This window comes from Muntiacus reevesi, chromosome 9 (assembly GCF_963930625.1).
Source record: "Muntiacus reevesi chromosome 9, mMunRee1.1, whole genome shotgun sequence".
Lineage (NCBI taxonomy): Eukaryota > Metazoa > Chordata > Mammalia > Artiodactyla > Cervidae > Muntiacus > Muntiacus reevesi.
Window position 1 is genome coordinate 569,958 of NC_089257.1, and position 118,444 is coordinate 688,401.

The following is a 118,444-nucleotide window of genomic DNA, read 5'->3' on the forward strand; positions in this document are numbered from 1 at the left end:
GTGTACCTATGGCTGATTCATGTTGAGGTTTGACAGAAAACAGCAAAACTGTAAAGCAATCATCCTTCAGTAAAGAACTGATGCTTTTTCCATTGGTAAAAACCACAGGTATGACATTAAAAAAAAGAAAAGACTGTCCACAGTGCAGGAGCCTTCCCCAGATACATGGGGCCTCTTCACATTAGGGTTTTCATGTCATATTAAAGTATGAAGAAAATAGAAAGTTATGATATGATAGAGGATACCATGCAGGTGAATTTTAAGAGGTTTTTCACAAAGGTCTCTCAGAGAAGGTGACGTTTAAGCTGAGATCTGCATGATAAACATTAAGACTTAGTGAGTGAGCCCTCTGGGAGAGGAAATTGCTACTGCAAAGGACCGGATTAGACCAGCTGAAAGCAGCACTGGATGAAAAGTGTCCAGAATTAGTCAACAGAAAATGCTTAATATCTCATCAGGACACTGCAACAGCACGTTTCTCTGATGACCAGGCAGAAACTGTTACAACTTGGCTGCGGAGCTGTTTCATCTGCTGTATTTTCCAGGCACTGCACCTTTGAATGCCCATATATTTCCGTCTTTACAAAATTCTCTTCATGGGAAAAAATTCAGTTCTCTGGAAGACTACAAGAGGCACCTGGAACAATTCTTTTCTCAAAAAGATAAAAAGGTTTTGGGAAGATGGAATCATGAAGTTGCTTAAAAAATGGCAGAAGGTAGTGGAAGAAGATGATGAAGACATTGCTCAACCAAGTTCGTGGTGAAAGTGAAAAATGTGTCTCTTATTATTACTTAAAAACATGAAGGAACTTTCTGGCCAGCCCAGTACTTACTCTCATATAGAGCCAACCTTTCTACCAGTCCTCTCTCAGTTCATCCTCTCCCGTAGACCTGGCTTCCTCTCCAGCGGTCCTCTCAGCTCATCCTCTCCCATAGACCTGGCCTCCTCTCCAGCGGTCCTCTCTCAGCTCATCCTCTACCGTAGACATGGCCTCCTCTCCAGCGGTCCTCTCTCAGTTCATCCTCTCCTGTAGACCTGGCTTCCTCTCCAGCGGTCCTCTCAGCTCATCCTCTCCTGTAGACCTGGTCTCCTCTCCAGCGGTCCTCTCAGCTCATCCTCTCAGACAGAGCTGGCCTCCTCTCTGCCAGTCCTCTCTTAGCTAGGTCGGCCCTGACCACACGGCCTCCCTGGTGTCCAGTGAGCCCTACAGGACGGCTCCCAGTCCAGGCCCTGCTCCCCTTGCATGCTTTGCCCCTGGATATCACTGAGGCTCACCGGGTCCACTCCTCCAGGTCTTTGCTCAAATGTCTCTTCTCAATGAAGCTTGAATACGCTGTAAAAAACTGCAACCCACACTCACCTCATACCTCCTTACCTTCCCCTACATTTTATCTGCTCCCCCCAATCCCTTTGATCTAAGGTAATAATAACTGAGGCACTTAGAACAGAGCCTGGCCCACATTAGGTATTTGGTAGATATTTGCCAAGCCAATGAACAGACAATATTTTTGTGAGATAGGGAGATATTATTGAGAAATCCGGGGGAAGGTCAAGAAGATGGAATATTTTACTCTGCTGTAAGACAATCTGCTAGTAATGCAGGAGGTGTGGGTTCGATCCCTGGGTTGGGAAGATCCCCTGGAGAAGGAAATGGCAAACCACGCCAGGATTTTGACCTGGGAAGACAGAGGAGTCCAGCGGGCTACAGTCCAAGGGGTCGCAAAGAGCTGGACATCACTTAGTGAGCAAGCAACAACAAGAAGACAACACAAACGCCTCGGTAACCCCTGCTGAGTCCTTCCAGATTTCTCTCATGCCAGTAACACCCTGCTTTCTCATCTTTGCTCTTCTGACAAACTACTTTTAAAAGTCCCTTCTGTTGCCTGAGCAGTTAAGCTCTGGCTGTTAGCTTCCCTATTTCATCTGCAAACACGAGCCTTGCAGGGAAGCCCAGCAGTCACCAGCCATTTCCTTCTTGACTAACATGCTCTTTAAGAAACTTACCATTCCTTGGGCCCAACATTCACTTAATTAAATACAATATTTGAATGCAAGAATTTTATAAATAAGTGTATCATTTAAAAATGACTTCAACAGATACAAGAATGAATTGACAGCAGGGACTGTATGTTTCCACTGATGGTATCTCTCTCGTATTGCCTGCCCACAGAAGTAGTCACTAAATATCTTCAAGAAATGAATGAATGCTCACCAGTGAGATTATTGACTTACAAACAAGAATGTCCAAAATGGATATCCTGATAGCAAGGCCATAGGCTTATAGTGTCTTGAAAGTGATGCAAATTGTCTGGTATAAAAAAATATCCAGATACGTCCCAGAGCACCGTGGATCAGGCCAATCATTACTTGGAAAGCCTACAAGAAAAGAATATCACAATAATTATTCAGATATAAAATTCCAAGAAAGTTACAATTTGGGTGCTAGGAAGGGCTTAGGGGAGTATAGTTGCCATGTTTCTGAATCATAGGGGTCTCTACTACTATTCTTACTTGGCCTTAGAAATTATCAAAAGCTGGGGAGAATCCAAGAGGATGGAGGAAGGTGGCAGCCATCAAAGCACTTGGAGTCTCTGTCTGCAGCGCAGACAGGGGTCAATCACGAGAGTTGTTAGTGATATGTGCAAGTGTGGTTGTTTTCAGGCAAATGAAGGTGTCAAGGGACTTGTTCACAGTCCAGGTCAGAAGGATGCTGGCCCTGGGCCCTCGGGCTCTGAGAGAAGAGTTGAGGCTCTGTAGGCCCTTCTGCCTCTTCTTCCTCTTGCCTGTTTGATGTTGCAGGCACCATTCTCGGTCCCAGTTCTTTTCTCCGATACATTTCTACCATCTCCATGCCCTTTAGCCAGTTAATGGGACAAATGCTTTCCTTCTGGTAGCAGTTCCAACTTTCAGCAACATGAGGTGGGGGGACCCACTCAAAACCAGACCTACTGAATCTTAAGATTCCAGCCCCAGTGGTCTTAGACACCTTCCTGAGGTGCGATGTATCATCTTACAGCCCTGGTTTCTGATCTGACTGAAGGCCCCAGTAATTAGGGGGTGTGATGAAGAAAGACACAGCATGCTAGGTTCTGTAGGGACACAGGAATGGAAAGAGTGGCCTAGAAGTTCATTTTCCCCGAAATAAATGTACAAGCAGTATGTCAAGAACACAGAGCTGTGAGGCGATCAGTGTCCACAAAGCCCTGCGATCCAGCTTATCTCTTGACTACAACCCCTGACCTCATCATCTCCTCTAGGACCCACCGTCTCAGATTTACTTCAAACTCTTTATAAACATACATAGATAGATAGACAAGAGAAAATCATAGAGGTATGATTACTGCAACTCATTCCATCAATTCTCTTGCATTGGGGAGCTGAGACAGGGGAGTCACTGTCTCTTTTTTAAAATGACTGGAACTTGCAACAGCGCCATCATTTATCGCATTGAGTCCTCACCCCCGACATTCTGGTTTCTTTCTTCAACACAAGGTGGCGTGGTGGCATCTTATCCAAAACGTAACATAGGCACTAGAGAGAACGAATGAGATCTATTTCTAAAAGAAAATGTAAAAAAAACCAACATAATGATTTTCTTGTAAAAGCCACTTTAAAGTCACTGAGAAATTCATTCTTGCTTTCTCTAATTTTTCACAATTGAATAACTCCCTGAAATAATAACTAAAAATCAACTTGTTAATATGCTCTCTTGGAAAAAGCTAAAAAGTTTTAATTGTCCTGTTAGATTTTATCCACTTTTCACCAAACTTAAAGATTCTTTAAGAGTCCTTAGGATTCTTAGATGCAGACAACATAATTTAATCTGACTGGCTTAAGCAAGATAGGGTATTAGGTACTAGTGAGCTCAGAGGGCCCAGAGTCAAAGCACCAACCTAGACTAAGAAGACTAATACCCTTGTTAAATCCCTCTGCAGGACTCTGCTGCAGAGGTCAAATCTTCCCTGCTCCCTGGGGCACATCTGTGCAAGCAGAACTGATGCCCAGTGTAGAGCGGGTTTTGTTTTTCTCTTCCAAATTCATTTCCAGGGCATGAGAATTTGATTGGAAGAACCTCAATCAAATTCCCTCACTCTGACTACAGGGGAGGGAGCAGAATTTATTTATTTACTTTTTTGATTTAGCTTTCGGAAAGACAGTTTTCACAACTTCAGTTCAGTTCAGTTCAGCCGATCAGTCAGTGTCCAGCTCTTTGCGACCCCAGGAATCGCAGCACGCCAGGCCTCCCTGTCCATCACCAACTCCCGGAGTTTACCCAAACTCATGCCCATTGAGTCGGTGATGCCATCCAGCCATCTCATCCTCTGTTGTCCCCTTCTCCTCCTGCCCCCAATCCCTCCCTCCCAGCATCAGGGTCTTTTCCAATGAGTCAGCTCTTCGCATCAGGTGGCCAAAGTATTGGAGTTTCAGCTTCAGCATCAGTCCTTCCAATGAACACTCCGGACTGATCTCCTTTAGGATGGACTAGTGGGATCTCCTTGCAGTCCAAGGAACTCTCAAGAGTCTTCTCCAACACCACAGTTCAAAAGCATCAATTCTTCTGCGCTCAGCTTTCTTCACAGTCCAACTCTCACATCCATACATGACCACTGGAAAAACTATAACCTTGACCAGACGGACCTTTGTTGGCAAAGTAATGTCTCTGCTTTTTAATATGCTATCTAGGTTGGTCATAACTTTCCTTCCAAGGAGTAAGCATCTTTTAATTTCATGGCTGCAATCACCAACTGCAGTGATTTTGGAGCCCAAAAAAATAAAGTCTGACACTGTTTCCAATGTTTCCCCATCTATTTCCCATGAAGTGATGGGACTGGATGCCATGATCTTAGTTTTCTGAATGTTGAGCTTTAAGCCAATTTTTTCACTCTCCTCTTCCACTTTCATCAAGAGGCTTTTTAGTTCTTCTTCACTTTCTGCCATAAGGGTGGTGTTATCTGCATATCTGAGGTTATTGATATTTCTCCCGGCAGTCTTGATTCCAGCTTATGCTTCCTCCAGCCCAGCGTTTCTCATGATGTACTCTGCATGTAAGTTAAATAAGCAGGGTGACAATATACAGCCTTGACGTACTCCTTTTCCTATTTGGAACCAGTCTGTTGTTCCATGTCCAGTTCTAACTGTTAGCAACCTATAAAAAAGAAAAGATGTTCAAAAGAGGTGGCAGCCATGAATGACTGATCTCTGATGGACACTTTTGGGGGTATATGGTCCACTCACCGCAGGTTCATGCTCCACATCTGGAGGAACTATTCCCTGATCACATCTGATTGGAGGGGGCGGCGGAATCTGCCTCCAATTGGATCCATAAGTGCCTCTTTCCCAAGAATTGTATACTTAGAACAAAGATAGTTTGTTTTAAACATACAATTTAATCTGGGATTGTCTCTTGATAAGAATATATAAACTCTTAATGAGAACTGGCATGTTCTACTATATGAGCTGAAAGGATATCCAGAAGAATCAGAAATGAGGAAAAAGAGCAAGAAAACTGACAACTTTCAACTTCCTAATTCCAATCCTTTCCTGAAACTTAGAGGCCTTTTTGCTCTTGGGTGCTGGATGACATATACATATCCTTAAAACACAGTTTCCTTTGTTTTGCTTAATCTAATATGAGTATTTTCTGTCACTTGCAATCAAAGTAATTTTTTTTTTAATCTGTGCTTTGTCTTTCCTATAACTGTCATCCTATGACTTTGAGAATTCACTTTTTGGTTATCCAAAATCTGATGGATCTTCATTCTCTCCCCAGTTTAGATTTTTTCCTCAATCTTTTGTCAATAGCCAACTCTGATACCTAAGTTCTTGATTTCAAAATTGTAAAGATTTATATTTATTTCTCTTCCAGTTTACATCACCCATCAATTTTCAAGGATAATTTATCAAATAGATGTACCAAAGACAAAATAGAGAAAATGGAATATGTTCTTGTCAGACAAGTGACACATGTTTGAGTTCACATCTTGCTTGTATCAGTCACTATGGCGTGCTCAGGGGCTCAGTCGTGTCCAGCTCTTTGCGGTCCAATGGACTGTAGCCTGCCAGCCTCCTCTGTCCATAACATTTTCCAGGTAAGAGTATTGGAGTGGGTTGCATTTGAGTAGTAGTGGGATCCCTTACTCAAAGGGATCGTCTCAATGCAGGGATTGAACCCGCATCCCCGTACTGTCAGGAGAATTCTTTACCACTGAGCCACCCAGGAAGCCCTTATGTCAATTACTAATTGACCCAAATCCTACTCAAATATTTCCGAGAATTAGTTTTCTGATCCCAGAGAGTTGGTATGAGAGGCCAATAACAGGAACTGGCACATACTTGAAAATCAAAATGGATTCACAGTTGACTGTTCTTTCCTATTTCCCTTCAGCCTTTCTCCGGTTACTTGAGTGTGAGCGCCCACTCGCCTGTTACAGTTTTGGATACTTTTTTCGATATCTATTCTCTATCTTGTTAGAAGCAAGTTCATTGATTATTTCATGTAATTATTTAAAATTATTCCCTTGCATTTAGTATCTCCCATCATGAATTTACTCCCAGGTCACCACAGCAGCAATCCTAGTGCGCCTCCATGTTAATTCAGCTCATACAAAGTTGTCTGTAGACCATACACCCAACACGACAGTGGCCGCTGCCCCGTTTATGACTCCATGAGGCCGGGAGACTGAGGTCCCTGCCTGCGTCTGCCCTACGGCTCCAACGAGGTGCTTCATTGCAACAGTGCAGCTTCACGACCCCCAACTGTCTGATGGTCCAAACTGGGTACACCCCCCAATTATAACCCACTGAAGAACAGGAAAATACAAAACAATAACCCAGTGACCACAGGGGAGAAGCCTAAAGCCTTAAATCCAGTCTCTGGCCTATGACCACAGTGACATTTCTAAACTGGGGATCAAATGTGGAAATCACTCACTTAAATTCAGTGGCTCCTGGTTCCCTCAGGTCCGGGGGCTCTTTCTGCTGTGTGGCTCGGTAGAGCAGGGTACGATTTGACCTCCACTCTCTTCTCCCTACATGGCACCCTGTCCGTGCCTGACCGTGGACATTTTCACTACCAAGTATTATTACACTCACATTTTTAAGCATCTTCTTATATACATCTTTGCTGCTGTGAAGCTTCACACAGTATTGTAGTGTCTGGCTCTAGCAACGTATTTGTAAATTGTTGGAATTTGATAATTGCTTGGTAAATCAACCTGACAAATAAAATAAAATTCTGTCTGTTAATCCATTACCACAAGTAGATAGATTTGTTGACACTGGTCATGTAACCTATGTTGGGGAAGGTCACCCTTACAGTGTAGTTTCTCTGGCATTTATTGAATTAAGTTTGGGCGTCCCAGGAGATTACCACAAAGACAAATACAGCCATTCTCTGGAGCAAGTGGATTCAAGAAAAAAAGAAGAGGCTGACTGGGACTGCGGCATGTACTAAGAGCCTGGGGCAGAGAAAACAAACTTTGGTTTTTATATGTAGTGTCAAACTGAACGCCTATGGGCAGGTCAGCTGATTTGCAATAAGTAATTCCCAGAAAAACCACTTTTCAATTCTCTGTGGCACATTTACGTAGCTAGTGGGAAACTGCTATATAACATAGGAAGCCCAGCCTGGTGCTCTGCGACCACCCACAGGGGTGGGTGCGGGTGGAGGGGCGCTCACGAGGGAGGGCATATATATGTACATGTATATATATATGTGTACACATATATACACACACAGCTGATTCCCGTTTTCAGCAGAAACAAACACAGCATTGTAAAGCAACTATCCTCCAAAAAAAAAAAAAACAAAACAAAACAAAAAAGATCCTCCCAAACAATGGTTATGAACTCAGCTAAGAAAGAGAGCACACAGTCAGAGAAAACTCTTAACTTGCTGTGTTTGGAAATCAACCATTCCTATCATCAAGAATATGAGTTTCTGTTCATGTATTTTTGATTGCAAAATCGAACACCTATCTCCTGAAACCACAAAAAACATGGGAGTGTGGTGGAAAGGTGGAAAGCGAGTCACTATTGCCACTCCTTGCCCCATGACCCTGGGATCCCCAAGTCACTAGACTCTCTATTCTGTAAATTAGCCAACTTGTTTGTGTCTTTGAGGATGCTGTGTGTGTAAAATGGTTGAGTTACTGAAAACGCGCTTTGAAGAGGGGATATTGAGAGGAATAAACGAAAAGCAGCAAAACGAATACTTGGGTTCTTCCCAGCTGTAGGTGGTTTGGCAAGCACTCTGGCCGTGGGGTTACTGGGAACATCCTGGCACTCCCCCCTCACCCGTGTAAGTTTATTCCCAGACCCAGCCACTCACCGACCAAGGTGCCCGAAACTCAGGCGCAGGCCCACAGCGGCGCGACGCGGCAGGCTGTGCCCGGCGGGCCTCGCAGCCGGATACCTGCGGGGCGCAACTTCCCCAACCCCCTCCGGCCCGGCTCTGCGGTTGCGGCCCGGCAGCGCCTGGCTGCGCGGGGCGCTGCGCGAGGGGACCCCCGCGGACTCCAGCGGGCCCCGGGCTCCAGGCCGAGGCTGGGGTGGCGGCGGGCACGCGCGGAGGTCACGGGCCGCGCGCCCACGCCGTCGCTAACTGCCGGGTCCCCGCGCCCCCGCAGCTGGGCGTCGGCTGCGCGGCGCTGCGGCGCCCGGAAATGCCTGTTCGTCCGTAGAAGGCGCGTTTGACGTGATTCAAATCAGGTCCGCTGTCGTCATTCGGTCCTCCGTTTATTCTTTTGTGGAGCGGAGATGCTGCTGAGTCCGCACAGGCCCATGCGGTAGAGCTTTGAAAAGCGACCCTTTTACAGATTCCACCCTATTATACAGTCAGGTGCACGCGCGCGCGCACACACACACACACACACACACAGGTACACGCGCGCGCGCGCACACACACGTAAATGAGGACACACACACACACATGTAAATGAGGGCAGTCAGGAAGTCGTTCCTCCAGACACACACACACATGTAAATGAGGGCAGTCAGGAAGTCGTTCCTCCAGACACACACACACACACACACACACATGTAAATGAGGGCAGTCAGGAAGTCGTTCCTCCAGAGGACATTTCATCCTGTTAGACAGTCAGGTACACGCGCGCGCGCACACACACGTAAATGAGGACACACACACACACATGTAAATGAGGGCAGTCAGGAAGTCGTTCCTCCAGACACACACACACGTAAATAAGGGCAGTCAGGAAGTCATTCCTCCAGAGGACATTTCATCCTGTTAGACAGTCAGGTACACACGCGCGCGCACACACACACACGTAAATGAGGGCAGTCAGAAGTCGTTCCTCCAGACACACACACACACACACACACACACACACACGTAAATGAGGGCAGTCAGGAAGTCGTTCCTCCAGTTGACATTTCATCAAAGAAAGGCCCAGAGGAGGTGAGGCGAGAATCCCGCCGGCTGCGGGAGGAGAAGACGCCAGCGCCGGGCCCTCAGCAGCGCGGCGTCTGCGGGCGCGCGAGGAGCAGGGCGCGGCTGAGGGGAGTGAGGGGCGGAAGCCAGGTCGCACCAGGCCTTGCTAGGACTTTGGCTTTACCTGTGAATGGGATGAGGTGCATTTGAAAGTTTTATGCTTAACATTTTATCATGGACCATTTCACACGTGCAGGAAAAATACTGTGGGCCCCATGGGGTCATCCCTCAGCCTCAACGATGGCACTTGGCGACCTTGTTTTATCAATCGTCCCCCTTCTCGTTCGTATTTTCCTGGACTGGGCAACTCATCATTTCACTTTTAAATAGTTCAGTATGTGTTCTGAAAAGTTTTTGTTTCTTTTAAACAATATCATTATTAAACTTAATAAAACAGTAGTTTCTTAAAGACCACCTCCGTCCTGGTAGCCTTTAAAACCACCGCCTCAGAATGATAGCTGTGAAAACCAGCAGCCTAGCCTCTTACTGGAGGGGGAAAACTCCCCCAAAAACCTTTCTGCCAGAGAACTGTCACTCCTGGGCCAGTAATGGCAGCTCCTTGGAAAAGCCCTAATCACAGGGATTATCTTGATATGATTTGACTCAGAGCTCATTTAATGACAAAGCCCTAATCCAAGGTATCTGTGGAATCCAGTAGTAGGCTTTTAACAGTACCAGCTGCCAGGTTACTGAGGAAGCAATATCAGTAGCAATATTAACAAAATTGATGCTGGACAAAAAGTCTACAGTGAAAATTTAGGGGATAATGTGTTAACAAGGGTTTTGTAGAGTTCTGACGTATCCCTTGAAATCAGTCAGTCTCACACACGGTCAGGGTTGTGCGTGTGTGGAAAGGAAAGGGTTGTGCCAAGGAAAGACCTGGGAAAACCCTAATTTCTGCTGACCTTGAGGCTCTGTGTGAGCAGAAAGTACAGGCTAAGGCAGAGTTTTAAACTCTCAAAATCTTGAAGGAATGAACCAGCATGCTTACACATCCTTTCAGCAATGGGTGGAAAACTTGTAGGTTCAAGTCACTTAAGTACGTCTCATTCCAGCCATTAGCTGACCGCTAAGTTAATCAGGCAGGAACTTCAGTGTTGTCACATGAGGAAGGATACAGACTTTACAACTTGCCCAGGCAAGCGGCTAAACAAGCAGCGACAAGAAATATTAGAAATCTAGTGAAAATTCTCAGGATCTGACTTCCAAAGTTGCCTAATTATATTATTCAGAATGTTCAGTTTTAAGCAACAACAACAACAAAATTATATGAGACATACAAAAAATTAGGAAAATATAGCCCATACATAGGAAAAAAGGCATTAACAAAAAGTATCCCTGAAGAAGTTCAGATAAAAAACCTAACAAAGACTTTAAATTAACTATTAGGAATATATTCAAAGAGCAAAAAAACCCCCCAAAAAACAACAAAAAAAACAACAAAACTATGTCTGAAGAATAAAAGGAAATGTACAAGAAGTATAGAATGTCAGTAAGGAGACTAAAATGATAAAAATAGAACCAAATAGAAACTCTGGAGTTGAAAAGTACAATAACTGCAATGAAAAATTCACAAGAGGGGGCTCGATAGCAGTTTTGACCTGCTGGAAGAAAGAATTAGAAATCTTGAAGCTAGGCTAATTGAGATGATATAGGTTGATGAAGAGAAATAAAAAGAATGAAGAAAAATGAACAGCATCTCAGTGTTCTTAGGGGTTCCACCCAGAATACCAATACAAGCACAGTGGGAAACTGAGAAGGGAAAGAGAGATAAGGGCATACAGAAGAGCTGAAAAGATGATAGCCAAAATTTCACAATTTTGATGAAAACATTAAGCCAAGAATCTCAACAAATTCCAAGTAGAGTAACTCAAGGAGATTAATATCTAGACACATCAGATTAAAAATAATGAAAGTCATCTACATCAAAGAAAGAATCATGAAAATAGCAAGAGAAAAGCAAGTTATGTGCAAGAGATCCAAAATGAGATTAAATAGCTGCTCTCATCATAAACCGTGGAGATCAGAAGATCCTGGAATGATATCTTCATGGTGCTGAAAGAAAGGGAATATAAAAATGAGATTAAATAACTGCTCTCATCACAAACCGTGGGGATCAGAAGATAATGGAATAATATCTTCAAAGTGCTGAAAGAAAGGGAACATAAAAATGAATTTTATATCCAGCAAAAGTAAAAATAGCCCTTAGAAACTGGAGAAATTAGACATACCTATGCATATAAAAACAGAATTTATTGCTAGCAGATCTGCCTTAGAATAAATATTAGAGAGTACTTCGTGTAGAAAAAAAATCCTAGACATGAAATTAACTCCATTTGAGGAAATAAAAATCATTTATAAAGGTTATTAGATAACTATAAAAGTATAAATATATTTTTGTTCATAACTTCTCTTATATGATTTTAAAGATAATTTTATAAAGGAATAATTAAGAGGAAGGAGAATATTCCTAGAATAATGAAAATAAAGATAAAAATAAACAAAACTTGACTATATTTAGAAGCTTTTGCACAGCAAAGGAAACCATAAACAAAATGAAAACCCACAGAATGGGAAAGAATATTTGCAAATAAAGAAACCAACAAGGGATTAACCTCCAAAATATACAAACAGCTCATGCAATTCATTTATTTATATATACATTTAAAAAATGTATATATATCATTTATATAGGCAGTCAATTATATAGGCAATCAAAAATAGGCAGAAGATCTAAAGAGGGATTTCTCCAAAGAAGACATACAGGTGGTCAAAAATCACACAACATATGTATATGTATAACTGAATCACTTTGCTGTACATCTGAAACTAACACAACACTGAAAATCAACTAAATTCCAATGTAAAATTTTTAAAAATGTTTAAATGGAGGAGGCCTATCATAACTCATTCTATTGATTTTTAACTAGGTTACTTAGGCAATTCAATGGGGAAAAGAATAGGCTTTTCAAAAAATGGTGCTGGGGTAGCTGAATATTTATATGCAAAAGAATGAATTTAGATTCCTACCTCACAACATATGAAAAGTTAACACAGAATTGGTTAAGGACATAAATGGAAGAGCTGAAATTCCAAAATGCCAAAAAAAATGTTAATATTGATGACCTTGAACTGATCAACAGCTTATTAGATATGATACCAAACTCAGAAGTGACAAAAGAGAAAAATAAATTGGACTTCATCAAATTAAAAACTTTTATGTAGCAAAGGAAACCATCAGGAAAGTGAAAAGACAACTCATATGACAGAAGAAAATATTTGCAAATCATACATAGAATAACAGAAGCTCCCCTGGTGGCTCAGACAGTAAAGAATCTGCCTGCAATGTAGAAGACTGAGGTTTAATCCCTGGGTTGGGAAGATCCCCTGGAGAAGGGAATGGCTGCCCACTCTAGTATTCTTGCCTAGAGGATTCTATGGACAGAGAAGCCTGGAGGACTATTGTCCATGGGGTCACAAAAGGCCTGACACGACTGAGAGACCAACACACTCATATCCAATAAGGGACTTGTACTGAGAGTATGTAAATAATTCTTAAATGGAACAATAAAAAGCCCCCCAAGTCTACTTGCAAACTTGGTAAAGGCACATTAAAAGGTGCTCAACATCACTGACCATCAGGGAAGTAAAACCTGATGATAATCAAAACCATAATGAGCTATCACGTCACACCTGGTTAGAATGGCTGTTCCAAAAATGACAGAAAATGTTTTGTGCCCTGTTGGTGGGAACATAGGCTGGTGCAGCAGCTATGAAAAGCAGTGTGGAGGGTCCCTGTGATCCAGCAATTCTGCTTCTGAGTACATAGCCAAAGAGTACCAAATAATTATGTGAAAAACAGCCAAGACTTAGGTTGTCTAAGTGTCCAATGACAGAAGAATGGATTAAAAAATGTGCTACCCCAGCACCTCTCCACACAGAAAAAACAGCCATACTTATCAATTTAAGCTTTTATTAATGGGGGAAAGGAAATACTGAGATGAATTTAATTAAAATGTATTTCCCCACAAGCCACTTGAATAAAATGAAGTTCTTCATTCTCCACTAAACTTGCCTCCTTGACTGAGGTCATGATGGTTCTTTAATGTGTAGATAAAGGATCTTCTTCTGCCGTGTACCTGAGGTAAGTTAGGTGTTAGTAAGTTGATAGTTAATACACTCTAAAATAAAGAACTACAGAGTTGGGGGTAGAAATTTGGAAACAGTGCTAACTGGAATATTCTCAACATTGAGACTTTAAGAATGCCATATTTTTTGGTTTCCTTCCTTTCCTGTCTCCCTTTCTTCCTTCCTTCCCTTTTGCATCTCTAGGTTGAAAGCCAAAGACCACTCAGTGCAGAGAGACAGATTCCGAAACACAGATTGATCATATAAGAACATATATTTCCCTTTTTGAAATTATGAATGTTCTTAAATTTAAAAAAAAGTTTCCATTATTTTTCAAATTCTTTTCCCATTTAGGTTATTAAAGAATATTGAGCAGGTTTTCCTGGGCTATGCAGTAGTCCCTCTTGGTTATCTCTTAAATACAGCAGTGTGTGCATGTCAATCCCAAACTCGTGCTCTATTCCTTCTACTCATACTTCCCTCCTGCGAACCGTAAATTCATTCTCCAAGTCTGTGAGTCTGCTTCTGTTTGTAGATAAGTTCATTTGTATCCATTTTTTAGATCCCATGTGTAAGTGATATATTTTTCTTTGTCTGTCTGACTTCATTTACTATGATAATCTCTAGGTCCATTCATGTTACTACAAATGGCAGTTTCATTTTTTATGGCTGAATAATATTTCACTCTGTATGTGTACCACATTTTCTTTATCCATTTCTCTGTTGATGGACATTTAGGTTGCTTCCATGTCTTGGCTATTGTCAACAGTGCTGCAATGAATCTTGGGTTGCATGTACACTTCCAAACCAAGATTTTCTGTGGCTGTATGCCCGAGTGGCAGTGCTGCATCATATGGGGGCTCTATTTTTAGTTTTTTAAGGAACCTCCACATTATTCTCCACAGTGGCTATACCAGTTACATTCCCACCAATAACATAGTAGGGTTCTCGTTTCTCCACACCCTCTCCAGCACTTACTGTTTGTAGATTTTTTGATGGTGGCCATTCTGACTGGTGTGAGGTGGTATCTCATTGTAGTTTTGATTTGCATTTCTCTAAAAATTAGTGATTTTGAACATCTTTTCATGTGCTTCTTGACTATCTGTATGTCTTCTTTGGAGAAGTGTCTATTTAGGTCTTCTTCCCATTTTTTGATTATGTTGTTTGTTTTTATGGTATTGAGCCATGTGAGCTGTTTGTAAATTTTGGAGACTAATCCTTTGTCACTCACATTATTTGCAAATATTAAGAACATATATTTTTCTACTCAGGCTAAATTACATTATTACTTAGTACAGTGTGGTTATATATCAGTTTATCTATTTGAGTAGAAAACTATACTTCTCATATGTTCATGTTTTTTTTTTTTTTTCTCTTTCAACGAGAGCCTGATCATATAGCACAACATTTATTTCTGAAATAATTCAGCCCAATCTAATTTCTTGACCCCCATTTCCCACTACTCACCCCCACAGAGATTGTATTTTAGCCTCACTAATGTACTTACCATCCCATAACGATGCTCTGTTTATCTTAATCTGCAGATTGCCTTGCTTAAATCTTTATTTTGAATCAGTCTGATAAAATTAATTAGAAGTAGAGAAGGAATCATCAGAATTCCCTTGGATTTTACAGTTTCTCTTGATACAAGAGCTGCATCTCCATTGGTACTGCAAAAGGCATTTCCTTTTAAGCATATATGAGTTGAGTGTTACTCCAGAGAAATTCGGGTTTTTAAAGCCTAATACCTCTTGAGCACTGGTTGCCTTTCAGTAAATTTTCTGTAAAGTTTTCCTTCCTGTTGCTAGTTTTTGAGATCCTCAAAGGGATGTCATGTGTGGAAGTTTCCCCATATTCTGATTTCTATAATTTCTACCATTATACTTATCATATAGTGACACTTCTGCTTGGAAAAAAAAATCAATAGTGTTGGGTATAACTTTTAGCTTGGAGATTTACCTCTGTTATTCCCACTGCTTCATAGCTTAGACCTAAGGTTTCCTTGGCTTTCTTTCTTTTCTTCACATTATTTGGGCATTTTGTTCTCATTTCCATTATCCTATCAGAACAGTGACTGACTTGATCTCAGATATTTGTGCTTCAGTATTTAGTTAGCATTGTCTCTTCTCAACAGATGCTTGAAGTAGAGGAAAGTATTAACTAGGTATCAGTATTTTCATCCAAGTATCCATGACATCCTAGAACCAGAAATATTTGAGACTAGGATCTGCTTTCCTCTTTTTTTCTCAACTCTCCTTTTCCTTCTTTCACTTCAAGATTCCAGGTCCTAGTCATTCCATTCTTTCTTGTTATTTCCTAAATCTCTCTATGTGTCTGTTCTAGGACACATAGACGAATCACTGTCTCTTTAATGTTAACTTTGTACTTCTGAGTTGTTTTCATGGTTCCATTGATCCTTAAGCCTGGACCTGTGTTCTGGCCACTGGGGAGGAAAGAACAGATGTATCTTCCATGAAAGTTCTCTGATTCTGTGATGCTGCAGTCAACTGGAGATAACATTTGCCTTTAGACATAAAGTAGTAGGTATGGAAGAAGTAAGAACATAGCTTTATTTAAAAGTTTTACTTCTTCATTGTCACAATTTTCAGCCACACCCCTTACTTCCTCCTCATTCAGTGGTTCTGGCTTACCTATTTCACACATTTGGTCGATCACAAAATTTTCCTTATCTAGTTCTAAACTGTTAAGGTCAGTGACTTTAACAGAAGCAGTATAGTGCCCACTACTAATTGTAATGCCACTATGCATCACAACTGCAAATAGTCCATAGCTGTCGTTGGTTGGCTTTGTGCTCCATTCTTCTAGTGATAGTTTAAGAGGTGTCAGTAAAGGAGTGTTGATCTTGGAAAGTCCACCACCATAACAGTCAAACTCCAAGCCACTAGCAGCAAAGCACTTCAAATGAATAGTTATAACTTCAGGCATTTTGTCAAACAAAAGACTTCGTTCCGCTTCAGTATAATGATGGCAGTTTTCACAGAAATATTTATCTTCTCCTACAATCCTTTCCACTGAAGCAAATTGTGAAATTGCCCATCTCAGGGTCTTCATTTCCGTTTTTGGCTCTGGAGAAATTTCAGAACTTTCCTCTACTTTGGAAAGCTCATCTTCTTGCACTGGTACACTGATGTCTTGAAAATCTTCTCTTCTTTCTGTTAAACTTTTACATTCTAAGCAACGAGTCCGTAATACCAGCTGACCTTGAAATAATTTTTCAACTAGCTCAAAACCAATTTGCTCTGCACCTTTGTTTATGGGCTTAACTTCATTAACATTAATGGGCATATCATTATTCCCTGGAGACTCAAGTTCACAATCATTAGTTGTATTATCATTTTCATACTTCCTCAAGTCCTCTTCAAGATCATATTCATTTTCTTTACACTGTCCTTTGGATCCTTGGTTTGTTGCTATTTTACCCATACTACAGAACTTGGAAAGAATGCTGGGTTGCTTAGCTGTAGACTTTAACCAATTTATTTTAACTTTTGATTTCCTTTGGGAGGATCTTGCATTCTCGTTTTCAGAAATGTGCTTGGGGATTATTTTAGGAGGAATCTCTAATGTATCACCTGCAGCTTTTCTTTTTGAAAATTGTGACAATGAAGAAGTGTCTATTAGAGTCAGTGGAAATAACCAGCCAAGTAAAGTTTTGAACAAAAAAAATGTAGAAGCTATTGGACTTCTTGGAGGACAAAAGAGCAAGGCAGATTACGAGTTATACAACAAAGTGTCTAATCCTGATAAAGTTGCCAGTACAGCACTTCCTGAAAATAGAAATTCTGAGACTAACAATACTAATGGGACCCATGAATCTGATAGTAATAAGGAATCCAGTGACCAAACAGGCATTAACATTAGTGGTTTTGAGAACAAAATTTCATATGTAGTGCAAAGCTTAAAGGAGTATGAAGGGAAGTGGTTGCTTTTTGATGATTCTGAAGTGAAAGTTACTGAAGAGAAGGACTTTTTGAATTCTCTTTCCCCTTCTACATCTCCTACATCTACTCCTTACTTGCTATTTTATAAGAAATTATAGAGTGATTGTATTTTCCTTGTGTATATATTAAAGAGACATGGATAAACATTGGTAAACTGATTATATCAAAGTAGCTTATCTTTTGAAGCTATTGGATATTATTGGTCTCTAGGTTTTTATATAAATAGTGAAATTTGAATTATTGAAAACCATGTTAATTTTTAGACTTCATTTTCCTTAGTAGAGACTAGTGATAACATTAGCTTCTGGGAACAAACTTGTATAGGCTCTTAACTGAATTATTCAAAATTGAAGCATTTAAACACTTTTGAATTTACATCTATCTTTTGTGTTTGCTTTTTAAAATAAAGTGCTTGTATTTGTATCTCCATGTTTTGGAGTAATTATATACACAATGTTTATAGGTCTTGTGGGTTTTCAGCTAAGAAGCAGAATCTCATTTCAGTACATATAGTTTTGTAAATCATAAACCAAACCTTAGATGGGCTATATTACAGGCACAAACCCTGGAATATGTATGTATTCACAACAGTGTACATTTTGTGCCTTGAATCACTTTGAAAAATATCTCAGAAAACCTGTAGAGTCAGTCCTCTTCTATCTTCACCAGAATTTTATGTGTATTTATGAAAAGGATTCTGTATACTAGTAAATCTTTGGGGGGCATGGGCTAATTTGTATCCCTTCATAGTCATACTCTGCACGGTCTGTATATAGTACATCAAACTTAGAGGTGTGACCTTAAATTTAACTTTTTTAAAAACCAGGAGGTCAATAAAATGTAAACTGCTTAAAAAAAAAAAAAAAGTTTTATTATCTTTTCCAACTTCCCAGTTATCACCCCCAAATCTTGGTTTCTGAACCACTGAAAATACTAAACGTGCTGAGCTTTAAGATTCAACTTCTCTAAAATTTTGAAAAGGAAAGTTATGAGCTTCAGCATTTGAATATCCCTATGCCTGATAACAATCTTTATAAAGTTTTTGTTTTTGTTGTTGTTGTTTTTCAGGGGACTATCTACTGAATTAAACAGACCTGAGCCAGAAAATCATATATCTTTTATCTTATTCTCTTATGAGATGTGAATATAAAAATATCCTGTAAGATAAAACACCTTTGCTACAAAAGGTTATTTACATTTGCATAGAAACCCATGTAGTAAACAACAGTTAGAGCAGAGTGTATTCAGTTACCTATAGTTGCATCTTAGAGATGATACCATTTACACTTAATTCTGATCAAAACCTTAGTTCTTCAAACAATATTCATAACAGAAGACAACATTTTCTGATTCACCAGGGGAGAAATGAGATACCTACCACATCTTTATCATCTGCTATGTTTTGCTTTGTACAACCAATGGATCAATGTCGATGCCACACACAACTCCAAAGTGGTGAATAAGAACAAATAGTTTGAAAGGATTTTACCAGCTCTCTGTTTTCAAAAAGAAAATGTCATTCTTATATATCTTTATATGTTAACATTTAAAAAATAAAAGTATAATAAAATTTCAGGAAGATGAAAAAGAGAATAGAAAAACTACTCATTATATTCTCTCACCCTCAACCATTATGGTTTTTTATATATATATATATAAAATTACATATAATTATATATGGTTACACATACATATGGTTACATATATATATCATACTATGGTTATTAGTTAATTAACTAGTTCCACAGCATATATTAGCTTCCATTTTTCTGAATTTTTCTTATTTCTACATAACGAAAATTATTTTACAGTAATTGGGATATACGGTATCCCACATATACCATATCCATATCAATACATGGTTACATATATACATGTCTAGTCAAGGCTATGGTTTTTCCAGTAGTCATGTATGGATGTGAGAGTTGGACTATAAAGAAAGCTGAGTGCCGAAGAATTGATATTTTTGAACTGTGGTGTTGGAGAAGACTCTTCCGGGTCCCTTGGACTGCAAGGAGATGCAACCAGTCCATCCTAAAGGAAATCAGTCCCGGGTGTTCATTGGAAGGACTGATGTTGAAGCTGAAACTCCAGTACTTTGGCCACCTGATGCAAAGAGCTAACTCACTAGAAAAGACCCTGATGCTGGGAGTGATTGAAGGGGGCAGGAGAAGGGGATGACAGAGGATGAGATGGTTGGATGGCATCACTGACTTAATGGATGTGAGTTTGGGTAGGCTCCAGGAGTTGGTGATGGACAAGGAGACCTGGGCGTGCTGCAGTTCATGGGGTTGCAGAGTCGGACATGACTAAGCGACTGAACTGAACATATATACATATATATTAAGTATAACTGATGATTATTGAGGATGATTTTTTTTCCATTTATTTTTATTAGTTGGAGGGTAACTACTTTACAATATTGTAGTGGGTTTTGTCATACATTGACATGAATCAGCCATGGAGTTACATGTATTCCCCATCCCGAGCCCCCCTCCCACCTCCCTCTCTACCTGATCCCTCTGGGTCTTCCCAGCGCACCAGGCCCGAGCACTTGTCTCATGCATCCAACCTGGGCTGGTGATCTGTTTCATCATAGATAATATATGTGTTTCGATGCTGTTCTCTCAAAACATCCCACCCTCGCCTTCTCCCACAGAGTCCAAAATTCTGTTCTGTACATCTGTGTCTCTTTTTCTGTTTTGCATATAGGGTTATCACTACCATCTTTCTAAATTCCATATATATGTGTTAGTATACTGTAATGGTCTTTATCTTTCTGGCTTACTTCACTCTGTATAATGGGCTCCAGTTTCATCCATCTCATTAGAACTGATTCAAATGAATTCTTTTTAATGGCTGAGTAATACTCCATTTTGTATATGTACCACAGCTTCCTTATTCATTCATTTGCTGACGGGCATCTAGGTTGCTTCCATGTCCTGGCTATTATAAACAGTGCTGCGATGAACATTGGGGTGCATGTGTCTTTTTCAGATCTGGTTTCCTCGGTGTGTATGCCCAGAAGTGGTATTGCTGGGTCATATGGCAGTTCTATTTCCAGTTTTTTAACAAATCTCCACATTGTTCTCCATAGTGGTTGTACTAGCTTGCATTCCCACCAACAGTGTAAGAGGGTTCCCTTTTCTCCACACCCTCTCCAGCATTTATTGCTTGTAGACTTTTGGATAGCAGCCATCCTGACTGGCGTGTAATGGTACCTCACTGTGGTTTTGGTTTGCATTTCTCTGCTAATGAGTGATGTTGAGCATCTTTTCATGTGTTTGTTAGCCATCTGTATGTCTTCTTTGGAGAAATGTCTGTTTAGTTCTTTGGCCCATTTTTTGATTGGGTCATTTATTTTTCTGGAATTGAGCTTCAGGGGTTGCTTGTATATTTTTGAGATTAATCCTTTGTCTGTTGCTTTGTTTGCTATTATTTTCTCCCATTCTGAGGTCTGTCTTTTCACCTTGCTTATCGTTTCCTTTGTTGTGCAAAAGCTTTTAAGTTTCATTAGGTCCCATTTGTTTATTTTTGCTTTTATTTCCAATATTCTAGGAGGTGGGTCATAGAGGATCCTGCTGTGATTTATGTCGGAGAGTGTTTTGCCTATGTTCTCCTCTAGGAGTTTTATAGTTTCTGGTCTTACATTTAGATCTTTAATCCATTTGAGTTTATTTTTGTGTATGGTGTTAGAAAGTGTTCTAGTTTCATTCTTTTACAAGTGGTTGACCAGTTTTCCCAGCACCACTTGTTAAAGAGGTTGTCTTTTTTCCATTGTATATCCTTGCCTCCTTTGTTGAAGATAAGGTGTCCATAGGTTCATGGATTTATCTCTGGGCTTTCTATTCTGTTCCATTGATCTATATTTCTGTCTTTGTGCCAGTACCATACTGTCTTGATGACTGTGGCTTTGTAGTAGAGTCTGAAGTCAGGCAGGTTGATTGCTCCAGTTCCATTCTTCTTCCTCAAGATTACTTTGGCTATTTGAGTTTTTTTGTATTTCCATACAAATTGTGAGATTATTTGTTCTAGTTCTGTGAAAAATACCGTTGGTAGCTTGATAGGGATTGCATTGAATCTATAGATTACTTTGGGTAGTATAACCATTTTGACAATATTGATTCTTCCAATCCATGAACACGGTATGTTTCTCCATCTGTTTGTGTCCTCTTTGATTTCTTTCATCAGTGTTTTATAGTTTTCTATGTATAGGTCTTTTGTTTCTTTAGGTAGATATACTCCTAAGTATTTTATTCTTTTTGTTGCAATGGTGAATGGTATTGTTTCCTTAATTTCTCTTTCTGTTTTCTCATTGTTAGTGTATAGGAATGCAAGGGATTTCTGTGTGTTAATTTTATATCCTGCAACTTTACTATATTCATTGATTAGCTCTAGTAATTTTCTGGTGGAGTCTTTAGGGTTTTCTATGTAGAAGATCATGTCATCTGCAAACAGCGGGAGTTTCACTTCTTCTTTTCCTATCTGGATTCCTTTTACTTCTTTTTCTGCTCCAATTGCTGTGGCCAAAACTTCTAAAACTATGTTGAATAGTAGTGGTGAGAGTGGGCACCCTTGTCTTGTTCCTGATTTTAGGGGAAATGCTTTCAATTTTTCACCATTGAGGGTAATGCTTGCTGTGGGTTTGTCATATATAGCTTTTTATTATGTTGAGGTATGTTCCTTATTCCTGCTTTCTGGAGAGTTTTAATCATAAATGGGTATTGAATTTTGTCAAAGGCTTTCTCTGCATCTATTGAGATAATCATATGGTTTTTATCTTTCAATTTGTTAATGTGGTGTATTAGATCGATTGATTTGTGGATATTAAAGAATCCTTGCATTCCTGGGATAAAGCCCACTTGGTAATGATATATGATTTTTTTAATATGTTGTTGGATTCTGTTTGCTAGAATTTTGTTAAGGATTTTTGCATCTATGTTCATCAGTGATATTGGCCTATAGTTTTCTTTTTTTGTGGCATCTGTCTGGTTTTGGAATTAGGGTGATGGTGGCCTCATAGAATGAGTTTGGAAGTTTACCTTCTTCTGCAATTTTCTGGAAGAGTTTGAGTAAGATAGGTGTTAGCTCTTCTCTAAATTTTTGGTAGAATTCAGCTGTGAAGCCATCTGGTCCTGGGCTTTTGTTTGCTGGAAGATTTCTGATTACAGTTTCAATTTCCTTGCTTGTGATGAGTCTGTTAGGATCTTCTATTTCTTTCTGGTTCAGTTTTGGAAAGTTATACTTTTCTAAGAATTTGTCCATTTCTTCCAAGTTGTCCATTTTATTGGCATAGAGCTGCTGGTAGTAGTCTCTTATGATCCTTTGTATTTCAGTGTTGTCTGTTGTGATCTCTCCATTTTCATTTCTAATTTTGTTAATTTTGTTCTTCTCCCTTTGTTTCTTAATGAGTCTTGCTAATGGTTTGTCAATTTTGCTTATTTTTTTCAAAAAACCAGCTTTTAGCTTTGTTGATTTTTGCTATGGTCTCTTTAGTTTCTTTTGCATTTATTTCTGCCCTAATTTTTAAGATTTCTTTCCTTCAACTAATCCTGGGGTTCTTCATTTCTTCCTTCTCTAATTGCTTTAGGTATAGAGTTAGGTTATTTATTGACTTTTTTCTTGTTTCTTGAGGTAAGCCTGTAATGCTATGAACCTTCCCCTTAGCACCGCTTTTACAGTGTCCCATAGGTTTTGGGTTGTTGTGTTTTCATTTTCATTCATTTCTATGCATTTTTTATTTCTTTTTTGATTTCTTCTATGATTTGTTGGTTATTCAGAAGCGTGTTATTTAGCCTCCATATATTTGAATTTTTAATAGCTTTTTCCCCTGTAATTGAGATCTAATCTTACTGCACTGTGGTCAGAAAAGATGACTGGAATGATTTCAATTTTTTGAATTTTCCCAGACCAGATTTATGGCCCAGGATGTGATCTATTCTGGAGAAGGTTCCGTGTGCACTTGAGGAAAAGGTGAAGTTGATTGTTTTGGGGTGAAATGTCCTATAGATATCAATTAGGTCTCCCTGGTCCATTGTGTCAATTCAAGTTTGTGTTTCCTTGTTAATTTTCTGTTTAGTTGATCTATCCATAGTTGTGAGTGGGTATTAAAGTCTCCCACTATTATTGTGTTACTATTAATTTCCTCTTTCATACTCGTTAGCATTTGCCTTACATATTGTGGTGCTCCTATGTTGGGTGCATATATATTTATAATTGTTATATCTTCTTCTTGGATTGATTCTTTGATCATTATGTAGTGTCCTTCTTTGTCTCTTTGCACAGCCTTTATTTTAAAGTCTATTTTATCTGATATGAGTATTGCAACTCCTGCTTTCTTTTGGTCTCCATTTGCGTGAAATATTTTTTTCCAGCCCTTCACTTTTAGTCTGTATGTCTCTCTTCTTTTGAGGTGGGTCTCTTGTAGACAGCATATATAGGGGTCTTGTCTTTGTATCCATTCAGCCAGTCTTTGTCTTTTGGTTGGGGCATTCGACCCATTTACTTTTAAGGTAATTATTGATAGGTATGGTCCCATTGCCATTTACTTTGTTGTTTTGGGTTCACGTTTATACAACCTTTCTGTGTTTCCTGTCTAGAGAAGATCCTTTAGCATTTGTTGAAGAGCTGGTTTGTTGGTGCTGCATTCCCTCAGCTTTTGCTTGTCTGTAAAGCTTTTGAATTCTCCTTCATATCTGAATGAAATCCTTGCTGGGTACAGTAATCTAGGTTGTAGGTTATTCTCTTTCATTATTTTAAGTATGTCCTGCCATTCCCTTCTGGCCTAAAGGGTTTCTATTGATAGATCAGCTCTTATCCTTATGGGAATCCCTTTGTGTGTTATTTGTTGTTTCTCCCTTGCTGCTTTTAATATTTGTTCTTTGTGTTTGATCTTTGTTAATTTGATTAATATGTGTCTTGGGGTTTTTTGCCTTGGGTTTATCCTGTTTGGAACTCTCTGGGTTTCTTGAACTTGGGTGGCTATTTCCTTCCCCATTTTAGGGAAGTTTTCAGCTATTATCTCCTTGAGTATTTTCTCATGGCCTTTCTTTTTGTCTTCATCTTCTGGGACTCCTATGATTCGAATGTTGGGGCGTTTCACATTGTCCCAGAGGTCCCTGAGGTTGTCCTCATTTCTTTTGATTCTTTTTTCTTTTTTCCTCTCTGCTTCATTTATTTCCACCATTTTATCTTCTACCTCACTTATTCTATCTTCTGTCTCCGTTATTCTACTCTTGGTTCCCTCCAGAGTGTTTTTTATCTCATTTATTGCATTATTTATTTTTAATTGACTCTTTTTTATTTCTTCTAGGTCTTTATTAAACATTTCTTGCATCTTTTCAATCTTTGTCTCCAGGCTATTTATCTGTAACTCCAGTTTGTGTTCAAGATTTTGGATCATTTTTATTATCATTATTCTAAATTCTTTTTCTGGTAGATTCCCTATCTCCTCCTCTTTTGTTTGACTTGGTGGGCATTTTTCATGTTCCTTTACCTGTTGGGTATTTCTCTGCCTTTTCATCTTGTTTAGATTGCTGTGTCTGGAGTGGGCTTTCTGTATTCTAGAGGTCTGTGCTTCCTTTTTATTGTGGAGGTTTCACCCAGTGGCTGGGGTTGGATGTTGACTTGTCAAGGTTTCCTGATTAGCGAAGCTTGCGTCAGTGTTCTGGTGTGTGGAACTGGATTTCTTCTCTCTGGAGTGCAATGGAGTGCCCAGTAATGAGTTTTGAGATGGGTGTATGTGTTAGGTGTGACTTTGCGCAGCCTGTATGTTGACGCTCAGGGCTATATTCCTGCGTTGCTGGAGAATTTGTGTGGTATGTCATGCTCTAAAACTTATTGGCTCTTGGGTGGTGGTTGGTTTCAGTGTAGGTATGGAGGCTTTTGGATAGTCTCTTATTACTTAATGTTCCATGTAGTCAGGAGTTTCCTGGTGTTCTCAGGTTTTGGGCTTAAGTCTCCTGCCTCTGGATTTCAGTTTTATTCTTCCAGTAGTCTCAAGACTTCTCCAACCATACAGCACTGATAATAAAACTTCTAGGTTAATGGTGAAAAGATTCTCCCCCGTTAGGGACTCCCAGAGAGGTTCACAGAGTTACATGAAGAAGAGGAGAGGGAGGAGGGAGATAGAGATGAGCAGGAGGAGAAAAAGGGGGACTCCAGAGGATAGAGACAGATCTACACAGTACTCTGATCCCAAAGTGTTCTCTGTAGCCCAGTCACCCACAGAAATTCACAGAATTGGATTGGGAAGAGAAGGGAAAGGAGGAAATAGAGGTGTTCTGAGGTAGAAAACGGAGAGTCAAAAGTGGGAGAGAGCTCTTTCAGCCATCTTGGACCCTGTGGAGGCCTGCTGGGAACGGGACTTCTAAAACGACAAATATGTCTGGAAGGCTGTGGCCCAAGGCCACTTTTGCTGGCTATAAACGGGGTCTACGGAACCAAAGGGAACACACCGCTCTCCTGAAAACTGAAGGTGTATATGCTCGCGATGAAACTGAATTCTGTCTAGGCAAGAGATGTGCTTATGTATACAAAGCAAAGAACAACACAGTAACCCCTGGTGGAAAACCTAACAAAACCAGAGTAATCTGGGGAAAGACAACTCGAGCTCATGGAAACAGTGGCATGGTTCGTGCCAAATTCCAAAGTCACCTTCCTGCTAAGGTCATTGGACACAGAATCCGTGTGGTGCTGTACCCTTCGAGGATTTAAACTTCTTGAAAATAAATAAAAGTGTGGATTTGTAAAAAAAAAAAAAAAAAAAAAGTGGGAAAGAGTAATCAACACACTCCTGAATAAAAATGGGAACTGAATATTGGATTCTTAAATGTCCAAAATTTATATCACATACTGAAAAACAAAGATTAAAAATCTAGAGTAGAGGTTAGGCTCTTAAAAATACAATATTAAAAACAAAAACAAAAAGACAAAAAATTTTAGAAATATATATGAAGTTTAAAAATAGGGCTTCTCTTTTTTTTGCAAGGTTATAGTGAAATGATAATGAAAATTAAGGAGTAGTAGAGGAGTAATAGAGGTCTTTAAAAGAAAATAAGAGAAAAAGAAAAAAAAACAGAAAAAAAATTTTTTTCCTAATTAAAAAAATCGTAAGAATATATGAAAATGAAAGTTAAGGAGTAATGGGGGAGTAATAGGGAATTTTAAAAGAAAATGAAAGAGAAAAAATAGAAAAGAAATAAATTTTTTTTAATTAAAAAAAAAGTAAAAATATATCTAGGAATTTCTCTGGAGCTGTTGCGGTCAGTGTGGGTTTGGTTCAGTTTCAAATAGCTCCTCATTCCAGTTTACACTTCTCGATATCTATAGGCCCCTTCCGGTGTAACGTAATTAGCCTCCAATTGAAATAAATAAATTTATATTAAAAAAAGGGGTAGGATGGGGAGGGAGGTGGGAGGGCGGTGGGAGAGGATATAGGTAAACCTATGGCTGATTTCATATTGATGTTTGGTAGAAACCAACACAATACTGTCAAGCAATTATCCTTCAATTAAAAATAAATTTTTAAAAATAAAAAAAATGTAGTTGTAAATTTGTGATGAAATTCTCATAGAAACATGGTACTTACGTGTGGCCAAGCAGCACTTTTAGCTAAAGCAAAGATTAAAAATTCAAGACATAGTAAAAGCAGACCGATCACTGCACTGCAGGCACTCAAGATGTTCAGTCCTATAGAATAGGTCATCTGAAATAGATAAAGGAATCACTAGGCCATTGGAAGTTAAGGATGTTCAAGTAGAAGACTTATATAAATTCTGATCTTTCAATGGTAAGGTCATTAAAAGGACAGTCAAAACTGCTGATTTTTCAGAATATCAGTAAGACTGAACTTTTTCTTCCCCATTTATTTTTATTAGTTGGAGGCTAATTACTTTACAATATTGTAGTGGTTTTTGCCATACATTGACATGAATAAGTCATGGATTTACACGTATTCTCCATCCCAATCCCCCCTCCCACCTCCCTCTTCACCTGATCCTTCTGGGTCTTCCCAGTGCATCAGGCCCGAGCACTTGTCTCATGCATCCAACCTGGGCTGGTGATCTGTTTCACTATAGATAATATACATGCTGTTCTCTCGAAACATCCCACCCTCGCCTTCTCCCACAGAGTCCAAAATTCTGTTCTGTACATCTGTGTCTCTTTTTCTGTTTTGCATATAGGGTTATTGCTACTATCTTTCTAAATTCCATATAATGCGTTAGTGTACTGTATTGGTCTTTATCAGCAGATGAATAGATAAGGAAGCTGTGGTACATATACACAATGGAATATTCCTCAGCCATTAAAAAGACTGAACTTTTGATGTGAAAGTGAAAGTCACTCAGTCCTGTCTGACTTTTTGCAGCCCCATGGACTAGAGCCTGCCAGGATCCTCTGTCCATGGAATTCTCTAGGCAAGAAAACTGGAGAGGGTAGCCTTTCCCTTCTCCAGGTCATCTCCCCCACCCAAGGATCAAACCCAGGCCTCCGGCATGGCAGGCGGATTCCTTACTGCCTGGGCCACCAGGGAAGCCCGAGAATGCTGGAGTGGGAGCCTCTCCCTTCTCCACAGGGTCTGCCCAAGCCAGGAGCCAAACCAGGGGCTCCTGCATTGCAGGCAGCTTTTGTAGTATTTATATATTTATTCCTTCAAAGACCAGTAACTACTGAATATCTTATCTGTACCATGCAAACTGTGCTCTTTGTGAATAAAGAGGTAGAAAAGATATGGTCTCTGAACTCAAGGAGCTTTCAGACTAATGAGGAAGACAAACAAGTGCATGTTAAATGTGAATAGAATATTAGAAAGAGGTTAACTCTATAAGCAAATCCAGAGTGCCTCCCAGGGTCAGATTACCAGAGAGTTAATATTCCAGGAGTTTGCCATGGTTCATTTTACAGTGCAAAAAAAGGGGAGCTGAGGGAAATTGTTAGACAGACATATGCTATCTAGATAAGAGATTTAGGGTTTTATCTTGAAAAATAGTGGGAAATTACATTGCCGGGCCGGCCTACTCTGATTTCAGGCCATATTCTTCTCAGACTATGTACTCAAGACAGTATCTATGTGAATGTTGCTGCATAATTACATTTTGTTCATATATGACGTCAGAGAGGTGCTAAGATGTGATATGGCTATAGGAGACATTATCTTATTCTTATTTTATTGTTCTAATTTGCATCAGTAGGATTTTTATGTTACATAAATTAGATAATGAGCAGGATAACTAATGGATTCTGAAACTTATTTCACCAGATAGATCATATGTTTATCTACATTGCTGTCCATGGTTATACAGTGATCTCAGTTTATTCTTTTGGAAAAAAAAATCTGCTTTTTAAAAAGACAACCACATTGAAATAATATATTCATTATTTCACTTTTATAATTTAGACATTCAAAATCATTGCTTAGTAAATTATAGTATAGAAATATAATTCAATCTTGATTTAAAAAAATTGGACTATATTTGCTTTAAGATGTTGTGTTAGTTTCTGCTGTACAACGTGACTCAGTTACATGTATACACGCATCCCCTCCCTCTGGGGCCTCTGTCCACCGCCCATCCCACCCCTCTGAGTCATCGCAGAGCGCTGAGCTGAGTTCCCTGGCCTATATGGCAGGTTCCCACTAGCGATTTTACGTGTGGTCGTGTATATACGTCAGTGCTACTCTCTTAATCCATCCCACCCTCCTTCCTCCACTGTTTGGACGTCTGTCCTCTAATGTGGGTACTATTCCTGTCCTGCAAATAGGTTCATCAGTACCATTTTTTTAAATTCCATGTATATGCACTAATATACAATATCTGTGTTTCTCTGACTTCACTCTGGGTGACAGACTCTAGGTTCATCCATATCACTACAAATGACCCAATTTTGCTCTTTTTATGACTGAATAATATCCCACTGTGTATATGTTCCACGTCTTCTTTATCCAGTCATCTGTCAGTGGACATTTAGGTTGCTTCCACGTCTTGACCATTGTAAATAATGCTGCAATGAACATTGAGGTACATATGGCCTTTTTGAATTATGGTTTTCTCAAGGTATATGCCCAGTGGTGGGATTGCTGGGACATATGACAGTTTTATTTTTAGTCTTATTTAAAAGAACCTCCATACTGTTTTCCACAGTGGTTGTATCAATTTACCTTCCCAAGAGGAATTCTTGGGAACAAGAGGGTTCCCTTTTCTTCATATCTTCTCCAGCATTTATTGTCTGTAGACTTTTTGATGATGGCCATCCTGACTGGTGTGAGACGATATCTCATTGTAGTTTTGATTTCCATTTCTCTCATAATGAGCAATGTTGGTCATCTTTTCATGTGTTCATTGGCTACCTGTATGTCTTCTTTGAAGAAATGTCTGTTTAGGTCTTTCAACCTTTTTTTTTTTTTTTTTGACTAGGATGTTTGTTATTTTTTGCTATTGAACTGCATGAACTGCTTGTATATTTTGAAGATTAATCCTTTGTTTGCAAATATTTTCTCCCATTCTGAGCATTGTCTTTTAAGTAATGTTTATGGTTTTCTTGGCTGTGTAAAGGCTGTTAAGTTTAACTAGGCCCCCTTTGTTTATTTTTGTTTTTATTTTCATTACTCCAGGAGGTGGGTCAAAAAGGATCTTGCTGGGATTTATGTCAAAGAGTGCTCTGCCTATGCTTTTCTCTAAGTTTTAGAGTGTCTGGTCTTACATTCAGGTCTTCAATCCATTTTGAGTTATTTTTGCATATGGTGTTAGGTAGTGTTCTAATTTCATTTTTTACACGTAGCTGTGCAGTTTTCCCAGCACTTTGTATTGAAGAGGCTGTCTTTTCTCCATCGTATATGCTTGACTTCTTTGTCACAGATTAGGTGGCTGTGTGGGGGTATATTGCTGGGCTTTCTGTCCTGTTACATTGATCTGTATTTCTGTTTTTGTGCCAGTGCCATACTGTCTTGATTACCGTAGCTTTGTAGTATAGCCTGAAGTCAGGGAGCCTAAATCCTCCAGCTCTTTTCATCTTTATCAAGATTGCTTTGGCTGCTCGGAGTCTTTTTTGTTTCCACACAAACTAAACTTTTTTGTCTTAATTCTATGAAAAGTGCCATTGGTTATTTTTTTTAGAATTTATTTTGTAATTGAAGGATAATTGCTTTACAGAATTTTGTTGTTTTCTGTCAAACCTCAACATGAATCAGCCATAGGGATACATACATTCCCTCGTTTTTGAACCTCCCTCCCATCTCCCTCCCCATCCCACCCCTCTAGGTTGACACAGAGCCCCTGTTTGAGTTTCTTGAACCACAGAAAATAGACTTATGAACATGGGGAGAGGGGAGGAGAGGGTGAGATGTATGGAGAGAGTGACATGGAAACTTACATTATCATATGTAAAATAGACAGCCAATGGTAATTTGCTGTATGGCCATTGGTTATTTGATAGGGACTGCACTTAATTTGTAGATTGCTTTGGGTAGTATAGTCATTTTCATAATATTGATTTTTCCAATCCAAATCATATTTGATTTCTTTCATCATTATCTTATAGTTTTCTGAGTATGAGGTTTTTGCCTTCTTAGGTAGGTCTATTCAGTCATTTTATTCTTCTTGTTGCAGTGGTAAACGGGATTGTCTTCCTAATTTCTCTTTCTGATATTTTGTTTACAGTGTATAGGAATGCAAGAGGTTTCTGTGTATTAATTTTATATCCCACAGAATTACTAAATTTTAACTTTACTAAATTCATTGATTAGCTCTAGTAGTTTTCTGGTGGTCTCCTTAGGATTTTCTATGTATCATGTCATCTGCAGAGGGTGACAGTTTTACTTCTTTTCCAATTGGATTACTTTTATTTCTTTTTCTCCTCTGACTGCCATAGCTAGGACTTCCAAAACTATGTTGAATAAAACAGTGGCAAGAGTGGACAGGTAACCTTGTCTTATTTCTGATCTTACAGGAAATGCTTTCAGCTTTTCACCATAGAGAATGATGCTTGCCATGGGTTTGTCATATTTGGTCTTTATTATGTTGAGGTAGTTCCCTCTTTGCCCACTTGTTTGGAGAGTTTTTTGTGTTTTTTTTTTTTATCATAAATGAGTATTGAATTGTGTCAAAAGCTTTTTCTGCATCTATTAAGATGATCATATGGTTTTTATTTTTCAACTTAATATGGTATATCACATTGATATATGTATCTTGAAAATCCTTGCACTCCTTAGGATGAATCCCACTTGATGGTGTATTATCCTTTCAATGTGCTGTTGGATTCAGTTTGCTAGTGTTTTGTTGAAATTTTTGCATTTGTGTTCATCAATGATATTACCCTGTAATTTTCTTTTTTGTGTGCTATCTTTGGTTTTGGTAGCAGGCTGATGGTGGCTTCGTAGAATGAATCTGGGAGTGTTCTTCCCTCTGTAATCTTTTTGAAGAGTTTGAGGAGGATAGGTGTAAGCTCTTCTGTAAGTGTTTGATAGAACTTGCCTGTGAACCCATGTGGTCCTAGACTTTTGTTTGTTGGAAGATTTTTAATCAGTTTCAATTCCATTACTTCTGATTGGTCTGCTTATATTTTCTTTTTCTTCCTGATTCAGTCTTTAGAAGGTTGTACTTTTCTAAGAATTTGTCCATTTCTCCCAGGTTGTCCATTTTGTGGGCATACAGTTGCTTGTAGCAGTCTCTTATGATCCTTTGTATTTCTGTGGTGTCAGTTGTTAAGCTTCTCCTTTTTCCTTTCTAATTTTATTGATTTGGGCCGTCTCCATTTTTTTCTTGCATCTGACTAAATGTTTATCAGTGTTGTTTATCTTTTCAAAGAACCAGCTTTTCATTTCATTGATCTTTTCCATTGTTATCTTAGTCTCTATTTCATTTATTTTTGCTCTGATGTTTATGATTTCCATTTGCATTGAAATGCAATGCAATATCTTTTTCCATTCCCTCATTTTCACTCTGCATGTGTCCCTAGGTCTGAAGTGGGTCTCTTGTAGACATCACATAAATGGGTCTTAGTCTTGTATCCACTGAGCCAATCTTTCTTTTGGTTGGAACATTTAATCCATTTCAGGAGATTATCAGTATGTATGTTCCTATTAGAATTTTCTTAATTGTTTTGGTTTGTTCTTGTAGGTCTTTTCCTTCTCTCGTGTTTCCCACCTAGAGTAGTTCCTTTAGCATTTGTTGGAAAGCTGGATTGGTGGTGCTGAATTCTCTTAGCTTTTGCTTATCTGTAAAGTTTTGATTTCTCCATTGATTTTAATGAGATCCTTGCTGGGTAGAGTAATCTTGGTTGTAGACTTTCCCCTTTCATCACTTTAAACATATCATGCCATCCCCTCTGGTCTGCAGAGTTTCTGCTGAAAAATCAGCTGATAACCTATGGGGAATCCCTTGTATGGTATTTGTTGCTTTTCCTTGGCTGCTTTTAATATTTTTCTTTGTATTCAATTTTTGTTTGTTTGATTAATATTTGCCCTGACGTGTTTCTCCTTGGGTTTATTCTGTATGGGACTCTCTGCACTTCCAGGACTCTTCTGCACTTCCTGGGTTGACTATTTCCTTTCCCATGTTAGGGAAGTTTTTGACTATAACCACTTCGAGTGTTTTCTCAGACCACTTCTCTTTCTCTTCTTCTGGGACCCCTATAATTCTAATGTTGGTGCAGTTAATGTTGTCCCAGAGGTCTCTGAGACTGTCCTCATTTCTTTTCATTTTATTCTGCTCCACCATTATGTCTTGCATCTCACTTATCCATTATTTTTACCTATGTTATTCTGCTATTGATCCCCTCTAGTGTATTTTTCATTTCAGTTATTGTGCTGTACATAACTGTTTGTTTGCTCTTTAGTTCTTCCAGGTCCTTGTTAAACATTTCTTGTATCATCTCAACCTGTGCCTCCACTATATTTCTGAAATCTTGGATCATCTTTACTAATATTACTCTGAATTCTTTTTCAGGTAGATTGCCTATTTCCTCTTCATTTATTTGCTCTTGTGGGTTTTTACCTTGCAACTCCATCTGCAACATATTTCTCTGTCCTCTCATTTTATCTGAATTACTGTCTGTGGTCACAGTTCCCCTTGCTTCTGTTGTCTGTTCCCTCTTGGGTAAGATTGGTCCAGGAGCTTGTGTAGTCTTCCGAGTAGGAGGGACTGGTGTCTGCAGTCTGGTGGGTGGTGCTGAGTCTTTTCCCTCTGATAGGCAGGGCCACAACAGGTGTGTGTTTTGAGGTGTCTGTGAGCTTTGTACGGCTTTAGGCAGCCTGTCCGCTGACAGGCAGGGCTCTGTTCCTGTCTTACTGTTTGGTGTGAGGCATCCAGCACTGGAGCCTGAAGACAGTTGGGTGGAGCCAGGTCTTGGCATCATGATGGGTACTCACTCCAGACGGCTTTGGGTACAGTGGCCACAAGTGAGGTGTGTGTGTGAAGCGCCCAGGGTGCCAGAGGCCAGCAAAAGCTGCAACAAACTCTTACCTTGTCTGATATTATTGATCCACAATGTTCTTTCATGTGTAAACTGTCTCCAGGAAGATGACCTCTCTCAATTCCACATTCATACATTGGAGACTTCAGAAAACAAAGAGGAGGGAGGCAGGGTCAGAGGTTCCAAAAGTCAGTCCTCCGAAGTGGTCCCAGATTCATCCTTCAGTGACAGCATCCAGATTGAAGGCAGTGGAAAGGCCTGGGATCTTTATGAAAGGTCAGAAGCCCTCACCTAAAGGCAAGCAACTCAGAAGTGCCATCATCCTGCAAGTGCTCAGGAATCTTCACGGTCTCCTTTCTTTGATGCAGACTCATGTTAACCGCCCCCGCCCCCCCCCAAATTATGGTGAGCATCCCCCTGAATGTCAGTGAAAAGATTGAAAAAGGAAGAGATGAAGGGAGAAGTAGTGGTGGTAGGAAGCTACTGTCTCCTTTATTTTGGAAGGATAGTTTGCCTGGATAAAGATTTTTTGACATTTCCCCCACTCCCCCAAACATTTAAATGTCATCCTACTACCTCAACTTTCTATGATTTCTGATAAAGCCAGCTATAATATTATTGAGAATCTCTGGTACACTATAAATCATGTTTTCATTTGCTGCTTTTGAGATTTTTCTCTTTATTCTTGAGTTTCATCAGTTCAATTTTGGTAAGTCTATACGTGGATTTTTTCAAGCTTATTCCACTTGGAGTCTATTGATCATCTTTAACATTTAGATTATTATTTTTTCATCAAGTTGGAAAATTTTTTGCCAGTATTTCTTCAAATATGCTTTCTGTCCCTTTTACTTTCTCTTCTCTTTGGGGGAATCTCTATTATACACATACATTCGTAGGCTTGATAGTGAGCTTCCCAGGTGTCTCAGTGGTGAAGAATTCACTTGCCAACGCAAGAGATGCGGGCTTGATTCCTGGGTCGGGAAGACCCCCTGGAGTAGGAAATGGCAACCCACCTCAATAGTCTTGCTAGGAGAATTCTATGGACAGAGGGGCTGGTGGACACAGTCCATGAAGTCACAAAGAGCTGGACATGACAGAGCAACTGAACACACACGTGGTTAATGGTGTCTGATGGTTTTCTGAGTTCATGTTCATTTTTCTTCATTTTCCATCTTTATGCCCCTCTTATTAAATAATCTCTATTGACCTATCTTCAAGTTTTATGATTCTTTTTTCTGCCAGCTCTAGTCTGTTCTTTATTTCCTGTAGTGAATTCTTCATTTATTTAGTGCTTGCCTTTTTTAATTACAGAGTATCTGTTTTTTTTTTAAAACAGTTTCTCATTATTGATATCTATTTGGTGAGACATCACTTTTATCCTTTCTTTTACTTCTTTAAACATCATTTTCTTTAGTTCTTTGAACATGTTTTTAACAGATGATTTAATATCACTGACTATAAGGTCCAAAGTCTGTGCCTCATTAGGGACATTGTTGGTTGGTTTTTTCCCCTTGAATATGTGAAATATATTTCAGAGTCTTTGCATGCTTTCTATTTTAAATGGACATTTAACATCATATATTGTAACAAATTTGGCATTAGATTCTTCCTTTCTCATCCAGAATTCATTATTTTTGCTGTATTTTTGGTTGTTGCTTTCTTGTTCTTGCTTATTTGTTTAGTGACTTTCCTAAATTCATTTCCTAAAGTTTTGATTTGGGGTCTCTGAATTCTCTATTTTTGGAAGAAGTTCCTTTAAAAAATCCTTACATGTATATGTACAATTGATTCACTTTACTGCATACCTGAAATTAACACAGCATTGTAAATCAGCTATACTGCAAAACAAAACAAAACAGATTGACTTCCTAGGGGTTACTCCTGGGTCAGTATAATTTAGTGCCTTTACCAAGGGGAACCTATGTGAAAATACACACTTTAAAATTTCAATAAGTTTAGAACACAGTCTTAGCTTCCACTTTTTGCTTGCCCAGGGTTTCAGAGCCAGCCAGAATGGGTATTTCTCCTTTCCCAAGTCTTTCCTCCTAGACATGCATCGTCTTCCACATGTATACAGCATTTTTGATCGCTAAGAATATGCCGAGGCTTCTCAAAGCTCCCTGTGGTTTTCCAGTTATCAAAGATTTTCTTTTAAATTTCTGACCAAGCTTTGGTTCATTGCAACTGAACTCACAGCTTTATGCAACTGCACTGTAGTCAGTACACTGATATTATTTCAGTACTTTCCTAGTGGTAGGACTTTGTTTTCACTTTGTATCTACACGAATAGCCACAACAGCCTGGGGACAGAGATTTTTCAGAATGTTGTAAATTAAGAAAATATCGACTGTGCCCAGAGAACGATGATTTTAAGAGAGCATCAAAGGATGTCCTCTCAGCTGGCTGCAGGACTAGGCTTTTCCTGGCTACTGTGCAATGAGCTGGGGATTGAGGTGGAAGTGGGAGTATCTCCAGGTTAAAACATCACAGATCTCTGTTTCTTGACACTCAATAGTGTCACCTGGATAGACAATTTTCAGTTTTTACTTTGAGTTTGGTTAATGTCCACCCCACGTGGCGGTGGCGCTGGTGGTAAAGAACCCGCCTGCCAGTTTAGGAGATATAAGAGACTCAGGTTTGATCTCTGGATTGGGAAGAGTCCCTGGAGTAGGGCATGGCAACCCACTCCAGGATTCTTGCCTGGAGAATCCCATGGACAGAGGAGCTAGATAGGCTCAGTCCATAGGGTCACAAAGAGCTGAATGCAACTGAAGTGACTTTGCAGGCACATGCATGCACTGTGAAACTATTAATTTTAGGGTCTTTTTCTTCTTTTTTTGTTGACATTTTCCTTGTTTTGGGGAGACTCAGGGACCTTAACTTGGAGGCACGTGGTTCCAGGTGGGAGGGTGAAAGCTGAGCCATGGTTCAGACCACAGCCTATGACTGGGTGGTGGAGGTGGAGGGTGGGCAGAATGGAAGAATGACATCATAGAGTTGCTTGTGCTGCCGTCCCAGAAGTCAACCTGCCAGCACTAATATTTATAGTTACTCCGATTTCTTATCTTTCCATCTTACTACCCGTCAACATAAAACTAAACACTAAATAAAACCAACATAGTCCAGACTATTTACAATATCTCAAACATATTTTCCATCATACAATCAAACATTCCTAGAAATATGAAAAAGAAGAAAGGAACAGGTAATAACAGACACAGGATCATTTCGAGAAATCCAAATTCAAGTGTGATAAGCAACATTTTAATTTACACTAAATGACTTATCATAATAGAAATTTAATTCCATGATTAACTTCACACATCTTGAATTATTTTTATGGCTAATGAAATGTAACAAAGATTTCAGTAATAGGAGTATATCCTTTTCATTTTGATAAAGATTCAGTAGAAAACTAAAGTTCTTATATCTTAATCTATCCTCTAAAAATTTGGGCAGGTTTCCAGTGATTCAGAGACAACGCTACTTCCTTATGGACTCTCATCTTGTCAAGTAAAATCATCTTTAGAGTTGCTACAAACATTATGACCTACCAGAGACCTTGAACGCTTCCTCTCAAACAATACTGTAAAGATTCCTGACAGCAAAAACTGGAAACAAAAATCACATTTATTAATACTTTGTCATTACATCTCCATGCAATCAACTTAAAAAGCAACAGAACCTCTGGAATGCCATAACATGAACAGCATCATATTCACTCTTTTGTGGGACCATTGAGAAAATCATGGACCCCTTGAGGTGACTTTATGTGTAAAAAGACTGTCAAATTTTACTTGGATTTTTTTTCAATCACAGTTTATTGAGCCCATGAGGTGAATTACAAGAAAATGCATCTAGTTGATGAACTTACTACTAAAAATGCTATACCTTAGTGATATCACATGCAAGTACTTTAAATATAATGCTGAAATACTTTATTAATAGAAAACATCACACTTAGAAAGTATTTGATTCATTATATATATTTAAATGTAAGAATTACATAATGTCTTCAATGAGTAGCTTGTTCTGTGACCTTCCATCAATCCTAAAACTTGTTAGAAAGATGGCAGCTATGGTGCATCAGAAATTTATTTTTTCCACTGGTGCAACTTTAATGTATGCATGGAAACTTTCAACAGCATTGAAAGAATAACTGTTCAGTTAGTAGTGAAGGAAAAGGAATATTCTGTCTCCCCAAAATGGCACCACTAACAAGCCAGTGCATGCATGTCACTCAGTCACTCAGTCGGGTCTGACCACGGACTCTAGTCTGCCTGGCTCCTCTGTCCACGGAATTCTCCAGCAAGAATACTGGAGGGGGTTGCCAGCTCCTACTCCATGGGATCTTCCTGCCCCAGGCATCAAATCCACATCTCCCGTGTCTCCTGCATTGGCAGCTGGATTCTTTACCTGGGAAGTCCAACATGTCAGTACTAACAAGCATTTTGGGGTCAGAAGGATATGAGTTTGAATTCTCTGAACTGTGCTTTCTATGACACTCAAGAGAAATTATGTGTTGTCATTAAGTTTTCCCTTTTTCATTGGTTAAGTGAGAGTAATATTTTCTAACTTGTGTTACTAAGTGGTTATTGTAACAGTTATATATGGAGTAATTTGCTGAATTATTTGTAGTCAACTTGGTCCTACAGTTTTCACCTATGACTCAGAACTACATTTTCTAGAATTAATTTGTTATTTTCAGTTACAATAGTGTAAGAGAAAATCTCAAGCAACATTTGGAAGGTAGAAGGGAAGCAGAAACTGTAACTCTCAGAAGATCATAGTGATCAGACATGGCAGCCATGGCCTCTTTTTTCTCCCTCTCCTCTGTATATTTTCATGTTATCTTCCACAGAAAGCAATTTCTAGATCGATTCATGATCTTCCCTTTGCAACCCCATTCTGGTGGCCTAGAATCCAGAGCTTCAAGATTTAATTACATACACTCTGCCTGCAATGCAAGAGACCCTGGCTCGAGTTCTGGGTGGGGAAGATCCGCTGGAGAAGGGATAGGCTACCCACTCCAGTGTTCTTAGACTTCCCTGGTGGTTCAGCTGGTAGAGAATCCACCTGCAATGCGGGAGACCTGGGTTCAATCCCTGGGCTGGGAAGATCCTGTGGAGAAGGGAATGGCTACCCACTCCAGTATTCTGGCCTGGAGAATTCCATGGACTGTACAGTCCGTGGGGTTGCAAAGAGTCGAACACGACTGAGCGCCTTTCACTTTCAACTTGTCCATTCGTGCTGGTGCCTTGTGAAAGTCAGTGTTAGTTGCTCAGCTGTGTCTGACTCCGTGATCCCGTGGACTGTAGCCCACCAGGCTCCTCTGTACATGGAATTCTCCAGGCAAGAATACTGGAATGGGTTGCCATTTCCTTCTCCAGGGGATCTTCTTGACCAGGGATCAAACCCAGGTCTTCTGCATTGCAGGCAGAGTCTTTACTGTCTGAACCACCAGAGGAGCCTTAGGCAGGAGCAATTAGTGATCTTTTTTTATGATCCTCTACCCTTGGTTTCCACATCTTGTCTGCAGGAGCTCCCACATTTACAAAGGCTCCAATTCTTAATCCAGTTTCTATATTCCCATAAATATTATGGTAGCCTGTTTTTCTTTACAAAACCCTGCACTGAAATAAGTACCTTATAATAAGCCCCCACATTTGGACAAATGGTAGATAGTCTTAATTTTTATTTCTTTCTGTTACATGTCTATGTCCACATACCTTCCTCAGGATTCTTTCTAGTATTTTGAAATGGGTGCTACCTTTGTCTTCCAGCTACTCATCTTAGCCATCCTACACACAGCAAGAGAACACTCTCTTCTCAGCATCCTGGGCTTCCTCCATTTGAGGTGCTCATTCCAAAATGTCTCCCAGAAAATCAAAACATACAACAAAGTCATCAAAAAAGAAAACAACCGGGATTTCCCTGGTGGTCCAGTGTCTAAGACTCCTCGCTTCCAATGCAGAGGGCATGGGTTCGATTCCTGGTCAGGGAACTAGATCCCACATGCCTCGACTAAAGACTCCATGTGCCACACATAAGAACCAGTGAAGCCAAATAAATAAATAATTAAAGAAAAAAAAAAAAAAAGAAAACCACTAGAGCAGTGTTTTCTTTTTTAATCTCCGGCAAAATCAAACTCATAAAGGAAATTATTGTAGCTATTTATCACATGTTGCCGAGGCTTCTTCTGAAGGACTGAAGCATGTATGCTCATTCTCTCTTGTAGCTCTAATTCTGATCAATGAGAAATTAAGGCATCAAAAGGGTATATAAGCAATAGTGAATGCCAACTGATTTACAGGTAGATAATCAACTGCTTCAGAGGTGTTGATTCCCAGTTTAGTGGGGCTCTGAAGGAGGGCTTATGGCATGCAGACCAGTTAATGGGATGCGGTATGGCAACAGGGAAACCTTGATTATATGGGACTCAAATTGGTTTATGGCATTTCTGTTTCCTCTGTTAGTACATTTGTCAGGTAAGGACTAGTGATATGTGGGAGAATAGTTGGGGGACACCCAAAATGGATGGGCCTAAGAAGGTCTCTTGAAAGAGAGACATCAAAGCTGAGATAAGAGTAACCTGAAGCCTTGAAGACTAGAGGAGTTTTCCAGGGAGAGGAAATAAAAACACTTACAGAGGAGAAATCTTTACTGGTTTAAGGAATAGAACAAAGACCAGTATGACTGGAACATAAAGAGGATTATCACTTCTATAAGATTGCTCTAAGATCAACTGTTATCTTGCAGAAAGTATGCTGTTTATTTTCTTTCTAACACTAACATTTAGAGATTTTAAAATAATTGCTTTCTTGTTAACTTTTGTTTCCTTAACAGAGAGTGAGATCTATGAAAGTGTTGTTGTTGTTGGTTTTTTGCTAAGTCATGACCAACTCTTTGCGACCCCATGAAATACAGCACACCAGGCTCCTCTGTCCCTCACTGTCTCCCAGAGTTTGCTCAAACTCATGTCCATTGAGTCGGTGATGCCATCCAACCATCTCATCCTCTGGCATCCCCTTCTCCTCCCGCCTTCAATCTTTCCCAGCATCAGGGTCTTTTCCAATGAGTCATCTCTTCGCATGAGGTAGCCAAAGTATTGGAGTTTCAGCTTCAGCATCAGTCCTTCCAGTGAATATTCAGGGTTGATTTCCTCTAGGATTGAGTGGTTTAATCTCCTTGTAGTCCAAGGAACTCTCAAAAGAGTCTTCTCCAGCACCACAGTTCGAAAGCATCAATTCTTTGGTGCTCTGCCTTCTTTACGGTCCAACTCTCACATCCATACATGACTACTGGAAAAACCATAGCTTTGAGTTATGGACCTTTGTCAGCAAAGTGATATCTCTGCTTTTTAGTATGTTGTCTAGGTTTGTCAGAGCTGTCTTTTCAAGGAGCAAGCATCTTTTAATTTCATGGCTTCAGTCATTATCCACAGTGATTTTGGAGCCCAGGAAAATAAAATCTGCCACTGTTTCCACTTTTTCCCCATCTATTTGCCATGAAGTGATGGGACTAGATGCCATGATCTTAGTATTTTGAATGCTGAGTTTCAAGCCAGCTTTTTCACTCTCCTCTTTTGTCATTCTCAAGAGGCTTTTTAGTTCCTTTTCACTTTCTGCCATTAGGGTGGTATCCTTGATAGCTCAGATGGTAAAGAGTCTGCCTGCGATGCAGGAGACCCCTGTTTAATTCCTGGGTCGGGAAGATTTCCTGGAGAAGAGATAGGCTACCCTCTCCAGTATTCTTGGGCTTCCCTTGTGGCTCATCTGGTAAAGAATCCTCCTGCAATGCGAGAGATCTGGGCTCAATCCCTGAGATGGGAAGATCTCCTGGAGAAGGGAAAGGCTATCCACTCCAGTATTTTGGCCTGGAGAATTCCGTGGGCTGTATACAGTCCATGGGGTCTCAAAGAGTCGGACACTACTGAGCAACTTTCATTTTCACTTTTCATCTATGAAAGTAGAGGTACTTTGTATCTTACTTCAACTTAGGTGTGTATCTTATTCATTGTTTTATTCAAGTCCCTAGAACAGTTCTTACAGATAGTGGCTGTCCAGTATGTTTCTTTACTGAATGAGTGAAAATATAACTTAAACAGTGTAATTCATTTTAAAAATGAAGTCAAACAAACAAGTGAAAAGCACTTTCAATAGATTCCATGTCTTCTGATTCACTCTTCAGAGTTCATCTTCAACTAGTTCCCAGATGGTAGAGACCATGAAACATAGCCTCCTGTGAAATACCAATCATGATCCCTTCAGGTTTATTTGGTGTGTGTGCAAATTACAAACTGACTCCAAAATTTATATGGTAAGGTGATACAAGGATAGCCAAGTTAATCTTGAAGAACATGACCACCTGTACTGATATTAAAACTTATTTAAAGACACTGTAGTGAAGACACTGTGATATCATCACAATTATAGAAAAATAGGTTCAGAATGGATTCAACCCTATGTGGACATTTGATTTATAGAAGCAAAAGAATCTTCTTCCCAATAAATGACACTTTTGAAAATTCATATTCTATAAAAATAAAATAATTTGATCCCTAATGTATATCATAAAAATAAATTCAAGGTACACTGGAAATCCAAATGTAAAAAGGTAAAACAGTTTAGATTCTAGTACATAATATAAAAATAACTTCCAAATCTAAAAGCAGAAAAAATTTATTAAATTAAGTATAAAAAGTACTACCTATAGAGGGAAAATTATCATAGTGGGTAGCACTGAAATTAATAAATTATTTAATTGAAAGACATCCTTAAGCCACAGAGTGGAAATGACAATTAGAATGCATAAACTGATAAAGAGTTTGTGTCCAGAATATATAAAGAATTACAGCAAATAAGTACAAGACAGAGAGAAAACCCAATTAAAAACTGTGAAGAAACTTGTATAGGTGCTTTTAAAAGAGGATGTCAAAATAGACAATAAGCAAAAAACTTCTCTACCTCATTAGTTAGCACGGCAAGCTAAAACTCCAAGTTTAGGAGCACTGACCAGAATGGGTGACGTGAGGCAACCTGGCAATTCAAAGCGCCACGGAGGGCACGCGCGCGTGTGTGCTCCGCTCCGTCGCGTCCACTCAGTGTGACCCCGGGGACTGCAGCCTGCCAGGTGCCTTTGTCCACGGAGATTTCCAGGCAAGGACACTGGAATGGGTTGCCATTTCCTCCTCCAGGGGATCTTCCTGACCCAGGGACCAAACCCACATCTCCTGCGTCTGCTGCCTTGCAGGTGGATTCCTTAGCATGGAGTCATAGAGGGAAGCCCTGAGACGAGGAAGCCCAGAGAGGATACAGAACGACAGTAATTTACTGCCTCCTAAAAAGGACGCAAATCGGTAAAACTACCTGGGAGAAGTTTAGCAGTAAATACTAAAGCTGAGTATGTGTGTGAACCCAAGATGTTGCAACTTTGCTTCTGTATATATGCCTAACAGTGATACCTGCACACATGCGGCTAAAGGCATGGGCAAGAAAGCTACTAACAGCCCACACTGGGAGCTCTGTAATACTTCAAACTGGAAGCGACCTGAATGTCCATTCATTAGACTATACAAACTACAGTAGGTGAATACAATGAAATATTAATCAGCAATAATCATGAATGGACTACAGCTATATCACAGCTATACCAATAACAAGGATGGGTGTCACAATCCTAAGCTGAGCAAAGCAGCCAAATACAAAATAATACACACTGTCTGATTCTACTTACATCAAGTTTAAAAGCACGTAAGAGTAATGTACGATATGAGAAGTCAGGCTAATGGTTAAGATAGGACGGAGAGGTTATTGATCGGAAGGGACATGAAAGGAATTTCTAAAGTGCTGGAATTTTTTTAATCTGACCTGGGTGTGAAAGTGAAAAGTGAAGTGAGTAAAACTATAGAAGTAAAAAGAAAGAAAGAAACTGGGTAGGGTGAGACAAAATGGAATTGCCAGTACCAAAGGGAAATGGGTTATTGTTTCAAACTGCATGGTTCAGGTAGGCCTCACTGAAAAAGTTATTGTTGATAATCAATTATTATAGTGGGTCGGCCAGAAAGTTCATTTGGGTTTTTCCATAAGACCTGATGAACATTTTGTCTCACCCTACCCAACATTTTCTTTCTTTCCTTCTATAGCTCCATTATCTTCTAACATTCGACTCCTGGGTAGAAAAAAGCTGTGAACGGGCTGGGATCTTTGCTTTGTTTACTGACGTATTTCATACACCTAGAACAGATACCTGATACACAGTATTAGTATGTATTGGTTGCGTGACCAAATTTCAAATGTATTACTATTATCATTCAGCATTTTGTGGGGATAATAGCATATCACTCACCATACTATCAGACATAATAAAATTTACTTTAGAAACTTCAGTTCAATTCTACCAAATGCTTCCTGGACAGTAAAACAAAAGATTTCATTTTTATTTCCCTGTACAAATTCTATATATTCCACTATTTCCATGGCAATAATGTTCTCACATCTTGTTTGCCCCACTGGAAAAAATAAATGCCCTCTGAGCGGTGGAACAATTGCTACCATTTCCTGTTTTCCCAAAATGTCCCTCGCGCATCTTACCACTATTTCCCCCTATTGAAGAGTATGTAAAAAGCAGATCTTTAACAAAACAGACTCTTATTATAGAAGAATTTTACTGGTATGATCTAAGTTTTTTTCCATATTGGTATACGCCTTTCAACTAGATATAAGAATAAATCCCTTGAAAACAGTGATTGTGCATGTTTAGGGTAGCATACTGTCTCTGGTATGCGACACAGCTCAGAAACAATCATCAAATGAATAAATTAATAAAGAACAATAAAGGAGTAGATTGTTTACTCACAAAACCAGCTGCCCAAAACGGGAATCCTGACAGTACTGCAACAGGAATATATACTCTTTGAAATGCTATAATTTGTGAGACTAACAGATATGTCCAGAGCAGTCCCAGGGAGTGAACAAACAGACCAGTCATTATTTGCACGGCCTGAGAGAAAAGAACACCATTAATTACTTACTTCTATTCCAGTGCAAGCTTTGAAAGGGACACACATCAAGAGAACGTGGAGGTGGAGAGGGAACGTGACAACCTAACGTAATTTTAGGGTTTTCAACGTTTCATTCAGATGAGGAGGGTCTGTTAATATTTCAGAGCAGAGTGCAGATACCGTGGCTATATACACGTCCAATAAAACTGTACTAAAAGCCTGTTTATCTGCTGCATTCGAGGACTCTAGGGCACGAGCCTTGGAGCCCTGAACACGCTGATCTCAATGCGCCTCCGGCCCCGCACGGGTCAGCGACCGCCGCCTGCAGAGGCGGCTCGTAGGTTTTGCAGGCCACTAGCCCTGCCTTTCGCTCGTGGTCTCAAACTGGGACTTGGACTTGGACTCCTGTTTTGCCCACCCGTCATGCCACGTGCGACAGTGGTTTATATCAGAGTCCTGGGTCCTGTATAAATAAGGGCTAAAGAAGGAGAGTGAACCCTTGAGTTACCTGGTTTTCTATAGCTCTTCCGGGGGACTGTTACCTGGTGTGGGGATTGTGGAGGATTTCTGCCCACTGAAGTCAGGCTAAGTACAGCAGCTTCAGAGCCACAGGAGAAGGACAGTTCTAAGCTTGCTGTGCAGAGCCCCCTAACACCTCACTGTAGGGCCTTTCAGCTGGTTTTCAAACAGATGTTTCTCAGCCGTGCCTGCTTCTGCCACGGCTGAATAAGGCACCCCTCCCTGCTCCTGGGCATCCACCAAACATAGGAATTCAGCTTAAAAAAAAAACTAAAAAACTAAAGGAGTTATACTGGCATTCAGAACAGAAAATCTCTTGCCTTACTATATCTCATACTTTTAAAATAATTTCTTTCTTTTTTTTGGCCACACAGGCACAAAGGATCTTAGTTCTCCGACCAGGGATCGAACCTGCATGGATACACAGAGGTTTAAACGCTAGATAGCCAGCAAAGTCTGTGCAACTCATATTTCCAGAATGTCTGGGTAAACTGATATCCTTTTCCTAAAAAACACATATCCTCTTAAGCAGGATAACTTCAGCTTGACGTCTGCAGTAGGCTTCTGTTCTGGTTATGTGATGATGAGCAGAGCTAAGAAGCGGCTAGTTGGTGCGATACTCCCCTCTCCTGCAGAGTACTCAGGCGCAGCTCGAAACTATGCATTTAGCAGCACTTCTGGCAGGCTGCAGTGGAAGGAAGAGGCAAGGGGGCACTGCATTCGACAGGACTTTGCCCGCTACTGCAGTGGCACGGAGTTTTAGCTCCTTGCTGAAGCTGGAATACACTGACGTTTTCTAAAGTCTGAGTTTAGAAGATCGAAGGATAAAAAACAAACAAAAAACCTTTCATATCCAAATAATTATAGATTGCAAAAATATTACAGAGAGGCCCTGTGCCCTGAACCTGGACGCTCCCAGCGGCCGCATAACCGCATTACAGCGCCAGGATGCGGAGATGGAGCTTATAATTCTGTGCCATTCCTTCTGTCTCCCACCACCATGCTCAAGAAACAGAACTTCCAAATTACTACAAAGGCACCCTTCATCCCACACCTCTATAATCACTCTCCTTCCAACTTCCTTAATGTCTGGAGGTCACCAGTGTGTTTTCCATCTCTACACTTGTGTCATTCTGAGAATGTTATATAAATTGAATAATTCAGCATGTAACTTTTGAGACTGACTTTTTTCATTTAGCTCAATGGCCTTGAAATCCATCTTAGTCGGTGTGGGTCTCAATGCATTTTCTTTCATCCATGATATGGATGACTATAGTTTATTCAGTTATTCACCTATTGAGGTGATTTCCACTTCGATAATTTCAACATTGAGGGCTATTACAAATAGAACTATTGTCTTCTTCTTGTGTACTGTCTTTGGTTATACCATCAGAGTAATATTGGCCTATTCAAGTAATTCCCTCCTCTTCTGTGTTCTGAAAAAGATTATGAAGAACTGGTGTTAAGCATTCTTAAAGTATTTGGCAGAATTCTTTGGTGAAATATACACGCCTGGCAATTTCTTTTTTAGGAGTTTTTAAATTACAAATTCAAGAGCATTTTATATCTTTACATTTCTCTCTATCATTTTCAATTTCTTTTATCAACATTTTATAGTTTTCAGAGTATAGGTCTTTTACCTTCTTGGTTAAGTTTATTCCTAGATATTCTTTTTGATGTAATTTTCTTCCTTTCTTTTTTTGATAGTTCATTATTAATACACAAAAAAGAATTAGATTTCTGTATATTAATCTTGTATCCTGCAACTTTACTGAAACCACTTAGTATTTTTAATAGTTTTTGGGAGCAGATTTAGTGTTTTCTCTATATAGCATCATGTCATCTGCAAATAGTGACAGTTTTACTTCTTCCTTTCCAACTTAGGTGCATTTTCTTTCTTTTTCTTGACTGATTTCTGTGGCTAATACCATGTTAAATAGAAGTGGTAAAAATGGACATCCTTGTCTTATTCCTGATTTTAGAGGATAAGCTTTTAGCTTTTCACCATCATGTATGATGTTAGCTGTGGGTTTGTCAAAAATGGCTCTTACTATGTTCAGTTATGTTCTCTTTATACCCATTTTGATAAATTTTTTAAAAACATGAATGGGTGTTAAATGTTGTTAAATGCTTCTTCTGTATATTGAATTGATCATGTGATTTTTATCCTTTTTAAAATTGTGGTGTATCGTATTGGTGGATTTGCAGATATTGAACCATCCTTGGGTATGACGGTTCATCATCCTGGGTATGATCCTCCCACGACTGTGCTCTCTCCTTGGCAGCAGCGGCCTTTGCCCTAGTGCGGAGCAGTGCAACAGGGGTCAGAGTGCGGTGCTTGGCTTAGATCAGTATGTACACTGGGGTAGTTCTGGGATGCCAGTCAGGGTTCCAGGCAGCTTCTGTCTGCTTGGTCTGCCTTGTTTTGTGATTAAGTAAGCGTGTGAACACCCTTTATGAGTAGAGGTTTTTCACAGCTCTGCTGTCAGTCTGGAGCTAGTTTTCAAACATGTTAAGGAAACTTGCCCTCCCTGTGTTGGGCTCCCGATTTGGAGTGCCTGATATGTGGTTTCAGTTGTTCATTTCCCAGAGAGGATCTCTGAGCCTGTGTGATCCCCTCTGTCTGTGTCGGCCTCCTAGAGACATGGATCCTGACCTGACCTCTTCTCCTCCCTTCAAACCTGACTTTGTGTGGTTCTTCCTATAGCCTTGGCTATATAAGAGTTTTTCCCCAGTTTCGGTTAGCTTTCAGTGAGAAGTGCTCCACACGTAGATGTATTTTTGATGTGGTTGTTGGGGGCCAAGAGCTGCATGCACTTCTGCTCTGCCATCTGGATCTCCTCCCAGATGGAATAATTTTTATTGTTACACTTAAAGTTTACTAATTCTTTTCTCTGTCCTGTCCATACCCTCATTGAACTCGTCCAGTGAGTTTTTTTCTAGTTATTGCATTTTTCAGTTAAAAAATTTCCATTTGGTTTTCTCTATTTCTTCTATTTCTTTTCTTTGAATTTTTATCTATAAACTTGTTTTAAGTATGTTCATAATTGCTTGTTGTTACATTTTTCTAACAGCCACTTAAAAATTCTTATCAGATAATTCTAACAACAGTGTAATTCTGGTATGAGCATCTATTCATTGTCTTTTCTCATGCAGGTTGAGATTTTCCTGGTTATTTTTTGGATGAGTGATTTTCAGTTGTATCGTGGACACCACTTTGCAAATAAAGGTCCGTACAATCAAAGTTATGGTTTTTCTAGTAGTCATGTACAGATGGGAGCTGGACTATAAAGAAGGCTGAGCACTGAAGAACTGATGCTTTTGAACTGTGGTGCTGGAGAAGACTCTTGAGAGTCCCTTGGACTGTAAGGAGATCAAACCATTCAATCTTAAAGGAAATCACCCCTGAATATTCATTGGAAGGACTGATGCTGAAGTTGAAGGTCCAATATTTTGGCCATCTGATGTGAATAGATGACTCACTAGAAAAGACCCTGATGCTGGGAAAGACTGAAGGCAAAAGGAGAAGGGAGTAGCAGAGGATGAGATGATTAGATGGCATCACTGACTCAATGGACATGAATCTGAGCAAACCTGGGAGAGTGGAGGACAGTCGAGCCTGGCATGCTGCAGTCCATGGGGTTGCAAACAGTCAGACCCAGCTTAGCAACTGAACGACAACATGACTGAGAAAATAGGCTTTCCTTGTTTTTTTTTGTCTGTGCTTAATGGTGTTTTTGGGTTACAGGCTTCTTGAGCACTCAGTTCTGGAGATGTGAAGAAAAACAAAGAAATAAAATGCCCCAGGAAACTCACCACCATGTCATTCTTTGGATTTCAAGGTCCCTAGCTCTTCTGCCTTCTGAAAATCTTTCAGTCTTCTTTGTCCTAAGTTTTAGCTGTAACTAGTGGCAGGAATAGAGAAAAGTCTATCTACTTCACCTTGTCCAAAACTGGAAAGTAGAATTAAATGAGATCTAAACTCTTAGATAATGGTAGATCTCATCAGAAGGATAGTAACGTGACCAGTAACATATATATTCTCAGAAACACTTTATTCCTTCTCAGTAACCATATCGGATTAGCAGAAAAGGGGGTTAGGAATCTAGATCTTAACATCAGAAAATTGGGAATGAGGAGTGGAAACTTGGGTTCATTGTCTGCTTTATGCAAGGCTCTTAGTACAATTCTTGTTGAGGTCAGGTAGATCTTAAATAAGGGAAGACAATAATAGAATTGAGGAGTCAGAAACATTCCTGGACCAAGCTTTAATCCTGTTGGTTTAATTCCTAATCTGGTTCCATCATCCAAAAATGTGGGCGGCTCATGAAAAAGGAAGTAACCTGCCAGATTTGATGAGTTGATTGGGATGACAGTGCCACGTCTGTAGGATGATTTCAAGAACATAGTGCCATTATGATCACTGTCCACAATGCCGTACAGTCTGCAGATTTTCCTGAATATTATTCCCACAATCTGACCATTTCATTTGGGACCACTGTCATCATCAGCTCAGCTCAAAATAATTTACAGATGCCCAAAAGGGATTTTTACACCTAGTTCCAACTCAGAGTATATTTCTTGGGAGTATGACTAGGTTGCAGTGGTTTGGGGTTATTTAAATATAGCTGATAGATTCATAATCTTTGCTCTATTTAACTTTAATATAGTTGATACTTCCAGGTGGCAAGTGGAGAATGCAGAAATTATTACATAATCATTTCAGGACACTTTCATTACCTCTCTGTCATTTGGGGAGTTCATAATGGAGGTGGTTAAAGTCCTCTCCTTTTTATATTTAGATACCTATTTTATATTTAGATTCATACTGATGTTTAACAGAAAACAACAAAGTTCTATAAAGCAATTATCCTTCAATTAAAAAATAAATAAACTTATAAAAAGAAATTGCAACATTTTAGTCATTTATTTGCTTAAGCAGCCTTTAGTTCTTACCCCCAACATTCTTGCTTCCTGTCTTATCCACACAAGATCTCGTGGCATTTTTCACTAAGGATACAAGAGAGAAATGAGAAGATAAATGCTTCTTTTTTATAGGAAAGTATGGAAACAAAATAAATACTACTTATGTCCTTGAGTAAGATGCTTAAAATTGAGGGAAATTTAATCCTACAGCTGCTCATTTTTCACTGTTTCATAATTCCCTGAGAGATGTTTTTCATCAAACCACCAATATCACTATCTTGAAAAATCCAGTAATTAATTCTCAAATACTTTTGTTCATTTAACAACCTTAAATAGGACTCTGTGTGTGTGTGTTAGTTGCTTAGTTGTGTCCAACTCTTTGCAACCCCAAGGACTGTAGCCCACCAGGCTCCTCTGTCCATGGAATTCTCCAGGCAAGAATACTGGAGTGAGCAGCCATTCCCTTCTCCAGGGGATCTTGCCTACCCAGGGACTGAACCCTCATCTCCTGCATTGCTGGCAGACTCTTTACAGTGTGAGCAGCCAGGGAAGCCCAAGAAGGACTGTGAAAACCAGCTGCTCCAGTCCATCAGCCCCTCTAAGTATTACCCACATCCCCACATTTACAGGGTCAAAAAAGTTGGATTTTTTGTCTTGCTGAATTTCTCATGGCACCTGGCTAACTTCTTGCCTTTAGATTATGTAATTACATCTGTTCATACAATACAATAAATGTACACATGTACCTTCCTTTTGCTATTGCTAGCAAGAGATGGTTTTTTTCTTGCAACCAAATTGTCTTTTTTTTTTTTTTTTTAATTACCTTGTCCTCTAATTTTTCTCAAATGGCAATCTACTCTCACAATTTAATCTCCCGAATCTCCAATGTCTGGCACCTTTTCTCCCCCGTCAACCTCTTTATTTTATAGCCGTATCAGAAATATAAGACTGTCTTTAATTTCACTAATAAACTTTTCCTTCCATTTACACGAACTCTTAAGGTCTGAGTTCTCTTAGCTGGCCTCCTGAAGCCTGAGACCGAAAGAGGCAGAAAAGTGCAGCAGAAAGAGTCAAATCTGAGTTCAAATCTTGTCCTTACCCATATCCTTTATTCTCTCAGAGGGTGGTTCCTCAGCAGCAAAACCCCTCTAGAATTGCGCAGGGGGGCAAATAAGACTGACCGGTGCAAAAGGGAAACTCCAGAAGACCTTGCGTGGGAACGCCCGCCCTCGGCAAGGTCTACACCGACCGTGGGCCGCTGCCCCCTGAATCGCAGGGCGGCAGCACTGGCCGGCCCGCATCCCCCTCGCGCGGGTCCAAGCAGCAGTTGAGGCGAGAGGGCGGCTTCCGCCGGCGGCGCGAGGGCCCGGGACGCGTGCGCCGGGAGGTGGCGCCTGCAGGTTCCCGGGACGCGGATGAGGGTGGGATGGAGCGGCAGAGGAGAAGGGAATGGCAGCCCGCCCCGACCTCCTGCCTGGAGAACCCCACGGACGAGGGGCCTGGCGGGCCATGGTCCAGGGGGTCGCAGAGCCGGACACGACGGGAGTGACCAAGCACGCACGTAGGCGGCGAACAGAGGCAAACCCTTTGCTGCCTGTGCTGGCGCCACACTCTGCCTTTGCGAGCATCACGGTCTGGGCCACGCCTGGTTGTTCCCTGACTGCTTCAGCAGAGACACCTCCATCAAACACAGGCCTCCTCTCCTCCTCCTGCTAGGTTTGTACTACCAACGGTCTTTCTGCTTTTAATTTTCACAAGTTGTACCGAGAAGAGAACTGCTCACCAAAGCTGAGTTCTAGGTTTTATTAGAAGCATGGGTGCTTCGGCAAAATATTTATCTTTCTTTTCCCTTTGTTTGTTTTTCTGTACAATGAGATAATATATTTTCTGTGTACCTCCCGTGTTCACACTAAGTGACTCTGAGAACTGAAATCGGGTTATACAAGTTTAAAATATGCTGTAAACAGGTCCCAACAACTAATATATTAGAATTCTAGCTTGGAAGCCATCTCCATGATGATATGATACTGGGTACCATCAGTTCAGTTCAGTCGCTCAGTCGTGTCCAACTCTTTGTGACCCCATGGACTGCGGGCCTCCCTGTCCATCACCAATTCCTGGAGCATGCTCAAACCCATGTCCATTGAGTCGGTGATGCCATCCAACCATCTCATCCTCTGTCATCTCCTTCTCTTCCTGCCCACAATCCCTCCTAGCATCAGGGTCTTTTCCACTGAGTCAGCTCTTTGCATCAGGTGGCCAAAGTATTGGAGTTTCAGCCTCAGCATCAGTCTTTCCAGTGAACACCCAGGACTGATCTCCTTTAGGATGGACTGGTTGGATCTCCTTGCAGTCCAAGGAACTCTCAAGAGTCTTCTCCAACACCACAGTTCAAAAGCATCAATTCTTCGGCGCTCAGCTTTCTTTATAGTCAAACTCTCAATTCATACATGCTTTTTAATATGCTGTCTAGGTTGGTCATAACTTTCCTTCCAAGGAGTAAGCGTCTTTTAATTTCATGGCTGCAATCACCATCTGCACTGATTTTGGAGCCTGGAAAAATAGTCAGCCACTGTTTCCAGTGTTTCCCCATCTATTTGCCATGAAGTGATGGGACCAGATGCCATGACCTTAGTTTTCTGAATGTTGAGCTTCGAGCCAACTTTTTTACTCTCTTCTTTCACTTTCATCAAGAGGCTGTTTATTTAGTTCTTCTTCACTTTCTGCCATAAGGGTGTTGTCACCTCCATATCTGCAAAGTAGAGGCCAAACCCTAACTGGAATGGATTCAAGAGAGAATGGGTGAGAAGAGATAGTTTGGGAATAGTCAAAATGGAAAGTTTTTTTGAGTTTCGTTTTTAAACAAAGGAAAGAAATGTTTTCAAAGAAAGGAAAGTGGTCAGGAGGTTTTTGTTTTAAACAGGAGAAACAACATCCTTTATATATTTGTGAGAGTGATCCAGAAGAGAGGGAAGACCTGAAGTCATCAAATGAAGTGAGGATGGAGTGGGAAGTCTTTTTGACTGTCTCCTGGAATCTGCATTTTATTGGGCACAGAAATCTGTATATCTCTAACCTCTTCACAGGAAACATTCTGTACCTCCTTTTCCTGAAAACCTTCCTTTCTTTTGAGGGCAAGACTTTTCTAAGCATTTGCTCACTTTCTGGAACCAAGAGTCCTTAGGTAGGGTGAATGATGAATACATTTTCTGTGAATTCTACTGAAACTGCAAGACCCACACTGCCCTTCAGTAGCCACATGTAGCAATTAAGCCTTTGAAATGTAATTTGTCTGAGCTGACATGTTAAAATGAGCACAAAATTTTTGAAGACTGGATATGATAAAAAAGAGCGTAAAATATCTAAATATTTTTGAAATGTATGGTTAATGAAATATATTATTAAACTTAATTTCACCTATTTCTGTTCACTTTCTTAGTGTGGCTACTAGAAAATTTTAAATTACACATGTAGCTCATGTTATTTTTTGTTGGATAGAGGCACTCTAGATCTTTTCACTCTCCTATAAGCCTCTTCCTTCTTTCAGTTCATCTCTTCTTGATGTCTTCTGTCTGCATTTACATGAAATCTTAACAAGGCCCAAAAGGCACCATGTGAGCTGGCTCTGCCTGTCTTTCCAACTTTGTCCTTAATCACCTTCCTTTTTAATCAATGAGTTCTAGACATGCTATCCTCTCAGACCAGCCAATCTCTCTCCTTTCTCAGGATTTTATTCTATTGCCTCTGCTTGGAGTACTTGTCTTCTGACTTGGAAAATGGCTTGAAAAACCACCTTCTTAGATAAGCACTTATTTTATATCTAAAATAGTGCCAGCTATCCACACCATCTCTCTTTCCATTATCCTAGTCATTTCCTAAAAAGCATTTTCTAATGCCATGCTTCCTAAAATTCTCCTGCAAAGTCATTAAAACAAACAAACAAACAAACATATGTATCATTTATCTTCTCCTTGACTCCATTAGAGCAGGGATCTTTTCTGTCTTGTTTACAACCAGGATCTAAAACAAGGGTGCATATCTAAATAGATGATACATGAGCACAAGCAATAAAAATTGATTATATCTATGATAACATAGGAATACTTAAGTATTTTAGTCAAATTTGGTACATGTCTGTTTAGGTAGTATGTTATTGGAAATTATAGAAACTAAAAATAAGTGGTTAAAGCTGCTTTAAGTAATTATGGCTGAAACAGCTTGCTTTCTCACCACTGTCTGTCTGTTCCTTTAGTTTCAGCACTTGACTCTCCTAGTTCTCTGCGCACGCTTTGTGGACTCCTTTCCAAGGCCTTAAATGAAATTCTTCCCTAGGATCTTCCATTTTCACTCTTGTCAAAAATCATAATTAGAAAAGACCCTTTGTCTCTGATTTTAAGGCCATTCGATGAGGTCTGGATTCTCTGAGACCATCTGGCCCTTACTTTGTAACCTTTCATACCTGGTTTCTCATGGACATTTGATTGCTGAATCTGGGCTTTCTTGATTAGAAATGCCATTTGCATATATGGAGTGCACCATAATCCTATAAATAACTTCCAAAGCTAAATTACCATTTTAGAATTCTCTACTGAATTCCTAGTCTCATATTTCCAACTTCCTAATAAATGCTTCTACATAGATTTTCCAAAAGCACCTCAGATTAAAAAAAATCCCATCTAAATGCATCATCTGCCTATGATAAACCTTTTCTTTCCCCTCTATTCCAGCTAACTCCCAAGCCCCAGCACTGGTATCACTTGCAAATATAACCAATCTCCAAATTCTTCTGATTTTTTTTTTCATATACATCACGAACTTTTCACTCCTTGTCTTCATCTCCCATATTCTAGCTGTAATATGAATCATCTCTCCTCTAGAAAATTGCAGCAATTGTCTAACCTAGATATCCTATTTTTAGTACAACGGCCACCTCAGTTACATTCTTCACATTCCCACTTCAAGAACTAACCAAAAGTCTGTGTTTCCACAGTACTCTATCATGGACTGGAATTCCAGTGCCTTAGCATGTCATTCAAATCATATTTTATTTTCCCCTTGTCGACTGTACAGCCTCACTTCCTACCTTCTCTCCACAGATGCTGTGGTTCATTTATCAAACTACTTTCCATTCTACAAATAAGCCATACCGTCTTCCTTTGGTCAGAGCAGGTCAAGTAGCCATTGACTATGAACTCATTTTAATTAAATCTCTATATTTGAATGAATCTACTAAGTCTAGTAAGTAGGGAGATACCATTATCAGACATTAGAACTCATATGTGTGTGTGTGTGTGTGTGTGTGTGTGTGTGTGTGTAGTATTATTTTCCTCTTCCACTCAATTTCAGGGGCTGGCTCATAATATTTAATGACTGAAAACATTTTGTTTTCTTAAAATGTATGGGCTTAATGTCAGTTCAGATAGTTTGAGTTCTTAAAAGTTTGGTTGATTAATAAAACTGAGGCACTAGGGTCAAATTATCTGTGTGGTTTTTTTTTTTCCCCTTATTGGTTTCTTTTATAGAATTGTCTCTCTGGGAAGTTTTTTCATATTCAAGATACTATAATCTTTATTGATGACTATCCCTGTTATCTGACACATTTGTTTTGAGTAAAACTGAAAAGTCCTAGGCCTAACTTGGTGTGATATCCTGTTCTTCTAGACTAAAACTCATTTTATTTCTTCACAAAATGTGAACCCTGTTTTTACATCCTATCTTCTATCAATCACTTGTGCTGTGAAGTGAAAGTGAAAGTTGCTCCCTCGTGTCCGACTCTTTGTGACCCCATGGACTATATATAGTCCATGGAATTCTCCAGGCCAGAATACTGGAGTGGGTTTGCCTTTCCCTTCTCCAGGGGATCTTCCCAACCCAGGGATCAAACCCAGGTCTCCCACATTGCAGGCAGATTCTTTACCAGCTGAGCCACAAGAGAAGCCCAAGAATACTGGAATGGATAGCCTAGTATTCTTTATTTGTGCTTTTATATGAATGAATTTCAGAATCATTCTGATTGGGATTACTATTGGGACTACTATTAGTCTATTCCCGTGAGAACCTAGGATTAGAAAGAATGATTATCTGGGGGAACTGTGGTCTGACTCAGACATACATGGACCACCTAAAAGTAGGCCTCTTTTATCATCTGGTTCCTAATCCCCTCCTGCTGCTGAGAGTCCGACGCTCAGTCCTTCCTTCAGTTCTGATGTTCCCAGGTAGCAGAATTTTCCTCATAAATTCCTAACCCCATACTCCTTTGGAGAAAAGATATGCTCTCTCTGTTGGACCCTGGTACTGCCTTTGGATTTTTTGTTAAGTGTGAGTCTGTGGCATGAGCCTTAAAAACAGTCGACATGGAAATTAATTGCTGGGTAGTAGCAGGGACGGGGGAGCCTGGTGGGCTGCCCTCCATGGGGTCGCAGAGTCGGCACGACTGAGCGACTCAGCAGCAGCAGCAGCAGCGTTACTCACTCAGCCGTGTCCGACTCTTTGCGACCCCATGGGCTGTATCCCGCCAGGCTCCTCTGTCCATGGGATTCTCCAGGCAAGAACCCTGGAGTGGGTTGGCATTCCCTGCTCCAGGGGATCTTTCTGACCCAGGGATCGAACCCGGGTCTCCTGCACTGCAGGCAGATTCTTTACCGTCTGAGCTATCTGGCCCTGAGATTTTGTTTGTTGGGAGCTTTTCGATTATTGATTCAACATCCTTGCCTGTTACTGGTCTGCTCAGATTCTCTATCACTTCATGGTTCAGTCTTAGTAAGTTGTAGTTTTCTGGGACTTTATCCATCTCTTCTAAGCTATCTAATTTGTTGGCATGTGATTGTTCATAGTGTTCTCTTATCGTCTTTTATAATTCGCATCAGCTGTAATGTCTCTTTTTATAATTTTATTAATTTGAAGCATCTATTTTTTCTTAGTTTAGCTCAGACTAAGAAAAATTGTGTTTTTTTTCAAAAGTCTAAATCTTAGTTTTGTTCATCTTTTCTACTGTCTTTCTAGCCTCTTATTTACTTCTGCTCTAATCTTTACTATATTCTTTCTATTAACTTTGGGTTTAGTTTGTTCTTTTTCTGTCTCTGAGTTGTAGGATTAGATGTGTACTTGAGATCTTTTAATGTAGGCATTCATTTCTATAAACTTCTCTCTTACAATGGCTTTCACTGCATCCATTTTAACATGTTGCATTTACACTTCTATTTATCACAAAATATTTATTTCCCTTTTGATTTCTTGACACTTTGTTCAGAAGCATTTTTTTCATTTTGTGTAAAATTTACAGCTTTCCTCAATTTCTTTGTAGTTTTATACCGTTGTGATTAGAAAGGATATTTGGTATGTTTCAATCTTCTTAAGTTTGTGAAGATTAGTTTTTTTTGACACAGTATATGATCTATCCTGGAAAATGTTCTATGCTCCCTTGAGATGAATGTATTCTGCTGCTGTTGGATATGATCTTCTGTATATATGTTAGGTTCAATTGTTCTAAAGTATAGTTCAAGTGCATTATTTCCTTACTGACTTTCTGTCTGGATAATCTATCCATTATTGCTATTAATTTCATTGCTGTCTATTTTTGCCTTGAGATCTGTTAATAATGTTTAATATATTCAGGAACTTCAAAGTCACATTACAAAGGAGCATGCAAATGGGGATGTGAAGAATTTGTGATCGTTGTGCAATGTACCACTTAACCAGTTCTGTCTCCTTTCTCTTGGCCTGTTTGCAAACTTAGCTTTCCCCGACCTAAGGCATAAATCATATAAGTTAGCATATGCTCTAGTGCCTACATTTTCATGTCCTGTTAAGTATTTTTAACTTCCTGCAATTTGGCCCAAGAGGTAAGTACTGAGACTTTATTATTTGCCCTTTCCATCACTGACTTATTTGACTAACTTGAATCCCTATCTTGGGACTCCTTTAGTTTCATGATACTATAATTCCTTAATTTTCTTTTTTCCCCCCTATAACCACTTCCCAGATTCTGCTGCATCTTCTTTCTGGTCATGATCTTAAAGTTAGTTTTTTTCAGAGTTCTTCCCTTAGTAGTCTTTAACTATTCACTCAATACTTTCATCCTGTTTGGTGTCATCCATCCTCATACTTTTAAAACCAATTGAAATTGTTAGTCGCTCAGTCATGTCCAACTCTTTGTGACCCCATGGACTGTAGCCCGCTGGGCTCCTCTGTCCGTAGAATTCTCCAGGCAACGATACTGGAGTGGGTTGCCTCTTCCTTCTTCAGGGGATCTTCCCAACCGAAAGATCAAACTCGGGCCTCCTGCATTGCAGGCAGATTCTTTACTGTCTGAGTCGCCAGGGAAGCCCTTAGAAATAATTGGGCTGAAATAAATATACCAGAGGCTATCCATATCAAGTATACAGTTAGATGAATTAAGCAAATTGAAAATCCATGTGCCCTTCACCCAGTTTACTAAAGAATCACTCACTGGCTCTGTGGTATCACAACCCAGATCTTTTCTGGTTTTAACTTCGACAGGGCTCACACAGAGCAGAGAGGTCCCACGTTGTCTTTACCCAGTACCCCAGTGGTTACGTCTTATGTAGTACAGGGCAATATTCAAACTAGGTATTTCATGTTGGTGCTATGTGTGTGCAGTCCTATGCCATTTTATCACGTATGTACAGATTTCCTCTGCCACCTGAAAGTAGAGTGTTCCCATGAAACCTTCTGTAAGCTGAAACGGCGTCAAGTGAAGACTCAATTACCTTAGGATACATCTTACTAACAGATACACAAAATAAATCTAGATAAAGCATAAATGCTCAGAGACACAATTCAAAGCTATGGTGACTTGATGCTGAGATGCTGAGTTCTGGAGAGGGAACTTGGCAGTACCTCTCTTGCTGCTTGAAGTGCTTGCTGCAAAATAAACACTGGATGCTATTTTTGCTTTCTGCCCTTTTTTTTTTCTTTCACAAAATTGAAAACACTCTTCAGATTTCTTTCAATTAGGTGAAAACAGGTTCTAATGTAGGTCTTTCATAAAAGTGAACATAAAGTGAACTATTAAAAAGTGGGGGATGCCTGCAGAGTCATGTGACATCTACAGCAGTCAAGACCCAGAGCTATTCCATTACCACAAAGATGGCCCTCACCTGCTCTTTGCAGCCACACCCAGCTCCACCACCCTCAATCAGTAATCTGTCTCCCGCTATCTCCGTTTTTGCCATCCAAGGATATTTATACAGCAGACCCTTGAGCAACATCAGGGATTGGTTCCAGGACTCACCAGGGACACCAAAATCCACAGATGTTCAAATCCCACAGTTGACTCTGCATCTATGAATTCAACGAACCACAGTTCATGCAGTACTGTAGTATTTATTGAGAAAAAAGTCTGTGTGTAAGTGGACCTATGCAGTTCAAAACTGTATTATCCAATGGTCAACTGCATGTGCTGTGCTGTGCGCAGTCAGGTCTGATTCTTTGCGACCCCATAAACTGCATCCTGCCAGGCTCCTCTGTCCATTGGGATTCTCCAGGCAAGAATACTGGAGTGGTTGCCACGCCCTCCTCCAGGGGATCCTCCCAACCCAGGGATCAAACCCAGGTCTTCTGCATTGCAAGCCAATTTTTTTACCATCTGAGCCACCAGGGAAGTCCAAAAACAAACAAACAAAAAATGTGGAATGATACAGTACGTGATCTTTTTGAGATTGGCTTTCACTCAGAGTAATGCTCTTGGGATCCATTCAAGTTACTGTATTTGCTAATGGCATTTTGTTAAGAATTTTTTTTTGCATTCTAATGAAAGATATGGTCTGTAATTTTCTTCTTTTGGTATTGCTTTTTTACTATTTTACCATCATGGTAACAGTGTTTTGCCTGTTCTGTTTTCAGGAAGAGATTATGTAGAATTGGTATTACTTTTTCTTAAAATAGTCCATAGAATTCTCCAGTGGAACCACATAGGCTTGAAAAATTATTTGCAGGTAGTTTTAAAATATAAATCAGATTTGAAAAATATCTATAAGAATATTGAAAAGTTCTATTTCACTTTAGCAAGTTGTGGCAGCTTGCACTTGTCAAGGAATTGATTCATTCAAGCAAACTGTCAAATTTATGCATAGAGTTGTTTGTAGTGTTCCCTTACCATCCTTTCCGCTCACCACAGGTGGAAAATGCTTTCTATTTCGCTTGAACTGATGATATTCTACACATGGTGGAAACTATCTTAGAGTATGGGTAAAGGGTCCCAACTGAGAGATCAGCACCCAGGAGTGCTACAGCGTCCAAATACATCACCATGTGATGAAGAAACATGTCATCTGCTTGATTTTACAGAAAAAAAATGGGGGATTTTCAAGTCTGTAAAGGAGGACGGCTGCAATACCATTCATCTCTGTGTCAAGGAATGCAGGGCTTTCACGAATCCAAACACCAGAACCCACAGTCTACAGAGCTGGAGTTCATGGTGACAGGGTCCAGGGGCTGCCAGATGGCCATGGAGCAGTCATAGGCCACTGTGATCAGGAAATTTTTGTCCAAATCTGCAAAGTGTAGGCAAACATGTATTTGGCTGAGTTTGCTTTCTTTGGGATCCCTTACCATCCTTTTCATGTCTGTGGGCTTTTTAGTGATAGCTCTCATTTCATACCTTCTGTTAGTGTTTCTTCCCTTCCTTAGTCTTCCTAAAGTTTAGTCAGTTTCATCATCAATCTTTTCCAGAATTAGGTTTTTTTTTTTTCTGGTTTTGATTTTTCTAGTTTCCTGTTTTCAGTTTTATTGATTTAATTTTTCTGTTTCCTTCTGCTTGCTTTTGGTTCCTTTTTTTTAAAGTTTCTTGAGTTCAAACGTTAGATTGATTTAAGGCGTTTTCTATTTTCTAATGTAAACATTAAATGCTATAAATTTCATTGTTTTAGCTGTATCACAATAAATTTGGTATGTTGCATTTTCATTCCCATGTTGTTTGCATGCATACTAAGTCACTTCAGTCATGTCTGACTCTTTGTGACCCCATGGACTGTAGCCCGCTATGCTCCTCTGTCCACGGGATTCTCCAGGCAAGAATCCTGGAGTGCGTTGTTGTGAAACATTGTTAAAAATTCCCTTGAGACATCCTCTTTAACCTGGGAATTATTTAGAATTATGTTGTTTAATTTCCATCTTTTCTTCTGAAAAGTTACCACAATCTTGACTTCCAATAGGTATTTTGTTGGTTTTTAATCCTTAAACAAATTGAATCATAAAGTATGTAATACTTCATGCTTGATACTTTTGCTCAACACTAAATTTACTTCGTGAGATTATTCTACCACTGATGAACATTTGGATTTGGAATTTTAGATTATTTTTCCAGTTGGGGTTTGGAATACAGATTCATCTATTATATGAATATTCTTATCTTTTGTTAAGAGCATATATACTAACTTTTACACTTTGAATCTAGGGATGAAGTTTCCATATTGGATATTCTCAGATTGGTATCCAAAGTGGTTTAAGGAATTTATATAATTCTATCAGCAGGGTATATAAATTACAGATTCTACACATGATTCCAAAGACTTGGCATTATCACTGCTAAATTTTTTTGCCATTCAGGTGTGTGAGTAGTGCTATTTTTTACTAAAACTTCAACATTTTAATGGTTTTTGTCTGCTTATTCCATCAATTATTGAGAAAAGTTGCTAAAATTTTTCCAGTATAATCATGATTACTTATTTTAGTTCAACTTGCTTTTATGTATTTTAATATTATTCACATACAAATATAGAATTATATCTTCCTAATAGATGGACACGTTTGACTTAATTTCCTTTATGTCTTCGTTTTTCTCGCTTTAATATTTTCTCTAAAACTACTTAGTTTACCTCTCTTTTTCTTTTCTTGCCTTCTTTTGAATTTTTCACGTATTTTTATTTCACTTTTAATGAAATAAAATTTCATTTTATTTAGTTATTATAGCTTTTATTATTCTTTCAGTGTTTGCCTTAGAGGTTATAACAGGCAACCTCAATTTATTAGAGGCTGTTGTAAATTGTCTGCGTTACAGACAAGGCAAGACCTTAGATACTTTAACGACATTTATCACCTGCCTTGTGCTATTTCAGTCTTTAAAGGTAGTTTAGTATGCCTAGCGATGACCATTTATATGGTCACTATATTTACCCAGACATTTATCCTTTTAAATTTGTACACCTTTTCCTTTTCTGCTTCTTCAGGTTTCTGTCTGAGATCATTACCCATTTGTCTAAAGAACACTTACTGAAATTTTAGTTCAACGTTGAAGGCTTTTGGCTTTTATTGGTTTTGGTTAACATGTCAGCCATCATTCTTTGTATCGTTGTTCTTTGAAGGTGAAATGTCTTTTTACCTTTTCTACTTTTATGACTTTTCTCTCTGGCTGGTTTCGTGCAGTTTTACTATGCTGTACTTAGACGTGGGTTTCTTTGTATTTACTTAGCTTAGGATTGTAGCTCTTCTTGAATCTATAGCTAGTCATTTTAAAAAATAAATGGGAAAATTCCAAGATATAATTTCTTTTTAAATATTACCTGTTTTCTCTTATCTCTACTCTCCTTCTGGACTTCCAAATACACGGTGTTGGGCTTTCCACCAGTAGCATGTCTCTTACCTGTCCATTATTGCATTTTCCAACATTTATCAATGCTTCAGTTTTATTTTTCCTTTTGCTTTTTCCTCCAGCTTACTAGTTTCTTGTCAGTTATGTCTACTTGCTGTTACATTCATATATTTATATATTAACTTCAGTTGTAGTGCTATTTCTCATTTTCATTTGATTTTTTTTTTTTACAATTTTCATTTCTCTGCTGAAATCCTGTCATTTAAAGTTTTATAGTTCTGTTATTTGGTCTATTGTGAGTCTGTATTTTTTTATTGGAGTTCAGTTAATTCTTGTTTTACTTTGATTGAATTCCAGACATTGGGTATGAAAAACTGTAGTGATAACTTGATGCTTTGGATAATGCTATCTTCCTCTTGAAATGATTTATATTTGCTTTGGTCAAATGTTAGATTTGGGGAAGCTTATTTTCATACAATCTGCAGTTGAACTGAGCATCAGTCTATGAGAGGGATGGCTCATTTTTGTTCACCTTTACTATTACGATATAGTTCTTTTTTTTTTCAAATTTAACTTTTTTTCTAAATTGGAAAATAATTGCTTTACAATGATGGGGTGATCTCTGCCATACATCAGTGAGAATCAGTCTCATCATATAGACATCCCCTCCCTCTTGAGTCTCCCCCTCTCCCACCAGCCCCCCCTCTAATCACAGAGCACCAGACTGGGCCCCCCGTTTGACACAGCAGCTTCCTGCTGATTCTCTGTTTTACACATGATAGTGCATAGATGTCCACGCGACTTTCTCAATTGTCCTACCCACTCCTTCCTCTGCTGTGTCGATCAGACATTTCTCTACATCTGAGTCTCTATTTCTTCTCTGTAAATAGGTTTTTCAGTACTATTCTTCTAGATTCCATATATATGAGATAATATACAATGGAATATTACTCAGCCATAAATAGGATATAGCTTTTATAAGGATCATAATAGGAAGTCCTGGGTGTCTATGAGCTTCTGGTGGGCATGGATTCCAATTATTACCTTCATAATTCTTTAGGAATATGAGAAGCTCTTAAGTTTCTTAACACTTATCTGTTGTTTGCAATTCAGAAAATGCATCTGCAGGAAAAGCTATGCTAAAAGTCTGTATCATCTCTTGGTTTCAATTCTGGAATCTTGGTTCCTTAAATCCCAGCTCCCTTAAGTCCTAAATTTCCAGTACCTTCAAAGAGACGATGTTTTAAAATTTTGACTTGCTTCTATTTATTCTTTGTAGGAGGCTTGGACTTCAAGAACTTAGTTTTTAACTGCTGGAAATGGAAACCCTCCTATTTCCATATTTGAAACTGTCATCAAATCATTCTCCTTCTATATAGCTAACCTTTTCCCCAGCCTCCAATTGTGTATTTTCAACTGCCCAAGAGACATCACCACTTTAATATCTCATATCAATCTCAAATTCAACTATCCAAAATGGAACTTACCACTTTATGCCATCCTGCTGTGTCTTCTGCATTTTGTATGCAAAAACTGAGGGTCATTTTAGATTTATCTTTCCCCTTAATACCTTATTTTTAATCAGTCAACAAAACTAAAACTTGTCCTTTTTTTCTCTGCTTGTTTGAGTCACTGCATTAATTATCCATTACTCTCACCCACAGTCTACTTGTTCTTATCAAAGCTTTCCTCTTTATTGCATTTCCCTCAATTTATTACTTTTTTCTCAGGTGTAACGTCAAGCTTATTGTTTTCTCCTTAAAAGCTCTTCAGTCATTTTGCACCATCTGCAAGACGTATTTCAACACTTTAGTCATAGGTCTTTGATGATTTGACTCTATCATCTGGTCTCTTCCTACTTTTCCAACTTTTACTCTTGACCTATTTCTCTCTGTCATTATGTTTTAATGATACATATTTATTTTAGCTATTAGAATATGCTGTGATCTTTTTCACACATTTTCTTTTTTTGCATGAGCTAATCTTTTCATTTCAAATGTCTGTCACCTTTTAATCTGCTTGGTAAACTATGATTACTCCCCTGCTCATAGGTCACATTCTTCAACTTTATTCCTTCCTATTTCCCAATAAAAGAATCATTATCTTTTTTCTTCTGTTTTTCTCATAATTATGTTAATAAAGTGCCACACTGCAGTATTGGTTTGTTAACTGTTTCCTTCATTAAAATAAAAACTCTTTGTGATGAGGTGCCTCATTAATTTATGATACTACAAAGTTTAATATATGTTGGTACATTGTAATCACTCAATTAATGTGTGTAAGATAAGCACGAAAATTCTTAGAACAATAAAATCTTCATATGTATTATTAGATAACAATTGATGAAACTTCTTGAGAGACAAGGTAGAAAACAAACAAATAAAAAACAGTAGCACATTTAAAAGAGAGCTGCATATACTCACTGGCATGATTAGTATTGCTGAGCAAGGCTTTCTGAAGTTCTTTTCCATATTTGAAGAAAGGATGACTCTGAAGTCACAAGAGATCCTTGGGAAATTTTCCTTAGTATGGAAGAGCAGCCTGTTGCTTTGAAAAGCAATTGAACAGGTGATCCAAGCAATGAAAAGAAATAAGAAGCAAGGGGAAACAAAAGGGAAAGAAGACAGCAGAGACTTTTAGGGCAGAAAGGAATTTTAATGAGGAGAGGAGCCGTCAATGAAGGGACTGAATTGGATGCCTTTTGATTTGTACTTTGTTCAGGTAGCTAGCTCAGGTAGAAGAATTCAGACTGAAGTGTACCCTCTACTCATAGAATCAGAATCTTAAGTTATTTAAAATTTTCCTGAGAGTTATACAACATTGTGCTCCAAGTCTGTGTAGCTTGTACTCTAGAGACAATCGCAAATCTTTTTAATGGTTTCTTACAAAAGCTCTGTTAGGAAGAGTTGACAGCTATTCAGTGTACCTAGAAAATAATTTTTTCCTTGTAATAATATTATATTTAATTGGGGGAAAAGCTTTCCAATTGGAGCCTACAAAAATATGTGCAAAGAATTTTCTTGAATACTGAAAAGGAAAATTCAACTTGTTTCATATTTTCTTTTGCACAAAACCTGTGGACTTTGTAGCAACTTTGTCACACAGATATATCATTAGGGCCCACGTCAGGTAAGAGCACCAGGAGAATTCTCACATTTCTAAGGTTTCTATAAAGCGTCCTCGACTTCCTCTGTGACAGCCGTATGAGCATCTTCATTTTTGCGACACTGAAAAAAAAATTAACATTTTAAAAATCACATTACGATTCCTAAAATCATACATGTAGTAAATACTTAGTTTTTTAACAATACAAGCAATAGTGATGTTTACAGAACAAAATGCTAAAGTGCCATTTGTCCTCTTTTGGTTTCATCTCTATCTCAACCCACTCTCTTAATTGCTACTGAATCACATATAACTTTTGGTATACTCCCAGACTTTTAAAATAAAATATTCATGGTCTTCTACAACATCAACAAATGCCAGCACTCCAAATGGGAATGTCATGACAGTCCCAATTATTACCCATTCCTTTCCTCTGATGGTAATGCCTTTTTCACTTACAGGCAATCCATCCTTTCTTTTTTTCCTAATTTTACCAATAGCTTCTAGCCCTCCCTCTAAACATTATAGTTTAGCTTTAGTTTTGCCTGATTTCAAATATTCTGTGAGTAGAATAAAAAAGTATGCATTCTTTTGAATTTACTTTTTAATAGTCAAGATTGTTATATAGGATTGATCTATGTTTTTAAGTGTAGTTATTCCTCATTTTAATCACCATGTAGAATTTTATTCTCAATATGTTCACCACTCACTGAATGCATTTCCACTTCAGGACCATTATGAATGATACTGAAACACATGTTTATTTTTTTCCCTAGAAGTTTATCTTGCTTCATGGGTACACACATTTCCGTTGGGCACATAATAAGTTACTGGTAGGGTATGCATGGCTTAACCTTCAGTAAACACTGCCCCGAAGATTTACAAAGTTGTTGCAGTAACTTATACTCCAACTAGGAGTGAGAAATTTCACTTATACACAGTCATTGCTGCTGCTGCTGCTACGTCGCCTCAGTCGTGTCCGATTCTGCGACCCCGTAGACGGCAGCCCACCAGGCTCCCCGCCCCTGGGGTTCTCCAGGCAAGAGCGCGGGAGCGGGCTGCCGTGGCCTTCTCCCATACACGGTCATTACCATCACTTAGAACTGCACTCTGAATATCTCACTGTAGTTTTATTTTAATGTTATTGTTGAAATGGTTGGATTTATGTCTGACTGCTTGCTGTGTGTTTTCTACATGTCTCATGTCTTTCATATTCCTCCTTTACTTGTTTTTCTAAATAAAATACTTTCTATGTATTATTTTAATTTCTTTGTTAATTTTACTTTACTAAAATTTTGGGAATTTTCTTAGTCATTGGTCAGGGGTTACAGCATGCATTTTACCTTATCACAATTTCCTTCAGATGAATGCTAATTTAATTCCAGTAAAATACAGAAACTTTGTTCTAATGTGGCTATATTCCTTCCCCTTCCTTTGTGCTATTATTGCCACATGTATTACATCTACATATGTGACATGGAGGAAATGACAACCCACTTCAATATTCTTGCCTGGAAAATTCCATGGATAGACAAGCCTCGAGGGCTATAGTCCATGGGGTCGCAAAGTGTCAGACATGAGCACATATTGTGTAACCAATGATAAAGTGTTGTAATTCTTGCTTTTATAATCTTATCTCTCTTAAAATTTCATATAAGAGAGGAAAAAATATATATCTATAGACCAACAGTTGGCAAACTACAGTACATGAACCAAATCTGATCCATTACCTGTTTTATAAAGTTTGATTGAAACAAAGTCATATCTATTCATTTAAACACTGTCCATGGTTGCTTTCATGTTATTAAGCAAAACTAAGTAGCTGGAACAAATGGAATTAATGTTGATCATAAACATGAACTTAAAATAAGGAGATTATCTTGGATTAATTGGGTGAGCTCAATGTGATTTATGCAATTATCTTTTAAGTTAGTTAAGAAAGAACAAATGACATATTTAGACTATTTTTTAAATAGTTATCTGCATAATTACCTTTACTGATGCTATTTCTTCATGTGTATTTGCGTTCCACCTGGTATCATTTCCTTTCAGTCTAAAGAGCTTCCTTTGATGCTTCTTGTAAAGAAGTTCTGCTAGCCACACATTCACAGTCATTGTTCACCGGCATGTCTTTATTTCACAGTCATTTTTGAAGGATAGTTTTAACGGATATACAATTCATGCTTGGCTGTTTTTTTCTTCCAGCACTGTAATATGCTTTCCTACTACTTTAAGGCCTCCATTGTTTTTGATGAGTTAGTGGTTAATCTTATTATGGATTACACTTACACTGCCCATGAAGTCATTTTTTTCTTGCTGCTTTCAAGACTTTCTTCAATTAGTTTATTTCTGAATCATCTAGGAGTGCATCTCTTTGTGTTTACTCTGAGATCACTGAGCCTCTTAGATGAATGCGTGATGCAAGCTAAGTTGCTTCAGTTGTGTTTGACTCTGTAATCCTATGAACTATATCCCGCCAGGCTTCTCTGTCCATGGGGTTCTCCAGGCAAGAATATTGGAGTGGATTGCCATTTCCTTCTCTAGGGGATCTTCCCAACCCAGGGACTGAACCTGTGTCTTACGTGGACAGAATAATATTTTTCCTCAAATGTGGGAAATTTGGGGCCATTATTTTTCAATTTTTTTCCTCATTCCCTCCTTTCTGGTATTCTCATTATGCATATGTGAGTGCAGTGGATGAGGTCCCCCACAAATCTCTGAGGCTGTTTATTTATTTATTTTTTTTTCAGTTCTTCAGACTGGATGAGCTATACTGTTCTATCATGTTTGCAGATTTTGTCTTCTGTTGACTCAGATTTGCCCTTGGGTTTTTCATTTCAGAAAGGATGTCAGTCCTGAATATTCACTGGAGGACTGATGCTGAAGCTGAAACTTCAATACTTTGGCCACCTGATGAAAAGAACTGACTCATTTGAAAAGACCCTGATGCTGGGAAAGATTGAAGGTGGGAGGAGAAGGGGACGACAGAGGATGAGATGGTTAGATGGCATCACTGACTCAATGAACATGAGTCTGAGTAAACTCCGGGAGTTGGTGATGGATAAGGAGGTCTGGCATGCTGCAGTCCATGGGGTCTCAAAGAATCGGACACAACTGAGCAACTGAACTGAATTGTGCATCTTCTGGTCTGGCTGGTTGTCAATTTCTTGCCCCAATAGTATTGTAATCTTAGTTAGGCCAGGTGTTAGATTGGCTTTTCCAGATTGTTTGCAACTGAGATCACCATTGTTTTAATAGTACCCTGGCTCAGAGATTAAAGCATCTGCCTGCAATGCGGGAGACCTGGGTTTGATCCCTGGGTCAGGAAGATCCCCTGGAGAAGGAAATGGCAACCCACTCCAGTACTCTTGCCTAGAAAATCCCATGGACAGAGGAGCCTGGTGGGCTACAGTTTATGGGGTCGCAAAGAGTTGGACATGACTGAGCGACTTCACTCACTCACTAGTCATAAAAATTTCTTTGCTCTACTCCAAATAAAACCAGTCCTCTGCAGCAGTGAGACTGCTGGTCCCCACAGTCTGACTCACCCAGGTAAATTTCTGCAAAATAGAACCTGGAGTTGAGGGGGCAAGTTGGAAGGAATTGGAGCAGCCTCAAGTTAAACTGTCACAGACATCCACTGCTCTTACCCAAGGTTTAGTAAGTTTTTTTAAATAAACACTTCTCAATTTGTTGTGTTGTTGTTAGTCACTAAGTCATGTCTGACACTTTGTGACCCCATGGACTGTAGCATGCCAGACTTCCCTGTCCTTCACCACCATTGCTCAAACTCATGTCCACTGAGTTAGTGATGCCCTCCAAGCAACTCCTCCTCTGTTACCCCCTTCTCTTCCTGCCCTCCATCTTTCCTAGCATCTGGGTCTTTTCCAATGAGTCACCTCTTTGCATCAGGTGGCCAGAGTATTGGTGTACTGGAGCTCCAGATTCAGCATCAGTCCTTCCAATGAGTATTCAGAACTGATTTCCTTTAGGATTGACTGGATTGATCTTGTTTTATTTTTGCTTTAATATTGTTTCATGTATTATTTTTCTAATTTTATAAACAGAAAAAATAGAAAGTGAAATAAATATTATATTTTATTTTTATTAGTACCAAACATTTTATCAGAACACTTTATCTCCTCGTAAGTGTACTTACTAGAAATTACATCTCTAGTTTTGCCAGCGAGTTAGATAAAACACTTACCAAACCAACACAGCCGAAGATCGTGTATGTGAATGCAATACACAGTTCCAGTGTGTAGAAGCTCACTAAAACACGTGAAATCTCTCTCCCAAGTTTCTGAAATCAGAAAATAGAGAGACATTTTGCATTATTATCTTTTTTAAAACTTAGAGAAAATTTTGGTTGAAGTCTAGTTAGTTCACAACGTTGTGGCAGTCTCACTACAGGAGTGATTCAACTACACACACAAATGCACACGTACACGCACACGTGTGTGCTCAGCGGCGCCTGCCTCTGCGACTCCGTGGACTGCAGCCCGCCAGGCTCCTCTGTCCCTGGACTCTCCCAGGCAAGTGTGCTGGAGCCGGCGGCCTGCTCCTCCCCCAGGGGAGCTTCCTGCCCCAGGCATGGAGCCTCTGTTTTGCATCTCCTGCATTGGAAGGTGGATTCTTGACCACTAGCACCACCTGGGAAGTGGTGTACATATGTATATATTCTTTTCCCTTATAGGTTTACAAATATTGAGCACAGTTACCCACGCTACACAGTAGGTCCCTGTCGGTTACCTACTTTATATACAGTAGTGCACACATGTCAGTCCCAAACTCCCAGTTTATCCTGCAGTCCTCCCTTTGGTACTCTAGGTTTGTTTTTGATGTCTGTAACTTTATTTCTATTTTTAAAATAAGTTTATTTGCATCTTTGAGATGATCATACAATTTTTACTCTTCAATTTTTAAATGTATTGTCTCACACTGATTTGCAGATATTCAAAAATCCTTGCATGCCTGGGACAAATTTCACTTGATCATGGTGTATGATCTGCTTAACGTATTGTTGGATTTGGTTTGCTAGTAGTTTGTTGAGGACTTTTGCATCTATTTTCATCAATCATACTGGCCTGTAATTTTCTTTTCTGTGGTATCTTTGGTTTTGGTATCAGGGTGATGATGGCCTCATAGAAGGAGTTTGAAAATGTTCCTTCCCCTGCAATTTTTGTAATAGTTTCAGAGGACTAGGTGTTAACTCTTCTCTAAATATTAGAATTCACCTGTGAAGTCGTCTAGTCTTGGACTTGTTTATTGGAAGTTTTTAAATCACAGAATCAATTTCAGTTCTTTTAACTGGTCTGCTCATATCTTCTATTTTTCTTTCAGTCTTGGGAGATTGTGCCTTTCTAGGAATTTGTCCATTTCTTCTTGGTTGTCCATTTTATTGGCATATAGCCGCCTGTAGTCATCTCTTTTGGGCCTCTGTATGACTGTGGTATCAGTTGTAACTTCTCTTTTTCTCTAATTTTATTGATTTGGGCCCTCTCCCTTTTTTTCTTGTTGTGTCTGGCTAAAGTTTTATCAATTATTTTGCTTATATTCTCAAAGAACCAGTGTTGCATTTCATGGATCTTTCCTCTTGCCTTCATTTACTTCTGCTCTGATGTCTGTGACTTCCTCCCTCCCTTCATTCATTCATTCATTTACTTCTGCTCTGATGTCTGTGACTCCCTCCCTTCCACCACCTTTGGTTTTTACTTTTCTTCTTTCTCTAGTTGCTTTAGGCGTAAGGTAGGTTGTTTGAGATTTTTCTCATTTCCTGAGGCAACCTTGGATCACTATGAGCTTCCCTCTTTAACTACTTTTGCTTTGTCCCATAGGATTTATGGATTATCATTTTGTTTTCATTTATCTCTTAGGTATTTTTATTTCTTCAGTGATTGTCTAGTTTATTATTGTTTTGTTGCCACGTTTGTGTTTTTTTGTTTTTTTCTTCTTGTTGTTCAGTCTTTAAGTCATGTCTGACTCTTTGTGACCCCAAGGACTGCAGCATGCCACCCTCCCCTGTCCTTCACTATCTCCCAGAGTTTGCTCAAATTTATGTCCACTGAGTTCTGTGATGCTATCTAACCATCTCATCCTCTGACCCCTTCTCCGGTGTCTTCAATCTTTCCCAGCTACAAGGTCCCTTCCCAAAGAGTTGGCTCTTTGCATCAGTTGGCCAAAGTATTGGATCTTCACCTTTAGCATCAGTCCTTCCAATAAGTATTCAGGGGTGATTTCTTTTAGACTGGTTGGATTGCCGTGCAGTCCAATGGACTCTCAAGTTCTTTATAGTCCAACTCTCACATCTGTACCTGACTACTGGAAAACCCAGAGCTTTAACTATACAGATCTTTGTCAGCAAAGTAATGTCTCTGCTTTTTAATATACTGCCTAGGTTTGTCATAGCTTTCCTTCCCAATAGCAAGCGCCTTTTAATTTCATGGCTGCAGTCACCATTTGCAGTCATTTTGGAGACCAAGAAAATCAAGTATGTCACTGCTTCCACTTTCCCCCCTTTTATTTGCCATGAAGTGATGGGACTGGATGCCATGATCTTAGTTTTTTGAATGTTGAGTTCTGAGCCAGCTTTTTCACTTTCCTCTTTCACCCTCATCAGGAAGCTCTTTAGTTTCTCTCCACTTTCTGCCATTAGAGTGGTAACATCTGCATATCTGAGGTTGTTGATATTTCTGCCAGCAATCCTGATCCCAGCTTGGGATTCATTCAGCCTGACATCTCACATGATGTGCTCTGCGTGTAAGTTAGATAAGCCGGGCAGCAACACACAGCCTTGTCACACTCCCTGCCAAACTAACCAGTTCACTGTCCCATGTCTGCTTCTGTTTCTTCTTGTAGCTTATTTCTAACCTCATAGCTGGAATAGATGCTTGATTGACGTGATTTCAGTTTTCTTAAATTTACCGAGGCTTGCTTTGTAGCCCAGCATATGATCTCTCTGGAGGAATATTCCATGTGCACTTGAAAAGAATGTGTATTCTCCTGCCTTTGGATGGAATACTGTATAAATACCAGTTAAGTCCATCTGGCCTAATGTGTTATTTTAAAGCCTGTGTTTCTTTATTGGTTTTCTGTCTAGATGATCTGTCCACTGATGAAAGTAGGGTGTTAAGTCCCCCATTATTATTGTGTTACAATTTCTCCTTTTATGTCTGTTCACATTTGCCTTACATACTGAGATGCTCTATGTCAGGTGCATATATATTTACAATTACATCTTCTTGGATTGATCCCTTGATCATTTTGTACTGCCCTTCTTTGTCTCTTAGAATAGTCTTTATTTTAAAGTCTATTTTGACTGATATAAGTAAGGCTACTCCAGCTTTCTTTTGATATCCATTTGCATGGAATCCCCTTTTTCATCCTCTCACTTTCAGTCTGTATGTGTCTCTAGGTCAGTGGGTCTTATAGACAGCTTATATATCGATCTTGTTTTTTATCCATTCAACCAGTCTATTGCTTTTGGTTGGGTCATTTAATCTGTTTACATTATACATGGTTGAAGTTGCTGATCTCTTTATTCCCAATGCATGTTAAATATCCTTCATTTGTATTAATACTTTCTTCCTCTTACAGTTACTGGTTTTGATATCATATTTGTGTGTGGATTGTTTCCTACCTTAACTATCTGTTTGACTTTACCATGAACTTTCCCATTTTGTAACTTTGTTTCCAGTTGTGGCCTTTTCTTTTCCGCCTGGACAGATTCCTTGAGCATTTGCTGTAAAACTGGCTTGGCAGTGTTGAATTCTTTTAGTTTCGGTTTTCTGTAAAGTTTTATATATCTCCATCCTAAAATCTTAACATGAGGCTTGCTGGGTAGAGTGTTCCTGGTTGTAGGCTTTCCCCTTTCATTACTTTAAATAAATCATGTCCTGCTCAGCTAATAGTTTTATGGGGATTCCCTTGTGTATAATTTGTTGCTTTTAATATCTTCTTTTTATCTTTACTTTTTGTCAGTTTGATTACCATATGTCTTGGCATGTTCCTCCTTGGGACTCTGCCCTTCCTGGTCTTAGGTGACAGTTCTCTTTCCCAGTTTATGGAAGTTTCCAGCTATTATATCTTCAAGTATTTTCTCAGGCCCTTTCTTTCTTCAATGGGACCCCTACAATGCAAATGTTGGTGCATTTGATGTCATCTCAGAGGTATGTTAACCTGTCCTCATTTTTTTTCATTTTCTTCTTTTCTATGGCACTGATTTCTACTACTCTGTCTTCCAGCTCACTGATCCATTCTTTTGCCTCATTTATTTTGCTTTTGATTTCTTCTAATATATTTTTCATTTCAGTTATTGTATTCTTCAAGCATTTTTGGTTGTTCTTTATATTTTCTAACTCTTTGTTAAAAACTTTTCCCTCTGTGCATCCTTTTCCTGAGCTCTTGGATCATTTTTACAATCATTATTTTTAACTCTTTCTTGGTTAGACTGCCCATCTCCACTTCACTTAGTTGTTCTTCTGAAGTTTAGTTTTTCATCTGGATCATGTTCCTCTGCTGTCTCATTTTGTTTAAACTTCCTTTATTTTTATGAATGTGGTAGTTTACACTCCTCAATCTTGGAGATCCTCTGTAGGGGATAGTTTCTGTATCCCAGGACATTCCTCTCTCATCATCCAAGGGCAAGGGACCAGCTGGCCCCAAGACAGTTTCTGACCTGTTTGTGGACTCATGTCTGTAGGCTGTGGGATCAGTCTCCTTGCTCCTGGGGTCTGCCTTTCGGTGGGTTAAGCTTGTTTACAGGCTCGTGCGGCCTTCCTGGCAGGATGAGTGGGTGTCTGTGCACTGGCTGTGGAGCCAAGTTCTGGCCCTCTGTGTGGGGCTGTGTCAAAGGGCTACAGGCTCAGAATGTCTTTAGGAGCCTGGGGTGGTGTGCCAGGCTACTTGGCCAGAGGTGTGCCAGCTCTGGAGCCTACAGGCTGTTCGGTGGGGCCAGGTCTTGGTGCTAAAGACCCAAGCCAGATGTCTGCCTCAAGGCGAGTTCATACAGATGAGTAGTCTGAGATGTCTGCCACCCACTTTTATGACCTCAGAGGGAACAGCTACCCCGTGCTTCCCTAGGAGACCTGCTGAGACCAGCAGGTAGGTCTGACCCAGGTTTCTATGAAGTCCTTGCTTTTGTCCTGGGTCCTGATGCTTGCAAGGCCTTGCATGTTCCCCCCAAGAGTGGAATCTGTTCTCCCCAGTCCTGTGAAGCTCCTGTAAGCAGCCCTGCTGGGTTTGAAAGCCAAATACTCTGGGGGTTCCTCCTGCCAATGCGACCCCTAGGCTGGTTAGCCTGATGTGAGGCTTAGAGCTCTGACTCCTGTGGAAAACTTGTGATATATTCTTCAGTCTGTGGGCCGCTCACCGTGGAGGTGTGAGATCTGATTATATCATGAGTATGCCCCTCCTACTGTCTAGTCGAGGTTTCTTCTGCATGTCTTTGGAGGCAGAGTATCTTTTTTAGTAGGCACTAGTCTTTTTTTTATCCATACTTTTTCAGCAGTGATTTTGTGATTTTGGTGTGCTTTTGAGAGGAGGTGAACTCAAGTTCCTTCTCTGCCATCTTGTCTCCTTCAAGTTTAAAGTTTTAAGATACCTAGAAGATCTTGAAAACTAGGTTTAAATGTATAGGGATGGCAGAGATCTGCAGTGAGATCCAGTCTTGAGCCAAGCCATAGCACCAGAAAAGTGCTCAGTCCTTATGTGGTTCTCTTAGCTAAGAATCTGGGCAACCTGAAGAAACAGAGAGGAAGCACAAGAAGACTGGTGCTTTGCTCAAGTCACAGAAAAGCCTAGTGGATGCAGTGACTTTACTTGTATTATTATCTTTAGTGAGAACAGATAAGTTCATAGAAGGAGCTCCTAATATGAGAGTCAAGGAAAAGAAGGGAAACAGAAGAATAAATCAGCTTCTTTCACTATCTGATTTCCCTAGGCATTCCTACTCCTGTGCCTTTTGCTTCACTTTCCTAGCTTTCATTCCCCCAATTAGTCACCCACAGTTTTAATTCTTGATCTTCATCACTCAGCAGGCTTGTCTCAATTCTTGCAACTCTTCATTCTCATTCTTGCACTACAGTCTCTGGTATAGCTCACTAGCCAAACTCATCAGTCAACAAGATGTGGCTCATGTCTCCAATGATGATAGGACTACCAAGAAATTTCATTGAACATAAAGCAGTTCTCATTATTAAAACTGCTATTATTACAAATACTTAAATTTACATGTGTAAAAATCTCACATAGAAATTGCTAGAGTATCAGACAGAAAAATCAGTTCAGTTCAGTTCAGCTGCTCAGTCGTGTCTGACTCTTTGTGACCCCACGGACTGCAGCATGCCAGGCTTCCCTGTCCATCACTAATTCCCAGATCTCGCTCAGACTCATGTCCATTGAGTCAGTGATGCCATACAACCATCTTATCCTTTGTCATTCCCTTCTCTTCCTGCCTTCAGTCTTTCCCATAGACAGAAGAATGAGTAAATTCAAAAAGAGAATATTTCACTTAGAAGTATAAGGTGATTGTGATTTATGAGATAAATATAGCAGATCCCTTTTGTTGCTACTGGAAAGATACTTTAAACTACATATGAGGATGAATGATTTGGTACTAAGCCTGAAAATAAACGTAGTGCTTGTGCTGGCTGTGAAAAGACAAGAATGAAATACTGATCTAGATAAAATAACATCACAATTCTCTCTCCTTCAATTCCTTCACCTTCCCCCTTCTCTTTTTCTGGGTTTATTTAATACCTTTTATATGCAAGAAATTATTGGGTGATAGCCATTATATGGTAAGAATGAAATGACAAAATTCCTGATTTTTCAGTTTATATTCCTGTAGAAAATACATAAGGATAATATAAGGTTATATATGAAAAGGTTAAAGATGTCAAAATGGATGAAAAACTTGATCAGTAATCACAGGGGATAGGAGACTCATCTTAAAGTCATTCACATCTAGGAAAGCTTCATAAAGAGGTAGGACATTTGAAGTAAGGACTAAGAAAAATGAGGGAGGAAAGCAATAGTCCAGGCAGCTTTAATTTACTTGTTTTTCTGTAACCTATTTTGTTTAAGATATATTTAATATATCTTAATTATATATATTTAATAAATAAATAAAATATATTTAATATAGTTAATAAAATAATATTTTAATAATATAAATTGGGACAAAAATAATTAAGAAATGGAGACATTAAAAAATAAACCCAAACTATATATCATATGATCTACAGTTTGATAATGTGAGCAAAAAACTAAATGCAAGAATGAACTTAACTTTTTTTGAGAAAATTATAAAACAAGTTAAACAGGAGTAAAGTGTTCAAGATGATATTAACAGGAAAATAAAGAAAAGGCTGTAGTGGGTTTGAAATAGCAAAGTAAAGAATTCTCATTTAATTTTATTGACAGAAACATAGTTATAGCATTTTAGTGGGAAAGTACTTGCAACCTTTTAGCTGGCAAGACTGGAAAAAGTAATTTTGCCCTCACTCCTTAATTTCAGACAAAGTCTTCTCCTACAAGTGGAAAGTTGTGTATCTGAGAAAAATAATAGGAAGCATGACTGAGTTCTCAACGTATTATTTAAGCCTCAAAATTCAGCTTAAGTCAGTAAGTGCCCCTTTTCTGGAAGTCAATTTGGGTTGTGTTTCTTGTCTCAACTAAGTGATCCTTAATTCATAAAAATTTAAGTAAATGATACACAGTAGTTGGTAACTGAGAAGACAGTGAAAAGCTAAGGGTGAGGTTTAGTTTAAGGCTTTGAGACTAGGATATCGAAATAAGGGAGTCTTGCAATACAGTATTTTTGAGGAGGCAAATATTTTCTATTTTATGTATGCTGAGTTTGAGATAATGGCAACAGAAGCAAATCCAAGTAGAAAAGTCATTAGAATGTTAAAACAACAGGCTTTGCATCTGGGGAAGACAGAGCAGTTAACTAACAGATATGTGATAGCATTTTCTCCACTTATACATACATCAAGGAACAGGGAAGTTAAACTTGGGGTTTAACTTCAAGGGGTTACACACAGTGAGTATGAAAGGTAGTGTCTGAATAAAGGCAGTTTATTGGTTTTGGATTTATTGTACGAGAAGTATTTTTCAGAGGCATGAACTTTTGAGGACAGCTGAACCTACATGAGAACACTGATGACTTGTTGAGTTTGTGAATTTAGTCAAGCCACTGGTTTATGTTAGAAAAGCTGGCATTTAGAAAATCTTGTGAAACACTGGCTGCCTTAGAAAATGTTCAGTTCAGTTCAATCGCTCAGTTGTCTCCGACTATTTGCAGCCCCATGAATCGCAGCACGCCAGGCCTCCCTGTCCATCACCAACTCCCGGAGTCCACCCAAACCCATGTCCATTGAGTCGGTGATGCCATCCAGCCATCTCATCATCTGTCGTCCCCTTCTCCTCCTGCCCTCAATCTTTCCCAGCATCAGGGTCTTTTCAAATGAGTCAGCTCTTCGCATCAGGTGGCCAAAGTACTGGAATTTCAACTTCAACATCAGTCCTTCCAATGAACACTCAGGGCTGATCTCCTTTAGGATGGACTGGTTGGATCTCCTTGCAGTCCAAGGGACTTTCAAGAGTCTTCTCCAACACCACAGTTCAAAAGCATCAATTCTTCAGTGCTCAGATTTCTTTATAGCCCAAATCTCACATCCATACATGACTACTGGAAAAACCATAGCCTTGACTAGATGGACCTTTGTTGGCAAAGTAATGTCTCCGCTTTTTAATATGCTGTCTAGGTTGGTCATGACTTTCCTTCCAAGGAGTAAGTGTCTTTTAATTTCATGGCTGCAGTCACCATCTGCAGTGATTTTGGAGCCTAAAAAAATAAAGTCTGACACTGTTTCCAATGTTTCCCCATCTACTTGCCATGAAGTGATAGGACCGGATGCCATGATCTTAGTTTTCTGAATACTGAGTTTTAAGCCAACTTTTTCACTCTCCTCTTTCACTGTCATCAAGAGGCTCTTTAGTTCCTCTTCAATTTCTGCCATAAGAGTGGTGTCATCTGCATATCTGAGGTTATTGATATTTCTCCCGGCAATTTTAATTCCAGCTTGAACTTCATCCAGCCCAGCATTTCTCATGATGTACTCTGCATATGTTAAATAAGCAGGGTGACAATATACAGCCTTGACGTACTCCTTTTCCTAGTTGGAACCAGTCTGTTGTTCCATGTCCAGTTCTAACTGCTGCTTCCTGACCCTCATACAGATTTCTCAAGAGGCAGGTCAGGTGGTCTGGTATTCCCATCTCTTTCAGAATTTTCTAGTTTACTGTGATCCACACAGTCAAAGGCTTTGGTATAGTCAATAAAGCAGAAATAGATGTTTTTCTGGAACTCTCTTGCTTCTTCGATGATACATCAGATGTTGACAATTTGATCTCTGGCTCCTCTGCCTTTTCTAAAACCAGCTTGAACATCTGGAAGTTCACGGTTCATGTATTGCTGAAGCCTGGCTTGGAGAATTTTAAGCATTACTTTACTAGTGTGTGAGATGAGTGCAATTGTGCAGTAGTTTGAGCATTCTTTGGGATTGCCCTTCTTTGGGATTGGAATGAAAACTGATTTTTTCCAGTCCTCTGGCCACTGCTGAGTTTTCCAAATTTGCTGGCATATTGAGTGCAGCACTTTTACAGCATCATCTTTCAGGATTTGAAATAGCTCAGCTGGAATTCCATCACCTCCACTAGCTTTGTTCATAGCGATGCTTCTTAAGGCCCACTTGACTTCACAGTCCAGAATGTCTGGCTCTAGGTGAGTATGAGTGATCACACCATCATGATTATCTGGGTCATGAAGATCTTTTTTGTACAGTTCTTCTGTGTATTCTTGCCACCTCTTCTTAATCTCTTCTGCTTCTGTTAGGTCCCTATCATCTCTGTCCTTTATTGAGCCCATCTATGCATGAAATGTTCCCTTGGTATCTCTAATTTTCTTGAAGAGATCTCTAGTCTTTCCCATTCTGTTGTTTTCCTCTATTTCTTTGCATTGATCACTAAGGAAGTCTTTTTTATCTCTCCTGGCTATTCTTTGGAACTCTGCATTCAAATGGGAATATCTTTCCTTTTCTCCTTTACTCTTCCCTTCTCTTCTTTTCACAGCTATTCGTAAGGTCTCCTCAGGCAGCCATTTTGCTTTTTTGCATTTCTTTTTCTTGGGGATGGTCTTGATTCCTGTCTCTTGTACAATGTCACGAACCTCCGCCCATAGTTCATCAGGCACTCTGTCTATCAGATCTCGTCCCTTAAATCTATTTCTCACTTCCACTGTATAGTCATAAGGGATTTGATTTAGGTCATACCTGAATGATCTAGTGGTTTTCCCCACTTTCTTCAATTTAAGTCTGAATTTTGCAATAAGGAGTTCATGATCTGGGCCACAGTCAGCTCCTGGTCTTGTTTATGCTGACTATATAGAGCTTCTCCATCTTTGGCTGCAAACAAAATCTGATTTTGGTGTCAACCATCTGGTGATGTCCATATGTAGAGTCTTCTCTTATGTTGTTGGAAGAGGGTGTTTCCTATGACCAGTGCATTCTCTTGGCAAAAGTCTGTTAGCCTTTGCCCTGCTTCATTCTGTACTCCAAGGCCAAATTTGCCTGTTACTCCAGGTGTTTGTTGACTTCCTACTTTTGCATTCCAGTCCCCTATAATGAAAAGGACATCTTTTTGGGGTGTTAATTCTAAAAGGTCTTGTAGGTCTTCAGAAAACCATTCAAATTCAGCTTCTTCAGAGTTACTGGTTGGAGCATAGACTTGGATTACCATGATACTGAATGGTTTGCCTTGGAAACAAACAGAGATCATTCTGTCGTTTTTGAGGTTGCATCCAAGTACTGCATTTTGGACTCTTTTGTTGACTACGATGGCTACTCCATTTCTTCTAAGGGATTCCAGCCCACAGTAGTAGATATAATGGTCATCAGAGCTAAGTTCACCCATTCCAGGCCATCTTAGTTCGCTGATTCCTAGAATGTCGATGTTCACTCTTGCCATCTCCTGTTTGACCACTTCCAATTTGCCTTGATTCATGGACCTAACATCCCAGGTTCCTATGCAATACTGCTCTTTACAGCATCGGACCTTGCTTCTATCACCAGTCCCATCCACAACTGCATGTTGTGGAGCGGCGGCTGCGACGGCACAGGACTGGCCGAGAGGAGCTACCCCACGTCCAAGGTCAGGAGCAGTGGCTGTGCTTTGCTGGAGCAGCCGTGAAGAGATACCCCACGTCCAAGGTAAGAGAAACCCAAGTAAGACGGTATGCGCTTAGAGAAGGCATCAGAGGGCAGACAGACTGAAACCACAGTCACAGACAACTAGCCAATCTGATCACACAGACCACAGCCTTGTCTAACTCAGTGAAACTAAGCCATGCAGTGTGGGGCCACCCAAGATGGACGGGTCATGGTGGAGGGGTCTGACAGAATGTGCTCCACTGAAGAAGGGAATGGCAAACTACTTCAGTATTTTTGCCTTGAGAACCCCATGAACAGTATGAAAAGGTAAAAAATATATAGAAAATGTAGGTATATAATTCTATAATGCCTCTAGGAAAAGATACTGTATATAAGTTCATTTTGTGTAATTAATCACAGCAAATAAAATTGAAACTTTTATGTTTGGGAGATTGTGAAACTGATCACTAGTACTGAATTTATCTGACATAAATTTATGTCAGATAAATTCAGTATACAACGGTTTGTAATACTGTTTGCAAAAGGTAGCGAGTGAGTGAGTGAGTGAAAGTCGCTTAATAGTGTTCGACTCTTTGCAACCCAGTGGAGTATACAGTCCATGGGACTCTCCAGGCCAGAATACTGGAGTGGGTAGCTGTTCCCTTCTCTAGGGGATCTTCCCAACCCAGGTCTCCAGTATTGAAGGTGGATTCTCTAAGTCTTGGCAATTATGCCATATCTTAAACTAAGATTATAAGCTTATGAGTAAGAGGGGTAAGTTGAAATAACTTGAAACAATTCTATACTTAAATTCTATCCCTCCCTCTTCTCTGCCCCTGAAGTTAGAATGAAAGATTGCTAGATTTGGATTTCCATGGCCAATGGAAATTTTCTTATAGTTTACAGGGGAAATCTAATGCAGCTTATTTAAATCAATACATCACTCAGGACTGACGATCTATTGGAGGTATTACTGTGTCTCCTCTCACTATCTTGGTGTCTTCTAGACTTTTGTATTCCACGTTTGGATTCTTTCATCTGATTCCTCCAGTCTTCCTTTATCATATACTGCAGGTATGGACAGAGGGCATACAGGGGAGGAGGAACTTTATCCCTCACCCGTAATGACCCTTCTACTCAGATTATCTTAAAATAAAATTTCCAAATTGTTATTTGTTTTACTCCATTGTTAAGTAACAAAGAGGAACTCCACTCCAATCTGTTCTTATTTTAAAAGGAATATTTCTATAATTATTACTAAAGTCTTTTGCAGCACTAATATTCTGTGATTCTGAATCTAAAGTCAACACAACTGAAATAAATCTATTATAGTATCAGTAAAGATATTCACATTTATTGGAGAATGTTACTATCTTAGAAATATGGTTATTTTTCTAGTACAAAGTATGTGATTAGACAGTTAATTAAATGGAAGCAATGCAGATTCATGCACATTTGTTATTTGAGGGCCTAGAGTAAAATTCATGTGAGATACAAAAAACAAGCTATAAGTGAAAATATCTACATTAGTCTAGAAATGAGTAGCTTTATACAATTCCAACCATATGCATCAATATCAGAATTCTTCTGCTGATTTTGGGATAGGTTTTAAGCCTTGGATTATATTTTTCTTTAAGAGAATCATCCTAACATGTCTCTGTGTGTGTGTGTGTGTGTGTGTGTGTGTGTCTGTGTGTGTGTGTATCACTTAAGTCTTAAAATTTTTACTTAGTTTTCACTGGGCATGTCAGGAATTCAAACATCCTATTAGTATTTACAAAAAATTATGTTGAGTAATTTTTTAATTAAAACTTTCAGTCAAAGCTTACTACTAAATCAAAGAATTTCATGGGGATGAATGAAAGCTTTATTTTACCTCCTAAGGTTTTAAAACCTCTGAAAAGAATAATTTTGAAATCAAGATGTTCCCACAGAATTGGTCACTTACCGCTTGTCCATAATTCCTGTATGACACAGACTCAAAAGAAGACAACTCAACTACTGTTAGAATCGTTGAAATAGTTGCGACAATTATGCATAAGATGTTCATAAGCATAGCATAGGTAAGCTAAAAAGAAGATATACAGTGAATTTATTATACTCAGAATAAATGATTGTGTTAAATAGTTTGTATTACTGAAAAAAGAAATCTAATTAAAACTTTGATCTAGCTTCTGAAGCTTTACAAGTGTTGTTATACTTGCCATCAGAGTGAAACCCTTCTCTGGTTTATATGAAACCTGATTAATTTGGAGTAAATATCAAAACATCTTCATACCAATAAGCATAAATCTTCCATTTGGGCTCAAAAATATTATCTTTTACAATCTTCTGAGTCATTTGGAAGAAAGCCTTATAATAAATGATTTGAACAAAAGGAGTTCCACATCAAAGAGAAAAAAGATGAAAAATGACTGCTTGTAGAAACAGGCTGAATAGGATTCAATGAATTTTAATCCAGGGTTTTAATTCTCTAGGGAAATCCGTCAACATCTTTGGATATTAGTTTTTTATCTCTACAACCACAAGAGTAGACTAGTTCATATCTAAGGTATCTTTTAGCTCTGAGATTCTAAGATTATTTTGCTTCCCAATATCTTTCTACCTATAATATAGATGGATCTTTATTCTGAACAGATTTTCTATTTTGTTACAAGGTACAGTTGTGTTCCCAAATTAGAGTTAGGAAAATGAAGTTTTACAACAGTATTATGTCTATTTATAAACTCACTGAGTTCTATTAAATTTTTTTCTAACAGTAAAATTCATATAAAATTAAAAAAAGGTATAACACCAAACCAAAAAAACAAAAGACCTCTATACTTAAACTTAGAAACTTTTATATAATATGACTCTAATACAGCATACCTGTCTACATTAAATTATATGCTCCTAGATTTTCATTTAACTCCTTCACTTATTTTACAGATAGGGTAGATTCCTTTATTGTTTAGAGGCCCACTATGTTTTCATTAAAACCTACTTAGCTTTGTGACAAGTGATTTCTAGAGTATACTAAACATTTTAACTTACCAGGCGTTGAGATGGATGCCTTGTTACTCTTATTATGGTGATTCCTGAAATGATAAACTGAATATAAAAACATATATTTATAAATACTCATTGATAATGCTCATCAACTTAAAATATATTTTAAACAATTCCCTCTTCTAAGTCAATTATTTTTAGAATAGTCAGAGTGGAATAATATAAAGAAGTTTCAGTACAAGGGGTTAGGAGAAGTTTACATCTATAGTAATGCAGATACCAGTAGGATCGCTAATAATAGAAACATATAGGGGACAGTGTGCATAATTCAGACAGTGGGATGTAGAATACGCCAAAGATGACTTAAGCAGTTCTGAATCAGGGACAAGTGTGCTTGTAACTGCACATGCTTTCTAAACTCATTCAATTTTTACTTCTAATGCTATACTTCTGACTGAGATGATATTACTGATTATGATTACTATGTATATATCCAGATGTGAAAAAGTAGTCCATGAATCTATATTCCAACTTCTGTTTGTACAAAATGTATCTCTTAACTGAGATTGTAGCCATTATTAAGGTAACAGACGTTATTCCTATTTTTGCCTTTACTTTAAAAAAAGAAGTTCTATTATTTCATACCAGATTACTCTATTTCCCAGAAGCGTAAAGCTATGCCTTATTGTTTGAAAGTGGGCGGCACAATCCCTTTGAAATATTCCTTTTGTCTTATCTGTTTTTAATGACTTTGACAAGATCTAAGTTAAAGGCTAATTTGTAGAAAAACAGTATTCATACTATACCCCATATACAGGAAGGCCACACTTGAGGTTTACTAACTACTGGAGGATCACTTAAGGGTACATACGCAGCACTTCATTCTGTAGCAAAATTGAGATTTCCAAGAAGACAAAGTGCAGGTAACAACTAGTTCAGAGTACAAAGTGAAAACACTTTGTGAATTTTAAACTAGTGCTAACTAGATTACCAAAGTATGTGCTTTACAAAAGGCCTTTCAAAGTTTATGACCTAAATGAGAAGTTTTGAATTAAACTGTACTTAATTGAAATTTTAGATAACTTAGTATAGGTGATAACTATGATATTTTTATAACATGATGATTAGAAACACTGAAGGACAGCAATCATTTATCTGGATTTTTACCTGCACAATTCACTATTTTTCTCCTATTGTTTTCCAAGGCAATGCTTTGACATCTGTAAGCCAGCATACAAAGGCAGAGGCTCCCCTAAGGCGTCTTGCTCCTTTACAGCCCTATCAAATGTGGCGTCTGATCTCCTACTGCCCTCCGGCCATTGGTTCTAAGCATGGTAAGTGGTTCCCTTGTTCCTTCCAACCATGCTGTCTCCTCCAGCTTTGAATCAGATGTCATCAGATGCTATCACCCACCGTCCCTTCTGGCTGAAGTCTGATCCCCCACCTTGGTCACTCTGTTCTTTCTGCGTGCTCTGTCACTCAGTCATGTCCAGCTCTTTGCGACCCCATGAACTGCAGCCTGCTAAGCTCCTTTGTCCACAGTGATTCTCCAGGAGAATCCAAGAATACTGGAGTGAGTTGCCATGCCCTCCTCCAGGGGATCTTCCCAACCCAGTGACCCAACCCGTATCTCTTACATTGGCAGGTGGATTCTTTACCACTAGAGACACCTGGGAATAGTAACACCTTTCAAATCTCCATGTTAATTATCCCACTTTGTCCATCAACTCATGCCCTGCAGTTTTACAATTCTAATAATCCACTGACCCCATGTGGATGTACAATCTGAGCCCCTTACTTCTTTGTTATATTCTTTCCTTTACCAGTTTAAATTCTATGACCAGCTATTAAAAACGCTCACTTTTTTACATTCTCAACTCCTCTGCACCTTTCTTGATTACAGTTATATGGATAGGCCCAAATCTTGATTAAACATAGTTCTTTTTACATGCCTGCACCCATGTGGCTGAACATGACCTGATACAGATGTACATAACTATCTTGATGTACTGCACTATGTAATCATGTTCCAAAAGCTTGAGTCTTTAATGCTGCATGAAAGTCACACTACTTTTCCACAATCCATGCACACTCTCATTTTTCCTAGGTGACCATTTCCTCATTCTCTTCTCTAACCTCAACCAACCAATCCATTCTCCATTCACGCTCTCAGAGGATGATCCTGCTTTCTAAATTACTGAAACAGTTGAGGCCATCAGAAGTAAAGTTCCACAAGCTCCCAATACCCAATGGCCTGAAAATTGTCCTTTTTCTCTATTCCTCTACCTTCCTTCCTGTTACCTGCCTTGACACTACTTGCATTAAAGATGGATAATCCTTTGTTGGGGGCCGTCCCTTGCAGTATAGGATGTTCAGCTGCATCCGTGACTTGCCCACTGGATGTGTACCCCTTAGCCATGAAAACTAAAAATGTTACCACCAAATGTCCTCTGAGGGGAGCCATCACCTCTACTGAGAACCACTGCTAGAGGAGAACTACCCATGCTCCCGTTTGTGCATCAAAATGCATTCATTTCTTGCGTATAAGTCCATGATTCTAATAATCTTCCCCATCACTTATCATCAACTTTCTTCTGGTTCAGTCCCCTCAACAAAAGACATGGAACAACTTACTGAAACAAATAAGCTAACCCTCTCCTGACTCAAGTTTCCCTCAACAACCTCATTACACTAAAACCCTTAAACAAACTGCCTGTATTTGCTGTCTCTAATTCCTCTCCTTTCATTATTTTTTACACCAATTCCAGTTAGGCTTTTGCCCCACTTTCCACTGAAACTATTTGTCAGCTTACCATTGGCCTTCATGTTGCTAAATCCAATGGTCAATTCTCAGCCCTTCTCTGATTTGACAACATAACAGAATTAATGTAATTGGTCTTTCCCTATTCTTTGTTCACTTGACTTCCAGGATGTCACTCTCTCCAGACTTCCCTATTACTTTATGGCTATAAGAAACCACAGAAGACTGCAGGTGATGAAAAACTTTAAAAATGTGTGAAAATAGACTCACTGTGTGATGACCCTAAGGCAAAGACCCTAAGATGGAAACTAACCAGACTGATGGAGCTTATGCTTACAATTCTGTAATTGTATAGGTATGTTAACATATCTGAGGACAGTCGAGCCTATGGTTGTCATTGTGTATTCAGTCCTATATCAATGTCTCTTATAACAGCACTGGTAAGTTAAAGGTGCTCAATAAATATTTGTTTAAAAAAAGGGATCTGACTTTGAGTTATCAATATGGGATTTAGCTACTTAACTCTCCTGAAAACTTCAGAAACTCTTCCTATATTCTACTAGTGGCATGAGTATTATTTACTGAATGATTAAATTAAAAAATGTATTCTACTCACAACAATTCCCCATAAAGAACATCCTGTTTTGTAAGTTATAGGTTCATATGTCCCAAAGACTCCTTTAATTTGTCCCATATACAAAATCAATAGGAGATACCACATGAAAACACAAAAGATGCCAATCATAATCTGGATAGCCTATGGGAAGAGAATGCTATTAGTATTGAAACCATGTAATTTATAACAATTCCAATAAGTGTTAACTATAAAAAAAATACAAAGTTTTTAAAAAAGATGGTAGTAAAATAGAAATGCACATAACCATGAAATTTCTGGATTGGTTAGTCTAAAAAGAGGGCCCTAACCAGGAAGTACTGAGGTTTATCCAACAGGAATGAACCATACTTGGAGCATCAGACTGTTCAATAGGAATTCTGGTGAATTCTCCCATAAGAAAGTTGATAATCTGACTCTACTGCGGGCTATCTTCTCTATCAAGTAATGACATGTCAGGAGAATACTGAGGGCACTTCATTCAAGGCACACTTGATATGGATCTTTTCCATAAGCATGCTGAGATGAGGTAGAGTCAACACAGAGATACAAAGAATACTGAAAGTAGACTTACTTGCCCAAGTTCTTTCTGTTGGATAGGGGATAGTTTAGGGTCAGGGAGAATTATTACTCAACTTCAGTTTGTAAAAAGGCAATTATAATCCCAGTAAATATGTATCAGTAGATTTCTGAATTTAAATGTAAACTTAATATTTCAAATACTAAATCATATTTTTAATCATTCTTTAAAAATTTCAGAGGATACATTATTTTCACTTTCATATAAACTTTCACTATATAAACTTTAATAGGAAGCTATTTAATGTTTTAAGTTTGGTAGTTTCAGTTCTTTGCAAAGCACGTGATCTATGAAATACATAATGCAACTGATTAATATTAAAGGAAGTTAATATTCCTAATATTAATAGGAAGCTATTTAATGTTTTAAGTTTAGTAGTTTCAGTTCTTTATTTCTTTGTAAAGCAAGTGATCTATGAAGCACATAAATGCAACTGATTAATATTAAAGATGTGTTTTAGAGAAAAATTTTTGCATAGAAAACCCACTTTGAGGGGATAACAATCTTATGCATTTAGATTCAGACTTTAAGGTCTCCTCTGCATCAGATTTGGGAGAACAACATCATTTCAAAAGGTTCTTTAGTTTGACTGGGAGAAAATCCTCTACTAGATCTCAAAATCCTTTGAGATTTTGGTCTTCTGCATTGCAGGCAGACTCTTTACCATTACTAAATAGAAATAGTGCATGATCTTGAATTTAGTTAAAGTAAGTCTTACTTACCGCTAAAACAAGAGAATCTGCTTCGGAGACTTTTGTACAACATGCACATAGAGCCATAATACCAGCATTTCCTCTAGATGTTTATGTCTCTAATCTCTGGTGATACCTCTATTAGCAAACTTCTACAAAACAGTAAAAACACAAATACAAGCTTTGCTCAAAAGAAAATACTTAAGGTCACTTCTTTTCTTACTGTTTTGCAATTACTTTCCCAAACTCTGAAGCAATCATTTTCTTCTCTCCTTGCTTTTTTAGAAGGAATTTGCATTCACCTGTTTTGAGTTAGGTCTCCAGAACTGAAAAGCCTCCCTTTTACTAAAATATTTTGACATATACAATATTACACATACTTTCTCTAAGTAGTGAACAGTGTCTCTGGATTATGAAGTATAAAGAAAACCTAGGGAATAGGACTGGAGAAGGCAATGGCAACCCACTCCATACTCTTGCCTGAAGACTCCCATGGACAGAGGAGTCTGGTAGGCTGCAGTTCATGGGGTCACTGAAAGCTGGACACGACTGAGCGACTTCACTTTCACTTCTTACTTTCATGCATTGGAGAAGGACATGGCAACCCACTCCAGTGTTCATGCCTGGAGAATCCCAGGGACCGGGGAGCCTGGTGGGCTGCCGTCTATGGGGTTGCACAGAGTCAGACACGACTGAAGTGGCTTAGCAGCAGTCACAGCAGGGAATAGGACTAGTACTAGAGGATCTTAGTAAAGCTTTTAATAGTTCATTTGCAATTCATAATCAATTCAATGTAACTCATAATGCCATGTTTGTATTTTTAAAACCAAATTCTTGGACTTAAATTCATCATGGGCTTGTGACTTTTTTTCCCCTGACATATATTTGCTACCTAGTTCTTATTTCTATAAGATGCATTTTTCTTCCATCAGACAACTTATTAAAGTTGCTTCCATAATCCTAAACGCTCTGTTATTCCTGCAGCTTCCCATTGTGCTTAAATCACTTTCTTACTTATATGAACATTAAAAACTTGGCTAAATGCATCTCCTTCTGAGATTTCACCCACTTGAGGATCTGGAAAAACACTGCTTAATATCTTCTAACATGGCATACTTAGGCCAAAAACATGAGTTATGTCACTTAGCCACTCAGGTGATCACCTAACAGATGATCTCAAAACTTTCCTTGGACCTTCCAGAAATGAGAGAAGAGTTTGACTAAATGATCTGTCATTCCCTGCACCCTTAAAATCTCCTGAATTGATTATTTTAATGAAACTCTGGTTTCTAAATTTGATTTCCTGAATGTCTCTTAATTCTATAAAGTACAGAAACAGAGAAAGTTAGGTAAGAATACAAGAACTGTGAGAGCAAATAGAGAAAATAATATTTTAATAACTGAATTGTAGCTACCAAGTTTTATATATTAAAATGTCACTTTTGAGAAATGTTAAAGAAAGAGTATAGGCCTATAAGCAATGAAGATCAATCACTCTATCATGCTTAAATTAAAGACAAAGAATTATAGAATTCATGTATAGAGTAATGAAGAAAAGTCACATCTAGACTGCTATTATTTGCCCCATTTTAGATAAAAGAAAGATAATAAAAATAGTAAGTCTTTTTGTATGTATAGAAAAAAGTCTTTTCACGGTTTATAGTGGAAGCACCATGAGTGACTTCGGAAGTAGAACATTTAGCATCATTATAACTGCCATCAGGCCCCCACCAAAACCACTCCAAATGAAGTATTCACTAAAATACCAAGAAAAAAATTTATGTGTTAAAAATCCTCAGCTTAAGTGACCGAAGGAAGAGGGTAAGAAATGCTGCAATGTATTCCTACAGTACATGATGGTTAGAAATTAAAGAAAAAATTCTACATGTGGTTACTCTACAACCCAGTTAAAAACTAAAAGTAGAATATAAAAAGAAAATTAATGATTTATTTATTTTTATCTTCTGGTGATCCATCACTAAGCCAAAAGCAGCTACAGGAAAGCCCCTAGCCATTATTCTCAACCCCATCCTCACCCCTTAAATTAGTGCTACACAGAAATTCTGGAAAAATTACAGAGAACTCGTGTGGAGAAACCATTGCTCCATCTTTAGTGCCTTTAGCAGGGCTGCAACTCCTAACGGTCTTCAGGAGAAAGTTCAAATTCTTTGGCAGGGCTCATAAAGCCCTTCATGAATTGCTCTCTGCCCACCTTCTCAACCTCATCCTGGCCACTCCCTTAGTTTGAGCCCTAACAGTGGCAGCAGCAATATTCTCCGGGAAGCCTCCTCTGCTTCGTGAGTCTGTTAAGATATTCCTCTCCTTGATTCCCTAACATTCTGTGCATTCTTCCTATCACCGTGTAATCTTAACTTGTGATTTTCAGGACTGGTTCCCAAGGTCAGTGTGAGCTCCCTGAAGTCCAGGAATTCATTTCTGTCTGCCAAGGCCAGTCCTGCACTGTGATCAAGAGACTCAGACTTTATTAAATAAGCTACAATGAGATATTAATCACCTCCTTCCAGGCAGAATGACCATCATCAAAAAAATCTACAGATAATAAATGTTGGAGAGAATGTGCAGAAACCCAGCTCTAGATGGAGCCCTGTTACACTGTTGGTGGGAATGTAAACTGGTGCAGCCACTATGGAGAACAGTCTGAACTTCCCTTAAAAAACTAAGAACAGAGATATCATATGACCCAGCAACCCCATTCCTTGGCCTATATCTGGAGAAAAAACTAATTCATAAAGATGTTCATAGTAGCACTATTTACAGTAGCCAAGACATGGAAACAATCTAAATGTCATCAACAAAGAAGTGGATAAAGAAGATGTTATACACACACACGTGTATATATACACATATATGTATATATATGCAATGGAATATTACTCAGCCATAAAAAAAATAAAATGCATCTTTAGCAACATGGAAGCCCTAGGGATTATCGGTCTAAGTTAAGCAAGTCAGATGTTGAAAGAGACATGTATCACTTCTCAGGGGAATCTTAAAAAAAAACAGTACAAATCAACTTACTTACAAAACAAACTCACAGACATGGGGGCGGGAGGAAACTCACGGTTACCGAAGGGGAAAAGGGAGCAAGAAGATTGAGGAGTGCAGGATTAACAGACAGACGCGCTAAACACGAAATAGATAAACGAGGGTTCACGTTACATACAGCAAAGCGAACAAAGCGCAGTATCTCGTTCACGTGAAACTCAACACAATATTCTAAACCAACTACAGTTGAAAGGAAAAAAAGGGACTGGCTGTGCGGTGGGGGTGGTGAGGCCCAGCCCTGCAGACGGCGGGAGGAGACAGGAACAGGGGGCGGGCGTGAGGAGGCACTGAACTGTCTCTGTGCCTCCTGGGGCTTTTAACACTTAACGAAGCTCAAAAGCAAAGAGACACCATTACCCCTCATTTTACTTGCTCACGGTCCTTTCGCCCTCCCCGGCCCAGGCCCTGGCTAAGCCGGGGGTCCCGGCGCGGCAGGCCACCCTGCTCCGGAGCAGCTGTCCAGTCTGGGTCCTCCCGCCAGCGCCCAGGCCCGGCTCTGGGGGCGGGTCTCTGCTAGCCGCGCCCTCAGGGCCAGGTCCCCAGACCCCGAGCCGGCATCCTGGAAAGATCAGGGGGCCGGGGACCTAGCCGGCCCTCAGGCTCCTCAGGCAGCGCAGGGCTCCAACGGCAGCCTCGCGCTCCCGCGCTCCCGGACCTTCCTGCGCCTGCGCGAGAGCGGGGCACGGAGAGGGGGCGGCGCATGCGCAGGCTCCCTGGCGCCTGGCCGGCCACGTGCTGTCTTGTGAACTGCTTCTCGGTACCTCTAGTGAGGGCCTCTCCTCCAGTGAGGGCTTCTCCTCCAGTGAGGCCTTCTCCTCCAGTGACGGCCTCTCCTCCAGTGACGGCCTCTCCTCCAGTGACGGCCTCTCCTCCAGTGAGGCCTTCTCCTCCAGCGAGGGCCTCTCCTCCAGCGAGGGCCTCTCCTCCAGTGACGGCCTCTCCTCCAGTGACGGCCTCTCCTCCAGCGAGGGCCTCTCCTCCAGTGACGGCCTCTCCTCCAGCCAGGGCCTCTCCTCCAGCGAGGGCCTCTCCTCCAGTGACGGCCTCTCCTCCAGCGACGGCCTCTCCTCCAGCGAGGGCCTCTCCTCCAGTGAGACCTTCTCCTCCAGTGAGGGCCTCTCCTCCAGTGAGGGCCTCTCCTCCAGTGATGGCCTCTCCTCCAGTGAGGCCTTCTCCTCCAGCGAGGGCCTCTCCTCCAGCGAGGGCCTCTCCTCCAGTGACGGCCTCTCCTCCAGCGAGGGCCTCTCCTCCAGCGAGGGCCTCTCCTCCAGCGAGGGCCTCTCCTCCAGTGAGGCCTTCTCCTCCAGTGAGGGCCTCTCCTCCAGTGAGGCCTTCTCCTCCAGTGAGGGCCTCTCCTCCAGTGAGGCCTTCTCCTCCAGTGACGGCCTCTCCTCCAGCGAGGGCCTCTCCTCCAGTGACGGCCTCTCCTCCAGTGAGGGCCTCTCCTCCAGTGAGGCCTTCTCCTCCAGCGAGGGCCTCTCCTCCAGCGAGGGCCTCTCCTCCAGTGAGGCCTTCTCCTCCAGTGACGGCCTCTCCTCCAGTGAGGGCCTCTCCTCCAGTGAGGCCTTCTCCTCCAGTGAGGCCTTCTCCTCCAGCGAGGGCCTCTTCTCCAGTGACGGCCTCTCCTCCAGTGACGGCCTCTCCTCCAGCGAGGGCCTCTTCTCCAGTGACGGCCTCTCCTCCAGTGACGGCCTCTCCTCCAGCGAGGGCCTCTCCTCCAGTGAGGCCTTCTCCTCCAGTGATGGCCTCTCCTCCAGTGACGGCCTCTCCTCCAGTGAGGCCTTCTCCTCCAGTGACGGCCTCTCCTCCAGTGAGGGCCTCTCCTCCAGTGAGGCCTTCTCCTCCAGTGAGGCCTTCTCCTCCAGTGACGGCCTCTCCTCCAGTGAGGGCCTCTCCTCCAGTGAGGCCTTCTCCTCCAGTGACGGCCTCTCCTCCAGTGACGGCCTCTCCTCCAGTGATGGCCTCTCCTCCAGTGAGGGCTTCTCCTCCAGTGAGGCCTTCTCCTCCAGTGACGGCCTCTCCTCCAGCGAGGGCCTCTCCTCCAGTGAGGCCTTCTCCTCCAGTGACGGCCTCTCCTCCAGTGACGGCCTCTCCTCCAGCGACGGCCTCTCCTCCAGTGAGGCCTTCTCCTCCAGTGACGGCCTCTCCTCCAGTGACGGCCTCTCCTCCAGTGACGGCCTCTCCTCCAGTGAGGCCTTCTCCTCCAGTGACGGCCTCTCCTCCAGTGAGGGCCTCTCCTCCAGTGACGGCCTCTCCTCCAGTGAGGGCCTCTCCTCCAGTGAAGGCCTCTCCTCCAGTGAGGGCTTCTCCTCCAGTGAGGGCTTCTCCTCCAGTGAAGGCATCTTCTCCAGTGAGGGCTTCTCCACACCTACGTTTGTGATCGTCTCCCTTCTGGGGTGTTTCTCATATGTACAAGTGCTGCAAAGCAACCAGAATTTCTGAGGAAAAGCCCGTCTTTCACCTGCTCTCGTCTCAAAGAATAATTTTGGCCACAAACATATTGCAAAAGGTGAGTAGCTGAGTCATTGATTCATGAAACGTATGTAGCCAAAGAAGGAAATTAAATTGAGAGAATATTTAGCGAGACACCAGGATGACTTTTTGATCGACCAGCTGAGGTGAGTTTAGCTTTTAGGTTTTTCCTGGCATCAGCTCTCTATTGCGTGTGGGCAGTAGTTAAAACAGTGCTTATGAAGAGACACGTAAAGAAGTTAGAGAAGGAAATGGCGACCCACTCCAGTATTCTTGTCTGGAGAATCACATGGACAGAGGAGCCTGGTGGACTACAGTCCATGGGGTCGCAAGAGTCGGACGTGACTGAGCGACTAACCCCCACCACGCAGAGAAGTAGGGGGTAGCAGCTCGAAAATAGAGAAGTTCTGGAAAGGTGGATGAGGAAGTGGAAAGAAAAAGAGCAGTCATCTTGAATTAACTGACAAGTACAAGTAACCCTGTTATGCAACCATTAGATCTTACTGAGGCATTAAAATACCTGGAAAGCAGATGGCCTGCAACTCCTGAATGTTATGAACTGTGATATAATCCAGGAAAGTTTATCTTGGCATTTTGGAACTTAAAATTCAGGTTTGGGGTGTAAATATTTAGTGAAAGATACAGCCAGTGAGCAAAACATTCAGAAAGAGAAACTGACTTTTCTTTTACACAGAAATTGCCTAAGTGCCGCTAGTACCTGCCCTCAGGCTCCTCAGGGTATGCCAAACCTCAAAAGGCATGTCTTAAAGCTGCTAAGATTGTTTATGATTATTGTATAGCCTGAAAATCGGTTATAAACTCAATAACTTTGCCTTTAGCCCCATGGCTAGCTTTCTTACTTAGTGACTCTAAAGTCTCCTCATTTAAAAGAAAAACATATTGCAGACTTTCCTAAAACCTTTACATTTTGTATTGGTCTGTATGTCATTGAGGGTATTTTCAGTTCAGTTCAGTCACTCAGTCCTGTCTGACTCTTTGCGACCCTATGAACAGCAGCATGCCAGGCCTCCCTGTCCATCACCAACTCCCAGAGTTTACTCAAACCCATGTCCATTGAGTTGGTGATGCCATCCAACCATCTCGTCCTCTGTCATCCCCTTCTCCTCCTGCCTTAAATGTTTCCCAGTATCAGGATCTTTTCCATGAGTCAGCTCTTCGCATCAGGTGACCAAAGTATTGGAGTTTCAGCTTCAACATCAGTCCTTCCAATGAACACCCCGGACTGATGTCCTTTAGGATGGACTGGTTGGATCTCCTTGCAGTCCAAGGGACTCTCAAGAGTCTTCTCCAACACGACAGTTCAAAAGCATCAATTCTTCAGCACTCAGCTTTCTTTATAGTCCAACTCTCACATCCATACGTGACTACTGAATAAACCATAGCCTTGACTAGATGGACCTTTGTTGGCAAAGTAGTGTCTCTGCTTTTTAATATGCTGTCTAGGTAGGTCATGACTTTCCTTCCAAGGAGTAAGCATCTTTTAATTTCATGGCTGCAGCCACCATCTGCAGTGATTTTGGAGCCAAGAAAAATAAAGTCAGTCACTGTTTCCACTCTTTCCCCAGCTATTTGCCATGAAGTGATGGGAGTGGAGGCCATGATCTTAGTTTTCTGGATGTTGAGGTTTAAGCCAACTTTTTCACTCTTCTCTTTCACTTTCATCAAGAGGCTCTTTAGTTCTTCTTCACTTTCTGCCATAAGGCAGATGTCATCTGCATATCTGAGTTTATTGATATATCTCCCAGCAATCTTGATTACAGCTTGTGCTTCATCCAGCGCAGCATTTCTCATGATGTACTCTGCATATAAGTTAAATAAGCAGGGTGACGATATACAGCCTTGACATAGTCCTTTGCTGATTTTGAAGCAGTCCGTTGTCTGCTTCTAACTGTTGCTTCTTGACCTGCATATAAATTTCTCAGGAGGCAAATAAGGTACTCTGCAATCCCCCTGTTTATAAGGATTTCCTTCAGTTTGTTTTGATCCACACAGTTAAAAGGTTTTGGCGTAGTCAGTAAAGCAGAGTAGATGTTTCTCTGGAACTCTCTTGCTTTTTCTGTGATCCAGCGGATGGTGGCAATTTGATCTCTGGTTCCTCAACTTTTTCTAAATCCAGCTTGAACATCTGGAAGTTTACAGTTCATGTACTGTTGAAGCCTAGCTTGGATAATTTTGAGCATTTTTTTTTTTTTTTTTTTTTTGCTGGCATGTGAGATGAGTGCAGTTGTGCAGTAGTTTGAACGTTCTTTGTCAATGTCTTTCTTTGGGATGGAATGAAAATTGACCTTTTCCAGTCCTTTGGCAGCTGCCATGTTTTCCAAATTTGCTGGCATATTGAGTGCAGTTGGCTTAAAGCTCAACATTCAGAAAACAAAGATTAGGATATCCATCCCATCACTTCATGGCAAATAGATGGAGAAATAGTGAAAACGGTGGCTGACTTTATTTTTTTGGGCTCCAAAATCACTGTAAATGGTGACTGCAGCCATGAAATTAACAGACGCTTACTCCGTGGAAGAAAAGTTATGACCTACGTAGACAGCATTTTAAAAAGCAGAGATAGTACTTTGCCAACAAAGGTCCATCTAGTCAAGGCTATGGTTTTACCAGTAGTCATGTATGGATGTGAGAGTTGGGCTATAAAGAAAGCTGAGTGCCGAAGAATTGATGCTTTTGAACTCTGGTGTTGGAAAACTCTTGATAGTCCCTTGGACTGCAAGGAGATCCAACCAGTCCATCCTAAAGGAAATCAGTCCTGAATATTAATTGGAAGGACTGATGTTGAAGCTGAACCTCCAATACTTTGGCCACCTGATTAGAAGAACTGATTAGAATTTGGCCAACTGATTTGAAAAGCCCCTGATGCTGGAAAAGATTGAAGGCAGGAGGAGAAGGGGACGATAGAGGATGAGATGGTTGAGTGGCATCACCAACTCAATGGGCATGAGTTTGAGTAAACTCTGGGAGTTGGTGATGGACAGGGAGGCCTGGCATGCTGCAGTTCATGGGATCACAAAGCATCATACATGACTGAGTGGCTGAAGTGACTACCTGACTGACTTTCACAGCATCATCTTTTAGGATTTAAAATAGCTCAACTGGAATTCCATCACCTCCACTAGGTTTGTTCGTGGTGATGCTTTCTAAGGACAAGTTGACCTCACATTCCACAATGTCTCGCTCTACATGAGTCATCCTGCTATTATGGTTATCTGGGTCATAAAGATCTTTTTGGTATAGATGTTCTGTGTATTCTTGCCACATCTTAATATCTTCTGCTTCTGTTAGGTCCATACTGTTTCAGTCTTTCATTCTACCCTCTTTGCATGAAATGTTCCCTTGGTAGCTCTAATTTTCTTGAAGAGATCTCTAGTCTTTCCCATTCTATTGTTTTTCTCTATTTCTTTGCATTGATCTCTTAGGAAGACTTTCTTATCGCTCCTTGCTACTCTTTGGAACACTGCCTTCAGTTGGATATGACTTTCCTTTTCTCCTTTCCCTTTTGCTTCTCTCTCTTTTTTGGATCTTTGTAAGGCCTCCTCAGACAACCATTTTGCCGTTTTGCATTTCTTTTTCTCGGGGATGGTTTTGATCGCATCCTCCTGTACAATTTTACCAACTTCCATCCATAATTCTTCAGGCACTCTATCAGCTCTAATTCCGTGAATCTGTTTGTCACTTCCACTGTATAATCATAAATGATTTTATTTAACTCATACCTGAATGAGTTTTGGTTTTCCCTACTTCTTCAATTTAAGATCGAATTTTACAAGATAAAGTTCATGATCTGAGCCACAGTCAGCTCCTGGTCTTGTTTTTGCTGACTGTATAGAGCTTCTCCATCTTTGACTGCAAAGAATGTAATCAATCTGATTTCAGTATTGACCATCTAGTGATGTCCGTGTGTAGAGTCTTCTCTTTTGTTGTTGGAAGAGGCTGTTTGCTATGACCAGTGCGTTCTCTTGGCAAAAGTCTCTTAACCTTTGCCTTGCTTCATTCTGTACTCCAAGGCCAAACTTTCATGTTACTCCAGGGATCGCTTGACCTCCTACTTTTGTATTGCAGTCCTCTATGATGAAGAGGACATCTTTTTTGTGTGTTAATTCTAGAAGGCCTTGTAAGTCTTTATAGAACCATTCAACTTCAGCTTCTTCTGCATTAATGGTTGGGGCATAGACTTGGATTACTGTGATATTAAATGATTTGCCTTGGAAATGAACAGAGATCATTCTGTTGTTTTTGAGATTGCATCCAAGTACTGCATTTTGGACTCATTTGTTGACCATGATGGCTACTCCATTTCTTCTAAGGGATTCTTGCCCACAGGTGTAGTTATAATGGTCATCTGAATTAAATTTGCCCATTCTGGTTCATTTTAGTTCACTGATTTCTAAAATGTCGATGTTCACTCTTGCCATCTCCTGTTTGACCATCTCTAATTTACCTTGATTCATGGACCTAACATCCCAGGTTCCTATGCAATATTGTTCTTTACAGCATCAGACTTGTCTTCCTCCACCAGTCACATCCACAACTGGGTGTTTACAAGTATTTTCCTTTCAACATTTTTTGGATGGAATTCTCTGAGTAGGTTCTGTGTCTTAAGGGTACTTACTGCCTTGGGTTGCTGTCATAACACTAATTTCTTTTATGTACTGCTTTCTTTATCACATCCCTGTGTTTTCTAGAAGGAAAATCAGATGTTGATGCATGAATTGCTGAGTTGTATTTTGTGAATATTCATTCTCAAATCAAAGACTAACATGCCTTTTTAAAAAGAGATACTTTCTTTTTTATCAAAAACATAATACACTTACTTTTTGCAATGAATATTCAGCAGGTTTTCAAGTATTCTCATGTCATTTACATCAGTCATATTAATTTCTCAGTCAACTCTGGCTCCATTTCTCAAACCAGTAGATGGTGGTTGCATTTAATTTTTCTTGCCAGATCACTATTGTGGTTATACATATTTCACTGGTGTTATTGTCACTGAATTATCATTTTAGAAGTACATTAATCTAGGACTTCCCTCATGGTCCACTGGTTAAGAATCTGCCTTGCAATACAGGGGATGTGGGTTTGATCCCTTCTCAGGGAACCAAGATCCTACACGCCACGGGGTAACTGACCCCCCGCTGTTACTGCCAAGTCTGAGCACTGCAACTGAGACCTGGTGCGGCCAAGGTAATTATGTAATCAGCTAATTAAAAAGAGAAGTACATCGATCTGTGCCTACTTGATTCCTCAAACACTGAAACAATCAGAAGAGTGGCATGGCCCCTGTAAGAGAATGCCGTGCAGATTTATAGAATCTGCCGCCTTTCTGGGGTAGCATCTGAGCAGTGCAGGCCACCTGAGGTAGCTTTCTGGGGACCCTAAAGTGGCCAGCTGTTTCCTGTTTTCTCTTGTTTGGTTGCTGTATAAAGATACCTTGTAGCAGATAAATTTCTGGTCCATTTATTAAAATAAGCACATTCCAATCTTCTAGGATTTGCATATAAGTAACTGAGTAAACTTCCTCGGTGGCTTAGATGATAATCGTATGCTTCCATAATATTTTTCACATATAAATTCAGCTGACAGCTGAGTAAATTCCCATATAAATTCCCATATAAATTCAGTTGACAGCTGAGCGAATTTATATTGGGAAAATATTATGGAAGCATATGATTTGTTCTTTTAGGCAATGAATTTTTACTGTGTGTGTAAACTTACTAATACTCTGTTGTACAGCCATCAGATCTGTTATTGTAATTCAAATACAATGAAAAATACTTCTCTAGTTAGCTTTCTCGATAAGGAAATCATTCTTTCAGAAAGTTTCAAATCTGGGGGAATTGGCCTAACTGTGGAGCTGTATTCCTAAGAAACAAATCGAGAGTCCAGATTTCAGGCAGCATTCCAAGAGGTGTGGTCCATGAGCTTGCTCCTGCAGCTGTGAGGCCCCTTTCCTGGGTCAGCACTGAGTCATGTATCAGGGTCACTGGCCCAGGACACAGCCCTGTGTTTCACAGGCTGTCAGTGAAGAAAGACCATTAAAAATCTTACCCATCCGTTGTGGGCCAATGCTTTTGTAAAATATGAAAAAAATGACGTACTGGGAAAATAAAGTTAAAAATATAACAGTTCAAGTCCAATTCTTTTGTTGGAGTCAGTAGGTATGAAATTTGGTTTGTTCTTCCTTTGTAATTTTTTTGTTTAGCTACAGTTTTGAAAGGACACAAAGTTGTGTGTGATATATTAATTTCTTGTTAGTTAGCATTTTTAAATTTGTGATTGTTTTCTATTTTCCTAAGTTATATTTGCTTAGATTATATTTATAATAACATAATGTTACAAATGAAGAAATTTCCATGTTAAAAGTCTATACTCATGCTTGGAATGTACATTGTGTATGCCACTCTATAAAGTTTCACATTTTAATGACCTTTTTTCCCCCTTTTGCTTAATTTGCTTCATTTAAATTGGATTAATGGCAGTGCTATGTGCACATTTGTGTTCTTGGGGAAACAAACAGTTCACTCCTTGTTTCAGATATTCTCAACAGAATTTTATCATTGAGAAGTAAGTTATAAATAATGCTTGAAAGTGATAAAGAAGTGAATGTGTTAGTTGCTCAACCTTCTCCAGCTCTTTGTGACCCATGGACCCTAACCCACTAGGTTCCTCTGCCCATGGAATTTTCTGGGCATGAATACTAGAGTGGGTAGCTATTCCCTTCTACATGGGATCTTCCTGACCCAGGGATTGAACCCAGATCTCCTACATTGCAGGCATATTCTTTACTATCTGAGCCACCAGGGAAACCTTACATTTTAATGCTTACGTTTTCTCAGTTTTTCATCTTTTTAGGGGAGGAGGAGTTGCAGCTAATAAAGCAGCCTTCATACATCACACATTGTAATGTTGGACCTGCAAGGCACAATCCATATATGACCACACCACATGCAGCTACATACACAGGTTTGAAAATAACTAGAAAGGTCTGTACCCTATCCAGTGAGGTGAGAATCACTGAATGCTTTACCGTTTTTGTTTTGTTTTGTTTTCTTGTATTTATCTTCTCACTGACTTTTGTCTGTTTTTTAAGAGGGTTCCAGCACTGGTCTGGGTTCTGTGGTTAGAGGGGCACCAGCCTGTTCAGGCGTGATGGCTCCATGTTTGCCAGACAGACTCCATCTTGTAACCAGAGGTGCAGGGAGCCAGATCCAGTTTCCTGGGAAGAGATATGGTGAGGGATTGGTCTCTTGGGGCTGAGGTCTCAGTAAAGAAACCAAGGCCTAGTGATATAAACTGGCTAAGAATAAGGAGAGGAGGAGGCAAGAGATGCCTAGGGCTCCTAGAAAGTGTGTGGAATGAAGGCCGATTCTAAACCTCAGTCTCTAGTGGTCAAAGAATGATAGTATATTTGATACTAGAGAAGGGAATGGCAACCCTCTCCAGGGTTCTTGCCTGGAGAATCCCATGGACAGAGGAGCCTGGCGGGCTACAGTCCGTGGGGTCACAAAAAGCCAGACAGCCCTGAACGACTTCACACACACACAGACACACACACACAGACACACACACACACACGCACCCACACATGAATTAGTTTAGAAATGACGTCACATGCTGTTTATCGGACACTGTTTGGTCTTACATTCACCTCCGTTGTTTATTCTCACGAAAACCCTGTAATAAATTTAACTGCCGCTTTGAACGTGGGGAAAGTGGGCCGCAGCGTGGTAAGCAGTCTGACCGAGGCCCTCGCTAGGGGCTGTGTGTCAGGGCTCCGGGGTCTGTGTCCGCAGGAGCCAGGCTCCGTCTGGAAGCAGGGCCCCTGCGGGGGCTGGGGCTCAGGGGGTCTGCGGACAGAGGTGGCGGGCCCCCGGCAGGAGCGGCGGCGCCCTCCCGAGGCGGGGATGCTGCGCCTGCCCCTCGGCCTGCTTGGCCCAGAGGCGCGGCCCTGACGGAGGCTGACAGATCTCTCCACCAGATGTCCTTCAGGGCTCATCTGGGCCTCTTTCTTTTTTTTTTTTTTTAATCCCCCTTTAAAGTTCCTGCCTGTTTTGAGCAAGGACACTTTTAATTCTTTTTCTGAGGTGCCAAGAAGTTGCCTTGGAATCTTGGAGAGGCAGGGAAACGTGTGCCTGCTCTCCTGCCCGGCACTGTGCGGCTCTGGAGAGGACAGAGTTGGCGATATCTCAGTGTTGCTCCTACACTGTGTGGCTGCGGGTCAACTGACTTGAACCTAGAGAAAGTGTCGAGTATTTAATGTCCAGGCAGAGGAAGGTGAAGCTGAGAGACAGGATAAAGTTGGCAGCAAAAGAGAGGCAACAAGAAGGGTGTACTGCTGTGGAAGTTGAGGAGAAAGTGTTTTAAAAGGAAACACGATATGGTAAGGATGTTACTTCTACCCAAATTGACAGAAAGGTTTAATAAAATTCCTACCAAAATCCCAATGAGGTTTTTGTTAAACAGGCACAGACTTACTCTAAAATTTCTGTGGAATGGCACAGGATAAAGAACAGCTGAAATAATCCTAGAAAAGAATAAAGTAGAAGGATGCCCTCTATGCAGTGTTTGGTTTCACTATGTAGCTACGGGAAATCAGTCCTGAATATTCATTGGAAGGACTGATGCTGAAGCTCCAATAACTTGGCCACCTGATGTGAAGAACTGACTCGTTAGAAAAGACCCTGATGCTGGGAAAGATTGAAGGCAGGAAGAGAAGGGGACAACAGAGGATGAGATGGTTGGATGGCATCACTGACTTGATGGACATGAGTTTGAGCAAGCTCCAGGAGTTGGTGATGGACAGGGAGGCCTGGTGTGCTGCAGTTCATGGGGTTGCAAAGAGTTGGACATGACTGAGCGCCTAAACTGAACTGATGTAGCTACAGGACTTCCCTGGTGACTCAGGTGGTAAAGAATCTGCCTGCGATGCAGGAGACCCAGTTTGATCCCTGGATTGGGAAGATCCCCTTGGAGAAGGGAATGGCTACCTACTCCAGTATTCTTTCCTAGAGAATTCCATGAACAGACGAGTCTGACAGGCTACAGTACGTGGGGTTGCAAAGAGTTGGACCTGACAGAGTGACTTCACTTTTCTCATGTAGGTACAATGATTGAGACAATGTGGTATTGGAGAGGGATGGATAGATCAATTGGAATAGAACAGAAAACCCAGATGCTGCTGCTGCTGCTGCTAAGTCGCTTCAGTCATGTCCGACTCTGTGCGACCCCATAGACAGCAGACAGCAGCCCACCAGACTCCGCCGTCCCTGGGATTCTCCAGGCAAGAACACTGGAATGGGTTGCCATTGCCATCTCCAGTGCATGAAAGTGAAAAGTGAAAGTGAAGGCGCTCAGTCCGGTCCTACTGTTAGCGACCCCATGGACTGCAGCCCACCAGGCTCCTCCGTCCATGGGATTTTCCAGGCAAGAGTACTGGAGTGGGTTGCCATTTGCCTTCTCCAAACCCAGATGCGGAAGCACACAAATATGCATAAGTTTTCATGAAGGTACAAGAACAACTCAGCAGAGGAAAGGTAGCCCTTTAAACAAGGTGCTGGAGCAAGTGGCACCATGAAAGTGAAAGTGAAGGTCTTAGTCGCTCAGTCGTATCTGACTCTGCAGCCCACGGACTGAATCCTGCCAGGCTCCTCTGTCCATGAGGTTTCCCAGGCAAGAATACTGGAGTGGGTTGCCATTTCCTCCTCCACGGGATCTTCCTGACCAAAGGATCGAACCCAGGTCTCCCACGTTGCAGGTAGATTCTTTACCGTCTGAGCCATGAGGGAAGTCAAGTGGCACCATAAATAAAAACTAAAGGACTTAGGTTTAAGTCTCACACCTTACATAGAAATTTAACTGAAAATTAGTCACAGACTGTAATGTAAAACTGTAAATGTGTACAACATATTACTATAAAAATAAGTTTACTGTAAATTTATGTTTCAAAACATAGGCACAGACCTTAAAAATCCAGGGTTAGTGGAGAATTCTCAGATTAGTTACCAAAAGCACAATCTGTAAAAGGAGGGGAAAAAAAGGTTTCTTTACTGAAGACGTTGAATTAAGGACTAGCTGGTTTTGTGACCCTAGTCAGCTCAAGGAAAGAACAGAAGAACAGAGCACGTTTTAAGACCCACTGGATGCTTGCGGAGGCCCCCCTCGGTGCTGAGTGCTGCCCTAGGCGGTGGCGCGTGACCGGGACAGGAGGTGCTCACGCAGCCCAAGGTCCTGTGTCCTTCCGTTGCTCCTCTTCCTGCTGCTGTGTGTGAAAGCCTCAACTGGGCAGGCAAGCTAGGCCTTCCAAGATAAGGTCTTGTCATCAGTCTTCCAAGCTCATGGATGGGCAGAAGACCTGGCATTGGTTCAGAACTTAAGGGTAGAGGCTACAGACGTCGAATACTTACATCCTGTACACGCAAGGGCAGAGGGTGTTCCTGAAATGCTAACGCATGCAGTGTCTCCAGTGGGTCCCAGTTCTAATATGACCACGCTCTGTGACAAGCCGCTCATGTTCAAGACAAATTCTGACTTTTCTTATCCTCATTAGCCAAGGGTCTGATACCAATTGCCTCTGGAGCATGGTTTATAATTAGAAGACCAGTTAACCACCACCATTCCTAATTTAAATGGTCACTACTTTGGTTTGAACTTAATGCAACTAAAAAGTAACCAGAATTGTGCTATGTTGAAGTATTTGAACTGTAGATATTGTAACCCTGGGCCTTACTCACAGACATGCAGATAGAATGGGTCTTAAATGTGGTCCATAGTTCTGCATTTTTAGCAATCATATCCAGTTTAAGAAAGGCCTCCCACCATATTTTGAGAATCACTAGATTACTCTAGTAGAAGCAGAGAATGCTGGAAAAATATCATAGTGGTAAGTAGAACATCAATATAGTTACTCAATGGAATACTACACAGCACTAGAAAGTAACAAATGATTGACACATACAGTGGTGGATCGCACGGGTAGTAGGTTGAGTGAGAAAAGCCAACCTCAGAAGGCACACACTGTACAATTCTGTTGATTGTTCTCTTTCTTTTCTTTTCCTTCCTCCTTCCCTCCCTCTTCGCGCCTTTCTTCCGTCCTTCCTTCCCCCACACAGGGTCTTTATTTCGCTGATGAGGAACCCCCTGCACCAGGGTCACAGAGTCTTAAACTGGACCACCGGGGAAGTCCCTCGGCTATTCTTAAAGTGACGAGATACATGACGGTGATTGCCAGAGGTCAGATACGGGGCTGCAACTCTGAAGGGGTAATCCGAGGGGATTTCGTTGCGGTTGTAGAAGGGTTCTGTATTATCAGGGGAGTATTTTGGGGGATGGCAGAATTGTGGTTTTGGTGACTGTATCATGATTATGTAAGATATAGACATCAGGGAAACTGGAAGAAGGGTACCAGGAGGTTTTGTACCATGTTAGCAACGTCTATGTGAATGTAAAATCATTTCAAAGTTAAAAACAACAACAACAAAAAAGCAAACAACCTCAGAACAAACCTAGGCAGATGTGAGGTTGTAAATGTAAGGAAGAAGAGAAGAGGAGGCAAAGCCCGTAGAGGCTAACAGCGTGATGGAACCGACACGCTGGTTCAGATTTCTACTCTGCCTCTTGCTGCACAAGACCCTGGGTGGATTAGCTAACCTCTGTTCTTTGGTCAACTTGCGTTTGAAATAGGGAAATAGCAGCATTTAGGCAAAAGAAGGGTCACGGTGAGGGCCACACGCAGGTATGGATGTGACCCTTACTATGGTGTTTGGTGTGTGGGAAAGACTCAAAACCTTTCCTCGTTTGCTCAGATGTGGGCAGAGAATCATCACGGCTTGGGTTCCGAGGTGTGGGCGAAGGGACGGGGCAGACCCCAGCGCGGCACCAGAACCATTACCGAGAGGCTGGGGGAGCGGGGGCGCTGTCCTTGGGGAGGTTGTGGGGCCCGTGCAGGACTCGGTGGGCCTTCCTGGTTGGCCTGGGGACAGGACTCCAGAAGATGCAGAGAAGACGGTTTCCTGAAAGTGGGGATTGGAGCAAAGTTTGGAGCCAAAAGAATAAAAGCTGAAGTGCTTGGTACTGATCTCTGGGCTATTTGAAAGAAAGTAGTGTAGAATGTAAAGAAACACTTTTGTTCTGATCATGTGCCCAGAGCAGTCACTATCGCCGATGGAAACTGTGTCAGAGACCATTCCACGGAGCTCATAAAGAGTAAAGTCTGACTTAGTTATTTAAACACTGTATTTTACTGAAATATAGGCAATTTACAGTCTTGTGTCTCTGCTGAACAACACAGTGAATAAGTTATACACACGTTCACTCTTTTTAAGATTCTTTTCCCATGTAGGTCATTACGGAGTATTGAGTGGAGTTCCCTGTGCTATACAGTAGGTCCTTATTTTGTTTTTATTTGGTGGTTAACTCATGACCGACTCTTTTGTGACCCCCGCAAGGCTCCTCTCTCCATGGGATTTCCCAGGCAGGAATTCTGCAGTGAGTTGCATTTCCTTCCCCAGGCGATCTTCCTGACCCAGGGATGGAACCTGCCACCCTGAGCTACCTGGGGAGCCCCAGGTCCTTGTTAGTTGCCTGCTTTATATGTAGTAGTGTGTATGTGGCGATTCCAGTCTCCCAGTTCATCCCTCTTTCTCCCCTGTCCCTCACTGGGAACCATAATTTTTTTTTTTCAATCTGTGGACTCTAAATAAGTTAATCTGTACCATTTTTTTCAGAGTCCACACAGAAGCAATATCATATTTTTTCTCTTTCTCTCTGACTTACTCCATTCAGTATTTGGCAGTCTCTAGATCCATCCACATTGCTAGAGATGTCATTGCTTCATTCTGTTTCATGGCTGAGTAATATTCTGTTGTGTATATGTACCACATCTTCTTCATCCATTCCTCTGCCAGTGGACGTTTATGTTGCTTCCATATCCAGGCTATTGTAAACGGTGTTGGTTTGAGCACTGGGTTGCATGTATCTTTATGAACAGTAGTTTTGTCCATATATATGCCCAGGAATGGAATTGCTGGGTCATACAGTGACTGCATTTTTAGTTTCAGAAACATCTGGACTGCTTTCCATAATGGTTTTACCAATTAAAATAAGTATTAATTTAGCAGGAAATGGGGATGTTGAGATGAGTAAAAAAAAATGATTTTTAACCTTCAAAAAGCTCATATCCTGATCAAAGAATCAGTGAATAAAAGTCAAAGAAATACAAGTTATGATAGTCCATGAGAGAAGAATGTAAAATGCCGAATGGGGAAAGGCTTCACAGAAGATGCCACCCTCGAAGCTCCCTTTGAGCAGGACTTCCTCTGAGATGACAGGACCTGTGGGCTCTCTGGGGCTAAGCAGCAGGCTTCAGTTTAAGAGTAGCAGCCTGAATTCCTGTTAAAATACCAATGGCATTTTTCACAGAACTAGAACAAATAAATTCTAAAATTTGTATCAAAGGACAAAAATACCCTGAATCTTGAGAAAGGAGACCAAAACAGGTGGTATCATGCACCCTGAGTTCAAACTATGCTAAAAAGCTACAGTAATCAAAGCAGTATGGTGTGGTCTGTAACCAGACACACAGATCAGTTGGGCAGAGTAGAGAACCCAGGAGGAAACCCACGCTTACAGTCAGTCTTCACTGAAGGAGGTAACAGTGAACATGGGGGAGAGGACGGGCTCTTCAGTAAATAGCAGCAGGAAGACTGTACAGCTGCGAGTAAAGGATCGGGTTACTTTTTCAGTCTTTCATATCAAACTAAACTCAGCGTAGACTAAAGACTTAAATGGAAGACTTGAAACTCGTAGAAGAAAACAAGCACCCTTAACCTGTGGCACCCTGAGATTTCAGAGACGTTATCGTGTAAAAAAGTAGTGGACCTAGTATTGATATAAGATGGTGTATCTTTAGATGGAAGGCAGAGATGTTCCTTTTCAGTCTTAAAAGAGACCGTAGGAGAAAGGATGAGGGATTTGGGTTAAGCTGAAGCTCACTCGCGCCCCCTCTCACTTAGCTTTGTAATTCTGGGAGGTGGCAATACTCTGCACTCCATTTTTTTTTTAATCTGTAAAATGGACTCACACTCACCTCAGCTGGCGTGAGGTGAAAAACACCTTGTTGTTCAGTTCCCAAGCCGTGTCTGAGTCTTCATGACACCGTGGACGGCAGCATGCCAGGCTTCCCTGTCCCTCTGTTGATGGACATTTAGATTGCTTCCCTGTACCTCACAAACAATTTACCATCATTAGAAACATCCACAGACGATAAATGTTGGCGAGGTTGTGGAGAAAAGGGCACCCTCTTGCACTCTTGGTGGGAATGCAAAGTCCCACAGCCGCTGTGGAGAAGACTACATGTGTGTGCGTGTTGTCAGTTATGCCCAACTCTTTGCAACCCCAGGAACTGTGTTCCTCTGCCCATGGAATTCTCCAGGCAAAAATACTTGTGTGGGTGGCCATTTCCTTCTCTCAGGGATCTTCCCAACTCTGGGCTCTTCCTAACCCAGGGATTGAACCCGGGTCTTGTATTGCAGGCAGATCCTTTACCTTCTGAGCCACCAGGGAAGCTGATGGAGAACGGTATAGATTCCTTAAAAAACTGAAAATAGAAGTACCATATGACCCAGCAATCTCACTATTGGGCACATACCCAGAGAAGGACATAATTCAAAACAACACCTGCACCTTAGTGTTCATAGCAGCACTGTTTACAACAGCCAGGATATGGAAGCCATCTCAGCGTCCATCCCCAGGGGACTGGATAGAGACGTGGTACCTATATACGATGGAATATTGCCCAGCCATAAAAGCAATGAAATGGAATCATCTGTAGAGATGTGAATGGACTAGAGACTGTAATACAGAACAAAGTCAGAGGAAACAATTATCATATGTTAATGCATATATATGAAATCTAGAAAAATGATCTTATTTGCAGAACAGAAATAGACACACAGACTTAGAGAACAGTGTGGACTCCACAGGGGGAAATGGGTAGGATGAGTTGGGAGAGTGAGATTGATACATATATACTGTTGGTCCTCTGTATAAAGCATATAACTAATGAGAACCTAGCAAACACTTTGGTTCCTTTTTAAAGAAACTTATTGGGTGTAATGCTTTTACCCCAATGCCTGACAGATGGTGTATATTTAACAAAAATTAGTTTCTCTTCCTCTTCCTTAAACCAATCTATTTCTTATATTAATTTCAATCACTTTCCTGTTGTTTCAGTCCTCTGATGGCTAGGCATGGTTCCACATGGAGATGCCTTGTACTGAGAAGTCTTAGAACAGAGCATTGCTTTCTTACCGTTTCTGTGTCCCTGGTCTCTGTCCTCGTTCCCACGCTGCTGGTGGAAATGTGGCCTTCAGTGATTTATTATCCAGACATATGCAGGATGGGAGTCATTTGCCTCTGGACACCTCATCTAGTCCGTGATTTTGCCTGCTTTTGCCCTGCCACGTGGCCTGGGGAATCTTCCTCCACCAGGGACTGAACCTTGCCCCTTGCAGTGGAAGCAACAAGTCTTAACCACTGGACTGCCATGGAAGTCCCCCGTTTGCTTCTATCTTAATCTCAGATTGCCTGTGAAATCTTTTGTGGACCCCTAATTTTATGCACGATTGAATATCCGTATATGATCACCAAAAAAGCAACTCTCATTTCCCCTATTATGGAAAGTAGCTTGGCTCAGCAAGGTCACTCCCCGTGTCTGGCGTCCTCCTCCTGTATGCTGCCGTAGACTGTTGTTGGTGTTGCCTCTTCATCCTCTGGGTTTCCTCCAGCAACACTCTCACCATCTTCTCTATAACCATTGCATCTTCTCTGACTTCATCTCACTTCACTATGTCTTCACCAGCTCTACTTTATGTGTCTTTATGAGACTATCTCTTCAGAGGGATTCACTTTTTCATTTCTTCAGAAGTTATAGCATCCGCCTCTTTAAAGGTGCTCCCTCCAGAAAACGCCAAACCGGAGAAAAGCAGAGAAGGAAAACAAGAAGGAAGGAAAGGAGGAGGAAGGAAGGCAACTTTGCTCCAAACTGTTGGGTCTCATGGTTTGGTGTGTCCTGCATTCTCCTATGTTCTGAATACTTGATACTATTAAGTTACTAAAAGTGTCAACAAAGGTAAATCACATTTTAGTGGGCAGAAAATGTGAACAGAAAATGAAAAGAAATTCAGTTAGTATATGAGAATGCTGTTCTATTCACTCGCAACAAGAAGTTATCAAGATGGTACAATGTTCTGTTTAATGAATTGAAGAGGGTGTGAAAGAGAGAGTGGTAATTTATTGAAATTAGTCTAAATTTAGTGAACAGGGCACACCTGTCTTTTAAGGGGAATGCATATCTTAACTAAAAACTATTAATATATAGAAGAAATCACCACACATGAAAACAAATTATTGAAATCCCTTTGATTCAAGATTTCACTGACCTCTAATGTAAACTTAATAAAGGGATGAAAGACAAATAAAACTGAGTGCTCCTACTTTAACTGATAAATGCAAAGACAAGCAGACAGGTAGGTGGACACACACGGGCTTCCCGGGGGGCTCAGTCGTTTAAGAACCCGCCTGCCAGTGCAGGAGACCCAGGCTCCATCCCTGGCGGGAAAGATCCTGTGGAGGAGGCAGTGGCAACTGATCCCAGTTTCCTTGCCTGGAGAATCTCATGGACAGAGGAGCCTGGCGGGTCGCAGAGAGCTGGATGCGACTGAGCGACTGATCACACTCACAGGTAGACATATACAGTTAGAGTCAACTCGGTAGAGAGTTCACAAACAAGGTAAATGTACGATTTGGGCTTTCTCATGATGGACTCTTACGCAGCCATGAAAATGAGAACATGGAAAGCTAAAGGTACGTACACAAAACCCATCATAAAGGTTATGTAGGGAAAAGAATATGTCTGTTGATCAGTTTAATTGCAAGTGGCCATAAACAAAACTGATTTTTAGCCATCACCCTTTAACACATGCTGTTTGGGGCCCCACTCTGTGTCAGACTCTTTCAGATGCTGCAGGTTTAGTGGTAAGCCCAATAGGCAAGCCCTAGACCTCGGAGAAGGCGACAGCACCCCACTCCAGTACCCTCGCCTGGAAAATCCCATGGACGGGGGAGCCTGGTGGGCTGCAGCCCATGGGGTCTCAGAGAGTCAGACACGACTGAGCGACTTCACTTTCACTTTTCACTTTTATGCACTGGAGAAGGCAACAGCACCCCACTCCAGTGCTCTTGCCTGGAAAACCCCATGGACGGAGGAGCCTGGTGGGCTGCAGTCCATGGGGTCACGAAGAGTCAGACATGACTGAGCGACTTCACTTTCACTTTTCACTTTTGTGCACTGGAGAAGGCAACGGCACCCCACTCCAGTGTTCTTGCCTGGAGAATCCCAGGGATGGGGTCGCACAGAGTCGGACACGACTGAAGTGACTTAGCAATAGCAGTAGGCCTCAGGAACATGTCTTCTAGGCAGGAGAAGCAAACACTCAAATAAACAATGGAAGCATCCAGTTGTGATAAGTGAGTGCCAGGCAGAGAATAAAGATGAGCTTTGAGGGAATGTCAGGAGAATAAAGTGCAATTGGGTGGTTTTATGTTGTTTTTTTTTTCCCTGTCATGTCTGCAAAATTCTGAAGTGTTTTTTCCATATAAAGTATATTTAAGAAGCTATTGGGTTGGCCCAGAAGTTCACTTGGGGTTTTCTGTAACAACTTAGGGAAAAACCTGAACGAATTTTTGGGCCAACCCAATATTTAAAGTTATAACTCGTTACCTAATTTTTTTAAAAAAATCTTATTTGAATTCCATAGAAAGAATTTAGAATAGTGGTCCTCAGATTACTGCACATTAGAATCACATGAAAGTTTAACAAAATTCAAGTTTTCTTAATAAAATGTATGTGGTCTGACTTCTCTGAATCAGTTTTAATAAAGTTTTCTACCATCTCATGACTTGGATTGTTCTGTCTTAAGAATACATTCACTGCAGCTGTTTCCTGCAAAATGCAAAAGTGTAACTTTAACAAGTTTCATTTCCTATACAGATAAAAGCACAGAGCATTGTTGATAGATCTCTGGGCAGCTCTTCCCCTGCAGACGCTGATGAAAACTGGTGCCCAATAATTATGCTGTGAGTACTTCTTGACATTTTAGGGGGCCAGTGACTTCTCCCTTCCTTGATCCTCTCGGTCCCTGGAGTAATACTGCCTCTATCTGATGCTGCAGCCCACAAATTTGTGTCTACTATATTGGCTGTTGTGGTTCCTGTCAAAGCTGAGGAAATACTATTTTGAAAAATAGAAAATTGTAAAAGCTACATCCGATCGTCAGTAAGTTATGAGAATGTCAGTAAGTTGGAACTGAAGCACCTGACACCTAACTCTTCAGTGAAAACAAATGTGACAGCTGATGAATGCATCTGAAAGATGTCAACTCCACAGAGGGAGGAATTTTTGTCTGTGTTGTTCACTACTTATATCCTCATCACTTAGAGACAGTCCCAAGTGCAGTAGATATTCGAATTTGTTAAAGTGCATGCGTGCTAAGTCTCTTCAGTGGTATCTAGCTGTTTGTGGCCCCACAGACTGTAGCTTGCTAGGCTCCTCCGTCCATGGGATTCCCCAGGCAAGAACACTGGAGTGAGTGGCCATGCCCTCCTTCAGAGGATCTTTCCAACCCAGGGATCACCCTGTACCTGTCTATGTCTGCAGGTTTTACATCACCCACTCTTTTGAATGGGTTTCTCTGGTGACTCTGGTTTAAAAAAAAGAAAAAAAGTGCCTGCCAATGCAGGACATGCAGGAGACTCAGGTAGGATCCCTACATCGGGAAGATCCCCTGGAGGAGGAAATGGCAACCCACTTCAGTATTCTTGCCTGGAAAATATCATGGACAGAGTTGCCTGACGGACTATAGTCCGTAGATTCGCTAAAGACCCGGACACAACCTAGAGACTAAAGAACAAGCATTCTGAGTAATTCCTTGCCCTGCTTCTCAGTCAAACCATCAGTCATCTCTCTCCTTCCTTCTGTAACCAGACATTCCCAAAGCAGAGTTTTATTCTCACAGTTTAAATGTTTTCATGTCACATTCATTTTTTTTTTTTTTTCAGTGAATTGCTGTCTTTCCTCTCTCCTTAACACTTTTCTAAAATTGTTTCCCCTGATACCGCCAGTAACAACCTGATGGCTAAATCCAATGGGCTGTATTCAATCCCCATCCTTCAGGATTTCTCAACAGCATTGCTCTGCTTCCTCCTGGCCCTGTGAGATGCTTGTCCTTCCTGAGCTTCCAACTTGAGCCCCTCTCTTAGTTTCTTTGATGTCCTCAAGTTCATCTTCATTAATTTCACTTTCTCAGCCAGGTATGCCATTCCTTACAAGGTGTCCCCTTTCCTTGGAACTCCCATCCATTCCCATGAGATCAGCTTTAGGTGGACCTGTCACGAGATGCCGTGTGTGTTCAACCCTGTTCTCTTGTCCGACTTGCCACCTTGCATTTCCAGCGATTTGCAATGCATGTTGTAATGAATCTTCAGTCTATAATGTCACTTACAGAACTGGTCCAGTTTGAGCTCCTCATCCGACTCCCGAGCTTCTGCTTTCTCAGCTTCCCATGTCTCTCGCTCAGCATCACCACCATCTAAAGCCCTTCCCGCTCCCCATCATTCAGACTCAGAGCTGAGCGGTGTCTGTGATTTCTTCCTCTTTCTCACTCTTTATATCTAATAAATTCCTTCACTTTATTAAATCTTTTCTACCCTCAAGTATCTCTAAAATGTAATACCCCTTATTTCTAATTTTTAATTCAGTCTAGTTCCTCGTTTACTCCTACTGTCTCACTTACTCTCTAAACCATTAATTCTAGTTTCTTTCTTCCCTACTGAGTTCACCTCCAGTGATTCTCTCATGCTTACAGATTAAGGTCCAGATGCCATGGGCATGTAAGGCCCCTGCGTAGTGTGGTTTCAGCCTCTGTCTGTTACCTTAAGTCTGATCACACCATGGTTTACTGTGGTCCATCTGGATTATTGTTACTGGCTCTGAACACAAGTGTGGTTTCAGCCTCTTTCTACTACCTTAAGTCTGATCACACCCTGGTTTACTGTGAACCATCTGGGTTATCGTTACTGGCTCTGAACACAACTAGAATGTTTCTGTTTCATCCTGCATAGGTATTTCCCTCCTACCTGGAATGATTTTTCCTTTTTTATTATATAATTTCTACTTACTCTCTAGGACCCAACTCAAATCTCTCCTATTTCATGAGGTTTCCTTGTAATATATTAGCCTTCATTGGCTCATTCCTGTAATATTATGGAGCATTTATTTTCTGCTAGGTACTAGAGAATTTTACTGTTATTTAGCCCTTCCTAGCTGTCTTAGGTGGAGAAGGCAATGGCACCCCACTCCAGTACTCTTGCCTGGAAAATCCCATGGACGGAGGAGCCTGGTAGGCTGCAGTCCATGGGGTCGCGAAGAGTCAGACACGACTGAGTGACTTCCCTTTCACTTTTCACTTTCATGCGCTGGAGAAGGCAATGGCAACCCACTCCAGTGTTCTTGCCTGGAGAATCCCAGGGACGGCGGAGCGGTCTATGGGGTCGCACAGAGTCGGACACGACTGAAGTGACTTAGTAGCAGCAGCAGCAGCAGCATCTGTCTTAGATCACTTACTCTCTCTTTTTAAATTATTTTTATTGGAATATAATTCACACACCTTTTATAGATTTTTTAAAATATATTCACAAAACTTTACTCCATTGTATAAGGACTTCCCTGTAGCTCCAACAGTAAAGAATTTACCAGCCATTGCCGGGGACGAGAGTTCAGTCCCTGAGTCAGGAAGATCCCCTGGAGGAGGAAACGACAGCCCACTCCAGTATTCTTGCCTGAGACAAATCCCGTGGGCAGAGGAGCCTGGCGGGCTGCACAGTTCATGGGTCACAACGAATCAGACATGACTGACTGAGCACACACAGAGGAAACCTAACTGACTAGTTGACATTCATTCCTTGTCTCTTGTGCCCCTACCCCAGCCTCTTTCTACTTTTTGTTTTTGTGTATTTGCCTATTATGGGCATTTTATATAAATGGAATCATACAGCGTATGGCTTCTTGTGTCTAATCTCTTGTGCTTAACGTGAGATTTTTAAGGCCCATCTGTGTTATAACAAGTACCAGGACCTCATTCCTTTCATGGCTGAATAATGTTCCATTTTATGCACATACCACTCTTTCTCTGTCTGTTTATCAGTTGATAGACATTCGGATTGTTTTTCACTTTTTGCTCATTATGAATTATGCTCCTGTGCACATTTGTCTTAAAGCTTCTGTGTCACCCTGTGTTTTCATTTCTCTTAAGTATATACATAGTAGGAGACTACTGGACTGTATCAGTTCAGTTCAGTCGCTCAGTCGTGTCTGACTTTGCGACCCCATGGACTACAACATGCCAGGCTTCCCTGTTCATCACCAACTCCCGGAGTTTACTCAAACTCATGTCCATTGAGTCGGTGATGCCATCCAACCATCTCATCCTCTGTCCTCCCCTTCTCCTCCTGCCTTCAATCTTTCCCAGCATCAGGGTCTTCCAATGAGTCAGCTCTTCGCATCAGGTGGCCAGTTATTGAAGCTTCAGCTTCAGCATCAGTCCTTCCAGTGAATATTCAGGACCGATTTCCTTTAGGATGGACTGGTTGGATCTCCTTGCAGTCCAAGGGACTCTCAAGAGTCTTCTCCAACACCACAGTTCAAAAGCATCAATTCTTTGGTGCTCAGTTTTCTTTATGGTCCAACTCTCACATCCATACGTGACTGCTGGAAAAACCGTAGCTTTGACTATATGGACCTCTGTCAGCAAAGGAGTCTCTCTGCTTTTTAATATGCTGTCTGTTTGTTATAGCTTTTCTTCCAAGGAGCAAGAGTCTTTTGGCTGTAGTCACCATCTGCAGTGATTTTAGAGCCCAAGAAAATAAAGTCTGTCACTGTTGCCACTGTTTCCCCATCTATTTGCCATGTAGTGATGGGACCAGATGCCATGATCTTAGTTGGGCCTTATACTAACTCATATGGTTAGCTTTTTGAGGAACTGCCAAACAGTTTTTCAAAGCAGCTGCACCCTTTTACATTACCACTAGCAGTGTATGAGGGTCTAATTGCTCCAGATCCTCACTAAACTCATTACTTTCTTTTTGATTATCACCATCCGCGTGGGTGTGAAGTCATATCTCATTGTAGTTCTTTGTTTTTTAAAGATGTTTTGCTATGGGCCATTTTTAAAGTCTTTATTGAGTTTGTTACAGCATTGCTTGTTTTATGTTTTACATGTCATGTGGGATCCCAGCTCTCCTGACCAGGGATGGAACCCACACGCCCTGCTTAGGAAGATGGGGTGTTAACCACTGCACCACCAAGGAAGTGCCTTCATTGTGGTTTTGATTTGCATTTCCCTAGTGACTGGTGAGGAGCATCTTTTCATATGCTTATTGACCATTTGCATATTTTCTTTGGACAAATATGTAGTCACATCCTTTGCCCAGTTTTTAATTGGGCTATTTGTCTTTTTTATTGTTGAATTGTAAGCTATCTTTTCACATTCTGGATACTAGACCCTTATCAGACATATAATTTGCAAATATTTTATCCCCTTCTGTGGGTTGTTTTCATTTTTTGTATAGTGTCCTTTGAAGCACAAAAGTTTTTAGTTTTGATCATCTGTTCTTTTAATTTGTTTATGCTTTTACTATCTAAGAAACCATTGCCTAATCCAAGGTTATGAATTTTATATCTGTTTTCTTCTAAGAGCTCTATAGTTTTAGCTCTTACATTTAGGCCTCCAATCCATTTTGAGTTAATTTTTGTAAGTGACATGAGCTAAGTGTCCAGTTTTACTCTTTTTTGTATGTGACTGCCCAGTTTATCCACCAATTGGTTGAAGGATTCTTCCCCCACTGAATTTTCTGTATCTGTTCTGATTATCTTTTAATGCATATGGGTTTTATCATCTCCAGTTAGGCACTAAAGGGCAGGGAGCTTTGGGGGCGGGGGTTTTTCTTATTTTTGAGAGCAGAGGACTTTTATTATCTTGAAGTAAACCACTCAGTTCTTAACAGGATGTCATACGCATAGTAAGTGCCTTGTGAGTGTATGACTAATCTCTGTCTAACCAGATAGTAAGCTCTACAAGGAGGAGACTCTGCTTATTTTTGCTTGCTGACAGGCTGGCACCAGTAAGTGCTTTTGGATAATTAAATCAGTGACTCCCCAGTGATTAGTTCACGTCTTACGTTAGGACTTTTGTTCTCCCTTGCAGCAGAACGCATGCTAGGTAAGAATAACTTTCTTACAGAAAGTCATAGGGGAGGAGGTGAGCGGGGGCAAACATGCCTCCCTGGGAAACTCCTAGCTTAGCTGCGACTTTGCCACCCAGTGATTCTACCGTATTCAGTTTATATTACTTGGTTCTCTTTAGCTGAGAACGTATAAGCTCTCAGGTTTACAGACTTATGAAGATTTCTGATTGGTGTTTTAGGTTGTGTACCAAGAGTTTAAAAAACAAATCAAATCCAAGCTACCGTTTCTGGGTATTGGATTTTTCTCTTCTCAAAGTGTGATAAAAGCTAATTCCCTGGCTTTTAACAAGCGCCAGTGCTTCCTGCTGGTGGACTCTGACAAGGCCTGACATGTGAAACCACAATTTGAATAATGAGAACAGGAAATATGTTTTTTTCTTGCTCATGGTTTTTGCAGCTATAAGAGTGATTTGCAAAAAAACCAAAAAAACAAGGAAATACCCTAAGTACCCAATTATAGAGGAATGGTTAATTATCCTATATTGATTCAATGAAGTACTAAGTTGCAACTAAAAATGATACTTAAGAAAATTATATACTAATAAAAAATTATGTAACAGTAAAGAAATACCTACTTTTGCTTCATTGACTATACTAAAGCCTTTGACTGTGTGGATCACAACAAACTGT

At 40.3% G+C, this 118,444-nt stretch overlaps 1 protein-coding gene, 1 long non-coding RNA gene and 2 pseudogenes across 4 annotated transcripts; 1 reads left to right on the top strand and 3 right to left on the bottom strand.

Moving 5' to 3' along the window:
* Positions 1–13,479: 13,479 nt before the first annotated feature.
* LOC136174544 (uncharacterized) lies at positions 13,480–51,595 on the bottom strand. 3 transcript variants are annotated; one of them, XR_010664405.1, is made up of 6 exons: positions 51,496–51,595; positions 50,427–50,480; positions 37,504–37,560; positions 27,132–27,248; positions 18,921–19,038; positions 13,480–13,591 (listed from the first exon to the last, which is right to left on the bottom strand). It is a non-coding gene; the product is annotated as an uncharacterized lncRNA (long non-coding RNA). The 3 variants fall into 3 exon arrangements; XR_010664404.1 differs by lacking the exon at positions 37,504–37,560; XR_010664406.1 differs by lacking the exons at positions 50,427–50,480; positions 51,496–51,595 and adding an exon at positions 44,807–44,936.
* LOC136174003 (ubiquitin carboxyl-terminal hydrolase 1 pseudogene) lies at positions 16,107–18,323 on the bottom strand (annotated as a pseudogene).
* LOC136174824 (large ribosomal subunit protein eL33 pseudogene) lies at positions 25,867–26,311 on the top strand (annotated as a pseudogene).
* A 14,487-nt stretch (positions 51,596–66,082) lies between the features above and the next one.
* MS4A13 (membrane spanning 4-domains A13) lies at positions 66,083–87,769 on the bottom strand. The gene is made up of 5 exons (XM_065944443.1): positions 87,629–87,769; positions 84,297–84,353; positions 83,212–83,331; positions 70,259–70,354; positions 66,083–66,173 (listed from the first exon to the last, which is right to left on the bottom strand). Exons 1-5 carry the CDS (start codon positions 87,755–87,757, stop codon positions 66,114–66,116), a joined length of 462 nt encoding a protein of 153 aa, XP_065800515.1. The 5' UTR covers positions 87,758–87,769; the 3' UTR covers positions 66,083–66,113.
* Between the last annotated feature and the right edge of the window lie 30,675 nt (positions 87,770–118,444).

What these genes read in the sequence shown, in the direction of transcription:
- MS4A13 (XM_065944443.1), bottom strand. Translation starts at nt 87,757, where the DNA reads ATGATTGGCATCTTTTGTGTTTTCATGTGGTATCTCCTATTGATTTTG. An exon ending in GGCATCCATCTCAACGCCTG is followed by an intron (nt 83,332 to 84,296) that starts GTAAGTTAAAAT and finishes TCTTCTTTTTAG; the next exon opens with CTTACCTATGCTATGCTTAT. An exon ending in ACAGGAATTATGGACAAGCG is followed by an intron (nt 70,355 to 83,211) that starts GTAAGTGACCAA and finishes TTCTGATTTCAG; the next exon opens with AAACTTGGGAGAGAGATTTC.